This window comes from Balaenoptera borealis (assembly GCF_965194805.1).
Source record: "Balaenoptera borealis genome assembly, chromosome: 2".
NCBI classification, from domain to species: domain Eukaryota; kingdom Metazoa; phylum Chordata; class Mammalia; order Artiodactyla; family Balaenopteridae; genus Balaenoptera; species Balaenoptera borealis.
Genome location: NC_138867.1, coordinates 83,392,992 through 83,537,170, shown reverse-complemented (window position 1 = coordinate 83,537,170; position 144,179 = coordinate 83,392,992). Strand labels below are relative to the sequence as shown.

The following is a 144,179-nucleotide window of genomic DNA, read 5'->3' as shown; positions in this document are numbered from 1 at the left end:
CAGAGATAAAGAAACATAGTATACATTACATAGCATATACGTAATACAGGATACACTAAGTATTTCATTCATGTTAAAATAAATGTATTCAAAGCTAGAAAATAATAAAAAGTTTTCTGTATAATAAAGAGAAAACTTTAAAAAAAAAAGAAACAAGTTTTCAAATGTCTTCCTATTTCCTCAAACTCTTTCAATTTGCCCAATGTTTGTTCAGAATTAATAGATTAAGTTCCTTCTTTCTAGGGAAAATAAAGGCTTAAAACTTATACTACCATTATTTCAGTTATATAGAAATGACTACAACATATTTGTACCCCTGAGTTTGTGCCACTGTAATTCATTATGAGATATAAACTGTGACGTTTAAAGGGAACTCAGTAGCTTTCAAAAGAATTGTTATGCAAAGCATAACTTCACCACAAAACACAACAAAGTTAAACAAAACAAAAAATGTATGCATAGAGATAAGTTATCTTGAGTCTTGGTGATGTATAGTCTCTATCTGAAAGTCTGAAGAGCTAACGGAACAGAATGTCTTAATAGAAAAGAAATACTAATCCTAAAAAGACGATTTCAGATTTTAAATTTGGTGACTTTGGGCAAATTGGAAGAGACAGTACTTTGAGGAAACAGCAAGACCGTGGGAGGAGAACCCATGGCCATACAGCCAACATTCATGATGGTTTGGAGCTCCCAGGACCAGAGACTGCAGACCCCTGTGGAGTCCATGGGAGCAGAACATTAGCCAGTACTCATATCGCTCTCAGATCTGGATGATTCAGCACAAAACATCTTTTTTTTTGCTGTAGACCATAGCCTGAAGGAGAATTTATGGTAATGTGAGGTCATTTTGCCAAGCCCAAAAGAGAAAATAGCTTGACATGTGGCAAGAGATTGAGGATCAAAGTGGATGTTCATACCGAAAGCAAACTTGCATCTCCCCCTATCCTTTGGGCTTCTTAGGGAAGTAGGTTTCAGGAGATAAATCCATATAATTTTTTAAGGATTCTGGGGTAAAGAAAAGTGTATACCATGTGAAAATTGAGGAAACAAAATTAAAAAGCAAATAAAGCAAAACAAAGACATTTTAAAAATTCACTCTTACCTATCACCACCACCATTTCCTTTTGAATCTGAAATAACATGGCAGAACATCTCCAAGTATTCTGCATCCACAGAACCTGGGTGAGAGCAGAAAAGCAGGCATGAAGAGGCCTCTCTATGGGTAAAGGTAGCCACACTGACATGGTGACTGGAGAACAAATGTGAGGACAGTTCAATGGCTGGCATGTAAGTCCCTGCCCACCTCACTCACCTTCCAAACTTGGAAGAGAGGAGAAAAAATAATGAAGGAGAATGGAAAATACTGAATTGACTGATTGTCTAACCTCTAGAAGAGAGGGAGGGGGAGGGAGGGGGAAGACTTAGAGAGAGACAGAGAGAACTGCTTTTACCTTAAGTGGGCACTAATTTTTTAATAAAAGCAGAAATTAGGATGCAATACCTAAGGACATTTATGAAAAACAAAGTTTTACTTTGGCAATTTGTCTTTGCAGACTACGAACTTTGCACCTGTTCTACCAGTGAAGACATCTCAATACAATAATGGTCATCTTATATTGACCACATAACTTATAAAGTTAGTACCATTATATGACAGCAGTACTGACAAGTTGTGCCTCATGTTTTCAGAATGTTTGGACAAGAGAAAATACTCAGCAAGTATGCCTAAAAGAAGGAGGAGAAGAAAAAGAAGTAGTTCTTTGTCAGTATTTAAATATTGGAATAGGTTAACTTGTGAGATGGTGGAATGCCATCCATGTCGGCTTGAGTAAAAGGAAAAGATAAAAATGTATACAATAGACTTACCTGGACTGCAGTTATTAACCTTTTAGGAGAGGGATTAAACTAGATGATTTCTCAAAGTACAATCTAGGGCTGTCATTCTATCATTCTGTAGCTCTTGGATGTCAAGATGCAATTCAGAGCTTTTGAAATACATTAAAAAACCCAGTATAACTTGCTGTATCCTGGGCCACAAGCCAACGCGAGTCTTATGAAAGAAAGTATCAAGGATGGCATTCACTAAGGATGCAAAAATCACCCAAAGAAATAGATGAAAGAGGGAATGAGATAGTGAAGGATACATTAGGAAGTGAAGTAAATTGTGTAGACATAAGAAGCTCAGGCAGAAACAACCTGAACTAAGATGGCATATATAAAGGAGTAGTGCTTATCTGGTTTTACCCATTTCAGATACCTGAATTTTGAATGTTCATAGACAAATATGTTTCAGATATAGAACAGGAAACTCTCAAACTTTGTCTAGAGGAATTTCTTAAACAGTGTGCTATGAAGAAAAAAGGTTTATTGAGAATATCTGAAATCCTAGAAATCAATTATGTGTGTGGTAAAATACATACACATATATGGGGACACCAGTATCATTAATCTTTCAAATAAATATTTATGAGCATCTGCTGTGAACTAAGCACAAGGCCATATTCTGAAAATCAATTAGTAAACAAGGAAGACACAGTGTTTCTGCTCCCAGAACATACAGTGTTCATCATATGTATCCCCTTCCTTCCCCTCACTCTCTGTACCACAGTGGGGCTGATGCTTGCAGACAGCATCTCCCTGGCTCCCAGGTCACCGGGCTCCAGTCTGGGTCCCGCCACAGAGAAGCACTGGTGAGAAGTAGGAGGGAGACAGAAGCTAGGATATCCTTTGCCCTCGTACTCTACCTCTGTTGCTGTTACTCTACCTCTTCAGTGGTTCCCACTTCTTCCAAGGGCCACGCTGAGCATGGTCCCAGATGAGACCATGGACTCATGAGAGCTTCCTCTGCATGTGTTCGGCTCTCAACTGGTCATCCTGGATTTTGAGCTCTCATAGCACCACGTTTTCCTTTTGTTCCTCAAGATTCCAATTGCTACTAATATCTTGTTAGCTTTATTATCCTCTTTTTGTCTTCTCAGCTCTTCTAAACCTCCATAAATTGTCATGTAGATGCTTCTCCTGACTTAACCCCAACTGAACCACTGACTAATAGAATAATTAAATAAGATTATAGAAGACCTAGGATGCTAAGGACACATTTCCTCAATGGGGACTACCTTATTCTTAGGTCAAGGAAATGTCTCTCAAGGCAACTGACGTTAATGCTGGGACCTGAAGATGAGTGGGCATCATGCCGTTAAAAGGAAAGGAAGATTTCTGACCTGGCAACAATAGCACCCTCAGAATTCCCATTTGTGAGTGCATATGTGTTGAGAACACTTAAGATCTACTCTCTGCAAATTTCATATATGCAATAAATTTTTTTTTTTTTTAAAGTAGAGGGAAGGATTTTTTATTTTTTTATTTTTGGCTGTGTTGGGTCTTCGTTTCATGCGAGGGCTTTCTCTAGCTGTGGCAAGCGGGGGCCACTCTTCATCGCGGGGCGCGGGCCTTTCACTATCGCGGCCTCTCTTGTTGCGGGGCACAGGCTCCAGACGCGCAGGCTCAGTAGTTGTGGCTCACGGGCCCAGTTGCTCCGCGGCATGTGGGATCTTCCCAGACCAGGGCTCGAACCCGTGTCCCCTGCATTAGCAGGCAGATTCTCAACCACTGCACCACCAGGGAAGCCCAATAGATTATTAACTGTAGTTACCATACTGTACCTTAGATCTCTAGAACTTATTCCTCTTAAAAGTAAAAGTTTGTACCTTATGACAAACATCTCCCTATCTCCTCCAAAACCCCCAGCCCCTGGAAACCAACATTCTTCTCTCTGTTTCTCTAAGTTCAATTTTCTCAGATTCCACATATAAGTGATATCATGTAATATTTGTGTTTGGTTTATTTCACTTAGCATAATGTCCTCCAAGTTCGTCCACGTTGTCGGAACTGGCAGGTTTTCCTTCCTTTTTTAAGGGTGAATAATATTTAAATGTAGCTATCAGGCTTCAAGAATTGTGGGGATGTAAGACAGGACTGGCTGTGTGCTAGATAGAATGCAAGGTAAGCAAGCGAAGGGATTGAACAATGAGAAGTAGGTGAGGAATGGACAGGTAAGGAGCTCTGCATTTCACCTCACTATGGAAGTAAAGAGATGTTAACCCATGTTACTCACCATAAAATCTCTATTATAATCTTTCCTAAAACTCATTTTTCGTTTTCTTTCCCCAGATAACTAGATGCTTCACTCTGTCAACTCATTCAGGTGTTAACTCAAGTATCACCTACTCCTTCCTTCTTCATCCTGTTGAAATCCCAAACTCCACCCAGAACTACCTATTTCTTTTCCTGGCTTTGTTTTTCTCCTTAATGTTTATCATTAGTAATGAAGAAGATGTTTATTTTACACTATGTGCATTGCCTCTCTGTTCCCAGCATCAGAACAGTGCTAGAAAAATACAGTAAGAATTTACTAAGTATTGCTTTAATTGAATTCAATTAAATTATCCCAACTTGCTGATCCTTTTCCTTCTAACAATGATTTTATGAGCCATTACCACTAAAAATTAGCCTTTGAAATCATAAAAGACCACAGTTTACTTTAAGCAGAATTTACATCAGTTGATTTCCACAGAGACTTTGCTTCCCCCTGAGATGCTCTGCAATATGCCGACTAACAGCCTGACTTGTTTTCCACAGGAATCGTGTCTGTCTGGCAGCTTTGGCTGCAGCTCTGTCTATTCTGAAATTCCCTTCCTATGTTAAGTGTGAGGGCAAGAGAAAGAGACTTCTGTCATGAGGGATTTGAACTGAAAATGGGCTCCTCTTCTTATATAGGGCCTTACATTTCCCAATAAATTATTCCCTGGAAGCAATTCTGTATCATCAGTTTGACATGTTCTCTGCAAAATAGACCCAGAAACAGAGATGTGTGAGCGGTAACTGTATTGGGCCGTGTTCTGAGGGACAGTATTTGTGAGGCAATACATGAGGCAGAGTTGGGAAGAGAAGAGGGAGCAATTGAATGTAGAAGGAACAGAAGCTTCCGACAACCCAACAGGGGACATGAGATGGGGATGGCCCTTGAGAGAAGTTCTGAATCAAGGCACGGGTGCTGGCCACCTGTAGCCCCACATTAGCCATTGTTGGACTCTGGCCACTCCACGGGAGGGATCGTCAAATCTCGGGTGGCTCAACTCTCTTCAAACAAAGGCATTTCTGAGGGAAGTGCTCAGCTCATGCAACACTCCCTGTTTCTAATGGAATGAGTCTCCTGGGGCACACCCAACATCTACCACAAACTTCATATGCATTTATGGGAGTAACAAGAAAAGACAAGATAAAAGAAACTAGAGGTGCAAGAAAGAACAGGATTCCTTTCTTGGAGGTTTATAGAAAAATGAGTATAAAATGGAGCAGATGAATCTAGGAGTTATAATAATTTTAAGATATAATAATATCTTATTACTAATTGGTTAATATTTGTGTCTATTGTGTCTATTTTATCTGTTGGAATAAGCAATTATTAGTATAGTATGTATTAAATAATAACACTTTTTTTACAATCATTAATGAATACTTCTCTTGCAAAAGAGAAGAGAATACTTCTCTTCTCTTTTGATGTAGACAGATAACACTTTAAACTCTTTTATTTTTTCCTTAAGCCTTGGGCAGGTTTTTCTGAAACCACTTACTGCAGAATATGTGACAACATATTTTACACGACACCTTTATAATTCTTCAATATGTTCCTCAGCATGTAAGGAGGCTTTGAGGCAGAATGTATCTTTGAAGGTAATTAACACACTAAAATGTTGAAACACTAAAATATATGATTATTTGTATTGTTTAAATTTTGTTGAATCCAATTTTTCATTATTAAAGAAACTCAGCAATTGCTATCAAGTTCCCTAAGAGAGAATATGAACTGCTTTAATCTTCATTCATATAAGTGAGGCTTATTAGATATAAAGTTACTTTTGCTTTATTTAAATACTTCCTTTAATAAAAAATGCACAATTTCATTTAAATATTTAATTCTGGTAGCTTGTCTGCACCATGTATTGCTATTGAAGGTACATTAATGGTAGGTAATTAAAGAAATTGGTGATGCACTAGATAGAAATTTTTAACATTCCTTTACAGTAAACTCATTTTGTATAGTAATAAGCTTTGTCATTGCAAATGAAATACACCACCTGGCACAATTAGTGCTATGCCTCTTATTTATTTAGTACATCTCAGAACTGTAGTACAGTGTTATAATTTGCATTGTTATAGCTCAAACAAAATGCTAGAACTTGATTCAAAATATGTCTTCCATACCAGGGTCTGAGGTCATTTAATGTATCACTTACCAGTTAGGTGCCATGAAATTTTCACAGACAGCACAGTGTTGGTAAAATTATGGCAAAAGTTTATATATAAGTAGCTAAATCTTTTAGGAAAGAGTACCTGACTCATGTAATCTACTGAAAATGAGAATGTCATATTAAAATGTAACATAATACAACTAATCATGTAAGTGTATTAAACTATCTAAAAGTAAAATTGTAATAATAATATGCAGCCAGAGCATACAGATTACCTTTCCAACATGCTGTGGGAAAATGGGAAGAAACCTAAAAGGAATGGTCTATTTAGCAGACTGGACCTTATTAACTTGAGAACAGTTCTTAGTAGGATGAATATAGCAGTGTAACCATTAAATTTAAGACGATGATGCCAATAAGACAACTATCAAAAATACATATAGTAAATATCTCAATTATGAGGCAGATTACTAAGAGTATTTCATTCTCTATCTTCCAAATTCCATTTAAAAATCACTATGGAACTTATATATAAATGAGAATAAAAATCACAAGCCCTGACATCTAAAGATAGAAATAAGAAACAAAAGATTGATAGATAGAGAGATAGATAGAGATAGAGATAGAGATGTATGCTAAATTAGAAACCCAACTCTTGTATAGTGCCTTCAAAGTATGCAGATGGACCCCTCTCAGGAAAAGACTGGGAGGTGGGTGATTTTATCTGTTCCCTCTACACTGAGCCCTGGGTGGAGCAGGGAAAGCACTGAAATGGGAGTGCCTTTGCCTTCATTAACAACTGCTCCCTTGTTTGCTATAGCCTTGTAGGTTTCATGGACACAAAGCTCAGAGAAGGTGGGAGTTGGGAGTTCCTTCCCAGTTGTATGGGGCTGTGCTGGAAGACCTCAGTCTTTCCTACCCATTTTGAAGTTATTTTTTCATTCATCCATGGGAAGAGGGAGTTTGAGAGCTTCCTATGTTGCCATCTTGATCAAAACCTGAAAATTGTTTTGATTGGATGACAGGCATTGTAAATTTTAAATTGTTGGTTGCTGAATTTTGTTGTCTGACTTTTAATAATGTTGGACTTTGTTCTGACAGGCTGTTGAGTTGCATGGAAATCATGAAAATTCTTTTTTAAAAATTTTATTATAGTTGACTTACAATATTGTGTTTAATTTCTGCTGTACAGCAAAGTGACTCAGTTATACATAGATATATTCTTTTTTCATATTCTTTTGCATTATGGTTTATCATAGGCTATTGAATATAATTCCCTGTGCTATATAGTAGGACTTGTTTACCCATTCTATATATAATAGTTTGCATCTGTTAATCCCAAACTCCCAATCCATCCTTCCCCCAACCCCCCTCCCCCATGGCAACCACAAGTCTGTTCTCTATGTCTGTGAGTCTGTTTCTGTTTCATAGATAAGTTCATTTGTGTCATATTTTAGATTCCATATATAAGTGATAGCATATGGTATTTGTGTTTCTCTTTCTGACTTACTTCGCATAATATGATAATCTCTATGTCCATCCATGTTGCTGCAAATGGCATTATTTCATTCTCTTTAATGGCTGAGTAATATTCCGAAGTGTGTGTGTGTGTGTGTGTGTGTGTGTGTGTGTGTATGACAACTTCTTTATCCATTCATCTGTCGATGGACATTTAGGTTGTTTCCATGTCTTGGCTACTGTAAATAGTGCTGCTATCAACATAGGGATGCATGTGTCTTTTCGAATTATAGTTTTGTCTGGGTATATGCCCAGGAATGTGATTGCTGGATCATATGGCAACTCTATTTTTAGTTTTTTGAGGAACCTCCACACTGTTTTCCATAGTGGCTGTACCAATTTACATTCCCACTAACAGTGTAAAAGGGTTCCCTTTTCTCCACACGCTCTCCAGCACTTATTATTTGTAGACTTTTTTAATAATGGCCATTCTGACTGGAGTGAGGTGGTACCTCGTTGTAGTTTTGATTTGCATTTCTCTAGTAATTAGCAAAGATGAGCATTTTTTCATGAAAGTTCTTTTGATCAGGGTAATTCTAGAGGAGGAATCAGCAAACTTTCTGTAAAGGATGAGACAGCATCTATTTTAAGCTTTGCAAGGCCTATGTTCTCTACCTCAGCTAAACAAATCTGTATTGTAACACAAAACCCTTCATAGATAAAATATAAATGAATGAGAATATCTGTGTTCCAATAAAACTTTATTTAATAAACCAGGCAGTGGGTCAGATTTGGTTCTTTGTTTGCTGAACCTTGGTCTAGAATAATCTATTCTGTAGGCGTAGTTCAGCCCAATTACTAAAGCATGGCCTTTCTTGTATCTCTACTAAATGGCTCATGTATTTAATAAGGTTTCTTCACTTTGGTTTCTGGGTTTTGGAAGGATCCATGGACCTCTTTAAGGTATAGCAATTGTTTGGCTTATGAGTACCTGGCAATTATTCTTTCCTCTGGATTTTTTCTTTGTCTGCTCTCATGGAGTTTCATTGTACACCTGCAGATTGGTATTCAGCCTAAGACTCCAAGAGATCCTTCTGTAGATCTCCAGAGCTCTTTCTCTATGTAATTCCCTCTTTCTTCCTTTTCCGTTTGCTGTTGCTGTTTTTGAGATTTCCAATATTCAATAAACTGCTTTTATTGTCACTTTCTTGAGAGAGATAGCTGTTGTGCAGCATAAACCTGCCCTGGCAATGCAATTAGCGATGTAATATCTCCATTAAGCAAGCTCTGCTATCCAAGCAGACAATATTTAAGGGCCTAGATGTAACCATAGAGAGAAACTAACAATGTAATCACAATTAAATTTCTGAAATATACTTTTACCTAAATTCGAATATCCAAGTTTCATATGATAGCTCTATTAGTCAAGGTTTTCCAGAAAAACAAAACCAATAAGATATATATGTTCAGAGAGAGAGAGAGAGAGAGAGGTTGATTCACTATAAGGAATTGGCTCACACAGTTATGGAGGCTGGTGAGTCCAAAATCTGCAGTGTGGACCAGCAGCCTCAAGGCATGGGTGAGCCAGTGGTGCAAATGAAGTCCAAAGGTAGTCTGCTAAATATTCCCCCCCACCCCCGCTCAGGGAGGCTGATCTTTTTACTCTATTCAGGTCTTCAACTAATTTGATGAGGCCCACCCAGGTTATAGAGGGCCATCTGATTTACCCAAAGTTTACTAATTTAAATGTTAATTTCATCCACAACACCTTCCAAGTTGACATATAAAAGTAGCCATCACAGTAACATTTATATTAATCCCTTAGGCCTATTAAAATACTAACAAGATAGACAACTTACAATGAAAATGTTTGATAAACTAACAAAGACATGCTCATTTTATAGGATGAAATGGAGAAGAGGTGTTGTGAGAAGGTGAAGTTGTGGATTAAAGAAAATGCATTAGAATGGGAAATACTCAAGAGGTTGCAATAAAGGAAAATGTGGTATATTTGTTGTATTCTATTATTGAATGTCTATCAAATACCTAATGTCCCAAAGCCTTACATGCCAGTGGCATAGAAGGAGAGCTGTGAAGACTTGTGAGAGCTAATGACAGCAGATACTTCAAAGAGTCATATGTGAAAACCCTACAATTAATTTATGTGACAATTAATTAACAGTTTTAATCACAGAAGGGCTAAGAGATTTTTTAACCTTAGCCTTTGGTGTAAACATTCCTAAAGAGAAAGTAATATTATACACAGCAATAGTTAAATAATTAAACTGTGTTGGAAGAGTTCCTTTTCTGCCTCCCAATCCATAGCAATCGGATCGATTTTTTTTTTTTTTTTTTTTTTTTGGCTTTTTTGAACCTCTCTTATCAATCCTAAAGCAAGAGCCAAAAAATGAATGTGTTCCTGATTGATCTGTGAGGAATTTTCCCTGGCTACCTTACTTTCTTTCTTCTTCTCCCAGGATACTTAGAATGTGTAAAATTCCTATGCTCCCTTGAGCATTCCTTATCCTCCACCCTCAAAGATAAGTGGTCTATCCAGTGATTAGGAATATTTTAGTTCAACTCTGCAGTCACACTGGGTGAAATGGGGAATAAAGAACAGAATCTTGTGCCTTTCATGTCAAACACAGCACTCTCCCAAGTACTCAAGGGTAATTGAGCCACCTCCATTATCACAAGGTTCTAAACAGAATAACACTCTCTCTTTAATCTATGAAAATATCATAAGATGGCTCTTAATTCATCTGTCATTTTATTTCTTCATTTTTCAGAATAACCTGTAAACTATTCTTATAGCTCTCATACAACATTTTATTTTGATGTTTGGAAACAATACAAAGACATATGTAAACATTAGAGTGAGTAGATGATGCTAGAATAATATCAATTAGATCTGTTTTCATTAATCATCCATTCAAATGTGCACTTTCAGGCTTTATAGATGAATCTATCTCACACAATATGAAAACATTTAGGTAAGTGTAGCTGAACATTATGTGTAACCATGTGGTAATTCATGAACATTTATATGAATCTTTCATTGCCCATCCAAATAAATGCCACATTGAGCATTCAATACGTTTGAATGTGCAATCTCGCACAAAAAATCCTCTTTCTTCAAACCATAATGTTACATATTACTTTACCATGGGGCTTTTAATATATTAGAGTGTAATTCTGCACATATCATCTTTGGGATTTTGTGCTATGAGCCATGGGATGCTCCTATACACCACTGCCTGGATCAGCGGACCTGAGCTTTATTATCCCACTGCAAAGAGAAAGTAGAGCAGAGGTGCTTGTCACTTACATGACTGTCTCTTATTTTGATTGTTTCACTTAGACAGTAAGTCTCAGTGTCATTAAGGGTGATCTGCAAGTTAAATATTGTAAAGCATTTCTGAAATTAACAATGGGCTGCTTCACACAGCAAGATGAACAGAATCCACTTAAAACTGTAGGTGGTATTTGTTTTTTTCTTCACTTCTTTTTATTTTCCTTTAAGCCTCCAAGAATTAATTAAATAGCCAGTTTTTCTAAAGCTTACAGAGATACTGGGCTTGCTGAACTCAGCCTTTGTAAGAAGTGTCAGACATAATCTGCCTTTTTACTATAAAATCCAGGGTTTCTTGAAAGGAATATATTGTCATTCTCAGAGAAATATTAAGTAACAAAACTCCGACATGTGTCACTTAAAATAGCTGTCACATGAATCAACATTAATGACAGTACAGAATAAACCTAATGAAACCTGAATCAATACTCCCAGAAACTACAGTAAAAATAGGAAAGAATAAAGGTCCTAAAATTCTTAGGAATGAAAAATCAAGGAGTGACCAACAAACACAATGTCATTCTCAATCACTTTCTATAGTAGATAATACGATAGGCCACCCAGACTCCCCCTGCAAGACTGAGACACTCATTCCTCCACCTTTTGGGAATGACAACAGCTGTGTCCCTCTCCAGAAATTTCCTTTAGCTCAAGTGAGCATCTAAACTCAAGTCAGGTCCCATCCCAAAGTGGTCTCAAGCCAAGGCCACTCTAAAGGACCAACCCAACTCCAGTGCTTCCCGTGAAACTATATGAGTTCATCCTTTGTAACTCACTGAAGTTCAGCTTCCCTCTTTGCCTAGTTCTAGTGCCTTTATATCTAAATATTGGTATTGAGGGTGCTGCCCCAAACACTTTCGACCTGCAAATCTCAGAGTCTGTTTTCCAAAGTTCTGACTTAAGACAATTAGTGTCAGCAGTGGTCTAAGTAAATAGTTCTTAATATGAGATACTGAAGCCAGATGCCCTGCCAGCAAGCTGGCAAGGAGGACTCCATCACTGGTAGTAGGTGCAGCCCTACAATTATAGCAGTGCATTTGTTAAGACTGTCACCTGTGGTGAATTGGTTTGGTATGCTGGTGCAAATGAGTGCACTCACAGGTGCAGTATCTCAGGCTTTTGCATGGCTGAGGGAAGTATTAGAAGGAAATCACATCAGGTGTCTCTTACTGAATGACTTTGATGCATCAGAGAAGGCCAATAAAAGGCTGTGGGTGATTAATCACCAATTGACGGTGAAGTGTAAAATTTAGAGGGCCTCCTTTGCAGCTTGCAAAGGGACTCTTATCTCCTGCAGCTGGAGACAGGAAAAAAACTGAGTATTCGGCCCAGGAATTAATTACAATAATAGCCTAGAGCCTTCCAGAGATGGTTGAATTGTCAGTCTTTCCAGCAAAGACTGTGCCAGTGATGGATTCCTGTTTGGAAAGAGTGAGATCCTGAGGCTTGAGTTGGGGACATTTGGGTTGATGAACTCATTATATTAACTCCAGATCCCTTGAATCCTTTGGACTTGAAGAAGAGGCCTCCTCCTTCCTAATAAGGGCCTGCATGCCTCCGTTGCTTGAAAATGATTGAGTGATCACTGCTGCACAAGACAACATGAACACCCCTCAGCACCTGGCTGTAGCTCCCCTTTTCGATTCCAAGCTGGGGAAGTGCTGGGCAGGCTAAAGGAGATAAGGAACTGTGATCCCTGTGGGCACCTCCCAGTAGACTTCTAGTGGGTCTGCAGGAGCTAGTCAGTATACACTGGTTGGAGTTGGGACAATCTTATTGAGACTGCGTCCTGATGATCCTGTATCAAAAACAGTAGAACATGAGATGGGGTAAGGATTCCTTAGTTTATTGATAAGGGAGAACTATCTTGTGATAAAGCGTTTGGCAGCTTGACAAGACCTCAGAAAATAGTGCTGATACACTATTAAGATGGTTCTTGGAAACTTAGAGAAAGTGATAGCCCATAATAAGTACAGTAGAAAAGCCAAAACTGCCATGGAAGACATGGAAAAAAGGAATTTTAAAAATTCACAAAAGTTGCCAAGCTACTGGGTATATTATTTAAGTCCAGAAAACCCACCAGTTAACCATGTTCTGAGGGAGAGCTTGGAATACACCTCAGTTACAAAAGCAATAGTAATACACTGGTGAAACAAACACCATCATCCTTGAGAAGCTCAAGGGCAGCTGTGGTCTGTTGGTAGGGCTCGTGGAAATAAGTGCTGTTACAGAACTGTGTTTGCTGAAGGTAAGAATGATGATGGAATCTTGAAAACCTAGAGGTCAAAGGTAGCATCTAACCATCAGAAGCAAAGCGGGCTGCCATACTGAGTAGCAAAACTGGTGTGGCTGCCACAGGCACTGCCTATCTGAGAGTTACCTTTCAGACAATGTGAAATAATGCAAATAGTACTGGTATTAGCCCCCAGAAAACATGTGATAAGACCAAGATTTGGAACCCAGCAAGTAAAGAAAATACAATCCGGAATGGAAGGTGGGACATTGGTGCAAGGTGTGGCCCAACCCCTGATAATCACACCAGTGGTGATCTGCAAAAATGGCCTTGCAGAAGAGAATACGTTTGCAGGTGTGATGATACACCTATTGGGGGCAGGGAGGAATAAATGTGGAATTCATGTGACCCACTTGGACACTTCTGTTGCTCCTTTCCTCTAACGTAATTGGGAAGAGACACATGCAGCAACCCTGTTCTAGGAAGATCATGATCACCAAGGGGTTGGAGCTCTCATGAATGGAGGTTTGAGTCAAACCACTAGTTAAGCCATCAAGACCTTCAAAGGTGCCTGCTGAGGGTGAGAGGAGGGAGACCATGAGTACAGGATATGGCCCTGTGACCAATAGCAGTGACGGACTATATTTGTTCTACCAACCACTGTCTTCTAAGGGTCCCCTCAGAAAGAGAGGCCCATGATAATCATAGAAGGACTGCTTCTTGAACATGTATGGAGAGGTAAATCTTGGGCCGGGGTGGGGGTGGGGGGCTAGGTAGGGATGGGTAGAGGTGAGTGGCCATGAAAATGTCCCTTCACATCTAAAAAAGAGTGGATACACAACACTGTAAAGCAACTATACTCCAATAAAAAAATTAAATGAGATAAAAATAAAAAAAGAGTAGATATACGTATATGTATAACTGATTCACTTTGCTGTACACCTGAAACTAACACAACATTGTAAATCAGCTATACTCCAAAAAAAGAAGAAAAAGAAAATGTCCCCCTCATATATCCTGCTACAGAAAGCATAAATGGTAGAAGACCCCAGGTGCCACACTCTGAATTCACTGCCACATTCCTGCCAGGACCCCACTTCCTATGGGCTGCTCCCAGCTAATGAGTGATTATGGCAGAAATACAGTTGTCTTCCAGTGGGCAACTTTGTCTTAAGGATTCTTCATATCCTTGACTGAAACTCTCATAGAGTTTTTCTAAAGGCTGACATTTATTTTCCTACACAGCCCGCCTTCCTTCCCTCTTCCTTCACAGAGATAAGACTTGCATAACAGTCTGATGGATCCCCCTGCCTCCTCTGGCTGCCTCCTGGGATTCCGCATAGTCCCTTCCTCCAGTACATCTTTTGCATGTCTAATCCTGTCCTGGCGTCTGCTTCTCAGAGGAAATGAACTAACACATATGTGATCCCTAAGAGAAGGGAAATGCTTAAGGTGAGCCTCATGTTCACACTACTTTCTGAATGCATGCCACTTTCTGAATTAAAATGCAGGAAATTAGAAGCCAAACAGAATACAGTTTGCTGTAACACAACACTGAAAACTCTCAAAACCAAGTCAGGAAAGATTATGTACTGCGTAAATCCATCCCTATGGAGCTCAAGAACAAGGTAAACTAATGTATGGTGAGATAAATAATAAAGAATCATTGCATTTGGTAGATGGAGATTGACTGGAGAGAGGAACAAAGTGCATTTCCAGGATGATGGAAATGTTCTATGCTCTGATCAGAGTGTTGGTTATTGCTTATAGACTTTACCAAACTCATCAAATTTTACCCCTTATAATAGTACATTTCACCGAATATCAGTTATTATGATATACTGATAATGAAATAAAAATGATGCTTGCTAAAGTCCACAGTGGACCCTGAGAGAGAATAGCTAACTCATTTTTATGCCTCTATGAACACCTCAATTCTCATAGCTAATTGCTTCTTTGTTTAATTAAGTCTTTCTGCCTTGATCAGATAATTATTTAGGTTTGTTGGTTTGATATTCAAGAGTTTTGAAGCCTATCTTCAAAAGATATAAACATATTAATTTATGTTAATATGTTTATATTACTCTATAAATATTATTAATTTACTAAGGCAATATAGTCAAGGGAAAATTTTCTCCAAGTTTAAAATTCAGGAATATGTGTATATCATGTTGGTTCTCTGGAATTACAGGATAGCTACATAGCTGTGAATACATAAATGTAGCCTGACTATATGGGATAAGAATGCTAAATAATAAATGTGCCAATCAGAAAGGGTCAAGATTAAACCAGAAATACTACAGAAAAGAAAATTGAAGATAAAAGTTTTGGCAGTCCAAGCATAGTCCTATGGAAAGAGGGCTTTGGCCATCAGCCTTCAAACACATTTAGCCCACTGGCATGTTAGCTTCTAGACTTTAATAATGTGTGTCTGTTCTTTGACACACAGAGCATTTGTGTAGTGATGACAAAATTCATATATCAGGGTCAGTAAATTTGGTGGCTAGATGTTGGATCATGAAAAATTTACCATGGAAGAGTTGCCACTTTGTGAGGGTTTTAGGATATGGACTAGCTAACCTTTCTTTTCTAACAGTATTATTCCCATTACTTCACCTGCTTTTATTTTCTGTGATTTTTTACAGAAAAAAATATTGTTGACATTTATTCTGTCTTTAAATCTCCTATCCCTTTGGACCCTGCAGACTTTGTCAGCTTGGATTTCTATCCATGACAGACACAACTCTATCTGCCCAATGTGGATTTATCTCCTGAGTATTCATCTCTTAATGATTTATTATTATATCTTTTTATCTTGTGTGAGGTATTAGATCTCCCAGTGGTAGATCTTATTTTTCTGCTAAATTTTCACTCTCTTCCTAGTAAGGGATTTACCCTGCCTTATTATGGACACATGGCATGCAGGGCCCTACAGTACTGACTTATTGATTTGGGTCTTGGCTACAGTACAAGCTGTAGCTAAAGGAACGTGAGAGAACATAACATACAGAAATATCTGAGAAGGAACTTTAGGAGGCATCAGGAATTCCTGCCAACTGTCTTTCTGAATGTCCCAGCTCCCTGAGGCTGGAATCTGGAATGAGAAGACATGTGGAGCAGAACCACAGAACCTGACCCAGGCCACTGACATCTATCATGAGCAAGAAATAAATATGTGTTGCTGTAAGTCACTGTGATTTGGGGAAGTCATTTGTTATTAATAAAGCTAACTAACAAAATTCATATGCTGGATTAGGATTATCAAAATGATATACTGTAACAGCAAATTTGAATCCTTTTTAGATGATGTATCACATAAGAGTGAAGAATATACTGTTTAAGCAAAAATATTAAAATTAACACAAAAAAGAAAAAAATCTTAAGTATGACAGCATCTACCATCCAGAGTTACTAAAAAAAATGCTTTCTTTGTCTTTTGGTTATAATAATTTAAGATTAAGTAACTTGTCTTCTCATCACTTAATGATCACTTCAGAGCATTTGAGAAGGGGTCTCTCTTTCTCCAACAAGTCCTCACAAGTGAAGGCTGTTCTTCTTTGACATGTTATATAAATCATGGCCAGTAATAGGAAAGATATCCTTTTTGGTTCCCCATTACATATACAAAACATCTCTCCATCTCCTTTGACACTTATGCCATCAATGGTATCCTCTTCTACCAACCCTCATGCTGTCATCTACAGACCACCTACTCACTCCCAGTAATTAAAGGCCTGCTCAACTCATGCAATTTATACTTACTCCTGTTGTCATTCTTGGTGATTTTCAAATAATCATGTAAATTATCCATCCAAAACCCTAGTCTTTCTCTGCATTTTTTCCCATGTCTAGCAAAATTTGGTTTCACTTCAATCTAGTCTCCCATTCCCATAGAAATTCTGTATCTTGCACTGCCATTAACTTATTTTCCCCTGAAATCCAAGTTGCAAGTATCTCACTCTTTGAGTACTACCTCTCACCTTTTCAGCTAACTTTCTCCTATAGCCCCTTAAAATTATTTCATTTTATTGAAATTTCATCCCATTGGGTTGTAGACTTTATGCATCTGCGCCCTTCTGTTTTGACACCCTTTTTCCCATCTTAGATTTGGTAGCCCTTGCAACTCTTGTTAAATGCTGTCAACTCTCTCCCTCTGCCATTTTGTCTGGCAAAACCTCAACCCTGGTTGAACTCAAGTATATACATTCTGTGTCTGACACCTGTGTAACTCAACTCTACTGGAAATAGTCATATAACCATACTGACAGGTCTCTGCTTAAATTCATGAGCTCAGGCCTCAAGTAGACCAGTAGCATTGCCTAAAAATAATACTACATGTCCTAAATAAGTTTGTTTTCACAGACTTTGGTATAAATATTTCAGAAATTTGTTTTCCTCAAATACCTTCTTATATGGTATCTTCTATTTCCCTTAATTTATTATGCACGATATAATGACTGCCATTGTATTCTTTATTTTCTAACATTTCTGCCTAGCCATTTTCTACTTCCTGGCCTTTTGACTTGCTATTCTCTTAGCCTATAATGCTCTTAAACCCAGTTCTGTGTATTGCTATATTCCTCTTATTCTGCAAGTCTCATTTCAAATGTCATCTCCTCAGAGAGCCCTTGCCTGACCATCTTGTTCAAAGAACTCCTTTATTACCCTCTGTTACATTGCCCTGTTGACTCCTTCACACACTAATCACAGTATGTAATTATTCAATAAATATTTTGACTAGATTTCCAAAGATTCTACTCATCTCTTTAACCCCTTAACTGTAAGTTATGAGTAACTATCATGGGATTAGGTGGGTAGTTGAATACCAGTTGGAGTGGTAGTTTGACATGTCTTTTTGTGCTTGTTCTACCAGTTGTCACCAGAGAACTATATAAGTTTTAATGCTTTCTATACATGACTTCATCTTCAAAGGGATCTCAGCATCCATGGACAAGAATCATCAACTGCCCAAACATCTCTGCTCACCTCAACAGAGCTATGACAGATGTCTCTAATACCAAGGACACACATTCAAAATCTTCATAGGTTCTAGGTGAGTCTCCACAGGACTTCCATACATCATAAATGTTATAGTCATAATCCACTCACTTTTGAGAATTCTCTGTAAATTTACTCCTCTGTCAAAAAGATGCTAAGTGAATAAATCCAATCTACTTCCTTCTTCCTATCTCCATCTAAGACATGTGGTCAAAAGGTAAATAGTTTTACATTTAGGCCGCACAAGAGGGGTAAAATCCCCAGATATTTTTGATCTTCCCAGTAGAATTCTAAAACACATTTCTGTATTTTTCTAATGATAGGATCACAATTGTAACTAACATAAGCTATCACAGTTTGCATAAGCTGCCTGTTTGTGAGCATGTGGTTAGCCACAATGCCTCCGGTATCCATAGCTATTTACATAAAGTTTTCTGGTGGAATGTAGGGAAATACTATAGTGGTAATGCAGAAAACAGATCAATTATTTATGTTGTGAGGCACAGGTCATACGTGAATTAGACTCATTATTTTTCCTTTATTCCCACAGGTTCCCTCCAGTGAGTGTCTATTGATTCATTCTCCCAGAGCAACTTTCTCCTGCTGACAGGTTAGGCACTTCTAGACTTGGCATTCAAAATTTTAGTTAATAGGGGCTTTATTTAGTTACTTTACAAAAAAAGCTGAAATTATCTAAATTTCAATACGTTAGACAGGTAAATCACGAAGTGTATATCTTCTAGTAGAATTACTTACTCAGAGGGCTGCAAACTCAAATACCTGCAGGGGCCAAGAAGCTAAAGTATAAATGAATTTTAAAATTCTGGGATAAACACAAATTACAGAGAGATGAAACAGCTGCTACTTAACTCCACCTAATTGTTACCATCAGAGTAGGTGAATCTGGTATTAACAAGTCTTCTGATATTTTTTAAAATAAATTTGAAGTATTGACAACTAATTGTGTGTGTATGTGTGTGTATGCGTGTGTATGCATGTGTGTGTATTTTATTTCAATCCATTTTGAAGGAAAACAAAATGTCTTCTGCAGGCTATGTCGATCACCAGTTTGCCAGTTAGTGATGACCTCAATATTATTTTTCTTTAAAATCTTCAAATGACAAACATTAAAAATCATTTAAAATGCTTCACAAAACTCAATTTACATAGAACTGTTCCATGTTATAACAGTATATGTATATCAAAGCAATATTTTCCAGAGATACTCACTGTAACTATTGTAACTATAAAAAGTTACATAGATATAGATATCTAGAAAGAGATAGATTTACAGAAATAATTTTTTAGCCATGAACAAGTTTTACCACTATTTCTCTTTTGCTTTTATTATGATGAATTGAAAATAATATAAAAGGAATGTGAGTTCCATTAAAGGAGACATTAAGTGGGTGATTAGATTGGGCAATTTAAGAAAATAAAGATAAGAGAGGAGAACAGAAATTGGTTAAATCAGATACAAGAGAGACTTTTATTTTTTATTTAATTGTTTTTTAAAATTTATTTTTGGCTGTGTTGGGTCTTCGTTGCTGTGCGCGGGCTTTCTCTAGTTGCGGCGAGCGGGGGCGACTCTTCATTGTGGTGCGTGGGCTTCTCATTGCAGTGGCTTCTCTTGTTGCGGAGCACGGGCTCTAGGCATGCGAGCTTCAGTAGTTGTGGCGCACAGGCTTAGTTGCTCCACGGCACGTGGGATCTTCCCGGACCAGGGCTTGAACCCGTGTCCCCTGCATCGGCAGTCGGATTCTTAACCACTGTGCCACCAGGGAAGCCCAAGAGAGACTTTTAGAAGGTACACAAAGATTGAAGAAATTACAACCCCAAACAGTAAATTCCCTAGGTAGTGACACGCACAATTGCCTATGAAGTGACCACTAGTCAATAGCTGACCAGTTTGGAGTAATATTTAGCCTGATGGTTATTCTCTTCCTACGAGATAGTTTCTCCCATCACCATTAAGCACAGAAAAACGGCAAAAGGAGAACACAAAAAATATCACTAGGTGATAAGGTAGGGTATCTAGGACTTGCCAAAACAGGTATGGGATAGTGTGCCTGTTTATTTTAACATTTCGGGGGTGTGTGCAGTAGGAAATAAAACACCAAGAACGAGGACTATAGAACTGAAAGAGATAAGAGTTTATAAACAGTTAAAATGTGGGCTGTGAGCAGTTGAAGTGCTTATTTCAAAATGCGGCATATTTAACCAGCAGTAGTTACAAGGTGTCAGAGAACGTTTCAAATGCATATTAAAAATTAAAAAATATTTGACTAACAGTATGTAAGAATTGTCTCTTCTAAGGACATTCATGTTTAAATAGAGATTAAGTATTAAACGCAAAGGATGATGTAAGTGACGTGGGTTAAATAATGGGGAAGAATTGAGAATGGCAATGATGGGATTTTTCCTGTTGTTCCAATAATTATACTAGATTCATGATTATATCTTGTACCTGAAGTCAAAATCACCCTTCTGCTGTAAGCCTACCATATTTGGTTACGATGGATGAAAAAAAAGAGTAACAAAAGGACAATGAATATACATACAGAAAAATATGTGAAGCTTTTATGAATATTTACACGGGCAAAATGAATTAATTTAGAATAAATTTTTAAAAACTAGATATTTTGTCCAGAAACAAATAAAGAGATTGAGTTGCCTGTTGGTGAACAGCTGAATTTTCTCATTAATATGCTTCTTGTTCTTCTTGATCATTGATTCATAGGTAAAAGGCTTTGTATGAATAATTCTCACTATATTGCTAGGTCATAAACAAGACCTTCAATCAGCTCATCTGTGATGGTCAATCTTATGTGCCAAGTTGATTAGGCCAGACACCCAGATATTTGATCAAACACCAGTCTAGATGTTGCTGTGAGGTGTTTTTTAGATGAGAGTAACATTTAAATCAATAAACTATGAGTAAAGCAAATTACCATCCATAACGTGGGCCTTAGCCAGTAAGCTGAAGACCTTAAGGAAAAACAGACAAAGGTTCCCCAAGAAAGAGGGATATCTACCCCCAGATGACCTTGGACGTGAGCTGCAACATCAACTCTTCCCTCTTCCCAAGTCTCCAGCCTGCTGGCTTATCCTGCAGAGTTAGAAATTGCCAGCCTCCACAATCGTGTGATTGATTCCTTAAAATAAATCTCTTTATATCTGTATATACACACATTCCATTGGTTCTTTTTCTCTCGAGATTCCTGATTACTACACCAACATTCCCATTATTAAAATGTCATGGGTACTAGCAAGGAACACTTAGAATTTGAAGTGGAAAAAAAACATTTATATTAGCATTCAAAAAATGAAATACTTTGGTATAAATCTAACTAAACATGTACAAGATCTATATGAGAAAAACTACCAAATTCTGATGAAAGGAATTACAGAAAAACTAAATAAATGAAGAAATGATCCAGGTTTATGGATAGGAAGACTCAGTATTGTCAAGATGTCAATTCTTCCCAGCTTTTAACAGATCAACACAATTCCAATCAAAATCACAGCAAGTTATTTTGAGGATATTGACAACCGATTCTAAAGTTTATATGGAAAGACAAAAAACCCAAAATAGCCAACACAATATTGAAGAAGAACAAAGTTGGAGGAGTGACACTACCAGACTTCAAGACTTACTATAAAGCTATAATACTCAAGACAATGTGATACTGGTGAAAGAATAGACAAATAGATCGATGGAACAAATAAAGTACCCAGAAACAGACCCATACAAGTGTATTCAACTGACCTTTGATAAAGGAGTAAAGCAACAAAATTAAGAAAAGATAGTCATTTCAACAAATGATGCTGAAACACTAGACATCCACATGCAAAATACCTTAGGTATGTTCTTCACAAAAATTAACTCAAAATAGATAATAGACCTAAATGTAATTTGGGAAAGTACAAAACTCCTAGAAGATGACACACGAAAATCTAGATGACCTTAGATTTGATGATGATTTTTTAGATATAGCATCAAAGGCATGATCAGTGTAAGAAATAATTGATAAGCTGGACTTAAACAAAATTAAAAACTTCTGCTCTGTGAAAGTCAAGAGAATGAACTGGAAGACAATATTGCAAAAGACATATGTGATAAAGGATTGTTATCTAAAATATACAAGGAACTCTTAAACCCAGCAATTAAAAAATGAACAACCTAATTTAAAAATGAACAAACGATCTGGACATCTCACCAAAGAAGATATACAGATGGCAAATAAACATATTGTATGTCATCGGAGAAATGCAAATTAAAACAACAGTGAGATACCACTAAATGCTTATTAGATGGACAAAATTCAAAACACCAAAAACACTAAATGCTGGTAAAGATGTATAGCAACATGAACTCTCATTCTTTGCTGATGAAATGAAAATAATATAGCCACCTGGAAATCACTTCAGGTTTCTTTCAAAGCTAACCATAGTCTTACAATCAATCTTACCAGCAACAGCACTCCTTGGTATTTACATTTACCTAAATGTTGAAAACATGCCCACACACAAACACAAAAGACTGCACGTTTATAGCAGCTTTATGATTGCCAAAACTTGGAAGCAGCCAAGATGTCCTTCAGTAGGCATTTGGATAAATAAACTGTGGTACATGCAGATAATGGAATATTCAGTGTTAAAAAGAAATGAGTTTTCAAGCCATGAAAAAATACGGAGGAATCTTTAAAGCATATTACTAAGTAAAAGAAGCCAATATGAAAGGGCTACATACTTTATCATTCCAACTATATGTCTTCTAGAAAAGGCAAACCTATAGATACAGTAAAAAGATCAGTGGTTGCCTGGAACTGGCTGGGGAGGGGGGCATGAATAGCCAGAGCACAGTGGATTTTTAGGGCAGTGAAATTGCTCTGTATGATATTATAATGGTGGATATTATACCATCATTATATTGGTGGATATCATTGTACATTTGTCAAAGCCCATAGAATATACAATTCCAAGAGTGAACCCTATTGTAAACTACGGACTGTGGGTGACAATGATGCCACTTTCACTGTACTTTCACTGACTTTGACAAACGTCAGCTCCATGTTAGGCCCACAGTCCTACACATCCCCCGTTCCTCAGGGCTAAACTTTTGTATACTCACAAGGAATGCACCCAAGCCAGATGAGTTCCCTGTCAACTTTTACCCTTGCCTTCACCAGACATGAAAACTGGAAGAATGCCTTTTGCTAATGCAGTTGGTTCGTGGTCATGAGACCTCGAGGGGAAGGAAAAACCCCTGGTTCCAGTTCCATTTCGTGTGAATGTGCTTCTCACTTGGTAGTCAGATTCTATTTTTAGCTTTGGCCCCGTTAAATCCCCCTGTACCCCTTTTGGTGGTGCTGAACGCGGCTACAAGTGTCTCTGGATCATCTGTGTGTGGGATCGTTCCTGCCTGTATGTAAGTTACCCACAATAAACTTCATAGTTGCACTTTATGGAGTTGCCTGCTTTGTTTTTTGATCTCAAAGTTCCTTTTCAGTTCTGAGGATATTATTCCATATCTCCACCTCCCAACTGGTTAAGTGTGTAACTTGCTACTCAATATCACTGTAAACCTAAAACTGCTCTAAAAAATAGCCTATTAAAAAATGTCATGGGCTATTAAAAACCCCACTTTGAGATTGCAAGTGTCTATTCATTTCTTCCCAGTTGAAGTTGAGGGCACAGTCAGCAATTAAAACATGATTTACATTAAGTTAAAGGATAAAGTAGCATTTTAAAACCATCTGCCATTACTTGCATTATTTATTCAAAGGGTACTACTGTGTAATTGCAGATTTGTGCTGAATAAAGACAAATGTGTTCTCTTTATTGAAGAACTTACAGTCCAAAGGTAGAATGGAAATTTAGGAACAACTTTAATTTTTCAGGTCATCAAAACAGGCATTCTAATGGAGGGAGGTAAGTCCAAAGACACTTCTGTGGATAAGACTTTTTACCCAACATATATATTTATGGTTCTTGTACCTAATAGCATATTGAACCAGACTGTCCTCAGTTTGGCCATAGTGTTGGTCTATATGTATTTTTAAACTTGGCAAATTGATATGGATGCATATTTTATGAATCTAATAATATCAAATAAATGACATTAAATTACACTCTCAAAACTTAATTGTTCAACTCTATGACATAAATCACAGCAAGATCCTTTTTGACCCACATTCTAGAGAAATGGAAATAAAAACAAAAATAAACAAATGGGTGGGACCTAATGAAACTTAAAAGCTTTTGCACAGCAAAGGAAACTATAAACAAGACGAAAAGACAACCCTCAGAATGGGAGAAAATATTTGCAAATGAAGCAACTGACAAAGGACTAATCTCCAAAATATACAAGCAGCTCATGCAGCTCAATATTAAAAAATCAAACAACCCAATCCAAAAATGGGCAGAAGACCTAAATAGACATTTCTCCAAAGAAGACGTACAGATTGCCAACAGACACATGAAAGAATGTTCAACATCATTAATCATTAGAGAAATGCAAATCAAAACTACAATGAGGTGTCACCTCACACCTGCCAGAATGGCCATCATCAAAAAATCTACAAACAATAAATGCTGGAGAGGGTGTGGAGAAAAGGAACCCTCTTGCACTGTTGGTGGGGATGTAAATTGATACAGCCACTATGGAGAACAGTATGGAGGTTCCTTAGAAAACTAAAAATAGAACTACCATATGACCCAGCAATCCCACTACTGGGCATATACCCTGAGAAAACCATAATTCAAAAAGAAGCATGTACCACAATGTTCATTGCAACTCTGTTTACAATAGCCAGGACATGGAAGCAACCTAAATGTCCATTGACAGATGAATGGATAAAGAAGATGTGGCACATATATACAATGGAATATTACTCAGCCATAAAAAGAAACGAAACTGAGTCATTTGCAGTGAGGTGGATGGACCTCGAGACTGTCATACAGAGTGAAGTAAGTCAGAAAGAGAAAAACAAATACCGTATGCTAACACATATATATGGAATCTTAAAAAAAAAAAAAGGTTCTGAAGAACATAGGGGCAGGACAGGAATACACAGACGTAGAGAATGGACTTAAGGACATGGGGAGGGGGAAGGGTAAGCTGGAACGAAGAGAGAGTGGCATGGACATATATACACTACCAAATGTAAAATAGATAGCTAGTGGGAAGCAGCTGCATGGCACAGGGAGATCAGCTCGGTACTTTGTGTCCACCTAGAGGGGTGGGATAGGGAGGGTGGGAGCGAGACGCAAGAGGGAGGAGAGGTGGGGATAAATGTATATGTATAGCTGATTCACTTTGTTATAAAGCAGAAACTAACACACCATTGTAAAACAATTATATTCCAATAAAGATGTTTAATAAAACCCTTAATTGTTCAAATATGGGAAGGGGAATCTCTTGAGTTCCACTGAACCATTATCATTCAGAAGTGTTCACCTCTGTGTATCAATAAAATGTGCTATGCTTAACAAATTCAGAAGCAGCAGCATTATACAACTGGAGAGTTCTTTTTTTTTTTTTCCTAGGCATTTAAATCTGTCATGTATTCCTATAACTAGTTCTTGGTTTGCTTTAGTTTTGCTGTTGGTGGATTTGTTTTGTTTTGTTTGGCCCATGTGAACCGTTTCGCCAAACTTAAAGCTTAATACATGAATTAAACCCACCTTGCTCTTGAAGATTTTCATGTTGCAACTTTCCCATTAGAGAAGACAATTTGACATTGTGGAGCTTTAGATTATTATGATCACACTGAAGACTTATGTCCACTACTTTCCTTTCCCATTTCCTGTTCCAACAGTACTGATCTACCCCAAAACTCCTGCATTGTATTCCTCTCTGTGCATACATCCTCTTTCCTGTGCATGCAGTGTTCTACCCTCCCTCTGCCTGGCTTACCCCTTAGTTTTGCAAACCCCAGTTTATGTGTGCCCTTTCCTAGGAAACTCACCTTCCTTGCTCCCAAAGACTTAAACACTCTATCTGCTTCCATCCAGTAGCTTACCCAGATACACGATAGGTACTTCAAATGCTGCTTAGTTCATGGTGCCATATTGCAACTTATTTTTATTTATTTATTTTTCACAATCTGTCCCCCTCTGAGTGAGTGATCTTTCTGTCTGGTTAGATGCTGTATTTTATTCATCTCTATGTTCCCATGCCCTCATGTATTGTCTGGCCCATAGTAATTGCTTAAGAAATGTTGGATGAATTTAATTAAGTGATACATATTACTCCATCAGCAGCAGCAGGTAATGTTTTATTTGAAATCCAGAATATATTTGTTTACTGCTTAAAAATCAAAAGTTAACCTAGAGAAGTTAGCATCCTAACCATGCATTGCCCACCCTCTCTGCACCCCAGTACCCTTTTCACTTAAATAAGAAGCTGTTTTATTCTTGCAGTTTCTGCTAATTGAGAAGGCAGTGTGATCGAGCTGCATTAATGCAAGTGGGATTTGCCTAGACATCACTAAACTCGAAACGCTCCCGGTAGGCCACTTGTAGTGTCAATAAAGGTTCATAATTACTTGCTCCTTTGAGTATTTTAGACCCAACCTCCTATTCGCTCTGCTGTGAGCAGAGACCTGAGAGGTTCTTAACTTTCTACATCTTAGGGGAAGAATGGCAAACATTGCCAGGGCTCTCGGGTTTTCAAGCAAAGGTGTTGGCTGTTATCCTTGTTATTTTAAGCTGTCAAGGGACTGGAAATCGGAATAGCCACTCTTGCGCCCCTCCAGCAGAGGACTGGTGGTGAACTTCACCGTTTCTGGGTTTAGGAAGGTGTAAACCCCAGGGGCCAAGAGTGGATGACAGCTGGAGACACCCCTCAACCTGAAAGAACAAGAAATTGAATTGAGAGGCTCTGGGGGAAGGGGTGGAGGCGGAGGGCTTGGGACCCGCTCAAATAGATGGGGGAAATCCTGGCTTCCAGGCACTATGTCACCCGAGGAGTGGCTCCCGACCCACCTCCACCACCCCTCAGTAAAAGCCAAGCCAAGGCATGGTACAACCTGAGTTGCAAGCTTCTCTCTGGGTGAGGGCAGAGATCCAAGACTTGGAGAAGGACTCTGAAGACTAGAACCTAGGACGGGAAAAGTGCCCCTGCCACACAATACAATAGAACTAAAAAACAAAACAGAAAACAAAGAGTAGAGGGGAGGAGAGGGTGAAAATCAGGCTAAATGCACATTACTAAGACTTTCAGAGAAAAGCTTGCTCTTCCTTTTTTTTTCCTTCTTTTCTTCCTTCCTCCCTCTCTTCCTTCATTTCTTTTCTCCTTCCTTCCTTCGTGTGTGTGTGTGTGTGTGTGTGTATAGGTGTACTTGCGTTTGAAAAGGAGGTCCTACTTTTCTCAGAATCCTGTCTCTCAGCAGGGAAGTTCAAGTGGGATTGGAGTTTCCTTGACTCCTGCGTGAGGAGTTTCCAAATGGCAATGAACGAGTCACATAAATATCCATGAAGTTCCTAATGACACCTGTGTCATCACTTGTTTCCTGCAGAATCCTGAGTCGGGGTCGTCATCCACCACCCACGCTGAGTGGGCGATCGGCTGATCTGCTCGCGTGTGTATTTGTACTTTCCGGATTGAGCGGTGCACGGAATATAAAAGGTCCTCCAACTCCTTCCCCCTCCCTCCCCCATTCACTCCACTTAAGAGGGCGTGCGTTTGTGTGTGCGCGCGCGCGCGTGTGTGTATATTTAGCAAAGACGCTTGGGAGAAGGTACCCCTCTTGCTACCCACCACCAGCTCTATCCGACAGAGCAGGCGTCTCCGATCTGTCCCCAGCTGAGGTGTCCTCTCCACGCTGATGCGGACTATCTCGGTGCTTCCTTGTCCACAGAGCTAACGCTTTGGTGTCCCGCGAGGGCGACCTGACGTCCTAGTGCGCTGCTCTCTTCCCACGGTGTGCGAGCACTGGTGCGTGCGTGTGTGTGTACACGACTGTGAGCTTGTGAGCTTCCTCTCTCTGCACAGTTCAGGCAAGGCCGGCGACGTTACTCTCCAAGCAGCCGCCAGCGACGAAAGGCAACAGCAGCCTCCGCCCCTGAGTCCCGTGATTGGCTGGTTTTGTTCATCATTTCCATGCTAGGAAAAGGGAAGGGCCAGTGACGCCCCCGAACCCGGCTGCAGAAGCGGCCGCCACCTCCAATGTACAAGGTGTCTCTTCGGAAAAAAACCTGAGCCCCAGGGAGGCGGCGAGGAGCGACCGGGTTAGGGCTGGCGGGAACCGCGAGAGAGTGCGCTGGGCAGCGCTCGAGGACCAGTGGGAGCTTGGCCGCAGAGGACCCTCGAGACCTGCTTCTGAGATCCCAGCTCCACGCTCTCCTCCCATTTTACAGATCCACCCCCCCACTCCCCGCGACTACATCTCCCCAAAACGGAGCCTTTATATGAAGAGAAGGTGAGGGAGCTGGGGCAACCACGACTTTCCCGGGCACCCAAGATGCGCTCCATTAGGAAGAGGTGGACGATCTGCACGATAAGTCTGCTCCTGATCTTTTATAAAACAAAAGAAATAGCAAGAACTGAGGAGCACCAGGAGACGCAACTCATCGGGTAAATGCAAAGCTTCATTTTAGGATATGATAAAAAGTCAAGCCATAAATGAAATGTGAATATAGACGACAGGGTGAGGGTTGGGGTAGTATTTGTGTTGGTGTCAGCTTGTGAGTGTTTAGTCTCGTGAATTAAATAACAAAGGCTGTTGCTGAGGTGTCTGTGATTCTCTACAGCGGGTTCTCAGTACGAGTTCAACTTGCCCTGTGCGGTGATAGTGACAGTTGTGTTGGTGCTGGGGCTCGCACGCCAAAGAAGTCACTGCAGAAGTGTCAACAAAGAATGGGTGCCCTTGTCCTTTTAGTCCCAGGGCAGAACTCAATCTAGATATCTTTATTCACCATCTGGTTGCCCTTCCTTCTTTCTCTGCCCTATCACTCTAGGGAGGTACTAGAGAAAGCTGGCTTCCTGAAAGGCTGAAGTTAAAGCTCAGAAAGCAGGAAATGTGTCTCCTCTGTTTCTTTACAATTCTTTGGCGTCGGGTAGATTCTGTGTATCATAATTTGAGTAGAAACTCCAGGTCAGCCAACGATACTTCCTTATTTGCTGTCTGTGGGTAAAACCCATGGGCGTCATGGTTACGGTTTTGGAAACTGGGTGCTGTAGCTTCACACAGACTATATATTTCTGCTCTTTAGTTTGTCTAGATGAGTTCAGAATCTTCCTCCACCGCAGTAAGTTCTCTAAATATCACACTTCCTTCCTCCCTCCCCCCTGGCCTCCGTGTCTTTGAAGTTTACCCAGGGGGTGGTGGCAACTTTGTGTTGCTTACATAGCTTGGAAGCGTTTTCTGAGGATGTGAACCTGGTTGTCAACTCTGTTCAAAGTCCTGTTTCGGAAATCCTGCCTCATCCGGAGGCGTCTGCTATCGCTATCGGAAACTCCACACTGGCAGAGATGCCAGCCTGGTTTTTATTTTCCCTAAGATTTATGAAAACCAAGATAGAACCCTTGCCGTTGGGGCGGGCGGGGTCGGGGGTGGGCGGTGGACGGGACTGCTAAAACGTGTGCGCGCATGCACACACACACAAACTTAATGCACTCCGTTACTTAATATTCCTGCTCCTCCCTAAGTAATGAGAATTTAAGTGAGCAAGACGCCGGCTTATCTTTACAGAAGAAATTGTTATTTTATAGAAAATTAACATAGAAGTCCAGTCGAAAGGGACTGGAAGAGAATGAAAAAGCTAATAAGGGATGGGCTGGCTGATTGTTATGCATCAACAAATCTCTAAATGGTCTATGTTGGGGGGGAAAAACGCCGAACTGTATGAGGTCGTTAACACAGGGAGTGGGTGGGTTGAAAATTCAGCCTAGCTCGATTGTCAGAAAGGGCGGGGGTGTGGGCACCCCCGGTAGACCTGTGCTTCCCAGGCAGACAAAGGGGTCTTCAGGAAGGTGGTGAACCGGCGCGTGGGGGAGAGGCGGAGGCTGGGGCGTGGGGGTCGAGGCTCTTTGTTCCCTTCCCGGCTGGTGGGCTCCGAAGATATGCCTGAGCCCAGACAAAGCGGCCGAGCCTCGCCAGGACTCTGAGGTTCGGGCTCTTGGCTGGCAACCCTGGAGAGCGAGAGTGGGAGGGACGAGTGAGGCGAGAGGAGGCGCCACACGCCACCCCGGCGCCCTCTCCGGGCCTCCCTTAGCCGCCGGCAGGAAGGAGGAGCACATCCCGAGTCCTCCGGGTCAAATAACCGACCTGGGATGCTCCTCATTTCCCGGGCGACGTTCCTCCCGTGGCCTTTCCCGGACGCCGCCGGCCGGTGGGCGCTGCCCAGGGCGCCGAGGAGGAGTAGGAGGCGGGCGCAGGCAGGGGCGCGGCGGTCGGGCCAGCTGGGGGTGAGGGGATTCTCTTGCACCTTTCTCGGGCTGAGCCTGCTTTCCCTGCTCCTTCCGAGATTGCGCGGGGCGGGCGCGTGTTCATCAAACAGAAGCAGAAGTGCGCGGCACAGCAACTGCGGCTCCGCGAGAGCTGGCCGCGAGGGTGGAAGAATGAGTGAGGAGACGCGGAAGCCTTTACTGCAGGAATCAGGCCCCCTTTAAAAATAAAAAAAAAAAAAGTGATAATAATAACTGCTGCTCAGTCGGCAACCGGGCTCCTCCTTCCTAATTAAATCCCGCAATCACGGCCGTGCAGGGCGAGGCGGCGCGCGTCTCCCGGTGCCCCGCAGCGTCGGGGCTGCCGCCGGCAGCTCTTCCCTGAGCCCTTGGGGTTGGGGCTGGCGGGGGCAACGTGAGGACAGCTAGTTCCCCCTGAGCGCTGTTTCGCTTTTCCCTCACATGAAACGTTCAGAGGAAACGCTTGTGATACCAATTTATAATTGCGTTTCAACTCCAGAATAGTGCTTCTGGTGGGGGAGTTGACTCATCAAACGGCCTTCTTCTCCTTGACTCTTTCTACCCAAGCCACGTGGAGGCACTCGTTTTGAGATGAGTAAACTAGAGTGGCGGTTTGGCCCCAGAACCCAGGCCAGTAATCAGCAGTGAGGTAAACGGCAGTCCCTGACCTTTTGGGGGACACTGCGTGCCTTGCGAGTGGGCAGCGGATTCAATTAAGGACAGTTCCACAGTCCTTGTATCTTGTAACATCCTCCTAGATTCATGTTTAGCTTCCCTGCTACCATTTTGCAATAGCAGCAGTTTCTTTATCTATTCGACCTGCCTCCGTTTTAACACTGGAGGTCCCATCTAGAGTCAGTGTTAACATGGTTTTTGTACGCAATGTAGAGCAGTCATTCCACAGAGGAGGAAAAAGAACAGCAGCCCAGCTTTCCTACCAACCATCCACCTTCTCGCATCTCCAGAGGAGTACTAGCAGCATGTTTGTAATAAGGAATTATTGGAGAACAGGTCAAGTAATAATTGGACATTTAAAACTGTTTCCTTCGAAGCTAACATATCAATTGCCTGGTCTGTTGACTAGTAAAGTTTAACTGAAAGGGCATGAGGGATATGAAGTGGTCTATTCTTAATGTTTTTTTTCTTAATGGGAAAAATGGCACTTGCCTCACAACTGGCCTGTAATTTTACTGGCTCTGTGTGCTCTTTGGTGTAATTAGAAATATGTTAACTAAGGGCCCTACAGATAAAAATATGTGGGTATACTCATTTAATGAAATAATGTATTTGAAAGTGTAACAAACTTTAATACCAAATAGACATTTGCTTTGATTATTATTCCTTAAAACTTGCTACATACTCTTTTCCTGGGTGACTTTAAATGACACTTTAACTTACTTTTCTTACTATCTACAGATTTCCTTTTTAATTTGACTGTGTACTTTAGGTTGTCTCACTAGATGATCAGCAGTATTAGTTCTGAAACTTATGATAGAAGTGACAGTGGAGATAAGCATTCATACTTAGAGTATTATCACTGTTAGCAATGTTAGTTCCAGTTTGTTCTAGGGTGGAACACACTCTTGTAACTCAGGAAACCAGAATCCGCATGTTACTTCATATGTTATATTTGGAATTCTACTAAAAGCCATAGGCTGTAAGTTAAGGTAGTACATCTCATCTTTATTTTTAGTTGTTTGGCACTTAGGGAATGAAAACACAAAATTGCCTGCTGTTTGTGTTCAGGCTTAATTTGATGCAAGTTCTTTTCATTTAAATGACTTAAATTTTTATATTAAAGAGAAAATTTAACCTAAGGGAACACATTCATTCCAAAGCCAAGTCAAGAAGAGCTTCCAGTGGGGTTCATTGCAGGGCTTTTGGGGACCTAATTTCATGAACCAAAATTAATCATGTGTGTTATGTACTGCAGAATTAATAGAATAAATTGTAGTGATGCCTGAAAACTCATATTTCAAAGAAAAATATTTGTAAAGACTAGTAATATAACTGCTGATTAGCTTCTGTCACTGGTATCGCATAGATGACCATCTAACTGGGTTTTTCTTAGCTCGATATAAGCAGGGATACTTTATAATATATATTGCTTTATTTCTTTTATATGTTGTGTAATTATCCCTTTAGAAGTACGTATTGAATCTTCCTGTATACAGCCCCATCCGAGAAATGTTTTCAGTGCAGCTGTTTAGCACTCGTGTCTGATCTGGGATGAGAAACTAGTAGGGGGTGGCAACATCCTTCATGCCTTGCATTCACAGGAAGGAAAAGCCTATTCCAGACCGAGTACTACCAAGGTCACAGGCAGAAAAACCCCTTGGGACTCATTTAGCCTTATACAAAGAAATTTGCTCCAGAGCCTCAGGTCGCTGGCAGCCTGGCCTTCTCACACATGAATTCCATTGACTTCAAGAAGTGTGACTAGTTGTAGCTATTTTCATTCAAAATTCTTTCCAGTGGTAAAAGTCTGAAATTTGACTTATCACCAGTTCAATGAAAACAATTCAAAGAGCAGAGTAATGTGGTAGCATTTCATTAATATAAAACTGATTTACACTTTTAAAGCACTTTTTTTAAATCTTAGAGGTTCTGAAAAGGCGCCATACAATATCATAGCAATCATTCTGCCTTATAAAAATGTATCTTTATCTACCCGTCAGTAAAGCAATCTCCCACAGATATTTAAAATGCCAGCTTACTTCTATAAAAGTTTATTGGTGGTGAAAATAATTATTTTAATTGTAGCAATCTGTGGTTAGAAAAAGATGATATTGACAGGACAGTTAGTTATTAACAAGATGAAGATGGGGAAGGTCCCTACCCCTAGAAATGGTGCGAGTTTGTGTCCCTACTCTTGAAGGCGTATCTCCAAAAGTGTGAAGATTAACTCTGTGTATATCCACATTTTCATTCATATGTAATAGTTATTATCATTAGACGTGTAATATAAAAATTGACTGGGGGCTACTGAGTAGTAATTGCACCCTATGTTTCCTTGCATCCTAAATGACCTCTATAAAATGACTATTATTAGCCATGCATAGGCATGCAAGTGTATCATTTTCATCAGTAGGACAGTTTAAAATATTAATTTTTATAGAGTTCTAAATTTCACAGGGAGTAGTTGCATTTGATGCTTTGAGTTGCTTCAAATTGGAACTTCATGTTTAAAAAAGAATGCAAACCAAAATACCAAACTATCAGCCTCCAATTACAGAATTCATCTAGCAGCTGTTGCACAGGCAATGTTTCCATTGATAGTAGGGGAGGATTGCCTACATAATAAACACAGATTTAGACTTAGTGACTGAGCAAATAGTCATGTTACTTTTTAACTATGTTTTTGAGATTCTAAAAAATTGAGGTGACATGTAATGAAATACAGATATTGAAAGGGCTATGCCATAGAGAGGTGGCTTTTTTATTCTCTGAATCCGGGTTTACATGTATAAAGTACCAAGGAGTAGTCTACTGAACAATGAAGAGGTTCGTCTATAAAGGTCCTAATGGTATAAATGCGATCATAGGTGTCTGTCACCTACCGCCAACACCCCTGCTAGTAGCATGCAGCATGATATACTTGCCTGTTGCTATTAACTGGTGGCGATAGCATAGTTAATTATTTGATAAAACAGAAAATACCAGTAATAATGGCTACTGAATGAGTTTTCCCCCCATGGCAATCTCTATCTCCCCACCACCAACTATCAGGGAAGCATCTCATTGTTGAGATGTTTTGAGACCGATGTAATTTTAGAATTAGCACTTCAATTGTGTTTTATAAATTACTTTCACGTGCAGAGCTCCACTTCTCACAAAGTCAAAGCATATTAGATAATGTTTTTGCAATTTTCAAGGTAAGGTAAAGTCACGGTGGCTTTACCACCGTGAAAGAGAATATTGTCAAAGGACATACGGGCTAGCAAGTGATAGAATCACAAACATGCCCAGATCACCTGATATTCAAAGTCTTCTTACTCCAAAACAAAAGCTCTTTCCATTATGTCTGTATGTCTTCTGTGACAATCTTAGGAGTCACAGTTACACAGATGTAGGAGAATTGGCCAAACATCCTGTCTCTATTGTTAAACACAGCAGGGGAGGGAGGGGCTAAAGGGGAACAGAACTTTGATGAGAATTTTTTTCCTTAAACACTGCAAAGGTCTTTTCTTTATATAAAAAGTTTTATTTCAAAAATAATAAGTAAAATAATAAGTGTAAATGATTCTCCTGATAAAGTCATATTCACCTAATCTTTATAATACCTTTCATCATGCTTATACCTCTTCTTCCAACAGGTAGAAAAAGTTGTATCTACAAGTTGTCACCAGTAATCTAAATCAAATTATGTATTATGCTGTTTATACAAAATGCTTCTTACTTTCACAAAGCTGGCATTGTGATTTGTTTCAGAGATGGTGAGCTGTGTTTGAGTCGATCACTTGTCAATAGTTCAGATAAAATCATTCGAAAGGCTGGCTCTTCAGTCTTCCAGCATTCTGTAGAAGGTTGGAAAATCAATTCCTCTTTGGTCCTAGAGATAAGGTGAGTTTCTTTAATAAGGCATAATAAATTTCATATCATGTTCTAGAATACATTGGGTTTGGCAAACTTATATTGAATGCTTGATTTATAGTTTAAGTATGAATACTTCAGTAAGAGTGAACAGGCTCTTAATGTTTCTCACTGAAGGATGTGAAACTATAAAACAGAAATCATTATACAGCCAGAAATATAAGGATGAATATGTGAGTTTTTAATATACTGTCTTTATACTAATGAAATAAAATGTTCGACAGAATCCTAATGTTTAACACACTTTTCTTTATTACTCAGGATGGACGTATATTTTGAGAATTATCTTTAACTTCTCTAAAGTCTTTATACTGATCTTGTGTTTTCTCACACTGGATATAAGCAGAACCTATTCAACTGCCATTTAGCCAACAATTATAAATAAATTTGACTTATTCTATGAAGGGGTATTTCTATGTGTGCTCCTGTAATAAAAGTCTCAATAATTACACCCTAAATAGGTAACAATTAGCAAATAAGGCTTCTAGAGTACAGGTTTATTCTCTGTAAGATTCTGGTATTTTCACTTAGATAAGCTCTTGAAATCAAACTCAGTGCCTACATATATCCATTACATCTTGTTTTCTTCAATTATAATTCTCTAATAAGAAAGTTAGGGCCAGACCTTCCTAATTATGGAGGAAGCAAGCAGATCATTTTCTCTACCGTTAAGTTGCTGTATTGGTTGGTATGTTTAAATCAGCATTTCAGTAAATCAGAACTCTTTAAAAAAGTTCAAGAGAACAGCCGTCCTTTACATAAAAAAATCATTGTATTTTTCTAGTATTGGCAAAATGCTAATTACTCCATGATTGGATATGAACACACAGATTTTGTAAGAGTAGGTTAGTGGTTAAGAGGGTAAGCTGCTGATCTGCTGGGGTTTCTACCTCCTCACTTCTTGGATCACATGTACATGTAATGTAGATTATAAGCCCCTTTAAGGAAGAGTCTACTACCTTCATCTTTAGAGTATGCATCGCAATTCACAGAATGCGTTGCAGCAAAGGCACTCACTACATGTTGAAATATAGTTGAAAGAAGGTTTGGAAATTAAAAAGAAATGGGTGCCATGGAAATGCAGGAATGGTGAGACTACTTTGTTTTAAAGCTTTCAAAGTGACTGGAATGGAGACAGGAATCAAACCATGGCAATGTCAAGTGGTGTATGTCTGGCTATTTTTAGTTTAGGGTGAACTTTGTGTATTTGTAGGCAGAGTGCAAGAACAGTGAGATGAGTAGCATGTGATGTAGTGCAGCTCTGACAGAGTTTATAAATTGGTGTCTTCTGTGTAGAATATGTTCAGCAAGCAATATTTATTTCAACTGGGTAAAAAGAAACTTAAAGTAGTACTAAAAAATTAGCAGATTCCTTATAAAAGTACAGATTTTCATATACCCTTAAGAAATTTTAAAATGTGACAACTCTGGACCTGTGTTCCTCCTGAGAACTCTTTGGCTGAAGCCAACACTAACCACGAGCTCTCCAGTTTGACAGTTTTACACCTGGAGCTCCCTTTTCTCATGATACCTACCTGGTGTCTTCCTCACTAACTCATACTCCTATACCCACATTTGAATTTAGAAACCCTGTAAGAGATGAGATAATTATGAGGAAAAGGCTACAGGATATGGAGCTAGATGGGGCCATAAATACAGTGTGGTTGAGTTTAGCACAGAGTAAGGATTTATGTTTCTTAGAAGTAGATTGGAAAGAGAGAAATATGGGGGATTAAAAAAGAAAATATTTGATCTCTGAGGATGCCTAGAAAGAGAACTTTCAAGTTTGAATGATTTGGCAAGAAAGGTGTCAATTATGTAAGGCTCTGTAGATCAGGTAAAGGAAAGTAATGGAAGAAAGTAAAGTAAAATAAGAAATTGTAACAGTTTAATATATCTAGCCATGCTAAATGATATATCAGATAAAGTCTAATAAATAAATTAAATACATAATTAACAATAGTTTAATCAATATATCTGGCCATGTCTTCCTAGTCTCTATGAAAAAATGGATACTATAGATGTGCATGAGGCTATATCTATTGCTATTTTTAAGATATTCAAGCTAAGGGTATTTAACATAAATTGACCCAAGCAATTTATTATTGCAACTTTACAAATTAATGAGGGTTGCATTCATATCTTTGAGGGTGATTTATTTTCAATTATAACAGCTAATTATATGAATGAAATGTTAGTACTCTTCATATGGTTCTCCTTAACAGATAAAGAAGTAAACAATAAAACAGTGAGCAAATATTGAATAAGACATACAAAGTTGTCACTTCCTTACAAGGAAATAATAATTTGTAAAACCATTACTATACAATGTACAAACAGTTCATAAAAATTATAATTGCCTATAGCTATAGTGACTAGTAAGTATCAATCAATTTGACACCTATAATAAAACATTTAGAATATAAAAATACCTGATTATTGGCTTAGCTTTCTTTTTAAGTCATACTTGAAACTAATCTTAAAGTATTTTGGTTATTTTCCTTTGTTTTTTCCCCACATCTATAGCATTTATGAAGAACCACATTATTTTGTGTCTATCAGTGGGTGTGGGCATATTTTACAAGTGTTTTCAAAATTCTACTTTGAAGCTTTTGATTAAGACGTTACAACTAATCATTTTTGATCTTACATGATTGAACTATGCTTACAAATCTTTCTCATTTTAAAAATCTCATTAAACTTAATAATGCACTTGTGATATTCCTAATAAATTATTTATCTATTTGCATTAAAATGTGAAACAGTCACTGAAGATAAATTGTTTTTCCCTACATTTGTAGACATGATTTTCTTTCTTATTACTGGTTCTTCCAGCCCTATATGCACTCTGCCACTTTCATAAGCACATCAAGAATTGATTCATATATATTCATCAAACAACTGTACCTCTGGGGAGTTGTCTGAGAGAGACGGTTTCATGTGTTAGTTCATTGTACTTTGAAAATTCATCAAGATTTAGGGAAGTTCATGCATTCCACAGCTAACTTCACAATTAAACTAATTAGCTTGGTTAAAGGCTTGATTTTATTGGTAGTAGTTCTTTATTATTGTAAGCTAAGAAATGATACATTTAAGATGTATCAGATATTGTGAGTATATCTGTGAACATTGTGCTGAGAAATTATCTAGTCATGTTCAACACTTGTGACTTGACTTCTTTTTATCTTCGGGTTGTTTCTTTCTTTCCCCTTCATTTTTCATATGTTGGATAGAAACCTAAAGAATTACGTACAGTACCAGATATGGATGTATAGAAATGTATGAGCTCAGCTACTCATCAGGACCAGAATAAGCACATCATAATTAGTCAGCAAAAATATTTTCAACCCTTAGTGTCATCATATATCGAAGTTCTTAACCAGATAAGGTTTGCAGGTTGCCTAAACATAATTGCAAATTTATATGTGCTTCACCTGTCAAAAAGAATTTGCTGTTGCATGCATTGATTTACTTTAGAAAAAGGTCCACATACAATTCAATAGCGCACGTCGTGGGTCACACAGCTTGTTAGTCCCAGAGTCAAGCTTCAAAGCCAGGCCTGACTGTGGAGCCAGAGCTCTTATTATGAGATAAATCTTTTGAAAGACTATTGTTTAATACTAAAAATGCATACTATTAAAATGCATCTTTATGAAGTACAGAGAAGTTGAGTTTTTTGCTCTAAAATAATAAAATATAAGATAGTATTCATCCAATATTACCAAATGCTGGGCCAAATATCAAATGTCTATCTGAGGTGTAAATTAAACTAAAAAGTGCTTTTCTTCAAGCTTTTTTGAGACAATTTTGCCTTTTCATTTGGTTGTGTTCAGGGTTTTTCTTTTAATACTAACTAGAATATTTTTCCTATAACAGCTAAGACCCTTAGCTCAGAAGCCCTAACAAGCTATAGGTTATGTTTTTTTCAGAGCTTCGAGGCATATTGCCTTGCAGAAATAATCTTTTGAGACAAAAAATTGTGTTCTGTCTGCTTTTTGTAGGCATAATGAAACACTTGGCATTTCTTAAACTTTTTTTTTTTTTCTTTTTAGTAAACTATGTCAGTAACAACTGAATTGATTCACTGATTTTTGTCTGGAGTCAAAAGTTTGCAAAAACTGATTCCTAATATATGTATCACTACCTAATTTGTTTCTCAACTTGTGATGCATTCCAGCTGTAAGATTTGCCTCACAATACTTGCTGATGGAGTCAACAATGTCATTTAGATTAAATTTTAGTTGCCACAGCACATGTGCTTGTTGTTGACAGGAAACCTACAGAGAAGAAAGAGTGGCACCTGGTGATAGGTTAGCTATATGTAACATTTCACAAGTGAAAACAATGTTTAGAAAATTAATTCCCCAGGACTCTGCAGCTGCTATTTCAAGTGGTGGGTGATGTTGAAAGGGAAGTTCTACTTGAAATTTCAGCTGAAAAGTTTCTGTATAGAATCTATTCCTGTCAGTTTCACAGTCTAAACCAGTCTTTCAGTTTAAGCCAGCATTGCCTAACAAAAAATAATCTTTATGACTAATTTTTTAGTCTTACCAAAAGTGAAGCATATTTCCTGATTTCTGTCAGTTATCTTTATCGTTAAAACAGTTGCTGAACTTAGGTGTTTGCTTTTCGAATAGGGTTTCAAAAGTTACATTATGCTTAACAGAATGACAGAGACCTGTAAGGAATCTTTTGTTGTTACTGTTCTTTTAAGTCACACACAGAAAACACAATCCTCTGCTTTAAAAATCTGGTAGTAACTCGACCACCTATTACAAAAACTTATACTGGTACAGCCTGCATATTAAACATCAGCTTTTGTTGATTCATGCTTCCTTAGAGCCCAGAAGTTAGAGTTTTCTTTCTAGCTCTCTCATTCTGAAGTAATTTTGTTTAACTTGCTGTTTTCATTCATATCAAGTACCTTTTGAGCGAAGCATATATGTTCTCCTTGGTAGTACTTAACGTGTTTTTTCAGTTCAGCATAAGTACAAGAGTTTTTCAGGCTTCCAGTGACATTTAGTTAATTACATTTAAGCACTAGTTTTCTTCTTTCTGTTTTTTTTTTAAATAGATTTACAGTCTGAACAACAGTTAGACTTAGCAAATCCATAGAACTTTTACAGTCCATTAAATCTATAATCTAAAAATACCTACAGCCTACTAGGGAGAAGAAAAAAACTAACTTTACTGTTACCAGAAAATATTAAGCATTTTATCAATATATTCACTCATAGTAATTATTTTCAGTCTTTCTTGCATCCTACACCAGGAATCTTAGCTCAGATAATTTTCCATGTATAGATCTAAGCCCTAAAATGGAAACGAAAGTTTGGTTCAATGCAGGAAAAAGAACAAACTAGAGACATTCAAGGTCCCCCCCCCTCCCTTTTCAGTTTAAAAAAGCAAATTCAACACTAACAATTGTTCTGAGTTTTCTCTAAGAAACTTACATTTTTATATTTTGATTAGTCTGTGTGAATTGGTATTTTGTATTCTGTCTTGGAAAATACTTTTACTATTTTTTACTGCTTCCATTTAAAAAATAAACTACTGTTGAGCCTGTAAGACAGCATTGGAGTAATACATGTAATAGTATCATCTGTACTTAATAATTATTTATCACATTAAGCATTATTTTCTTCCTGAACTCTTACAGTCCACTTTTTAAATATCAATTTTCCCTAAGAATGAATAAATTAAAGGTGTTCTCTTATACTCAGATTTAGAGGACATATGTTTGAAAATATTTTTGCTGCTAACTTTCTATAACACAGCAAAGGTTCTGTGATTGCAAAGTCCCTCTTGCTATCAGTTGACAAGCGTTTAAGTGTTAACTTTATGAGAAAGGGGATTTTCCTCTTTTGGATTTCCAAGCTAAAGAGTCTTCTTTGAAATCTGGACCTCTATTCACTTCATGCTTGCAAACATGCCACTACTTGTGAGTTGCATCTTCAAATACTTACAGCAACCCCTTTAAATTATGTTCAAAGGAAAATGATAACACCATCTAGTTTGGCGATCTGACCACATCCGTGCAGTCTTCATTTTAGAGTCAAGCTTGTCATTTTCACAGGAAATGAAAAAAAATTTTTTGTTGAAATACAGGTGTCAGGCATTATTTAATTTTTTCACCAAACAAGTAAGTGGTAGTTAATTTGTACAAAGTTTGATTGCTGCTCTTGGTGCTAGCTGTTAACTTTTGTGAAGAATCACATGTGCTTAACATAATGAAAGAGTTCTCAATTTTCTGCAATTCATATGCTCTATGGCTGCTGATTTCACCAGCAATTCTCTTCTTATGCAGTCTGTACTTTGTTAAGATGATTATTATAATGCCTGATAATTTCTATTTTAAAATTTCATTTGTAGGGCATTTATATAGATTTTCCTGTACAAATTTTACTCCTTTCAAACCTGATATTCCAAATATTTGAGAAAAAAATTTTTTAAATGGTCTCTTTCAGAGAGTTGATGGGTGTATTCCTTGTGTATAAAATCTGGCCAAATAAAGTATTCAGTCATCTGGTTTCCTAATTAGATCACACATTAAAGTGGGACCTATTTAAAGCAAACCAAAATAAAGAAAACAAAAGGAAAGATGAGTTAGTTATTTTACATCCCTCCTTGCTAGTCATGCTTCTGGCTTAGGAGTATGATTTGGGGAATTGCCCTTTTGATGGAGTGATAGGAAGAGATCATATTTTGTGCTTAATAATAAAATTTATAAATAGTGATGGAGCTTAAACAATAATAGCATTAGAGGAAAATATGTCTGTCCTATCATGAATGTTATAATAATGACATTGTTTTGAGCATTCTGAAAATTCAAGCTTGCAGTTAAGAGCACTTCAGTAAGTAATATCCAACTTCCAACCCAGAAGACTGCTTTCTCAGATTGCTTCTGGGTGGTATATGTTTGGTAGCTTGAGGATCAAGCAATCCCAAACTTTTGTAAGCCAGATTCATAGATTTCTTTGTCAATATAATTCCCTCAAAAACTTACTAGGCTCCTGAGCTATTTCTTTGGAGTTTGTTCCTGGTATGAATAACCCCACCTAAAGATTGCTTCTGAACACAGTTCTTTAGCCTTCGGATTCTCCCCTAATTTTTCTGACCTAACCCTCCTTTTCTTCAGTTTATTGGCAGCTACTCTTAAGACGTTTGAATCTATAGACTTAGGGGAGAAGACAATATCCTTCTTGCTGCTGGCATGGCTCTGATTTATAGTTGTACCTCTTGCTAATTGGATTATTGGAGTCATTTAGGAGGTCCCAATTACTGGACTCTCACACAGCTTAGATTATAGGCCGTTGTCAGAGATATTCTCCTCCAGTCAACTTGCAACTTGGCTATTTCATGTCTGACTTCGCCTCTTAGTTCCTTGCTAAAAGGGGTAACCAACATAAAACAACATGCTAGCACCTTTTAACCAATTATCCAAGAGCAACAAGCTTATTACATATAGGATATGACTCCCAAGTTTTTATGGACCACAGTTTTATCAGGTGCTATTCTGTATCATGCCAAGAGCCACCAGCTTTCCAGCCAGCCATATCTATTTTCTTATTTTCCGTCATCTAACTTAGCATATGCGTATATGTGTATGTAGTATCTCATATCTTTTATCAGTTTCTTTATTAGTTATGGGATAGGCTAAGCTTCCATAAAAAAGGAGACTTTAAAATACAGTGAATCAAACAAGTCAGAAGTTTATTTCTTTCTCCTATAGTGATGCCCTTGATCCACTCATATCCTGTTTAAGAAAACTAGTTCATGTGACCACACCCAGCTGCACTTGGGTTTGGAAATTTGGAAATGTTCTAGCTGAGCATCAATGTGGCCAAGTAAAACCTAGAAGATTCAAATAGGAAAAGAAAGAAGGGAAGAAAGAACACTGAGGAACAGTTAGCTATCTCTGCCCTGCAAGGTCCAATGTTCTATCTGTCCATCTTTTCCTCTAATATGGCCATCTTATTTCCTGGATTCTTGAGCTTGGAAGAAAACTTTCATATATATATATATATATATATGTGTATATATATATATATATATATACACATATACATATATATACACATATATATATATAGTGCTGTAGTTTAACTTTACTTCAAATAATTATAATATACACATGATTTCAATAAATGTTAATAATTTTATTGGAAAATTCAATCCTTTTAATAGAGTTAACTAAATTATGGTTCTAAACAATTTCAAGTTTTTCTAGATAATTAAGGCTGGCAGAATACTGTCTAGCTAAGGAAAGTCAAGTCATGGCAATAGTATTTCATTTAATAAACTTTTCTATAAATTTTGATAGGAGGCCTTTTTCACTCCACAGATAGGTGTGTATACTATACATCTATTTACAAAATCATTGAAAAACTATGTGCAAATGATGTTTCAAAAATATATTTTATTTCCTTTAGAATCTACTTAATTGGTTGGTTTAGTTACCACCTGAATATTAAAGGTTAGTGATTTACCAATTTATATCTTATCATATGTTACTTTGTAAATGATATTACCAGTCCTTGGACATGTTGTCCTTAATGGAAAACTTTGCTTGTATCTCAAATATAGGAAGAACATTCTTCGTTTCCTAGATGCAGAACGAGATGTCTCAGTGGTCAAGAGCAGTTTTAAGCCTGGTGATGTCATACACTATGTGCTGGACAGACGCCGGACACTAAATATTTCTCAGGATCTGCATAGCCTCTTACCTGAAGTTTCACCAATGAAAAATCGAAGATTTAAGACCTGTGCAGTTGTTGGAAATTCTGGCATTCTACTAGATAGTGAATGTGGAAAAGAGATTGACAGTCACAATTTTGTAATAAGGTGAGCTTTCTTTTGTTCCTAAAGATTGTAATTTCTTCAAAGACCCTTTACTTAGGACTAGAACACTGGCAGAAATGTTTAAATCTAATATTAATATTATGAATTATTGAAATCTCAAACAAATATTTATCTGTGTAGTATCCAAATTTATACTTACCCTGGAATGTAAAATTAAAATTATTATATCATTGAAAGAAAAGATGATCTCATAGCAATAAGATTCACACCAGCTTTCCTTTTTGGCCAAATGACAATTTTATTAAATATAATACACAGAAAAACTATTTTATTCACTAATAGAAATAATTATTTATTTCTATTAGTGAATGAATTAATTCACTTAATTAATTACATTCATAATCCTATTTATATTCAATAAATTATATTATTTTATTTATTCATAAAATTATGAACATTACTATGCAATGATGTAACAGATATAAGTTAATTTTACTTTTTTAATGACAACTATTTAGCGTAGTCTAAGAACATAATTTAACAAGGTTATATTTGATAGCTTGGACCAAATTGCTTTCATCACTCTTTATACATGGTACTTGTGTATGGTAGTATATTTTAGTTTTTTAGTTTTCTCACAAAATTAAACATAGCTATTTGTTTTTCATTGATGGTCAGCAGATATTTGATGAGTCATGTGTTTAGTTAGCTTGTGATTAACTGAAAAAAAGACAACAGTAGACTTAAGGTTGTAATGACAACAGATATTAATTAGCACTTTTTAATTCTCAGTATATCTAAATAGATTTTTTAGCTTGTTTTAGTTCTTCAGAAATATTTGCTGAATAAATGAAACGTATTTTGAAATATGAAATACTGCAATATAAAGATAGATACGAAAGTATGCTGATTTGCCATGTTGACAAATAACTTGAAGTCTTGAAGCTATGCTGGAATCCAGCCTTTGAAAGTATAGATCTTGAAAAATATCTTTTTGAACTATACTATTAAAAATAAATACAATTAAAAAAATAAATAAATACAATTATATATAAGTATTAATCATAAATAGGCAACAGTTTTTTATAAAAGAATAATAACCATGAAAAATCATAAGAGAATACTCTCAGGGAATACAATTCATAACAATGAATATAACTGCAAATATTTTGCCATACTATCTTTTCTCAGTTGGATGCAGGGTCAGAGATTGATTTGACATCAGTTGAGCCTTTAAAAACCTGAACTTTTAAATTGATTGAACTGAACAAAAAACCTTGTCAATATGTAGATATATAAAGAAAATTGTGTCCAAAGAGGAGACAAAAATATTTGATGAGGGAATGACAGTGGAAGTGGAAGTAATGAGCTTCAAACTTTGAAGTCTGTGTGAAGTATGGCTGTGAAGGAAGAGTAAGGCTTCTAGAATTTCTGAAGAGATTACAATCAGGGGGCAGATTAAATGAAGAGGAAAAGATTTTAGAGCACAGTAGAAATTGTTGCAAGGTGAAGAAGAGAATTTGTAAGGTTGATTAATCCTGGAGGGCTACAGGATCCGAATGTGACTGACTCCTTGTTCCTGCACCCCTTTAAGCTTTAGCATTGGGATCTACATAACCCACTAGATTCAGCCTCACCTTTAACTCTGAAATTAAGATTGCAGTGTCAGCTAACACCGCAGTCAGATCACATAATTATCTCCTCTCTTTTTTTGTGGTGAGAGCAGTTAAGATCTAGTATTCTAGCAACTTTAAAGTTGATAATACACTATTGTTGGCTATAATCATTAGGCAGTGCATTAGATCTCCAGAAGTTATCTGTTTGTTGTAAGTCACTCACTGGTGTTTGAGCATAATCGAACTTCAAGAGGTTCTTTATACTTTTCTAAGCTATGGTTATTTTAAAAACTTATTTAACAAGAGCACAATAGTGACCAATCCTGAGTCTATAATTGTTATGCTCTTACCAAGAAGTATAAAAAAATGAGGATAAGCATCTTAATGAAGGCATGAAAATTATTGCCGTAATTGTTTTTTTTTCTTTTCCTCCTATTTTTACTGATTTCCAAAATGAGAAGTTGGAACGTTCTAGATTAAAGCATGTACTAGGGAAGTGTAGCCCAGGATTGGGATTCTGATTTTCCAGGTAAACTTTGGCAGGAATACATTTTGCATTAGAAACAAATAATCCCTGGAGAAAACCCTTTTTCTTTTGTAATAATACCTAGTTTGGAAATTCATCCCTTTGAGTCTCATGGACACAAGGGACTTCAATGACATATCACTACCAGACCTCCATCCTTCCTAAAATTCTAATCTTTCTCATGGCATCTGACTCATCATCTGTGTGCCAAATATCATTTCCTTCCCCAAGAGTATATGACCTTTTGTTACTGTACATGTGTCTATTCTACTCTAGAACATCAAAGAGGACTTGTGCTTTAAACCTCAATCAAAGCCCTATTCCTTGAAATAGTTTGCCATCCATGTCAAACTGGTTAATATTGTTACAAATTGCAGTAACAATCTTTAAAAATCTTTCAAATTTCCCACCTTCCCAGAGCTGTATTGTGTGTATGCATATCAGCATAGGTATAGATAGTTTTGGTTGGTTGGTTGCATGTGTAACCTGTTGTTCCCAGTTTGTTTGTTTGTTTCCCATTTTTCTTGTTAGATAGTAAGTTTGTTATGAGAGAGATAACTTACACCTGATCAGCTTGCAGAGGGCACTGCTAGTTCAGTGACCCCCTCAAGGATCAGACTGACCCAGGTATTATGTTCAAGTTGACCTCTAACTTTATAAAGCAAAGCATTATTTTCAGATAATATCTTCATTCAGCATTAGTTAGATTTTAAACTTTATTTTTCCTGAAAGTACTTTAAAGAAATAAAATGCTATCTTCTTTGTTTAATGATGTACAGAATGCATTATCACATGCAAACAGGAATCTCTTACTCCAAACAGTTGTGCTATTGAGGAGGAGGACAAGGTGCAGGTACATGGCATTATTGTCCTGTGAAGTGTAGTTCTGGAGAAAGTTATTTTTAATATCCCACAATATTTTTAAATAAGCCAGTGAAAAGTGCTCATGTTGTATCTTTGCCCATGTAATGGTAACTATACACAAATGCAGACACACACACAGTGTCATGCATTTCCTCTCCTAGAAGAAATATTCCCTCAGTGGCTGTTTGTATCATAAGTTAATCAATTAAATTAAATGCTGGGTTTTGTGGGATATCATACAAAATAGGAGCTTAAAGGGAAAAAATGAGGATAAGAAAATCAATTAAAGCCTTACTTCGATTCTCTAATTACTGATTAAATATTGAACTAATTTGTAAAATCTAGGTTTCATATTACCTAAATAACAGAAAACTGGACATAAGAGAAATAATTTTATTTCTTAATAAAAATGCCTAAAATCATAATTCAAATAATAGTGTTATGTCCACTTGATCAGTGTTTTCTATATGTGCAACCCTCAAGACACTTAGTCTATAGTTCCTCAATTAGCGAGTGCCATGTTGTAAGGAAGAGGCCAGGATAGAGAAACATGGGTGGTCAGTCACTCACTCAGGTTGAAAATATCATGCTTTTCTTGACTTGCAATCCTGTCTGATAGGGAAAATTCATAAAGGATAATAAAGTTCTTGTGATGTTAAAGATCTTGTCATACAGCTCCGGATAAACAAAAATGTAGTTTAATCTGGCATTGCTGTGTCAGTTATAAACCTTCTCTCACCTGGTAAGCATTAGAGACACTGTCCTATTGATATTAAATTCTATATTTTATATTTGGATGGCGTGACATATGCTAAATATTGGAAAGAGATGGAGTCAATGCTGCAGAGGAAAACCATCACCCAATATAGATTCCAGGGGTCTGAGGAGAGTTCATTGTAGGTGATATTGGATGAAGTTGTACGCCTTGCTATACTTTAGTTTTCTAAGTTAGAAACTGAGATTATTGTATGAACTATTCCTTTCTTCCTTAGAGTGTTACAACTTACCTACTCACAGAAACCACAGAATTGTCTCTACGAAGTCTCAGCCCTAAGTTTACCTCATGTATAATTACTTATCTAAAGGTTTGCTATAATATTTCAAGAATCTAGAGTTTTGAAGACATAATACGTCCTTTATATATCACTGTAGGTAAAGGAAAACAGGGTTAAAAAGCTCCCTTCATGCAATCTGTTTAAAAGTATCTTTGAATCCTTTCTTGGGTCTTTTTTTTTTTTTTTTTTACTTTGTGTTAGGTGTAAAATTATTGTAACAGTGCATATCTTACATTAAAGAATACAACTATTTAGTGGTGAAAATTGTTTTGGATTTTGCAAAATGATATATAAAGTGCTTTTCAATTTTCCTGCCTTTATTTTTCACACTTTTTGGATATTTTAGTCCCATGTATATTTACAAAAATGTACATTCTAATATCTGTATTGTCTATACTCAAGAATTTCATAAACTTAACAATTGTGGTTTTCTAATGAGAACCAAAAAAATCAGAACTTAACAATTGTGGTCTTCTAATGAGAACGAAAAAAATCAGATATTTCCTAATTTTAATGCTGAAAGGTGGTGGAGAACAAATCCTCATTCCGCCTTCCCTGGTCTTCTCTTCCCCCCAGGTAAGAATGATGGGGCGTTCTTTCATTCTCTGGGCTGTCTGTGGGTAGTAGGAAATGTCAGGCAGCCTGTCAGTACTGGTTTTCCATAGAAGAGGGATCTTGTCCAGCCTCATCTAAAGTAAACCTGGTCCCACAGTGTACTAGCTTTGATGTTATATAGAGAACACTGGGGGAGGGGTTAATTAACAGTTGCAATTGGCAACTGATATTTTTTGACCATCAAATGCCACTCCTCACTGTGCTTAAACAGAGATACTAGAAATAATGAGTATGACTTGAATGATTCAGAAATGGTTAACTAAGAGCTGCAAAACACTTTTTGTTGCTGTTGTTCTGGCTGGTTGGAATTCCCAGTTTAATTTTGTTTGTTTATTTCTCTCTTTCTACCTTCCTTTTCTGCATTCTGTCTTGTCCCCATCTTCTTCTAGCCTAGGCAACTTTGCTCGTTTTTCCTTTGTTAATCAACATCCTCAGTTCCTGCAGTGCTTGACCAATTCCCTTCTAATTTCCTCTTGGTTCATTCTTTTTTTCTTAAAATATAGGAACAGCAATGAAAGATCACTTAAAATATCCATTTAAATATATACATATTTATGTAAGTAAATCCTTGCTATTCAGATTGTGGTTCTGAACTACCAGCATTAACATCACTTGGAAGCTTGTTAGAAATACAGAATGTCAGAACTTGCACCAGACCTGCTGAGTCAGAATGTGCATTTGATCACAGTGCCCAGGTGATTCTTATGTGCATTAAGGTTTGCAATGTTCTGGAATTCTCAATATGCCTAAACAGTATGCTCTAGGGAAGCTGGGACTCGCCAACATGTCTGATTTAGTTAGCCTGTATCTTTAGGACCTAGTACCAAATTTGATACATTAAGGTATGTGCTATTTATTTATTGAATGAAAGAATTAATGTAGGAATTGAGAAAATTTTGGTTTGTGTTCATGTATTGTTGCCTTAGACACTGAATACAACATTGAATTCCAAAATTAATATGTAAGAGGAGTCATATATAAGGTCATTTATGGTCATTTAAACCCTTAAAATTAAAAAGAAAATACAGAAATATGATGAGTAGTATAGTGAAATGTCCTAGATATTGGGAATCAGAAAAGCTGGGTTCCTGACAATTACTAGAATCACTATGTTGTACACCTGAAACTAATATAACATTGTAAATCAACTATACTTCAATAAAAAATAAAATGAAAAAAAAATTAAGCAGGAAATGTAGTATTGGACAAATACCTTAGGTTCTAAACATGATTATTTCCAATGTCCAATGATATTAATAATAATAATAATAATAATAGGCCTATCATTTCAAAGTGATTTTCTAAGTATCAGATGGGAAATATAAATAGTAAAGAAATGCATAAACTGTAAATCTAAACTAATGTCAACTGATATTAAAGCACACCTTGCTTGAGTCAAATGTTGTAGTTGAAAGTTAAATTTATTACCACTTTTTCTAATAGCCATGACCATTGGCTAGAAATGCAAATTCTCTTTGTCTTATATAAACAAGAAGTCAAACCTTCCTCAAATTTATCAAATATATCAAACGTGTATATAGTTGACACTGAATAACATATTAGATAATATGAAATGTGAAGACACAGGAACACTACTCAGATAGGAGTGTCTATAAAATCTGAGTATATAAAATTAGAAAGAATTGTAGTGAAGAGATATATTTCTTCAGGAAACCAAAGTAATAAGATAAAAATGTTTTACTTTATGATGATCTAGCTTCCTAAGAGAAGGGATGAGATGTTTCACAAAAGAAAAGGATGGAAGAATTTACTTACCTTGACTGATACAATACATTTTTATAACTCAATGTTCGATTCTCCACTGGTGGATAATTTATGGCAAACTTTAAATCATCTTTTTTGACCTTCTATGAATGCTAACTCTTTTATAGCAAAATAGACTCTTCTCTGGGAGAGAAAAAATATGCCTACTTTTCTACGTGTTCACAAAAATGGCCTTATTTTTTTCCCTTGCAATCTCACTGAGAATGTTTGTCCTTAAATAAAATGTTTTAACTGCAAACAACTAAGTTTCTGGTAGGGAGACTGGTGCAGGCATTAGAAAGATATTTTAAAATTCTTATTAATTAAAATAACCACTTTATATTTTAGAAATACCAACATTGCTTATGTGATATTTGCTATGTATATTTTCTACCTTATTTTTACTTAATGGTTTATTCATATTTTTAATCTGAAGTTTTATAGTTTTAAAAAAACTAATTATCTTTGTCATTTCTATTGATTTTAACCATAAATTTCATATTCTGGGTAGAAATCAGAATTTCTATTTTATTCTAGTTATTTATGGTTTTTAAAATTTTACTGAAAACTAAATATGGAATTTGTTATGGATTGTGATGTGAGGTAAGGCTCTAACTTTTTCTTCCAATCATGTCACTCCTTGGATAAAAAGATTTTATCTACAAGAGATACTTTTTTTTTAAATGGAAATGACAATGACTTGACAAACTATTTTAAATTTTAAAACGTTGTTTTAAAATGACTATCCCATTTTCTAATTTTATTGATTTGAGTCCTCTTCCCTTTTTTCTTGATGAGTCTGGCTAAAAGTTTATCAACTTTGTTTATCTTTTCAAAGGACCAGCTTTTAGTTTCATTGATCTTCGCTATTGTTTTCTTTGTCTCTATTTATTTCTGCACTGATTTTTATGATTTCTTTCCTTCTACTAACTTTAGGTTTTGTTTGTTCTTCTTTCTCTAGTTGTTTTAGGTGTAAGGTTAGGTTGTTTATTTGAGATATTTCTTGTTTCCTGAGGTAAGATTGCATTGTTATTAACTTCCCTCTCAGAACTGCTGTTGCTGCATCCCATAGGTTTTGGATTGTTGTGGTTTCACTTTCATTTGTCTCTAGGTAATTTTTGATTTCCTTTTTGATTTCTTCAGTGATCCGTTGGTTGTTTTGTAGCATATTGTTTAGTCTCCACATGTTTGTGGTTTTTTTTAGTTTTTTTCTTGTAGTTTATTTCTAATCTCATAACGTTGTGGTCGGAAAAGATGCTTGATGTGATTTCAATTTTCTTAAATTTACGGAGGCTTGCTTTGTTTCCCAGCATGTGGTCAATCCTGGCGAATGTTCCATGTGCACTTGAGAAGAATGTGTATTCTGCTGCTTTTGGATGGAATGCTCTTTAAATCTCAATTAAGTCCATCTGATCTAATGTGTCATTTAAGGCCTGTGTTTCCTTACTGATTTTCCATCTGGATGGTCTGTCCATTGATGAAAGTGGGGTGTTAAATTCCCCCACTAATATTGTGTTACTGTCGATTTCCCCTTTTATGGCTGTTAGTATTTGCCTCATATATTGAGATGCTCCTGTGTTGAGTGCATATATATTTACAATTGTTATATCTTCTTCTTTGACTGATCCCTTGATCATTATGTAGTGACCTTCTTTGTGTCTTATAGTAGTCTTTATTTTTAAAATCTATTTTGTCTGATATGAGTATTGGTACTCCAGCTTTCCTTTGATTTCCATTTGCATGGAATACCTTCATCCGTCCCCTCACTTTCAGTCTGTATGTGTCCCTAGGTCTGAGGTGGGTCTCTTGTAGACAGCATATATACAGGTCTTGTTTTTGTATTCATTCATCCAGTCTATGTCTTTTGGTTGGAGCATTTAATCCATTTACATTTAAGGTAATTATCAGTATATGTATTCCAATTGCCATTTTCTTAATTGTCTTGGGTTTGTTTTTGTACATCTTTTTTCTTCCCTTCCTCTTTTATTCTCTTCTCCTGTGGTTTGATGACCACCTTTAGTGTTGTGTTTGGGTTGCTTTTTCTTTTTTGTGTGTGTATCTATTGTAGTTTTTGGGTTTGCTGTTCCCGTGAGGTTTTGATATAGCAGTCTATGTATGTACCAGGTTGTTTTAAGTTGCTAGTCTCTTTCCCGCCTAGAGGAGTTCCTTTAGCATTTATTTCAAAGCTGGTCTGGTGGTGCTGAATTCTCTTAGCGTTTGCTTGTCTGTAAAGCTTTTGATTTCTCCATCAAATCTGAATGAGAGCCTTGCTGGGTAGAGTATTCTTGGTTGTAGATTCTTCCCTTTCATCACTTTAAGTATATCATGCCGCTCCCTTCTGGCTTGCAGAGTTTCTGCTGAGAAATCAGCTGATAATCTTATGGGAGTTCCCTTGTATGTTATTTGTCATTTTTCCCTTGTTGCTTTTAGTATTTTTTCTTTGTTTTTAATTTTTGTCAGTTTGATTACTATGTCTCTTGGCATGTTCCTCCTTAGGCTTCCTGCCTGGAACTCTCTGCACTTCCCAGACTTGGGTTACTGTTTTCTAAAAATGCAGTATTATAAACAACTACAGTTTCTCATCTATCAATCTAACAAGGATATTTAAAATTCTTAGTATTCAGCATAAAGTTATACTGATGTTGGCACTCCTTTGAAATGCTTTTAAAAATATAGATTGATACAACTTTTCCAAAAATCAGGTTTATAATGTCCCCCAACCCTTAAAAATAGTAGATTCCTTTATTTACTATTTCCAGTTCTAGGAATCTACCCAAATGTGAACAGTTGTTGAAGTATAAATGCATTTTATAACACACAGCAAGAAAGGATGAGTAAATCATTGTACATCTGGATGATTAGTCATTCAACACATGGAAAAGAGGAATCTCAGGCAAAAGAACCAGTAAGCACAAAGACAAATGCTTTCAATGGTCTTATGATAAGGCAGTGTTTGGGACTATTCTACTATTAGGTTCATATTGAAGGACAATGTGGAAGGGGAAATGGCAGGGTATGTTGGCCTTAAATAATGAAGGATCGTTTCACCATGTTAAGGATTTACATGGTATCCTGTAGTCCAAGAGAGGTCCTTACAGTTTGTTGGTTTATTTGTTTGTTCTTGTTGGGGTTTTGTTGTTGTTCTTATTATAAGCATAAGAGGAATGTATAGGTATAGAAGCATGAGCATATTTGCAGATGGAAGGACCATGATAATACATAAATCAAAGATAAGAAAGAGAAAGAACACTCAATAAGGAAGATACTAGAGGAGGCAAATGTGATGAAATCCAAATCATAGGACAGAGTAAGATGATAAACTTCATACTAATGTAAAATATGGTAGAGATCATCCTTTCCTGACATCAAAGGAGCATTAGCAAATGGGCAGTTGGTCATTCCATAGATTTTCAAAATATACCTTCAGTTTTGGGTTTAAAGCATTTGTTATTTGTCTACTATTAAACTCATCTGTAAGTGGACATCAGCCCAAAATATGTACTCCAAAGCCAAACACAATTGAACTTTTCAGTACCTGTTGTTTTCAGGTGATACATAGCATAGCTTTGATCTTTCTTATAATTTTTTCATTAATTCCTTCACTCTTTTATTCACCTATTTATCAGGAAGATACAAAAATGGAGATCAATTCTTTACATCTGAGATGATTGTAGTCCTGTAAAGAAAATAAAGTAATGAACTGATAATGCACAAATTGCTTTATTAGAGGTACTCACAGAACTAGGCACTAACAATGAGGCAGAGAGGATACATAAGCTGGATGGTCAAGGATGATTTCCTGAGAGAAACAACACGAATTAAATTATGGTGAAAACTGAAGAAGTAAGGAAAGGAGAGAAAAGAGAGTGAGACCTAGTCCAAACTGGATCTATGATGCACCAAGGAACCTGGATGTAGGAATGAGTGGCTTTTCTGGGCCTGTGAGTAGTTTCAGTATGATGGAATAGAAGGTTGTGTGGGTCAAAAGAAGCAGGTAAGGCTGGAGAGGGAAGCTGACAGGTTATGCAGAGTCCATTGTATCTTGCTAAGGAGATTGGATCTAATTTATCAAGTAGTCTGTGGAGCCACTCAGGAGAGGAATGTCATGATCACATTTAAATTTCAGGAAGATTTTTAGGTGATCAATTACAAGGGGGACAAAGATGGGAATACTGAAAATAGTCTAAAGATGGAGATAATGTGGGGGAAAGTAAGATAGAGACAGTGGGCATAGACGGTGGAAGGCAATTTAAGAAAATCAAGAACTTTATGAAGTATATAATACATGGAAAGGGTAAATGATAGTGAATATAAATATGGCACGTTTTAAAGTGTAACATTTTTTGGATGATGGAAAATGAGTCTTGAATAATCCAAATTGGTTCCCTTTGGTTCCTCTGAAGAAGTTAGGCTTAGGTTAACAAACCACATTTTTCCATAGAACAGAGAGTCTAAGTGACTTTCCTGAGTGTATATGGTAAGTTGAAGAAGGAAGCAACAACAGAACTTTTTTCTCTCATACTCAAAGTCCAATACTTTATTTTCAAATGAAGATTGAAAACACTTATCTTTTAAATTAGAAATAGCAGTCAGTGCTGCACTAGAGTGTGAAGTTTTTAGTTGTATGTTTATTCTGAAATGTGAAGACCAGTGAGAAATGGTCTTAATTAGTGTACATTTCAAATTTTCGTGACTTAGCATGAAAGCCAGAAGAGGGAAGGCCATTTTAATGTCTGACATTTCCACAAACTACCAGCCATTCTTCAAAGTCTAGGCTAACAAAACAAATTGAACAACAAATAAAATCACACACACACAAAAACTGGTAACTGTGTGAATGGTAACTATGTGTGGCAATGATTTCACAATATGTACATATATAAAATAATCATGTTGTATACCTTAAACATACATAATGTTATATGTCAATTATATCTCAATAAAGCTAGGGGAAAAACAGTAAAAGATTAAATAAACACCAAGCTGACTTTATAACGTTTAGCATTTTCTCCAGTCGTGGTCTGTGGACCATCCTGTGAGAATTCCTTTCTTTTATTAAGCACTTACTATGTTCCAAAAATATATGTCAAAATATTCTAGAGACAGATCATCAACCAGGAGACTCATGACCTTTTCTCTCATGGGAGCTAACATCTTAATCAAATGTGATAACCCTTTAAATCAGGTAAATCTAGTTTCAAGTTCCATCTTATCCATCTAATTTATATTCAGTCTTAAGTGATTTATTTACTTCTCTAAGCCCCAGTTTCTTTATGTATAATATGAGGAAAATAATCTCTATCTTCCCTTTTTTGTGAGTATAGAAGTAAATGAGATAATGTGTGTGAAATTGTCTAGAATAAATCCAAGTATAAATCAGTTATTCAATAAATGTAAATTTTTCTTCCTTTTGATGGTTTAGGATTAACATATTGGTGGTATTGTATATTCATGGTAGTAAAATTGTATCTGTGACCCAGGTACACAGAAGATGTAAATATTTGCACTAAAATGGTCATTGTTGCTAAGCAGTATATATTCTCCCAAAGAGTGTAGTTGAAATAATACTCATGAGAGAGTTCAGAAACTTGGATCCTCTTGCTCGTATTGCCACTAAATATAGCTGTGTGACTTTGAACAAGTAATATAAACCATTTTGAGCTTCAGTTTTCCTGATATGCCAAATCTAGCCATTGAACTAGTTGGACTCCTAAATTCCTTTCTGGCTCTGAAACTCTATGACTCTATTTTCTTATGATTCAGTAGACAACTTTGGAATAGAGCCTGTCAACTTGCATTGTTGTGTGATTTTTTTTTTCTTTCTGGTTGCCATGTTCTATGAATAAATTTCCTTTTCATCAGTCAGCTTGTGGAAATAGCATTCTCTACTTAATACTGTATCCTCTAATCTGGCTTTTTGTTTCCTTTGGTCCAGGAGTGTTGCCTTTCCTCCTGATGTATGCAAGCCAATGTTAAGACTTAAAATCAGGGGAAGGGTATCACTTCTTAGCCAAAGAAAAACAAGACTAAGTTTTTGTCTGTTTGTTTATTTTTAATTTGGGTTGAAATATAGTTGATTTACAATGTCGTGTTAGTTTCAGGTGTACAGCAAAGTGATTCAGATATATATATACATATATATATATATATATATGTGTGTGTGTATATATATATGTATATATATATATATATATATATATATATATATATATATATATATATTCTTTTTTTACATTCTCTTCCACTCTAGGTTATTACAAGATATTGAGTATAGTTCCCTGTGCTATACAGTAGGTTCTTGTTGATTATCTATTTTATATATAGCAGTGTGTATATGTTAATCCCAAACTCCTAATTTATCCCTCCCCCCCCCTTTCCCCTTTGGTAACCATAAGCTTGTTTTCTATGGAACAAGACTACGTTTTAATGATTCATACGAATTATTGTAAGTATGATGAGGTCAGAGCCTTGGGAATTCACCATATGTACAAAATATATAAAGAAGAACCAGTGAATACAAGCATTATCAAAAGGGAGAGAAATTGTTTTATAGCAACTTCATTTAGCATAGTTTTGGGGAAAGGACCTTGACATTTTTCTGGGAGATAAGATCTCCTACTTCCCATATCTATTTCACTGGCATCCACCAAAATTCTTAGAACCACAGCTTGACTTATGCCATTACTGGAAACTTTTATTTAAAATATTTGAAGTCAGTATGGTACCAACTGTTAATAGTGATTATATTTTAGAGGGAGACTTACAAGTGTTCTATATTTGAAAAGTATTTTAACTTCTCTTTTTGTTAGTGTTTGTATGTGAACACAAATGCTGTTTTTAAATTGGAAATGAAAACAATTTTAATTTTGAAAATTATGTTAAAGTTCTGGAGTATAGATAAGAAGAGTGATATCTATGGGAGTTAGGAGATTTGGGGTCATGTTACAGCTCTAGCACTACCTGAGCGATATTAAGCAGGAAATATGTTTTTTGTTTAAACAAACACATAAAAATGCAACTTATAGTTTTGTAGTCTAGTTCTGAGTATTCTGTCATTAGTGTCAAGTGTAGTGTATGTGTGCGTGGGCGGGGCGAGAGGGAGAAAATGAATATGTATTTTGGACAGTGAAAATCATTTGAACCTGCGGTATCGTGCAGTAAATTTTGGACTCATCGTGTTTTAGATACAAAGTTGGATTTAAATCCCAGCTCTGAGGATTTGTAAACTGAATTTTTTTTCCTCATTTGTAGAATATGATTACTTATACTTAATTATATGGATGTTCTGTAAAGTTTGAATAACTTAGATATGTATAGTATCTTGCATAAGGTAGTAACTGATAGCTCTTCTTATGTTTAGTGAATTATATAAATGATCAGACTGAACAACATGGTCTTGAGTCAAAAGCATGTGATCCTATAAAGAATTGAGAGGGATTTTTCTATTGTGATTAAGAATTGTTTAGAAAAGCAGTTCAAAATTAGGGTCCCATAATTATTTCTTCAGTACTGGTATCCTTTGGCATAAATGTATGGCTCCTAAATATGACGATTTTAAAAAATAAAAAACATTTATTTGAAGTTTAAAAATGGAAGCAGTGGTTCCATTAATTTGTAGTCACATTAATTCAACAAGTATTTCTTCATTCAACAAACAATTATCAAGCAGCCACTAGATGACAAGTTCTGAGGGGCTCCACTGGGTATTAAGGATATAAAGATAAATTACATGGTCTGTTCTGTTTGGAGTTTGCAGTCTGATGGAGGAGACAGACATGGAGAGAGGAATAACAAAATAGTACAGTGACAGTAATAAGAGAACTAAGAACAAAGCATTGCTGCCAGGGAGACAGAAGGAACTAATTATAAAAATGAGTGAAACTAAGTTTTAAGGCAGTTCAGTTTGGGACAGGAAAATAATTCCCTTTCCAGGAATGTTGTATTTGTATGGATATTCTTGCCCTTATTCTTGGCATACATCATTTTACCGAAGCATTGTGTGAATGTGCCTTTCATGCTTTTTAAGCTTCGATGACTGAGATCATTAACAATAATCCTACTTACCTTTTAAACATGTACATACATTCACATTAGTGAAACAGATTGTATTTCTTGTTGTAATTTAAATAATTCCAACTTAAAAGGATGACTTTTTTCAATTTTTGTGTATTTTAGTTAGCACACCTTCTGAGAGTTAAATATTTTAACAACTACAGTTAAAATGCAGTTTTCAGCTTAACACATATTTATTAGTACCTTTTGTGTTCCTTAATTCACCTCCCAAAACACACACTGTATCAACTTTCTAATGAAACATGTTTAACATGTTTAACAGAACATACATGTTAAAAATAAAAATTGAAGTGTTTGTACAGGGAATCAGAAGATTTAGTGCAGAGCTCACAAACTGACAGCCTCAGGGCCCAAACCAGGTGGCAGATATGTTTTCTTTGGCATTTATCATCACAAGCCCATGAGAGCCTGTCTCCTTTAAATGGGGAAATAGCCCAGCAAAATTGCCCATTTTTCAGAGTTATGTTAACCTGTGGCCCAGGGGCCTGTGAATTTTCAGGACTTGATTTAAACACTCAGCAGCACTCCTAGAAGACTGAGAGATCAAATACCATTGTAAACAGGTTCTCAGTTCACCTACACAGAGTAACCGTCATTATTATTATGGTTAGCTTGACTAATTGCATTAAAGATATCAACCCTATACAAGCAACTAAATGTAATCAGGTTTCATACGTGGTAGAATAAAGATATAAGTAAATATTTTAGAACAGTGCAGCAGAAGCAATTAGTTCTGCCAAAGAAATCATGTGAAACATTGCAATGGATATTAACCTTTGAGTTTTAAGAAAAAATAGGACTTTTTGAGGTTGGAAGCTAGAGTGTCTTAGAGAGGTAGTCATTTCAGGCAGAGGTATCATCATAAATAAAGGGACACAGACAGAAAAGTACGTGGAGTAGTCTGATGCCATTGGGATCTAAGACAGGCAAACGTATAGAGAGAAAATTCTGGAAAGTAAGTGTAGGGGCAAATTATGAAAGCCCTTGGACTGATATCACTGAAGGTTTTTGGTTAGGATAGTGTTGTGGTCAAATGTGCATATTAATAAGATGATACCATCCTTGAAACAGAGAATGATCAAGCTGGAGTCCTTGTGTTACAGAACTGGTTAGAGCAATATTTTTCAGTACTGTTTAAATAAAAATGCATAGCAAGAAATACAACTTACATCATGATATACTCTTGCTATTGCTTCCTCAGCTACTATTACTACACACACATGTAAATCTGAAATAAATTTCCATAAAATTATGTGCATGGAACACTGTCATTTTCTATTATAGACCGTTTTGTTCTTTTTCATTCTTTAAAAATTGCAGATCAATTCATGATCCACCAATTGTTCCAGCTAACAGTTTGAAAAATAATTAATTAGGAAATTATTCCAATGATAGTTCAAAAAAACATGGTGGTACCTAAGCTGAGAAAATATCAATAGAAATAGAGAAGAGAGAATATATTCAGGAGGAATTTTCTGAGATGAATTTTTAGGGCTTTGTGATGAACCAGATAAGGAAGATAAAAGAATTATGGAGATCAAAGCCTTTCCACCAGTCAAAATGTTATTTTCTACTAAACAAAGTATGAGAAAGATCCACTTAGAATAAATATGATGTAATGAATGTGAAGTTGCCTTGGCCTACCTTGTGATATTAGACAATGAAACATTCATTTTTATCCACTCATGATATGATACTTTTCTGAATGCTTGATGGTATCAGAATACCTAACTCTTCTGAATATTATACCAACTGTCTTTCCAGGACCAAGTGTCAAGTAAATTATATATACTAAATTAGAAATCATTTTTCAGTCTTGGATTATACTTTCAAAAAAATGAAAAGAAAAAATATATTTATAGTTTAGAGCGACAAATCAAAAATATTTTTGTTTTCTTAAACAAGAAAGTTAAATGTCAACGCACTGTTACTGTGACAGGTTTGCTGGTGTAATCACTAAAAGTTAGAAAACTCAGGTATGTTTCCCACAGCCACTGTGATGACCGCATTGTACTTAGTTTATTAACACCAAGAATTGCAAAGAGAAAATGTTATAGTTCTTCTGCCTGGGTTTTCTGGCATGGGTAATTAAAGTATCAGCCATAATATTTCATGAATGCTGTTTCTTTCCTTTTAATGTACAACATAATTTTTAAGAACGTAAATTCCATGCTGAATCAGTTCTCTTCCCTCTGTAAAACAGTAGTAACTGCTCAGCAACCACTGATCAATGGAGTAGTCCAGTTCCCTGACTAGGACAAGAGTACTTGAAAATACATTCTAAGATCTTGCTTCGTTTCCCACCCCCTTGTCTGAAATATCCCAATAATGAATTTTTACCCGAGACAATGAACAGGGAATTTCTCAACAGCTGCCAGAATTTCCTCTTCATACCCCCTTCAGAAAAGTAGAAATGATCCTTCATTTTTAATTACAAAGGAAGGATTTAGAGGGTTTCCTTAATATTCCTTTATTTGCATTTTCCAGAAACTTGACATTTATAATAATTCAAATAAATATTAGTCTTGCTACTATATATATTCACTTTTGTGAAAAAGAAAACAATCACATGCATGCAAGTTTATTTGATTTAATCACAATATATCCATTCCTTGGCATACCTTTCCCTCTCCCCCCCCAAAAACTAAGTTATTGAATAATATCTGTGCAGTTGTAGCAAATTTGCCCAATAACTCTATTTTGATTTTGACTGAAGTGTGGGAATGACATAGTCTAACATATTTCTCTGGTATTTGGATCTTCGTTTTCTAGAATGAGTTTAATTTTTTTTTCATTCTGTGATTTCCGTAGAAATAATATGACACTGTTCTTCTCACCCTTGCCAAATACGTAAACAAATCTGGGTTTGTGAAAAACGTCTCTCTTCTGTTTAATCACTTAGTTATTTTCATGATATGTGTCATTTTTGTATTTATTTCTATCAACTTGAGGATTTGTTTACTTTGTTTACTACATAATGGTATACAACATATAAGTCATCTGTTAACCCTAGGCTTCATATTTCAAAAAGTCACATCAATTAGATATTCAATCCTTTTACCAGCATTTTTTGAAAATCCTTTCCCTCAAGAGATCTGAAATATAAGTATTATTTTTATGTGTTAGATACCTAAAAGCCCTTTGTTTAATAACTGCTCAGGATTTGGGGAATGTCATGGCTGAATGGACTTGTATAATATGCTTAAGACCAAATGGTAAGGCATTCTTTCTCTTACAGGAAGGTTGGGGTGAAACATGAACATACAGACATTTTTCGCTGATTCTGAAAGAAATCAATGTATAAGTAGTGTCAATTAAAACTCTTGTCCTGGAGTCATTTTTAAATAGTTATGCTTTTATTTTATATGTGCTACGTCCATGGACATGTTTCCTAATCACCTTGACCTAGTTCCTTACCTCTAAGGGGAGATAATACTACTCCTTACCTCAAAGTATTGCAAAATTATTGGTTTCGGGTCTAGTATCCTCACCTCAAGAAAGTCAAAGAGGCTCATAGGTTGCATGTTTCAGCTTCCCCTAGAAGTTTTGAGAGGGTAACCACAAAGCCTAAAACAAAACCAGGTATTAGAGATTCTTTGTTCTCTTTCTTGGCTCTTCAAGCTCAAAAACAGGCTGGGAGCAGATAGGAACCATATGCTTCCTCTGAGGGCAGAAAAGAGAAGAGGTTATCTCTCATTTCATAGTCAGTTGACAAATGTGGTTCCATTGGCAACGATGGTTTGGGCTGAGGGATTTCAGTGTTAGTAAAGAGAAACACACAATGAGATTGGCCAACAAAAAAAAGGATGTGTTTGGAAAATTGTGTGATGGGAACTTGTCTGAACATTAACTAATGGTGAGAAAGAATAGAGATAAGGCTGTAGTGCACTCAGTATTGTTCCCTTCTCATTTAATCTATGTTGTATGTGTAAAGAAGTAATTAACCATCTCCTATATCACAGTACATGCTGTCGTACCTCAGTATCTCAGATGACTAGTTCTGTAGGTAGCACAAATGTTTAACACGCACTGTGGGATACATAAGCATGTGGCTAATTGAATGAGTATTATCTTATTGCTATTACTAATAATAATTGTCAAGATCATATTTTGGCCAGGTTCTATCATTGTAAACTAGCACAAATAGTAAGATAGCTGGAAAAAGAGTTCTGAGTACTGTGAAGTATTTGCGCAATGAACTCTCAAAGCATATCTGTTGAGCTATTGAAAGAGGGACCTCCTAGTTGCTTACACTGTCGAGCCATGACTTAAGGGACATGCAGAGAATACTAACAAATCTAAGAGATATGTCTTGCTAGAGAACTGAGTGGTCTTGAGCACATGAAATAAACACACATACATGAAATAAACACATCTTTCCTTAAATAATTAAGTGAATTAAAATTTATTAAAAACATTTTATATGGCTGTGAAATAGATGAAAGTGCCTTCAGTTCTGCATAAAAGGAATGCTGGGAGGCACATCTAGTTTGAGATCACAGAAGAAATTTCAGAGGTCTAGAGCAGGGGTCCGCAACCCCTGGGCCATAGACCGCTACTGGTCCGCGGCCTGTTAGGAACCAGGCCACACAGCAGGAGGTGAGTGGCAGTCGAGCAAGCAAAGCTTCACCTGCAGCTCCCTATCTCTCCCTATCGCTCCCCATCACTCTCATTACCGCCTGAACCATCCTCCCCCTCACCCCATCTGTGGAAAAATTATCTTCTACGAAACCAATCCCTGGTGCCAAAAAGGTTGGGAACCACTGGTCTAGAGTACAAGTGGAGCTAGCTGCCTTCCCAAGGATTTTTAATCAGTGATGGAAAATAAAAACAAACAAATTGAAAATCGGGCAGCTTAGAGTAAACAGGGAGTTTGGCCAACAGACCTAATTCTGTGTATATGTGTTCATGTTTTTGATATGTCAAAATAGTTGGTCAGTACAAAAATTTAATTTGGCTAAAGAAACAGAACTTGAGTGTATTAAATATTCTCGTGCACTCGGCAGTTTTGACTCACAGATACCCATCATTTAAAAATTGGGCACTTCACTTTTATGAGATTAAGAATAACATGTGAAATAATGCTTCATAAATGCTTGCTACACATTCTGGATACTTTTGATGATTGTAATCCCTGAGAAGATTTTTTAAAAAGGAAAGTGAAGAACGTGTGATTGCAAATCTATTTATAATCTTGCTCAATCAGCAGTATTGCTACTAGTAACGCTGTGAAGTTCACAACAAGTCTACTGAATTGCTGGAGTGTAACACAGCTGGTTGGTTATTTTGGCTTCCTTAATGCTTGCCCTGATTATGTGACATTCAGCTAATTATATGACTAGATATCTAACTCAACCACAGAGAAGTTAATTTGCTGGCCACATGTGGACATGATGTTAATCTTTCCTTCCAGTGAAAAATTAGACATCGTCACTCCAAGGAAAATGAACAAGCAGTCTGTGGAGCCAGCATAGTTCATATTTTACAGTGTGTCCTTCTGTCATGCTATTTCCAGTACCTCTGTTTCCATCCCTCACAAAGTCTGGTTGGGCTGTGCTTAGGTCATAAAAACTTTACGGTAAAGCTCAGGTGGATTGATTACTCTTTGATCTCCTGGTGCTCTTTCAGTTTACATCACAGCCATTTAGCATTCTTTGACTACACCAAATATATTGGTTCCTCTCCTAGATCCAACCCTATTCTTCAGAAATATTGTTATTCTGTTCGTTTCCTTTTGCTTCCAAGGTGGAAAGTCCGTCTTTCAGCACCCAATTTTATTGATGACTATCTTATTAGCTCTTAAATGGCACATGGCCAGACAATCCTGTTTCAGAAAAATGCTGAATCAGTCCTAAAAGAGTGGGTGTTAGCAAACATGGGTGTGGAGGGGCTTTTAAATATGTCATAAGAAAAAGTAATGAAAAGCATGAAGTAATGAAGTGATTTTTTTTTTCCTGAAAAGATAATTCAGTGGGATGCTATTTTGGCTTTCTTTAACAGGGTTGGCTCTGATTATTTTTACAATTATAGAGAAAATGAAGTATAGATATTTTTTCCTATGGTAGAAATCCTCTGAAAAGAATCGCTGAGGAATTATTACAGCAAGAAGATCTGTCTGAAGTCATCTCCCATGACAGGAACATGTTAACTGTCATGTTAACAAGTGTTCTTTATTTTTTACCTGAGGAAGGAGAAGTGTTTGTACCAATGTTGTTCAGAAAGCATTTCCTCACAGTATCCAAATTCATCTTCTAATCAGCTTGCTTAGAATTTTAGACTATTTTTAAAGTTGGTGTGGAGCACATTTTAGGACTTTAAAAATTATCATGTCCTCAGTCTTCCATGAGTTCCACTGTAAAATGTTCAGTTTGCTTCTGTTCACATGTAGCTGTTCTTTCCCAGGGCAGTCCCATTCCTAATATTCTTACTGTGAGGGGAGTGAATAATAACTAATCTCCAGTAGTGCATGGATCATGGATAGAGACAAATAAATACTCTATCATATAATATAGTGGGTATAATTAAAGTTATATAACTTGAAAAGATTATTTCTAAATAATATGTGTTAACTTTTATTTGTTTTCTCTCAGTAGGTTATCCTAGATAACATAGACTTTGCTTAATTGTGTGAGATGAAAGATACTTGTTGCGTTATATAAATGTTGTCAGAGATCTAGGAAGTAATAAGATATATTAATTAAGAGAGATAAGGAAGGATATATAAACCAGTAATTTTAATAGCAGAGCACACACTTTACTTTCTAATTAAATTTAACTTGTTTGAGAATTTAATTAGTGTGGCAAAATGCACAAGGAAGAGAAATGTGAGAAACTTTCATAATGCAGTCAAACCTGCAAAAATGCAGAATGAGGAAATTAGTTTCTCTTCCCTTCCCTTGAAAGGCTGATATAAACAACGAAAAAGAAAAGAAAAAAATCTGTGTGTGTGTGAGTGTTTTCATGAATGTATAGATTCAACTGATTTTTTTCCAAATTAGTAAACTCTTGTTTGTTAAAAATCTAATTTTTCACTTATCAACTAATTAAAATGTGCCCTTTTTAGCAAGTTAAAATATTGTAAAATTAAAAAGCTATTTTTTAAGTTACATCAAATCCACAGGTCTATGTGACAGAATCAAAGAAGCATCACAAATTGGTTAAAGGCAAAATTCAAGGTGCTTTCCAAAGCTTCCTTGTAATACAAGAATGAAATCAGGTTACGAGAATAAAATCTGACCCAGGTACTTTCTGAGGCCCTGGAGCTTTGGTAGTGAGAACAGGGCAACAAATTCTGTCCCTCCTCCACAAAGGCACATGGCCTCTTAGTAGGGAAAACAGGCATTTTGAGGAACAGAAAGATATTTGATCCTATAGTAGAGGCTTTTCTGCGTTAGTTAACATCTCAAAAAGGCATATTAAATGTGATAACTCCATTTTTCTCCCTTTTCCTTCACATTTAGGCCTATAGAAGGCAATTACAAATATGTATGTGGAAAACGTCATAAGGAGTTATATTTTTCCTTTAACCTCAGGGTACAGAAAAGCCATCTCCATTTACTTATGTTCATAAGCTTGTCGAAATGACTTAAGCTTGACAAGTGGTGCAGATTGGAGTATCAGGTCAAGTGTGTTTTACTTACTTACGGAACAGCATGTGGTTTAGACTGCCTACTACATGGCAGAGCTCTTGTGAATTTACCATCATAAATTCACCTATTAGGAATTCATATCATGTGGTTTTATGAAGATAACAGCAATGAGTATTCTTCGACAGCAGAGTGAATTAATATAAATGACAATTTGAGCCCCATTACTAGGAGTGCACATCTTTATTGAAGACAGCATTCCTGAATGTGTGGTGACTTACTGAAAATGTAATTTTACCAGGCAGATTATTTTTTTTTATTTCCACCTGGTGAAAAAAAAAAAAATGCTCACTCCCCATTCTTCTTTTCATGCACACCATTTTAGGAGTGACTGTTTCATATTTACTTTTCATTTGTCCATTAATTTTTTCCTCTTCAGGTGTAATCTAGCCCCTGTGGTGGAGTTTGCTGCAGATGTGGGAACTAAATCAGATTTTATTACCATGAATCCATCAGTTGTACAAAGAGCATTTGGAGGCTTTCGGAATGAGAGTGACAGAGAAAAATTTGTGCATAGACTTTCCATGCTGAATGACAGTGTCCTATGGATCCCTGCTTTCATGGTCAAAGGAGGAGAGAAGCACGTGGAGTGGGTTAATGCGTTAATCCTTAAGAATAAACTGAAAGTGCGAACTGCCTATCCGTCACTGAGACTTATTCATGCTGTCAGAGGGTAAGTGTCTGGAAAGGACCAGTCTGTCCTTGGCACATGGTACACATAACTACACTTTTTCCCTAGACAGGAAGGAGCCTCAGTAACTTCCCAATGGATATATGTTTCCATTGTTTTATAATGGCTGCTCTGTTTACCAACTTGAATTTCATTTACGTGCTGTATTATTTTAGCTCATTCCCTTTCTTGAAAAAGCAAATATTTGAACTTGGCACTTATTTATATCTGCTCATGAAGAAACTACTGATTTTTATATTTTGCTGTGTTAAAGAGTAATAAGAATTCATAGTATAATTCATGAATTTGGGGTAAAAACTACCAACAGAAGTGCTAAATGGCTAGTGGGCAATATTGTGGAAGCTTAAACGTTAGATGTATTTAAGGAGCAATTAAGTCCCATCTGTAGTTAAGAGGCCAACTAGTGGTAGAGAAGGCTGGCTGAGATAATATGCCTTAATGCTTCCCCCCAGAAGTCATAGATGACATTTTTATGAATTAAGTCAACATTTCCCTTTTATTAATACAAGCTCAAAAGAAAGACCTAAGAAGTAGACTCTTGTTTAAAAGTTGTAAATGGCCAAAAGGCTAAATTCAGTCATGCATACGTATAAGTGTGTGAGATATGTAACAAAAAGATAAGCAATACTGTATATTTATTAGATATCTCCTTAATGTCAAATGCTGTAGATTCGCAATGGAAGAGCTGATCACTGCTTTAAAGGAATGCATAGGCTTTATGGTAGAAACAGAGGCATGTATAGCTAGGTAAGGTATAAACAAATGGTAAGGGGGTATATTGTCCGAAGTGTAGAATTTGTTCCTCAGGTTAGCAAAGAAGTCCTAAAAAATCTAACATTTGAACTAAACTTTTAAAGCAGAAAATGATTTTAAAGAACTTTAAAGCGATTCTCAGGGGGAAAAAGAGAGGGAGAGAGAGAAGAAACCAGAAGGAAATGTATTGCATCATTAGAGCAAACTGAGGCAAGAAAATAATTATTTACACTGTAGACTTGTGGAATAATGGAGTCCATTGTGGTGCATTGGAATACAAAGTTGGAAAAATACCTTGTGATCTGGTTGGGAAGATAATCATGAAGCACAATTAGATGTGTGAATTTAGGAGAGTAAATCTTGTAACTACAGACTCTGTTGACAAGCAGAGGTGCTAGAGATATGAAGGCCATTTAGGCTTTTGATTAATTTACTCATAAGATGATAAAGACATAGGGCAAAATCAGTGGACATAAAAAGGATAGGCAAGTTCAGGGGACCAAGTAAATACAATGGCTAGAAGTCCTAAAAGAAAAAGCTTTCAAAACCCAGAGTTAAAAATAGTTTGCTTTATATACTGTCACTGGGACTGGACTAAGGTGTTTTCATTTTGTTTTGTTTTGTTATTGAGATATTTTCCTCAAGGATTTACCATTTCCTTGTTTAAACCTTGAGACAGTTTTTTGAATTGTTATTCTGCACGCAACTAAATTGCATTCTTATAATTAGATCCTGGTTATTCAACATTCATTCTCTTGACATTTGGCATGAATTTTCAACAAAGTAACATAAAGTAATGCATTTGGAAGATAAGCAATTTTTTTAAGCAACAGAGTCCTGAAATTACAATTTGCGGCTGAAAAAAAAAAGGTGCGTTCCTGATAGAGAGCAGCTTCATAACGTGTTGTTCTAAGAACACATCTTTTTAATTTTTTAAAGTTTTTATTGATTACATGTACTGCAGATATTTTTCCCAGTCTGGTGTGCCTTTTCACTCTCGTAATGCTGTCTTTTGATGAACAAGAGTTTAATTTTTAAAAAATCTAATTTGTCTATATTTTTTCTTCTTTTAAAAATTGTGGTAAAGTTTACACATAACATATAATTTACCATCTCAACCATTTTTAAGTGTACAATTTAGTGCTTTTAAGTACATTCATATTGTTGTTCAACTATCACTAACATCGATATCCAGAACTCTTTTCCTTTTGCAAAACCGAAACCCGAAACTCTATACTACCTGTTAGACAATTACTTCCCATTCCCTTCTCCCCCTAGTCGTTGGAAATCACGATTCTACTATCTGTCGTTATGATTTTGACTACTCTAAGTACCTTATATAAGTGGAATCATACGGTATTTGTCTTTTTATGACTGGCTTATTTCACTTAGCATAATGTACATTGTTTCTTGTGATTTATTTTTAATTTAAATTTTGTTTTGTTTGACATTAGTATAGCCACTCCTGTTCTTGTATTACCATCATTTTTTTGGGGGGGGGATTTGTGTATGTGTATGTGTATGGTGAAACATTTGAATTTCTTTCTTTTTTTAAAAAAATTATATACTTTTTGAGATATTTATTGTCTAACAAATTGGATTATTATTATGGTGAACCTAAAAAATAACATATCTGGCATAGTGAAGTGTTTTTTTTTTTTAATGTTTCTTTTTTCTTTTTTCTTTTTCTTATTAATCATCCATTTTATACACATCAGTGTATACATGTCAATCCCAATCTCCCAATTCATCACACCACCACCACCACCACCACACCTGCCGCTTTCCCCCCTTGGTGTCCATACGTTTGTTCTCTACATCTGTGTCTTAATTTCTGTCCTGCATACCGGTTCATCTGTACCATTTTTCTAGGTTCCATATATATGCATTAATATACGATATTTGTTTTTCTCTTTCTGACTTACTTCACTTTGTGTGACACTCTCTAGATCCATCCACGTCTCTACAAATGACCCAGTTTCGTTCCTTTTTATGGCTGAGTCATATTCCATTGTATATATGTACCATATCTTCTTTATCCATTCATCTGTCGATGGGCATTTAGGTTGCTTCCATGACCTGGCTATTGTAAATAGTCCTGCAATGAACATTGGGGTGCATGTGTCTTTTTGAATTATGGTTTTCTCTGGGTATATGCCCAGTAGTGGGATTGCTGTGTCATATGGTAATTCTAATTTTAGTTCTTTAAGGAACCTCCATACTGTTCTCCATAGTGGCTGTATCAATTTACATTCTCACCAACAGTTCAAGAGAGTTCCCTTTTCTCCACACCCTCTCCAGCATTTGTTGTTTGTAGATTTTCTGATGATGCCCATTCTAACTGGTGTGAGTTGATACCTAATTGTAGTTTTGATTTGCATTTCTCTAATAATTAGTGATGTTGAGCAGCTTTTCATGTGCTTCTTGGCCAGCTGTATGTCTTCTTTGGAGAAATGTCTATTTAGGTCTTCTGCCCATTTTTGGATTGGTATGTTTTTTTAATATTGAGCAGCATGAGCTGTTTATATATTTTGGAGAGTAATCCTTTGTCCGTTGATTCATTTGCAAATATTTTCTCCCATTCTAAGGGTTGTCTTTTCATCTTGTTTATGGTTTCCTTTGCTGTACAAAAGCTTTTAAGTTTCATTAGGTCCCATTTGTTTATTTTTGTTTTTATTTCCATTACTATAAGAGGTGGATCAAAAAAGATCTTGCTGTGATTTATGTCAAAGAGTGTTCTTCCTATGTTTTCCTCAAAGAGTTTTATAGTGTCCGGTCATACATTTAGGTCTCGAATCCATTTTGAGTTTATTTTTGTGTATGGTGTTAGGGAGTGTTCTAATTTCATTCTTTTACATGTAGCTGTCCAGTTTTCCCAGCACCACTTATTGAAGAGACTGTCTTTTCTCCATTGTGTATCCTTGCCTCCTTTGTCATAGATTAGTTGACCATAGGTGCATGGGTTTTTCTCTGGGATTTCTATCTTGTTCCATTGATCTATGTTTCTGTTTTTGTGCCAGTACAATATTGTCTTGATTACTGTAGCTTTGTAGTATAGTCTGAAGTCAGGGAGTCTGATTCCTCCAGCTCTGTTTTTTTCCCTCAAGACTGCTTTGGTTATTCAGGGTCTTTTGTGTCTCCATACAAATTTTAAAACTTTTTGTTCTAGTTCTGTAAAAAATGCCATTGGTAATTTGATAGGGATTGCATTGAATGTGTAGATTGCTTTGGGTAGCATAGTCATTTCCACAATATTGATTTTTCCAATCCAAGAACATGGTATATCTCTCCATCTGTTGGTATCATCTTTAATTTCTTTCATCAGTGTCTTACAGTTTTCTGCATACAGGTCTTTTGTCTCCCTAGGTAGGTTTATTCCTAGGTATTTTATTCTTTTTGTTGCAACGGTAAATGGGAGTGTTTCCTTCATTTCTCTTTCAGATTTTTCATCATTAGTGTATAGGAATGCAAGAGATTTCTGTGCATTAATTTTGTATCCTGTAACTTTACCAAATTCATTGATTAGCTCTAGTAGTTTTCTGGTAGCATCTTTAGGATTCTCTATGTATAGTATCATGTCATCTGCAAATAGTGACAGTTTTACTTCTTCTTCTCCAATTTGTATTCCTTTTATTTCTTTTTCTTCTCTCATTGCCATGGCCAGGACTTCCAAAACTATGTTGAATAATAGTGGTGAGAGTGGACATTCTTGTCTTGTTCCTGATCTTGGAGGAAATGCTTTCAGTTTTTCACCGTTGAGAATGATGTTTGCTGTGGGTTTGTCATATATGGCCTTTATCATGTTGAAGTAGGTTCCCTCTATGCCCACTTTCTGGAGAGTTTTTATCATAAATGGGTGTTGAATTTTGTCAAAAGCTTTTTCTGCATCTATTGAGATGATCATATGGTTTTTATTCTTCAATTTGTTAATATGGTGTATCACATTGATTGATTTGCATATATTGAAGAATCCTTGCATCCCTGGGATAAACCCCACTTGATCATGGTGTATGATCCTTTTAATGTGTTGTTGGATTCTGTTTGCTAGTATTCTGTTGAGGATTTTTGCATCTATATTCATCATTGATATTGATCTTTAATTTTCTTTTTTTGTAGTATCCTTGTCTGGTTTTGGTATCAGGATGATGGTGGCATCATAGAATGAGTTTGGGAGTTTTCCTTCCTCTGCAATTTTTTGGAAGAGTTTGAGAAGGATGGGTGTTAGCTCTTCTCCAGATGTTTCATAGAATTCAACTGTGAAGCCATCTGGTCCTGGACTTTTGTTTGTTTGAAAATTTTTAATCACAGTTTCAATTTCATTACTTGTGATTGGTCTGTTCATATTTTCTATTTCTTCCTGGTTCAGTCTTGGAAGGTTATACCTTTCTAAGAATTTGTCCATTTCTTCCAGGTTGTCCATTTTATTGGCATAGAGTTGCTTGTAGTAGTATTCTCTCAGAATGCTTGCTACTTCTGCAGTGTCTGTTGTAACTTCTCCTTTTTCATTTCTAATTTTGTTGATTTGAGTCCTCTCCCTCTTTTTCTTGATGAGTCTGGCTAATGGTTTATCAATTTTGTTTATCTTCTCAAAGAAACAGCTTTTAGTTTTATTGATCTTTGCTATTGTTTTCTTTGTTTCTATTTCATTTATTTCCACTCTGATCTTTATGATTTCTTTCCTTCTGCTAACTTTGGGTTTTGTTTGTTCTTCTTTCTCTAGTTCCTTTAGGTGTAACGTTAGATTGCTTATTTGAGATTTTTTTTGTTTCTTGAGGTAGGCTTGTATAGCTATAAACTTCCCTCTTAGAACTGCTTTTGCTGCATCCCATAGGTTTTGGATCATCGTGTTTTCATTGTCATTTGTCTCTAGGTATTTTTGATTTCCTCTTTGATTTTTTCAGTGATCTCTTGGTTATTTAGTAACGTATTGTTTAGCCTCCATATGTTTGTGTTTTTTACGGTTTTTTCCCTGTAATTGATTTCTAATCTCATAGCGTTGTGGTCAGAAAAGATGCTTGATATGATTTCAATTTTCTTAAGTTTACTGAGGCTTGATTTGTGACCCAAGATTTGATCTATCCTGGAGAATGTTCCGTGTGCACTTGAGAAGAAAGTGTAATCTGCTGTTTTTGGATGGAACGTCCTATAAATATCAATTAAATCTATCTGGTCTATTGTGTCATTTAAAGCTTGTGTTTCCTTGTTAATTTTCTGTTTGGATGATCTGTCCATTGGTGTAAGTGAGGTGTTAACGTCCCGCAGTATTATTGTGTTACTGTCAATTTCCTCTTTTATAGCTGTTAGCAGTTGCCTTATGTATTGAGGTGCTCCTATGTTGGGTGCATATATATTTATAATTGTTATATCTTCTTCTTGGATTGATCCCTTGATCATTACATAGTGTCCTTCCTTGTCTTTTGTAACATTCTTTATTTTAAAGTCTATTTTATCTGATATGAGTACTGCTACTCCAGGTTTCTTTTCATTTCCATTTGCATGGAATATCTTTTTCTATCCCCTCACTTTCAGTCTGTATGTGTCCCTAGGTCTGAAGTGGGTCTCTTGTAGACAGCATATATATGGATCTTGTTTTTGTATCCATTCAGCAAGCCTGTGTCTTATGGTTGGAGCATTTAATCCATTCACGTTTAAGGTAATTATTGATATGTATGTTCCTATGACCATTTTCTTAATTGTTTTGGGTTTGTTTTTGTAGGTCCTTTTCTTCCCTTGTGTTTCCCACTTAGAGAAGTTCCTTTAGCATTTGTTGTAGAGATGGTTTGGTGGTGCTGAATTCTCTTAGCTTTTGCTTGTCTGTAAAGCTTTTAATTTCTCCAGTGAACCTGAATGAGATCCTTGCTGGCTAGAATAATCTTTGTGGTAGGTTCTTCCCTTTCATCACTTTAAGTATATCATGCCACTCCCTTCTGGCTTGTAGAGTTTCTGCTGAGAAATCAGCTGTTAACCTTATGGGAGTTCCCTTGTATGTTATTTGTCATTTTTCCCTTGTTGCTTTCACTAATTTTTCTTTGTCTTTAATTTTTGCCAGTTTGATTACTATGTGTCTTGGCGTGTTTCTCCTCGGATTTATCCTGTATGGTAGTCTCTGCACTTCCTGGATTTGGGTGGCTATTTCCTTTCCCATGTTAGTGAAGTTTTCGACCATAATCTATTCAAATATTTTCTCAGGTCCTTTCTCTTTCTCTTCTCCTTCTGGGACCCCTATAATGCAAAAGTTGTTGCATTTATTGTTGTCCCAGAGGTCTTTTATGGTGTCTTCATTTCTTTTCATTCTTTTTTCTTTTTTCTGTTCCTCAGCAGTGAATTCCACCATTCTGTGTTTCAGGTCACTTATCCGTTCTTCTGCCTCAGTTATTCTGCTGTTGTTTCCTTCTAGTGTAATTTTCATTTCAGTTATTGTATTGTTCATCTCTGTTTGTTTGTTCTTTAATTCTTCTAGGTCTTTGTTAAACATTTCTTGCATCTTCTCGATCTTTGCCTCCATTCTTTTTCCGAGGTCCTGGATCATCTTCACTATCATTATTCTGAATTCTTTTTCTGGATGCTTGCCTGTCTCCTTTGTCTTTGCATGTGGGGTATCTCCTTTGTCTTGTGGGGTATCTTTTTTGGTGAGTTCCAGTGTCTTCCTGTCGATGATTGTTCAGCAGCCAGTTGTGATTCCAGTGCTCTCGAAAGAGGGAGTGAGAGCATGTCCTTCTACTCCGCCATCTTGAACCAATCTCGAAACATTTGAATTTCTTTCTCATTTCCTTTGTGTGTATTGTAGAGCTGTTTTCTTTGTGGTTACCATGGGGATTTCATTTAAAATCCTAAAGTTATAACACTCTTATTTGAATTTACACCAGCTTAACTTCAATAACATACAAAATGTTCTTTCCCCACCCCTTTCCATTGTTGACATCACAAAACTATGTTTGTATATATAGTGTGTCCCAAAACATAAACTAATAATTTTTTTAATGCATTAGTGTCCTAAATTATGTAGAAAACAATATTTGGAGTTATAAACCAAAGTTACAGTAATACTAGATTTTACACTAACAATTTTTTTAATGTATTAGTCTCTTAAATTATGTAGAAACAAACGAAAAATAGTTATGAATTCTTGTTACAGTAATACTAGCTTTTATAATTGCCCATGAATTTACCTTTAGTGAGATCTTTATTTTTCCACACATCTCCTTTTTTGATATGTTAAAAGTTGAGTATCATTGATTCATAGAAAAATAAAGAAGTCACTCTGTCCTATCTTACACACACACACACTCACTCTAACACACACATACAAATATATACACACACATACACACACACTCCATTGATATTAAGTTTAAAAAAATATTTTGAAGTACTCCTTGACTATAGGAAACTAATAAGAAAATTTAAGATTACTGTGGATTAGTAGTTTTTTTAATAGACTATTTTTAGAACAGTTTTATGTTAACAGAAAAAATTGAGAAGATGGTGCAGAGATTTTCCATATACTCCCTGCCCCCATACATGCATAGTCTCCCACATTGTCAATATCTTCCACCAGAGACCTACACTTGTTACAATTAATGAACCTACACTGATACATTATTATCACCCAAAGTCCATAATTTACACTACAGTTCACTCTTAGTTGTACATTCCATGTGTTTTGACAGATGTTAAATGACATGTATCCACCATTATAGTATCTTATAAAGTAGTTTCATTGCTCTAAAAATCCTCTGTGCTCAGACTCTTCATCCCTCTCTCCCCATTAACCCATAGCAAGCATTGATCCTTTTACTGTCTCCATAGTTTTGCCTTTTCCCAAATGTCGTATTGTTGGAATCATACAGTATATAGCCTTTTCACATTGGTTTCTTTCACTTAGTAATATATGTTTAAGTTTCTTCCATGTCTTTTCATAGCTTGATAGCTCATTCCTTTTTAGAGTTTAATAATATTCGATTGTTTGGATGTATCAGTTTGTTTATCCGTTCACCTATTTCTTCCAAGTTTTGGCAATTATGAATAAAGCTGGTGAAAACATCTGTGTGCAGGTTTTTTGGGTGGACATAGTTTTCAACTCATTAGATTGCTGGACCTTATGATGAGTATGTTTAGTGTTGTAAGAAATTGATAAACTGTCTTCCAAAGTGGCTGTACCATTTTACACTCACACTAGTAATGATTGAGAGTTCCTGTTGCTCTACATCCTCACTGGCACTTGGTGTTTTCACTGTCATTTTGGTGATTTTGGTCATTCTAATAGGTATATAGTGATATTTAATTGTTTTAATTTGCATTTCTTTTATGACATATGATGTGGAACATCTTTTAATATGCTTATTTGCCTTCTATATCTCTTCTTTAGTGAGATATATGTTGAAGTCTTTGGCCCATTTTTTTAGTCAAGTTTTTGGTTTTCTTACTGGAGAGTTTCTTGTATATTTTAGATAACTGTCCTTTATCAGATATGCCTTTTGCAAATATTTTCTCCCAGACCATTGCTTGTCTTTTCATTCTGTTCACATTGTCTTAATGAAGTCCAGCTTATCAATTATTTCTTTCATTGATTGCACCTTTGGTATTGTATCTAAAAAGTCATCACCAAACCCAGAGATATCTAGATTGTCTTATATATTATCTTCTAAGTGTTTTATAGTTTTGCATTCTACATTTAGATCTGTGATCCATTTTGAGTTAATTTTTGTGAAAGGTGTAAAGTTCTTTGTCAAGATTCATTTTTTAAATGGGAATGGACAATAGTTCCAGCACCATTTGTTGAAAAGACTGCCTTTTCTTCATTGTATTACCTTGGCTTCTTTCTCAAACATCAATTGACTATATTTATGGGGGTCTATTTCTGGGCTCTTCATGTGTCATGTGATCTATTTGTCTATTCTTTGCCAGCACCATATTGTCCTGCTTACTGTAGCTTTATAGTAAGTCTTGAAGTTGGGTAGTGTCAGTCCTCTGATTTTGTTCCTCCATCAATATTGTGTTGAGCATTCTGGGTCTTTGCATCTCTGCATAAATGTTGAAATTAGTACTTTTGTTCCTTAGATTCTGGTTTATATTTCTCCATTTACTACCAACAGCAAAACACTTAATAAGAAGCATGGTTGAAATAGAGCATTTTCAGTAAATTAGAATCTAGATAGGATTATATATGATTACCAACAGTGAATTCATATCGCCCTTTTACATTTATTTTAAACATAGAAAGTGCAGAACCTTTTACTAATTAGTTCATCAATACTCTCCTTTTATGTTTTGTCTTATTTACTTTTCTTCCATAAATATTATAAATATAAACTATTTCACTATTTCCTGAACAGTTTATTCCAAAGAACAACAGGGCCAAACTTCTGACTACTGGTGAAGTTAATGGTATGCTTCCTTTTGATTCCTATATTTTAGGTATTTTTGAGAAGACTTATTTTGAATTCTCCGGAAAGAACTTAACTTCCGACTTTCCTGCTTACACATCTACATCTTTCCCCTCAGGGTCAAGTGATTGAGTTCTAAACTGTGGCCCAGGGTATAAAAAGTAGCTCTAAATTTGCCTTTCACCTTTCAAATACGTTGGAAATTTGTACACATGATGTATGTGAAAGGTAATTTCATTTATGGAACTAATGAAATTAACACATTAATGCATGCAGATGTAGCATTTCAACATAATGTTTGTACTCCACAAAGCTACTACAACTCAGAAAGAAAATAAGGAAGTGGGAACACTGGTGAAACAAAGAAGACTCACATGATATGAAAGCAAGAGCAAAATCCCCAAAGATCTGTTCTTTAAGTATCTTTTTTAAATGTCTCTGAAACCCTGTGGTTAATACAATTCAGGAAAATAGTTTAGAGAGTTTCATATCCTCTGTTGATTACCAGAGTTTGTTGTCTCTCGTGACAGGTCTTCATGCAGTCCATGCGTTTTACCATGCACGTAATCACAATGTTAAAATGCAAAGGTCCTTCCAAATACTGCAGTTACAAGTAGAAAGTTTAAGTGATTTGGAAAGCAAAATAGTCCTTGAACACTATGAGAATCCTTTAGTTTTCATATCGTCAAGCCTCATCATTTAAACTTTTTCCTCTCTGAAAATTTTGATGGCTTACCAACTTTAAGCATCCATTTAATTGTAGATTTTTTCAAGCTCTGAAAATATAACCATCAATCACAAAACTCAATGATGTTTTTTAATGTATGGTCATTCTTCCCAAGCCATGTTAAGTGAAACAGGAAGGGAAGATATTGCAAGATTCTAATTTTAAAACAGTCTTATCAAATAATGAAAGAGTAGTCTAATGGGGACAAATTTTAAAAACTATAGTTACAAATTAAAGTGAACACATCAATGTATTACACTGGTTTAGGATTGCAAGCTTTTCATTCGTATTTATTCAGAAACCCCACATGTCCAATATTATTATTATTATTTTGTAATTTTCTTGTGAAGAATGGAACAATTTTCATAAGACTTTAAGAGTGAAGAGGGGATTTTGAAACATTAAAATTATTTGTTGAAACTTTAAAAATGTGTGGCTACAAGATATAAAAATCAAGGTTTTTTCTTTATACATTGATGACAAAATTATCAATGTATTACCTAAAGTCTGAAAAAAACATTTAACCCAATGATATAATTTAATATGCAATTAAATTGTTTTATAAGATGTATTAAAATATATTTTTACAAAGTATATAATGTTAGGCAAAAAAATTATAGTTACTATAATTTGATTCATAATAGTCAAGTGCTGTTTTTTATAATGGGATGGTTATATTTTATTTTCTCATTTTTTTAACATGGTGTAAGAAAAATTAAACAGTGCACAAAGTAGATCATCAGTTCCACTACCAACTACCATAGATAATTTCTTAAGAATTCTTCCAGGAAATAGACAAATAAATAAGCATTTTTTAAAATTATATTTTATATGCATAAATATATTATATGTAAACTGTTCTAGATTAGAATCATGTATACTTTTCTGCATTTTTTTTGAAGTTTGTACTTTGGGGAGTTTGCTCTTGTAGTTCTCATCTCTATTCCCTTATATTATAATGCTCTTATCTCTACTCAGATATCTATACTAGAGCTTAATTGATTTAAACTTTAGATTTCTTTATAATTAGTTCTGGAAAAAATATTCAAGCAATTCTATTTGAAATCTTTGCCCCTTGGCAAATATTATGAACTATTATTAAAGTATTTAAACCAAAAATAAAATATCTCCCTTAATTATTTTATAAATTTTTATGGTCCATTAGTTTTATTATTTTAATTCTACTGTAACAAAAATGATGTCTTTGCCCTATTTTGTCACCACATTCTAATTATTAATTTGTTTTAATATAAATATTCCTATAATAGGAACTATACTCATTAAAATGACAAGCTAATAACTTTGTATTAATCAGGATAAATACTTGGATTGAGAATTCACTGGTGATCATTGAGATTGATAAAAATACATAGTGTTCAGCGATGTCACCTCCTTCATAGTTAATAATTCTAGAGTTATCCAACAATTTTGTAAACAAACATCTTCACCAAAATGATTTTTAAGGAAAAGATAAATTCAATTCATATAGATTTTAAAAATTTCTATATGAGTTCTACTTCTGACTTTCTTCTTTATCTTTTAGTTTAGAATACGTATGCTAACCTTGTATTTGACAAATCTTCCAAATGTTTTTTATTAGAGGGATAATTTTACAACTACAAAAGAAATGTGCAAGTGTGAGATAAGTTGACTATATGACTGCTTTAAATTTGCTTGGAATTAAGAATTTCATTTGAAATGCTTGATATAACCCTCATGACCTACAACAATGTCTCTCAAATTGGAGTTGACAGATGTATTTTGCTGGTTCTGACAAAAAATATTCTTACTCCCTTTAAAACGTGTTTTTACATTGATCCAAGCTGAGAACACTGGCTTACAGAATTTTTAAGAATTACTTAGGAGTTTGATCAAAGAAGGTCAAAACAAACCCTTCTTATTCTGACCGTAGACAAGACTATTTACAATCTTGAGTCTCAGATTTGTAGCCTTTGAATTGTGGGTATTGACATAAATAATCATTTAGATCCCTTGGGCTTTGCTTTTCACTGGTTCTATACTTTAGTTGTTCTTACTCACATGAATATTCAAAATGCCACAAACAGTTGTACTTAATTTTCATAAACATCCTCAGGAATATCTTCTCTGTAACCTAAAGGAGGTTCACTTAACTTTTGATCGTCACTAACTGAGGTAGCTTACTAAAATATTCCTGCTTTAAAGTCTGGAATTTAAATATTGTCTAGGAATTTAAATATTCTTCGCATTCTTCAAGACCATAATTAAGCTAATCCACCCTCATCTAAATGTTTCCTGTTGACAGTAAAAGATACACACAGGCAAACACAGACACATATACACACACAAATATGTATATGTGCATGTGTATATATATGTATATAAGTAGGTATAGAAGAGATAAATATATATCTTTGTTATGGGGCTATTTATTCTATTGAAGTTATTCTTTCTTTGGATTTCTACAATTATTAAATTTTTAAAAAGCATAGATCTTTCTATAAATGTAAATTATGGAAAATTATTTCTGGAGAAGTGTTTATTTGTTGCACATATGAAAAGTAAAAGCGTACACATAGGCTATATATTACTCACAAAATACAATATTTAATATACTATTAGGATCTTACATATATTTACAAACTATATAATGTATAATACACTGTTATATAATACAGTATATAATACACTGTTATATAATACAGTGATATATATATATAACAACTTATTCCATACAAGTTGCTCTGCTAGACCTTGAGTGTATCAAACAATATTCAATAATACATTGTCTTTTTTTATAATGATGATACATTGTTGATTTATATTCAACATGTCCTCGCTTGGATTTTCAAAAATTGATTTGCCATGCTTAATATAGAGCAAAAGTCTCCCACTGTATATTTATGTTGTTGGCTATCTTGAATTTATTATTTCTAGTAATTGCATCTTGTATTGGGAGACTAAGTATTCTTTTATAATATTACTGTGTCTAAATAACTTGAATTTTTCCCTCTTATTCAGAATATAAGATAATATTCTAATTAATCTGCATATTTCATGTCCAGTATACTCATTTCTTCATTTTTGTTATTAAATAAAATTATGTTGAGCAATGGGATATCACTTAATGTAACCTCCTAAGTTTCCCAGGGTTTTACTGAATCACTGATGTTTTCTTTTATCATTCAGCCTGTAAACTAGCTGAGTATTTGATTCTCAATGTAATGATCAAGGTCATAATTCCTAGCTTGTAGATTTCAATGTAGGAAGGAATAACAAGCCTTACAGAAATTATATCAAGTGACGTCTCTAGCTAACCTCCTATCTGTGTAGCTGTCAGTCTGTTGTAAAATATTTTATTGGTAAAGTATACTTTTCTATTAAAAGAAAAGAAGCACACATTAGTTTCTTTGTTACAGCGCATGATTTTCTCTGTGGTTCTTACAAATAAACAGGTTGTATTTTCATACATCTTCCAGCATCAACTTTTATTCCAGTTTTAAGACTAACACAAAAATACCGTATCTCAGACTTTAGTTTCTGAACTTATATTTCAGATGTGAAAATCTGCCACTTTTAAATGGGTATAGAGATAAAAGGCTGTATAAAATTAGGTTGATCCTCTGCAGGCTAAATTCATATGAATGGCATGTACTTGCAGAAGAAGTTGAATCAGACCAGGCTTCCAGTAGAATCCCTGGTAAAAATATAAGCTGAAACAGACCATTAGTAGACTTCAGGAAATTTGAGTAAATTACCTCTGTTGTTCAAGTGGATTATTTTAGAGTATTGAATCAACTCAAAGTTGCATAAGGAAAAGCAATTTTAAAAAACAACTTTGAAAATGGAGAGATTCACTCCAAATGCTTTCTGAAAATGGCTTACTTGTTTTAAATTTAGTCTTATGCCAAAAACATTTCCATATGGTTTCCATTTTGACTAATGAGCAACACAGCTGTAATACTTCTTTATAAAACATGTGTCCTTCATTAATGCTTTTGAGTAGCTAGAAACTGCTTAATAGGTATTTTAAACCTCATGATATTTCCATGATGGAATATTTCTTCCCTCACTGGGGACTCTGATATCCACCCTTCTGCACTGCAATGTTTCTTGATATCTTAATCTAGTTACCTTGAGTCATGGTATTATTTTCTAGCAGCTCCCATCATTCATATTTCATTGTGGAATATGAAAATATAAATGGCTTGTATCTGAGAAGTCATTCATAGGTGTATGGCCCAAACAGGACCCTGTGAGAAACAGAGCTGCCAGGCTGCCCTTAGCCAACATGTTTCCCAATTCTTGGTTCTCTCTCATTGAGATGAAAAGCTTTTGCAAAGTATTTAGAGTGTTTTCTAAGGAGTGGGGAAGCCTTCATGGCACTCAGTGATATTGACATATCCTGGGGTTTCTCCTTGGTATGTGTTTTTTTCTCTTCTCTACCTAGATCATTTCTACTTCTTCAGTTTAAAGGTTAGTTCCAGTTGGGCACAGGTCCTCACTCTTGTCCCTTTCTCTGAAATTAACCTGGGTATCCTTTCTCTGTATTCTCTTCACAAGGGATGTATGTTTCAAACAAAACAGTCATCAAAATGTATGATTATTTTTTTATATTTTTCTCTGTCTTTTTATATTGTATATTTCATGAGAGAAAAGGTTGATTTATTCATCCCTTTATATACCTAAGAAAAAGTATGAAAGCCCTGTGTTTGTTATGGTGGGGCCTGGGGCCCAGGTGCAAGGGGGTAGAGAATGGAGTCATGAAAAAAGGGCAAAATTGTGCTGAAAAAAGACTTTGAAGTTTGGTTTAGGGTTAGTTATTGAGAGCAATCAAAGAAGCAAGGCAGCAAGCAGAAGGGAGGAAAGGGTTTTTTAATATAAATCTGGGTACCACTGCAAATCACATTAACCATTCAGCTTATGTTGAAACAGAAGGAAACCATGCCAGTAAGAAGGCTTGAATCTCAAATAATGAGGATAGAATGTGAATAACTTGTCTTTACAGCAATTTATTAATTAATCAACTGGTATACATCAAGAACCAACTTGTGCCCAGTATTCACAACACTGTGAAAGCAATGCTTACTAAATTTTACCTACCTACGTTGTTAGAATGAAAATATAAGTTCTAATTAAAAAGTAAATGGATCATAATAATGAAGTGTGACACTTGGGAACATCCAGACTGAACATCTACAAACTCATCCTGGCCACCTGAGAAAATTGCCTTTGTTCCATAATTTAATAACTTAATGTTATTCAATTATTATCTTTCAAAAGCTCTCTCTCTATATATACATTTATTTATTATTATTTATTTATTTATTATGATGCTTTCTAGAAGAAAATGGTTATTTCAAACACGTTAGCCGAGGAAAGAAATTTATTTTCATCATTTTTTTAAATTCATATACTGACATTTAGTATTCAGTATTTCATATTCAAAGGTTTATACTGCCATATTTAAGAGCTACAGGAAAAATTCATGAATTTACTTCATGGATTGTATTCATTACATGCTTTTTGTTCTTTTATTGCCTTTCTACTCTCAAGACCCAATCTTGTAATGAGTGGTAGAAAGTACATAAATAACTTTAGAAATTCCCTTGTTTCTCTGACCTTTAAGGAAAAAAGAGTAACACTGATCAGTATGCAAAATGTCTTGAATTGAATTCAATATGAATGTCTTGAATTAATCTGCATAAAACTATTGTAATTTAAATCCAAGTGATCTGGCAATGACCACATTCAGAGATTTCTTATATACATTAAAATAATTAGTTGTGAATTTAAAATAAAAGGCAAATATATAATAATAAACTTTTAAACAGTGCGTATGACTAGATACAGTCTAAGTTTGCTGAGGAATTTTTATTGAATCAGGTATCCCAAAAATCTTTTAAAATTTACAGTTTCTTAGCTCCTCAGAATAATTTAGATGTGGTTTAACTTGAAGGAAATAGTTTAAGTGTTTCCATTTGTTTGATCATAGTCAGCTAACTCTAGCTCCTCATATGATTGATCACATGATCACAGCCTTAAGCTACAACTTCCAAATTATGGCTATAGATATTTGAAATGACACCAGGTAACAGTAATGTATACAAAGAGAATAAGGCAAAAGACTTGGGGCTTGACCACTAGAATTATCATGTGGGAAACAATTTATTGAGAGAGCCTTTTGCATATTTCAAAGGCCCGTGCACCAGCACACGATGATTCCTGTTGGCAAGAGATCAAGGAAAAGGCCATCTCTTCTTTTTCTCTCTTCTCAGCCTTACCCCCAAATCATGTAAAAATTTGGGTGAATAAGTAAGGATGTTGTACAAGAATAAGGACTTTTGACTATATTTTTAAAGTCCCTTTAACAATTCTTTCTGGTTTTGTGTTTATATACAAACCAAGAATTGGAAAGCACATAGGCCAGGGGCAGACAGGAAGCTCTGTTTCCTACGGATTCCAGTTGGAGCCAGATACCTGGGATTGACTTCTTAGAAATGACATTTACATTTTCATACCTCATGGATGAAATAAGTGAAGAAGAGTGCTCAGAGAGACAAGAGAAAACTCAAAACCATAGAACCCTAGTAACAACCCATATTCAGTGGTAGGAAGGGAAACCACATGGCAGTGATCTGAGTCTGATACCTCTGCCAGCTTGTCCTCATCAATGCATATCCCCAAAAGCCAGGGCTATTCTTTGTTCCCCACTAATATGCTGAATGGTATTCCTTTTTATGTATTAATAAGTGAGTGTGCTCTCCCTTGAAGATAGGACATTCGTGGTTCAATATGGTTTTCTGAAGACTGTATTTAAACACAATGTATATTTGTTGATAGATGTGGGAAATATTGTTCAGTAGTTTATTTTGAAAACCAATCAAATCATATTATATAAGTTGCAAATTCTTACACTTATTTTTTCAGATCAGAGTTCATTGTCACAATCCTTTCCTCCAAATGGTATTATACTGGGACTCCCACTTCATGGGCCTAAGTGAAGGTAAAATCCTGAAGTATTTTCTCCGTTCTTAAGAATGGATAGTTTTTATCATATCTTAAGAACTTTAGCCTTCTAATACACCATTGTTACGCCTTGTCCATAAATTAAGTTTCCGTCTATATGGTAGAATTTTTGTATATGCCATGAAAGGTTCCTGATTCCTCAAAAGACTTTACTTCTGCACAATATGAACAGATTTTTGTCTCAATGAGAAATAGCCACCTAAACTTCACATATTCAGGAGAGAGAGCAGCTTCGATAAGCAGTAAGGTACACATAACTGATAAGTAATTTTTACTTAATGGCAAATAGGTTGTTGGGATTAAAAGAAAGCAATCGTAAAGGCCCAATGAATATACATTAGGAGCAGCAGTACTGCTGGTTTCTGTGCTGATGTTGTTCTTATGCTGTCTGTGCGTCTTTATCCAGCTGGATCATGAAGTTAGGTCTCTCAGATAAGGTCAGTACCAAAAAACTGTAGGTGACAAGTCACTGCTCTGTATTGGATAAATGCCTGCTGTATTCTTGCTTTTACATGAGTTTTCAGAACAAGATCTCATTGCCACAGCAGTGGTATTATTTAGCTATATTCCCTGATTAAAGGTTCCTGGAGAGAATATCAGTCGAATGCTAGTGTATTAAGAACTCAGTTACAATCACTCAATCCTACCCTGCTTTAACTTTTATCTTCCAAACCATCATCCAGTGGCCATGTTGGCAGTCAAATGAAATGTGTTGCAGAGAGATTGGGCTGGCAGTTGCTATCTTATCATTAATTCCTTACCAAAAAGAAACAGGTTTTATTTCAGGCAGTATACATTTTCATTGTCAACACCAAATTGTTTTCATAATGAAAGTATGGGTCATATTGCTTGTCCTAGTCTTTAATTACTCATTGAAAGCATGCTTTTGAAGAAAATATTGCCCTTTGATGTCACTCTAGAGATAGCAATATCAGTGGGAGAATTCATTTCTTCTTCTTTAAAAAATAAAATGTAATAAAGTAATAGTGCAATAAAGTAATTAGGAATTCTTGGATACTTAGCTTGTATAGATTCCACTGAATGAATTATATGGACTGAGTTTCCTTGGCCTTTGCAATAAAATCAGAGAAATTGGCCAGAATTAATAAAGCTGTAGCACCAAGCAACTGAGTTCAGATTTAGAGCTTCCTTGTTTCAGATATCCAATGATATTTGTGCCAGTCTCAAACTTGGATGAAATTAAATAGCTAAAACAATCATATGACATCTGGATATTCTTACATGATCTAAAATGCAAGGGATTCTGTATTACACTACTAATATTTTTTGATGATTTAGTCTAATAGAATTTAACTTCATTTTTTTCCCTTTGCTCCAACGGATCTTACTTAAAGTAAAATTATTACTTACAGCTAAAGTTATAATTTTGCATTTTATTCCATTGATCATCTTACTCTTCTCAAGAGAATTCTACAAACTTTCTGCAGAAATTATTTTATAGCCATATATAAAATTTTTGCAATATGACAACCTGATCTTGCATTAAAATATCTGTTTCTCTGTAGTGCTTGGGAAAATTGCACAGTCATAAATATTTGACAGCATCTATTTTAAAATAATAAAAATTAAAGGAACAATGTTGGGGTGGAATATGGGCACTTTCCCAAAACTCTCACGTTTGTTTTTGCTTCTTGGTAGTCACCATTAACAAAAAATAAATTGATACTTTGTGAATTCATAGTGTTGTAGTCATATAATCCGTCAGCAGGTCTCCATTAATAAAAGTCATTTTTAGGCAGAATCAGTGCTGCTAAGCACATTTTGTAGTTTATTCAGCTGGCAAATACTGTCTCTCTTTTTTCCCTAGAACAGATGCCTACAACAGTATTGCTGTCAGTCTCCAAATTAGTAAGCTAATTATTTTATGGGAAATAATTAACACAGAATATGTTTCATACAAATATTTTAGTAATGCAGAAAGCATGGCATTCCTATCAGAGTGCACAAAAAAAATGAAATACAAAGTTTGTCATTAAAAAGTTTATACTGAAGTGGCAAAATACTTTAAATTACATAATTCCACAATTGGAAAATATGAATAGATGTGTTTCTGCATGTTCACCCCTTCAACACTTATAGATGCATCCTGTGCCAGGAGCTGGGCTAGGTCTGAAGCTGCAGAGAAAGTAACAAGAGCATGGGCTTCCTCAAGTGATGGAATCCCTTCCTTCATGATCCAGAGATTCATATAAGGAAGAGACAAGGTAATTTGGAAATGCTAGCCCAAGGGATTTGGCAAATGCCTGGAATATCTCCAGTGGGTTATATGAGCTGAGCGGGATCACTGAGCAGAGATGCACAAAACAGTTTCCAAGCTGGATTAAAGGTTAGCTAGGAGTATAGACCAAGAACTCACAGCAGTGCCTGTTCTCTAATTGTATCATAGCTAAATACTGCATAATAGTCCTCTTCTGAAAGAACTAAACAGAATGACTTCGATACCTTATGGCTTGATTTTTAATAAAAGACTATTCATCAGAATCCCAATTTACAAAAAGCTTCAAGATCTGAACAATTATTCCACATGCTAAAATTTATTCTAGAAAGGGATGGAAGGTGATGAAACAGGTATACAACTATTAAAATGAGTAACCTGTTTAGAAATAATTCAAGGTAACAGAACAAAATTTTATTCAGATGGATTTATGAATCTCTCTTCTTTGTCCACCATGATATTTGGTGGGTTTGACATTTCCCTTGTTCTGGTTTTCTCATTTTACTTGGTGTGCACAGGAACTAAGTCCTTGGATTTTTCACAGCATGTGAGACACTGAATATGATGAGGAGGAGGCATACTGGGACTGCAGATAGATTAGGTGGATGGCAGGGATTTACTGGAGAATAGAAGAGGAAGAAACAATAACAAAAAAAAAAGAAAAAAAAGGTGACACACCACTATTTTCATTCACTTTATTCTTTTGGATCTATGTAATAGGAAAACTTTGGAGACTGGCTTTCTTATATCCTTAAGAAACCTGGGGACAGGAAAGTCACAAGAGCAAGCATAGGCTTTCTGGGAAGGAGACTGAAAGGCAGACCAGACTATTCAAATGTGGTGCTGCCCTGACTGGCCAGGAGATGAAGGAGACATGCAGTTTCCTCTCCAGCAGTTAGTGTGCTAGGAAATGACTGCATTGCTCAAGCCTTGTGACTCACGATGACATGAACTGCTTGGGGAATTTGGCATCGTCACTCAGTGTTCTGGACCTTTTAACACTTAGGTTTGATTGGGGACTTTCTAAACAAGCTGATGGTTGATGATATTAGGGAACATTTTCATAGCTTGTTCTTCATTTCATTGTAGTAATACATTGAAAACAAGTTTTGTAGTTTCTTTGAAAATCCCCCATCTTTAACCCTAAAGGAACCTCTAAAATCGCCATGTATTTAAGTATGTTCATCAAGCAACTATATCCTTTGCTTTGGATTTCTTTAAAAATAGCACTATGTTCCTCCCTAAAATAAGTAGAAAATATTTGAAAATGTTAAAAAAGGTGCAAGGAAGTTCATAACTGCTTAGAAAATTTTAACCCATTTGAAAAGCATTGAAGATTGTCATTTCACACACCAGAAAATGTTGCTGTGTCTCACTGATAAAACCATATATAATATAAAGTTCGGGATCAGGAATAGTTAAAAAAAGATTTGAGGTGTAGTGAAAATATTTAAAGGATATAATTTTTAAAATATATAAATATGTTATGCATAGCTAATTAATATATCTTGAAGAGACTGTAGTGATCCTTTGACATAATCAAGCTAAAACCCTTATTTTACAAAGCGGGTTATTGAGAGCCAGTCTGATCCAAGACTAGACATGCAGATAGTGGCAGAGCCAGAACTGCTGATGCCAGTAGCTCACTTTCCACCCATATCTCTATAGAAAAGTGTAGCTTTATATTAGTATGATAATATTTGTGCCACTTTATCATTCCTTTTGGATGTATGATTTTTCAATATAATAAAACCTATTAATTTATGTAGCTTTGTACTCTTTACCAAAATGATATTCAGAAAGTGAATTCATTCCTGTTTATATGTTATCACAGATCTTGAGCTGTTTCTGGCCTGTGTTTCCTGGCCAGAGATAAAAGAAAATTATTTTTCATAGACAAGAGGAAACAACCAAATAAACTGTGTGTCTAGCTAAGGATTTATACCCCAAACTTCAGGCACAAGTTTTTAAGTAATTCTAAAATAGAATTCCAATTTTTTTCCAACTCCAAAAGAGATAACACAAATCAATCTTATAGGAGGGTTCTGAAGCATTTCATTAAATTTAAGTTCATTTATCTACTCAGGCTTTCAGCTGACATCTGCAGAGCAAAATCAAGATCTCTTCTAGAAAATTGATTGATGGTGTGCCATATTATTTGTAAAACTCAAACCATCTAAATTTGAAATATTTTATTTTAAGTGAAATTTGAAATACAATAAGGAACTTTAAAATTATTTGTCCAGAGAACCAGTGAAATTTGTATTATAACTAAATATCAATTCTTACACATTCTAAGTTGGTGAAAGGCTATAGGAATAAAAAAATCTGTTTTAGGAACTAGCTTTGTCAACGTAGTTTAAACAGTTTTCCTGGGAAGCTTAATGTGGATGACTTGTTTCACAATTTGCTGAAATTACCTAGTGGCAATTATGTTTTCTATTGTACGCATTTATTAGTCCATACAAAGCAAATGTTCATGAAGATATACCTGAGGAAAGTGCCAGAAAATATATTCTAACTAGCTACAATGTTGATGACTTAGACTTGAATCTCTGGACTCAAGTCTTTATTTTAAGTGTTTATTTTAAATTCAGATTAAACTAATTGCATTCTTATAGGTAAATAAGCAAACAACTTGTTATACTGTTTTATTTTAGTATTTAATTTAACAGGTTTTTTTCTCTAGTGCTCCCTGTAGTATTCCCAACATAATCAGGTACTAATGTTTGGACTGGAATGAGAAAAGTATAATTTAGATATTATTTCTGGTCAAGACAGATTCTTTTAAATATATTTTTTTCAGCATCTATTTGGCACTCATCTCTTTGTTAGTGGTATAAGTAATATAATGTTGGTTTTCATTAAAATACCTGATTCCTTTCATTTCTCTTGTAGAAACACGCTATTGCTGTTTCTGTTCCTCTTCCTGATTATGGAATAAGGATATCAAACTGATGACTGACCAGTCCACTGACTTGTTTAACAACACAGATATTTTAAAATGAATTTTTTTTGCTAATATTTAAGAGCCATGAGCTTTCAAATAAAAATTTCAATTTCTGTTGATTCTTTAAATATCAGAAGATCTGGCAATACTGGACCTTCATTTCTTCAAGATAACTGTGAGCCAGAGCTGAGTTGTCCTGTCTTCTGTGTCTAGGCTGTGTTATCCAGTCTTCACCAGACACACACCCCTTTGTTTCTTCCATCCTGACCATTACCCTGATTAACTTATCTTGGTTCTCTGCTTTATCCAGCTCTTAACCATTAGTTTCATTGTTCTACTCTTGGGGAGGAGAATGAGGTATACACATATATGGCAATTGATTCAGACAGTCTTAGAACTGGAGAAAACTTTGCGTATCATCTAATCAAAGGTCTCACTAAAAATAATGACATTAATGCATATTTGGGCAGGTGAAGTGACTTACTGAGACTGTACATACAGTAGCTTAGTCTCAAACATCCATCTTTTGATACCAAATGTCATGTTCTTTTCACTGTCTTAAGAAACTGGTTGTGGAATAGTTGCAGAAAATTACTCAGCATTTCACCAATAGAGGTTCTTTTCAGGCAGTGTGTGCTAATAAATGTTTAATAATCAGCTCTCTAGGAAAACAGACAAACCTGGATTATAGCATTTGCTGATTTCCATAGTGTAAACACTCCCACCATGTTGAATTTCAGGCTACTTATGAGACATCAACCAGCTCATAAAATTCAAGAAAATTTAACAATGGCTCTTGTGAATCATTAAGAGCCACCTCCAGCAAACCAGAATACATGTATGATTCAAGGAGAATCTTGTGTATATTACAGAGAAATTCAGGCCACTAACAATACATGCTTATTAAACAAAATCCTTTCTATCACACTGGTAACTCTGTCAGGAATGTCCATCTCACTTACTAGAATATTTTCTTTTTATTGTATCTGTCATCATTGTTTAGATCAGCTAATGCAAATGCACTGACAGCACTGATATATATAAAAGAAAAATCAATCACTTTTAATAATTCATCTCTTTGGTTTGTTATTCTAATCAAATATAAGCATGCATAATGGATCACTTATATGGTAATTTCTAAAGTGGAGTCTCTGAATGTTATTGACTAAAGAAAAAGTACTCAAATTCTTTTCCCTGCTATTGAGTTTGGCCTGGCTAAATGCTTTGAATGGCATTCAATTTTATGATGTTTCTCAGAAATGAATATGTACTCTAAACTTATTATTTACCTACATATTGTTCTTTTTTCTAAAATGTAAGAACTCCTAATCTTATTAATGATAGTTATGATATGGCAAAATTCTTATGTTCTAATTTCTCTATTATAAAAGCTTGAAAGCATTTTGACAAGAGTTAAAATTTTCCATTTTATCCTAGAAACTTGGTAGCTTTGACATTGATTCTCACAGGTAAGAAATATGTTTACTTACATAATTGGAAAATTTTGATTTCTTAATGACATAACCTAAAAACAAAAATAATATGTAAAAATGACAATAACCTATCTGAGAAATTAAAATTTTATTGTCATTTCCTTTAGTCATAACTAAAAATATAGGAAGAAAAAATAATTTTTGGTAAAAATGTTATAAAGAAAACAGAAATAAGTTTTAATACTTGATAACACACGATTAAAACACTATGACAAATTTATATATTTACATGTTTGTATATATGTGTGTGTTAATGTGCATCCAATTCTATATTAGGTACTAGATATTCCAGAACTCTAATGGAGTTTTCTATTGAACTAATTGAATTAATTGTTATTACAGATTAAGATTCATTTCTAAATAGAAAAAACGTATGTGTGCAAAGTAGCAGTTCAGATTTATAGGAAAAATATTTCATTTACTCTACATTTTACTATAACTCCTAGTTATTTATTTCCGAGATGTTTTAGGTTAAGAAACTGAAATATTGTTTCCTCCTTATTCCAGAAAAAAGCATCTCAGCAAAGAGAAATAGAACCAAACCTTTTACAGCAATACTTGAGATCATACAGAATTCATCATTACTCTGTTTTATAGCAGTTTTAATCTTATAATTGAGGAGGATGATTTTTGTCAAGAAAACTGATTTTATAGAGCTGTAAAGGCAAAATAGTATAGTGGACGTTGCATCTAACATCTCTTAAATTAATTCCATGGTTGAATGTCGTTCCACTGTAACCATTGCATCTACAATATTTCACTGCTGGTGCTGGGAGATGGCTTGTCCACTGACACAGAACCAGTAAGTGTTATAGACAGCAAATCTGTGCCGTTCGTTTCCATTAATTGTCTTACCTGATTGAGAGAAGCAATAAGAAACAGCAAATATAGTATTTGATTTAGGAAAAGCAAGAAAAATAAGTTTTGGATTTGAACAATTAAATCCTAGTGAAAGGTTCCTGCTGCTTACAGGACCTGTGAACACCATTTATTTTATTTCGTCTGTGAGAACACTGGCAAAATGGAAGAACATGTGTTTGCACACACGTGTGTGTATGTATGTGTGTGTGTTGTGCTGGGAGAATCACTTGGCACAGCTGTTGAACTCTATCTTCTGTTATTTATAGCTTTTCACCTATCACATAAAGGAAATCATCTCTTTTTCCCAGTGGTTTGGAGAAGGTTAGGACTTTGAGTTTGGGTTGAGCAGTGAAAAAAAAAAAGAACATAAAAGTAAAATTTCCTATGTTTTAATATTTTAGAATTATCCTCAAGACAGAATTTGGGTATAGAAATGCGTGCATAAGACTAAGATATAAATTGGCTTATGATTTTGTTTTATGTGTTCTCCCCAAATTTGAAGAAAATATGGAAAATAAAGCTGCAGGAATCTATCTACTACCTACCTACCTGTCTATCATGTATCTATGTATCTACCTATCTATCATATATCTGTCCTATCTTTTTTCTTTCTTTCTTTGTAAACCAATTCAGCATTGACTCCCGAAGTACCTCTGACACTTACAATGACTCAGATTTTACAAGTGAAAGTAGAGCTAATAATCAGAATGGCCTCTTATTTCCCTCAGGTATAGTGAATATGCGTGTGTGTGTGTGTGTGTGTGTGTGTGTGTGTTTTAGCACTAACGAGAAAATTCCCTAAACTTCCATTAGAGCTCCTGTGAGTAAAGTCAATAGTGATCATAACTGACATAGGAGTGTTTTTACCTGGGAATTGGAAAGTTGGTCTCCAAAGTATTCCATTTTAATGTCAGCACAGAACAGTAGCAATTTTCTCTGATGGATTTTATTCTTTCCCAAGTATCAGTGTTATTTCTGCCAAATCTAAGTAGAAACAGAATCCAGAGATGATAAAATACTTTCTAGAAATGTTTTTTCTAATCATGCACAATTCAAGTTGATTGTTTAAACTATTTTTTATTCCTAAAATTATTTGTCCCCTTCAGAGATAGAGAATGATAACTTTGACAAGTTAAGAAGTCAACTTGGGATTTAACATTTGCCATACAAAAGTGAAAGTTGTTTAATTCCAGGTTATACTTAATAAGGAGTACCATTGATTTAACTGAGAAAAGCATGTTAACCTTTTTTTTCTACTTTAGATTTTAGAAGTGTTTCTACTTCTCTGCAATATTTATTAGTTAATGCAACATGCCTAATAACTAATCTCAGAATAATGCCCACGAAAATTACAACATTGAGTATTGGACCCTCAGTCACATTTTACTTTTTAGTAATTTATTTTTTAAATTTCAAATTGAATTCATGTAACTAAAAACGTCCAACTAAAAATGGCATGGCCAAATTAATAGCATTACTAAGATTAAGCTCAACATAATTCTTAGGGCACAGACTCTGGAGGGAGATCATTTATTATTTCCCAGTTCCACAGCTTACCAGCTCTTACTCTGGGCCAGTTCTTCATGCTCATCATGCTTTAGGTTTCTGATCTGTAAAATGGGCTTATTAAGAATATCTACTTCATAGGCTTGCTGAGAGGATCATTTGAGTTATATGTAAAGCATAGAGATTAGTGCCTGACACATTATAAGTACTCAACAAGGCTTGGCTCTAATTAATGCATCACTGAAAAACAAGTTCAGTAAATTACCCTTTGGGTAATTAAGAAAAGCTTATTTCTTTTTTTATTGAAGTATAGTTGATTTACAATATTGTGTTAACTTATGCTGTACAGCAAAGTGATTCAGTTATACGTATATATACATTCTTTTTCTACTTTCTTTTCCATCATGGAAAAGAATATCCTATGGTTTATCATAGGATACTGGATATAGTTCTCTGTACTATACAGTAGGACCTTGTTGTTTATCCATTCCATATATAATAGCTTATATCTGCTGACCCCAACCTCCCCCTCCATCCCTCTCCCAGCCCCCTCCCACTTGGCAACCACAAGTCTGTTCTCTATTTCCATGAGTCTGTTTCTGTATTGTAGATAGGTTCATTTGTGTCATATTTTAGACTCCACATATAAGGGATACATATGGTATTTGTCTTTCTCATTCTGACTTACTTCACTTAGTATAATAATCTCTAGTTGCATCCATGTTGCTGCAAATGGCATTATTTCATTCTTGTTTGTGGCTGAGTAGTATTCCATTGTATATATTTACCACATCTTCTTTATCCATTCATCTGTCGATGGACATTTAGGTTGTTTCCATGTCTTAGCTACTGTAGATAGTACTGCTGTGAAGATAGGGGTGCATGTATCTTTTTGGATTAGAGTTTTGTCTGGATACATGCCCAGGAGTGGGATTGCTGGATCATATGGTAGTTCTATTTTTAGTTTTCTGAGGAATCTCCATACTGTTTTCCACATTTGCTGTACCAATTTACATTCCCACCAACAGCGTAAGAGGGTTCCTTTTTCTCCACATCCTTTCCAGCATTTGTTATTTGTAGAGTTTTTAATGATGGCCACTCTGACCAGTGTGAGGTGGTACCTCATTATACTTTTGATTTACATTTCTCTAATAATTAGTGATGTTGAGTATCTTTTCATGTGCCTATTGGCTATCTGTATTTCTTCTTTGGAGAGATGTCTATTTAGGTCTTCTGTCCAGTTTTCGATTGGGTTGGTTTGTGTGTGTGTGTGTGTGTGTGTGTGTGTGTGGTTGAGTTGTATGAGCTGTTTGTATACGTATTTTGGAAATTAAGGCCTTGTTGGTTGCATCATTCGCAAATGTTTTCTCCCATTCTATAGGTTGTCTTTTTGCTTTGTTTATGGTTTCCTTTGCTGCGCAGAAAAGCTTATTTCTCTCTTCAGATATTCCCCCTCTCTCCTGGCAACCTCCCCTTCTTTCTGTTGGTTTATTTAAATTAAGAGCACGTGCTTCTAATAAAATATATTGACATAAATAAAACCTTTGGCTAAAAAAAAACCAATAGGTGACCAGTAATTACATCTTACGCCTTACCCTGATGTCAGAATGTACTGTACTCCAGATATCTGAGTTTATCTTCCTCTTCACTTCTATTATCTCCATCAATTTGGTTTGAAGTTAACTGATGTTTATCTTTCCATTCTGGTGAATATTAATAATGTATAAATATGTCCACTGCATACTAAAAGGGGAAATATGTCTATTCTAAACTTGGCAGGTGAAACAGCTCTGCATTAGTTGTTGGTAAATCTCTATTGTCTTTTACTACGTTATTTCTGAAATACTATTTGGCAACCACAGCATCCATAATGTCTTTTTCCATTTTAAACTTTATCTTAAACGTTTCACATGAGTGACAAGTAAAACTTCTGGTGCAAAATTTGGTCGGAATAAATATGAAATATATTTCAACTACCAGTAATTTCAATACTGCATGAAGCAAATTGTCGAGTGTTTACCTTCTGTAACATACATGTTCCGATTTCAGCTGGCCACATTTATTGTGACTGAAAGACATATTTTTTTTTTTAATTAATGCTTTTCCCATGTATTTTCCTATTTCTTCAGCCACATAATCTGGTTATGTTTGGGGGAAATGGCAACATCTTTCAAAATAAATAGAATATCTAACATTGGCTGTCAGAATATCTAACTTTTCCATAAACAATTGACTATCTCCCCACACAATAATCTCTGGAGCGTTTTCTGATACCAAGGACCAACTCTCTAATTCTCTGGACGCCAACTGTGTGTCCAACAATTCAATTCAATTTTGACAAAATCTACCCAGAGTTAGCATCAGATCCCTCAAGTTGAACGACCCAGTTCCACACGCCTCCCCACTACAGACACCAATTACAAGTCTCTGGCCATGTGTATTTCTGACAGACTGGCTGTAAATCAAGGGTTCCCACAACCCCTTCCTTGGGCTTGATAATTTGCTAGGACAACTTATATAACTCAGGAAAGCACTTTGCTTACTCGTACTGGTTTACTATAAGGGATGTAACTCAGGAACTGCCAAATAGAAGATATACATATGGCAAGGTATGGAGTGGGGAGTGGGAAAACTGGGATGCCTGGGGGCTTTCAGCACTTTGGACTGTATACCAGCCAGGGAGCTCTCTGAATAGCCTTGTTCAGGACCTTTTATACCCCAGTGCAGCCCCACTCCCCTTTCTAGAGGTCAGGGGTGGGTGGAAATTTTTCACCCTCTAATGAATTGGCCTTTCTAATCACCAGCACTAGTCATGAGGTATCTAGGGGCCTCACCTTAAGTCACCTCCTTAGTACAAACTTAGTACTAAGGTTAGTAACCTTTATTTAGAACAAAAGACACTCCTATCACTCAGGAAATTCCAAGGTTTAGGAGCTCTGTGCCAGGAACTGGGGGACAAAGACCAAATATAGTTCTTATTGTAACACATAATCTAAGAGAGAAATGTCACTTTGTGTAGTTAATGAAATGACCACTTGCTAATAGATCTAAACCTATGGGTCTCTTAGAATTTGTGATGAGAACTTTGTGTACAAATTGAAAAGACCAAGGTAGTATCTTTTAGTATCCCTTTTGGGATACAAAAGTGCTATAGCTATAAGTGTAAGAATATAAATTGAAAGACTTCTTCCCATTTTTCTTTGTTTTATGGCTTTGAAAAAATTAATTCAAGAAAGATAGGTCAATTTCATCAAGCGTGACAACTTGAGAAGGAGAAAAAAAATTTGTAAGCATTCAGAAATTCAAAACCATCAAATTAAAGTAAGTCACAATAATTCCTTCCAGTAAATATGTTTTAATGTCCCCATTAGATACCAAATTACAGGCGTTGTCAAAAGTAAGGACATTTCTTTTTTATGTGAGATAGACAACCATGAGGTTACTGTGTTTAATATCCAAGTGAAGTTTTAAGAAATGCTAAATCCTAACCTATTCTACTCTTTCTAATCCCCACAAATTAACAGTTGTTGCTTTTGTCACTGTAGGATTTCATGTTTTATTTCTACTTATTATTCTTTCCTTTTTCGACTTCTCTAATTCTATTAAAAATAGACCTCAATATTATATTCACATATACATTTTGTATATGTTTATATATTTAGATTGCATTTTATACTAATATCCCTTATTATTATATTAGTACTCACTTGACTTAGATGATTTCCTAAACTTCAGTTTTCTTTACTAATTTCACCCATTCATTCAACTTTTATTGAACATATGCTATGTGCCAGGTACTTTGCAGGTCTGGGGTTCCAACTTGGACTAAAGACATGTTTCTCACCTTCACTTGGATGATTATATTAGTAGCAGGAAATTACAGGACAGTATAACAAATGCTACGATAGGGGGAGGTAAAGATGCTGTGGGAGGATCACTTCTGAAAGAAATGAGAATGGGAGCTCTGTTAAAAGAAAAAGACCTGCTGGAGAAATGGGTGTTTTAGTTAATGTAAGGAATGGGGGGAAAGTGCTTCAGGCAGAGAAAATGACATGTGTAAAGACAGATGCCTTTTTGCAGTCATTTCATTGTATGATATTGTAACACTCATGTAACACTATGTACCAGTCACTATTACAAGTGATTTTCACACTTTGTAAACAACCCACTAAGCTAGTTCTGCTGTTTCTTTCATTTTCCACATAAGGAAACTGAGGAAGTAAGTAACTTGCCCAAGTTTACACAACTAGTAAAAGGCAGAGCCAGAATCCAAGCCATGCAGCTTGATTTCATAATCTGTACTCTCTAGTGCCTTTTTACACTAGAAATGCATTAAAATAAAAATTTTATTTAGTATGCTAGGTATTCACTTTGGAGTCTAATAAAACCAGTAAGATTATTTTAGAGACCACTCACCAGGGCTATAGTAATATGAATCACCAAGAAGCCCGTGTGTCATTTATCATGAATCAGAAGTCCATAACAGACTAGGAATTCACTTCACTTCAAGAAAGATCTACTGCCTTCCTCCAAATGCAAGTTCCCTGTTAGGACCCAGGGATATAAAGATCAATTCGTTTGATCTCTGCCCTCCAGGGGTTCTCAATTTTGCTGGGTAAGGTGAGATATTAACCGAAAACAGTATATAAAACTTACAACAAATACAACCAAATAAACACCTGTGTAATATGAGGGCAGAGAATTTGCCTTATTCACCTTTGAATTCATCACACAGTGTCTAGCACCTGATTAAATACAGAATGAATGCATGAATGTAACAATGTATTGTAAAGGGAATAATTACTTTCATCAATGTAAATCATGAGCTATTTCATTAAAAGGGGGCGTTTGGGGCCCTGAAATGTGGATTGGATTTCCCTAATCGGAGATGGTAGATTAGCAGGGTAAAAGAAACTTGCTTGACACAGAGAGGAGATGAACAAAATCATTAGAGTAGAAATAACTGAGTAAGAACAGTGAGAGAATAATTGAGTAAGAGAGTGAGACAGTTTACTAAAGAGTTTGACTAGTGTAAGATTCTAGAAAGCTTTGAACCGTGTAACAAGGAACTTTATTCTTTTGAAAGTAGAGAATCAGGAGAGGTTTGTGAGCAATAAGTGATAAGATCAGAGCTGTATTTTCATAAAATTAGTCTTGGATTGGGTAATGAGGGCCTATAAGATTATTTTAAAGGCTAATTTGTTAAACTGTGTGCGAATTACTGATGGTCTAAAGCAGGCCAATAAAAACAAGAAGAGAAGGAAACAGAAAGATGTGGAAGTTAGCTAAGGGTATATTATATTTTAGAACACTGTGATACGTTTTAGTGCACTAACCTACATTAACTGAAAAGGGCAAGTCACACTCTGACAATAAGAACAATTTCCTTCACTTCATTGAAGGGAATAGCAAATCTTTCTTCTTATTATTATAGTTGCTGTGGTCCAAAACATATTTGAAAATGAAACATCTGTGATACTGAAATGTCTTTAGTAATGAAACACCTGTGGTACAGAAATATCCTCAATATTTTTTAAGAATTGGGAAGGCTTCCCTCAGACATATGTCCCAGATATACAGTAGCACATTTTAGGTCTAATTGAAAAAACTGTGGTATGCCTACAGAACCTTGAAAGGAAAAACTAGTCCATGTGGAGTTAAGTTTAAAATAAAAATGATAAAACCTAAAGCATGGACTGATTTGTATCTGAGCTCTTACTTCAAGTATGAATGAACACAACTTATTTAACTTATCTAGATATGAAGTCTCTGTTATTGATAATTGGTATCTCTTTAGACCAATAGGAATAGTGTTGTATTTAAACAAAACTAGTTTCTGTTTAGAACTCAGAGATAAATGCTAAGTGTTTTCAAGAATCAGTGTTTTAGACCAAATTATGGTACTAGATCCTGAGAGTATACTCCAATATTTTTCACTTGCATATACAGATGCCTATTATGTCTCAACTCCTATGTCACCCATCTATCCCCCCTGCAAAAAAAAATGTGGAAAAGTTAGATCGAGTCAGATGAGAATTTTAACACTAAAATAATTTTTGGGGGTGGTCCCCTCAGAAATAATCACATCTGACCCATCTAGGAGCACTCTGCCTAGCTAATAACTGGACTCCGGCTCCAGTGGAAGGTTAAGTAGTAGAGCAGAAGTAGTGGAGAATGAAGGACAAAAGAATATGATGAAGCAGGATGCAGATTGGAAAATACGCTGGAGAAGAGTTGTGTGTCTCTGCACAGGAGGAAGGACAATAGCAATAAAAATAACTCCATTTACTGAACATTTATTCTTTCATTTAATCCTCCTAATAGGTGGATCTTATAAGTCTTTTTTTTTTAAGATAAGAGCACGTCCTGCTCTGCACTTGCTCCCCAGCAGAGTACCTGGCGGATAGTAGACCTTCAAAGTTAAGTGGTTGCTGAAGGACTGGGGCATAAATGCAAAAAAGAGAAATATTTCTAAAAGTAATTTATAGCATATAAATATATTTATATAATGTAACTAATGATCCACTGGTAAAACCAGGAACTTCAGTTTCAACTTATATCGTTAAAGGGAGTGGTCAGTGGACACTCAAAGTCAGTCCTATATGTATTTACAGTAGGATTTATTTTGAGAAACTATGGGTCTAAATTTTAAGAACTGATGTGCTGGTCATACTGTCTTTTAAGCAATTTGTTCTTGAAACACCACTTGTAGTTACAACCTAAGCAAATGTAATAAAAAATAATACATAGATTTGAAGTCATATGCAAGTATGGTTATGTAAATACATATGACTATGTACTTAATCCTCTGTAGAAATCATTTGTCTGTGTCTCTTTTAGGTTTTTTTTTTTTTTAATTAATTAATTTATTTATTTATTTTTGGCTGTGTTGGGTCTTCGTTTCTGTGCGAGGGCTTTCTCTAGTTGCGGCAAGCGGGGGCCACTCTTCATCGTGGTGCGCGGGCCTCTCACTGTCACGACCTCTCTTGTTGGGGGAGCACAGGCTCCAGACGCGCAGGCTCAGTAGTTGTGGCGCACGGGCTCAGTTGCTCCGCGGCATGTGGGATCTTCCGAGACCGGGGCTCGAACCCGTGTCCCCTGCATCGGCAGGCAGATTCTCAACCACTGCGCCACCAGGGAAACCCCTGTCTGTATCTCTTTTAAAAATCAATTTTAGTTATATTTGTACACATATACTTTTTGCATGTCTATACACATACGCACACACACGTACACACACGTAGACAAATATAACGCAATCATTCTAGAGGATATCTTTGTCTAAATAACGCAACAGTGATTCTCCATATCACTCTTGATGAAGTGTCCTTGACTGCTTGCCTAAACTCACAAACATTATTACAATATATTACCACCCAGAGATATTACAAGACATAAAACAGGTCTCTTGAGATTTTGAAGGGGTTTCTTGGATTCAGAAGAATAAAGTCTTTGTTTTATATAGATATCTGCTGCATATTCCCAGTTTCTAACTTAAAAATGGATTGAGCTTTAAAAAGTTGCTTTCTTGTTTTTATTATTTTCAACAATAAATAGTATAGTACTATGTGCCAGGCATTGTTTGTGCTACTTTACAAACTTTAACTTATTTAGTCTCTCTAACAAGCCTATAAGGTAAATATCACTGATGATGGAGTGATGATGATGGAGTAAGACACAACAAAGTTAACCATCTTGTACAAGCTCATAGAGTAAGTTCTAGCAATGGGCATTGAACCCCATCAACCTGGCTCCAGTGTGCCTGTACTACTGCACAGTGATACATCTTGCCAACCTCTGCCGCCTTTCACTTGTTTGTCCCTTGGAACAAGTCTTATCCAACATTTTAAAAATTTTTATAAAGAGCTAAACTCTTAGACTGAGCTACACGTGCCCCTTATCTTTAATGTTTCACAGTCATGGCCAAAGATTGCAAAAATATCACTATTGCACTCAATAGTACAGCATAAATAATAAACAGATAAGATTTTGTTTCTCTTTATCCTATTGAATTGTACTTTAGAAAAATCAGTTTTGCTTAGCAGAGACTATGCTGCTAGGTGGAAACGTTGTTGTAATTCTAAAAGATAGGTTCAAGCATCTTAGAGGTTAAGAACACAGGTAATTCGTTATGTCCATTTTCTGTTTAACTTATATGACTTTCCCTATTGTAGATCTATCACTGTCAGTAGCCTTTGTTTTTCAACCGTTTCTTTATTACTCTAAAGTACAATTAAGACAAAGAAAAACTTCAAGTAAATGAAAAGATTTATCAAAGCATTTAGGCAGTAGCTGGGAAGAGTAAAGAAAAATGGATCAAACAGGACATACGTACCTATGTTTGAAAAAAGATTAAGGTTTAATTTCTAATCCAGGAGAAGAAAAAAGACAGGGGAGGGCATCGAGCCTAAAGGTGATTGCTTTGAAGGGGAGAGAGAGACAGTGCTGGGCCAGAGCCCTTGGTTCACAAGCTCTCATCCCTTGCTCAGTTAGGGAGTGCTATTAACCGAAGGCCTTAACCTCTGTTAACTTGAATTGACACCTGCAGACTAAGGATCTTCCACACCCCATGCAAATTGCTGATCCTCCTCTATTAGAATGCTGGAAACTTTTACCTAGATTTTCCACAGGCGAACTGCAGGTTTAATCATGAAACATGGCCCTAGATGTCTCTGGAGTCCCGCCAGTGAGAAAATCTAGGGCACAGTCTAGGCTTTTGGCCTGAAAGGAGTCTTTTTGCAAAGATGTGCTTAGAAATCTGAAATTCAACCTATGTTCCCATCTAACAGAAAAATGTTTGACTCCATTACAAGCTGCTTTCAGAAAGGTTTTCAAAGAGGTGCTGCTTTTTGAGGTCTCAGGGAGTGAAAAGTGGAGCTCCAAGTGTGCAAAAGGAGTAGCAGAGATTTGCTCTCTCATGTGCTCTGGGAGAATGCCCTGAAAAGCTGCCTGTCTGGCACGACGGGGGGGGACTGAAAAGCTGAGGGAGATACCCCTTACTTCAGCACATATTAAATGTATCAGCTCATTAGGATTTTGCACCGTGATTGGTTTATGCAGGCCCCAGTTGGTAATGAACTCAAGGAGTGAACACTCACCCCCAGAAGGAAGCAAGGACTCACCTAGGACAGGTAATTTACCTTCCAGTGAATGGGAGTGGACTCATGTTTTGTTGTTACGATCACAGATTTGCTCTGGTTGGCAAGATATCCCAGAATTAAGTTTAAGTTAAGATTTTTTATTTCAGTTTATACATCTGTATAGACACAGATAAATGGATGTAGATATAGATTTCAGCTTGAAAGTTGAACCACTTAACCAGTGTTTACCAACAGTGTGCATGGGGCTGATGCTGCATGTGGCATCAGGGAAAAGTGCTACAAGGGGACGCGGGAAATCTGTGATCTTAAAAGGCACTTAGCATGGTTCTTACAGAGCTGCAGAAATTGCTGCCGTGAATGTCACTGCTATTTAGGGAGTGACAAAGGTACATCTTGAACTTATCAGAATGGCCTGTAGCCACACGTGCAGCTTGTCGCTGAAGCCAGGGAGGGCCTGATTAAATACAGGGCCTACCCATTGTGAGAAAACTCTCTGGTATCCCAGCTGCCATTCAGAATGTGAAATCCAGGATATGACCTGTCAAGATGAGCCACTTCAGCATATTGTGGCAATGCAGCTGTCACTGAGATACATAAGTCTCCAGAGAAAAGCATTCAAACTGTTTCCATGGTGGAATGAATACAAATGCACAGCTCAGTCACATTTGAATGTGATTTTTTCCAACAGGATGGTCTACACTAAATATGCAGATGAGTGGAAGTGACCCCAGTACCTCTTCTCATCTTTGATTGCTGAGCATTTTCTGGAGGCAAACTTGTTCAGTATTTCTCTTGGTCTATATTTGAGGGGGGTAGGGAGTATTTGGAAGCCAGACAGATTTAAAATATGCATTGTTGTCCTTCTCTTTCCTCAATGAAGATAAAATTGCTATGGATCCCCCAAGGTGTTTTAAAGAAATGTTTGAAGGAGAGATGGTTCCGTAACCCAGATTTAAAAGAATTATTTCATATTTGTTCCTTGATACTGAACTTATTCTAGTCAACATTTTTATCAATTTATAGCACTAAAACCAAAATGTATAATGGGGTTTGAAAACTTCTAACTTGTACCGTTAATGTCAACAGAAGTTCAGAGAGTAAGATTTGTGATTATATAAGCATTTTCTTAATAGGAAATTAACATACATGGTCCCTCAGGTGTGTCCAAATAGGTAGCAGTAAATCAACGTTAGAGCAAATTTCTTTTCTTTATTTCATTTTTAAAGCTTCTGAAAAGTAGGAAATAAAGTCAGGTACCAAATTCAACTATGAATTCTTGATAAAACTGGCTGAAACAAGTCTCATAACAAAAATGCCAAAGTTTTATCTGGAATTATACAGATCTGTATTGTCAGCCAACTAACTTCATTCTAATAGCAAAAAGGAAAGGAGAGAAACATTTGATTCAACTAACACTACAGTTCAAAAAACTTGTTATTCCAAACTATTTTTGATTTTAAGGCAATATTGTCAACTGTGTATTCTGAATTTAATATACCTGTGAGATACTTGTGTGTATACATATTTGCATACCAAACTAGTGATAATTACATATATTTATGTATATATGTTTATTTACATGTGTATTTCTACATATTAATGTATTATATATAATTATATATGTAAATGTAATGTGCAGCATATAGCTATATATATTATATAGCCATACTTAATATTATACTTAAAGATTCGCTTTATTAATTAGAATGAAATGTCCTATTTCCCAATCATAACCTATAGTAATTTGTTTCACTTGTTTATTTCAGAAGCTCTTGCTTCCCATAACTCGTTATTTTATTTAACAAGTATGTCCATGCTTACTATGTAAAATTGTTTAGCAGATAAATGTTTGTAGTTTGTGTGTATATAAATTCAGGGCTGAAAGCCATCACTGAACTATGAGGTAACCTTGAGACTTTCATACATGTCATTTCTTCACTGCACTGTGACGGATTTTTTTCCCCCCAAATACCTGTCATATTCCCCAGAGGGCTTAGCCATCATCACTGGCAGATTATGAATAACGTTTTAGGTTAAAAAGATGTAAGCAGTTTATAAGTTTTCCCCTTTCTGAACCAGCTTCGTTTTGATGAATCAGCTGGAAATTGAAACTTAACGTAAAACTTTAGTTTGAAAAGGAACAGTGTTTTCCCACATTGGAATATGTAGTCAGCTCTTAAATACGGACAAGAGACAGTCAACAGGGAAACTGGCCAGTGTGTGACAGAAAACTGGAAGAACGTCACTTAGCATTGCAGTGGAGTTCCAATTTCTTTAATCTGTAGAACCACATATAAAAAAATAGGTTTAAGTCATTCCAAACCAACCAAACTTCCATTGCATTTTGAAAAGAGTGTTTTTAACTAGTGTAAAAATTGCCTGTTTTTCTCTCTCATCAAAATACTCTTCAAAAAACTAGAGTTCTAGAAATGCAGAAAGTGCTGATGAAATGTTAACAGAAAAGGAAATGAATTATTCTCCTGGCAAGGATTTGTTTATTCTGCCAAATTATATTTTAAGTAAACTCTACAAATTAAAATTATATTTTTGACCTTCATACAGTCAACTTAAATTGAGCCTTACTGGCAATTCAGTTTCAGGGAAAGCTATCTACAGGCTATAAATTAGTTAAATACATTTTTGTTTTAAAAAATGATTTTAAAAATCTTCCTAAGACAGGTAGCTCTTAATTCGATAGCTCTAAAATGCACATTTATCTATATATTGATAATCTACTTGCAAACAATATAATAATCAGTTGCCAGGCCTAAAAAGCCCTTTTAATGTCTAGAATTCAGTCACTGACTTGTACTTCCGGATCCTGTCTCTGACCTGATAGCTCTTTCCAAAAGAACAATCATAATGAGTATTTTTAGCTTCCTTTAAAGTCTGTGAGACTAAATTAATCAGAAATTGGTCTAGATTAGAGAATTGAAAATATTTAAACACTTAAGAATTTGGGAGCTTCACATGCTACAGACAGAATTTAATAACCAAAATGTGAACTATTAAAGACAGTCATCAATGCACTTTTTGTGTCTGTGCTTATTACTACATTTCAACATCCCTGACATAGAAAGTTTAATGTTAATATTATAAAATATTTTAGGTAGAATTCACAGACCATCCTCAAAACATTTTTAAACTTTGTCACCTTTGAAAACCACAAACTTTCATGCCCTTTAATTATATTTTCAATTTCAAAGTAAATTAAATACTATGACTTAAACCCAATCAAAAAAACTATAGTATTTATTAATCTTCTTCTATTTCCACTTCACTCCAGAAATCTACCTGTTTCCCCTTCTTCAGTGAATAATCACTGGTTCTAATAAGCTGGGTAAAGATCTTATTTACCGAGTGTCTCATGTAGGCAGCCGTTTTAAAGAACTCATTAGGTATGTTTTTTTACTTAATTGGGGAACTCTCCAGAATGGCCTACATTGGCTCCTTTTTTTCACTTAGAGTCTATAATTTAATGTTCCTCAGATATATTGCTCTGTCCCTGAGTTCCTGAGTTTGCTTTCATACACAATTGTTAGACCAAAGATGAAAAGGCTTGTTTTTATGCCTGTACAAAATGAAGGACCTTCTGGACAGCTCTTACGGAGTGCCCACGAATTTTAATGATTTGCAGCCTTTTTGGTATTTCATTTCATTTATCCTCTGTATTTGAAAGGATGAATAGTAAGATAGCAACTGAGATATTTCAGAGATGTTTTATTTGTTAAGCAAGACCATTAGAGATTCAGTGTGAGATTTCTCAATATTTTAAGCGTGATCACTCTTATTCCAAAATTTAAATGTAATTTATTCTCAAGTAGTGCATACTCCTTTTCCAAACCTGTATATTCCCCGGATTCATCTCTTGCTTTCTGCACTCTATGTGTGTTTCATGCATTATAGAAGTTTATAAATGAAATTCAAGTCAGCATACAAAACAATATTACGTGAATGTTCTAACACAAAGAAAAGCAGATGGTCAAGAATACTGTACACATGCTTTGTAAGCCAACTCCCACAGATTGCTTATCTTCAGATTTTTCTTCCCAAGTAGAATCAATCATCAGACAAGTGATTTAAGATGCTTTATTATGGAAATATTCCTCTTGAACAACAACAACAACAAAAAGCCATTTCAATTACATTTTCATTTTAAAGAGAGTTATGTTTCACCCTCTTGATAAGTTTATTGTTATGAAGTCTGAGCTAATTATCTCCATCAACTTATATTCTTCTTCAAAGAGTCTGGAAAGAAAGTTTTGTGACTCTCATTCCTGAATTTCTATTATATCAGTATGGCTAAAAGAAAACAAATCGTATGAAATAAATGTTTGTCTTAGGCAGTGCCTCTAAATTTATGTGAATTTCATGATTGCTATATTCAGTCGAATTGTATAGTTCATATTCTAGATGGAAACCTAATGCTCATTGCTCCCTGCCTCTTAAAATTTATCAGGTTTAAAAGAAGTAACTATTGGGTTTTTTGTTTGTGTGTTCGTTTGTTTTATTTTGTTTTGCTAGATGATTTTTAAGCCCTAGTTGCATAACACAGGCAATAATTCAACAAGTTCTTTAAACAAAGAAAGAACTAAACTAAACTGAACTCAGATTCACTAGTTGAGTGTGACATAAGTGTGTGCATAGGTAATGTGACTGATCTTACCTAATGAAATTGCATCAACATAATATATTAAGATTTATTTGTATGTAACTTAATAGTTCACAGTGAAGTCTTATTTGTATCATATTCAATTCCTACAGTATTCCCAGAAGATAAGATGTTTTAGCCCAAATTTAGAACAGGAAACAGAAACAGAAATGACAAGGAGCAACCAAGTCTCACAAAGGGAATTCTAATTTGAGCAGAGCTCACTCTGATAGCTGACTCCATTCTGAGTCCTAGGATTTTCCATTGTACCAAAGCTGCTCAGTTGTACAACATAATAAGGCCAGTTTCATACTTGCTTCTGCATTTTTTTTCCATTTCTTGTTTTGATAAATGCTATAATATTGAAGAAATGGTTCATACAACTGATGTATATAATAGATGACATAGATAGATAGATAAATAGATGATAGATAGCCTAATTTTAAATTACTTGTTGTTTAGGTCCTGTAGCGTTATAATTCTCTATTCTTTAATTTTTGAGAGTTGTGAATAATTTATAAAATTAAAGGAAAATAACATGTTTGACTTAGGAGTTTATTTCCGTACCAATGTTAGGTATAAATGTTTGGTATTACATTTTCTTTAATATAACAGCTTTACTGCTATGTAATTCACATACCATATAGTGCACTCTCTAAAGTATACAATTAAATCAGTACGTTGACAGAGCTGGGCAACTATTATCACAATCAACATTGGGACATTTTCTTCACCCGAAAAGAAACCCCAGCATTAGCAGCCAATCCTTATTCCCCCCCAAACCTTCAACTCCAATTCTTGGCAACCACTCATCTACTTCCTGTCCCTATGGATTAGTCTGTTCCAGATATTTCCTATAAATGGAATCATGTAATGTTTGCTCTTATGTAACTGGCTCCTTTCACTTACCATAATGTATTCAAGTTCATCCTTGTAGCATGTATTAGTATTTCATTTTAATTATCATGTAATATTCCATTGTATAGATATATCCACATTTTACTTATCCATTAATCAGTTGATGAAAATGTGGGTTGTTTTCACTTTTTGTCTATAATGAATAATGCTGCTATAAATATCTGTGTACAAGTTTTTGTATGATTGTATGTTTTCAGTTCTCTTGATAATTATGAAAGAGAAACAGAGCCAGGCACTGGCCAAAAGTGGTAATGACAGATTTTAATCGGAAACTATTGCAGCAAGGGAAAAGAGACTTCAGTGTAGAACTGAGTTCAATTCTGAATACAGCAAAAAACAAGTAGAGATCTACAGCCAACGAGCAGAGTAAGGGATGGAAAATTCTAAGAGAAGACGTGGGGTGGGGGAGGTGATTCTTACTGAACAGGCTTAACAAGATTCTGCTAAATATAGGCCAAGAACTTGGACATCAAAGTTGGGGTATGAGAAATTTGATCAGATATCAATGGTGGTCAAATATGAAGGGTAGAGGGATTCTCATTAAACTAACTTGGCAGGATTTTTGCTAAAACTGGACTCAGAAAGGATGGACACAGAAGGCCAAAAAGTAGAGGCCTAGTTGAGAGAAGGGCTCTGAGGAATCTAACTGAAGTTTGGTTGAGGAGAGAATCATTTACCTAGGAGTGCAGTTGCTGGGTCATAGGATAACTCTATGTTTAACCTTTTGAGGAACTTGCAGACTGTTTTCCAAAGGGGCTACCCCATTTTACTCTCACACACAGGCACCAGCAATGTATGAGGGTTCCAGTTGTTCACATCTTCACCAACAATTATCATCATTTGTCTTTTTTATTATAACCATTCTAGTTGCTGCAAAAATTATCTCACATTTCCATAATGGATAGTGATGTTTACTGTCTTTTCAGGTGCAGTTGGCCATTTGTTTGTCTTCCTTGGAAAAATGTCTATCCCTTTGCCCATGTTTTACACTGAGTTTTTTGTCTTTTTACGATTGAGTTGTAGAAGTTATTTATGTATTTTAGATGCAAGTCTCTCATCAGATATATGACTTGCAAATATTTTCCTCCATTCTGTGGGGTTTTTTTTTTTTTAACTTTCATGGCTTCATTTGAAGCACAAAAATTTTTAATTTTGATTAAAAATTAAATTTTGAAGTCCAACTTATTTTTTCTTTTGTCGCTTGAGCTTCGCTTGAGCTTTTTGTATCATACCTAACAAGGCCCTGCCTGAGGTCATGGCATTTTACTCCTGTATTTCTTCTAAGAGTTTTAGAGATTTAGGTATATGATCCATTTTGAGTTGTTTTTTTCTGCTTTTGTGTGTGGTATGATGGAGGGGTCCAACTTCACTTTTTCAACATTGCATTTTAGCTGAATATTATGACAAACATCATAATAGGGGCAAGTCTTAGGCAAAATACAATTTTGTTACACAATAGCCTGATTTTGTAGTACTATTTTCACTTTCATACTTTTCCATTGCAAAAAATAGTATTTACATAATGTAATTGTCTTTACAGCTGGGTTTCTGATTGTTTTATTTCCTCAGAAGAACGTTATTTTTTAAAATATCTACTAATGGTCTTCCATTCAGCAACTATTTAATAGTTGTGATTTATAAATTGATTCTGCCTACAAACATGTTGAAGGGATCAGCATTAAGTGAGACTGAAAAAAAGAAAAGGGAGGAAAATTAGCATTGATTCCATTAGATTGGATTTTCATCAACTGCACATTGACGACTGGAGGGAAAAAAAGCCCAAATATTTATTAATATTTGACATAATGAAAAATATTATTTACCACCCATTGGCCTTCAAAGTTTTAAAGATAAAAATTTTAAATTATCCCCTAATTAACCTTGTGGAACAGAATTACAGCAATAATATTTCTAGTGACAGGTAGCTTTAATATATGATACAGATCCCAATGCCTGCATCCATGGCATTGTCTCGGCAATATTCCTTAATGGGGCTTTTCTCTCAGCTGGAAGCCCCTTTCTTGACTTATATGCTCATAGAAAGCCCTTTACTGAGTGATAAATTCATGGCAAGGACAAGACTGTTTTCTAAACAGGCAGTCTCTTCAGCATCACACACTTTATGACAAGAATAAAAAAAGAGAATAATCTATATTTGACTAACCTCCCCAAATGTTATTGTTTTGATAAGTGCTGAGAAAGCTTAAAATAACTACTTTGAACTTGTTTATGATTGTCTTGATTCTGTTTCTTCACTGGGCTTTGAGGAGAACTCTGATCTTTGGCTGATGTTTAGTTTGTACACTTTGCTAGCAAGCATTTTTCATTATTGAGTGGATTATAGATCACATTATTGGTGAATGGATTATAGATCACATTTGCTGGTCCTTACTCCTCTTGAAATAGATTTTAGCACAACTATCTGGAAGGTTAATGTAACCTGACTTATTGATATAAACTGGGCATATCCATTTGTAAATAGTCAGATGAAGCTAAAATAAGATCATCAGGCCATTAGAAGGGTCATTTACATTTTGTTATTATAGTAAAATTGACTTCTATTGAGAAACTGCCCTTATGTTGGCTGGGGAGTGTGGAAGTATAATCTCTAAGTGCCTCCTTAGAATAAATGTTTATGTAAAGGGAAAAATTACATAGATAAAATACTGCTAATATTTTCATCTGCCAATATCTAAGCCATTCTTGATAAGCATTAGGATTACCTACTCTACTTGCTCTTAATTCCTCTTTCTTTTCTTGTAAGACTCCATGTCTTATGATAAATGATTTCACTGCTTCCTTTTAATTTTAATAGGAAAAATGTAAGGTTCCCATAATTTTTTATTTTCAAAAAGTAACCCGATCTCAAAAAAAGGATCGTTCACAAAGCTCTTTAACATTAACCTCATTTAATTCCTTCATCATGCTTCAAAAGACCCATCCCCCTTCTATGTTGCCAATATTTGGACATCACCAGTTCCTCATTCTGGCAGTTTACATTATACATTTCAGTTGTCTTTCAGAATTCAATTGGGTTAAAAGAGAAACTCATTAAAGCCTGCGGCATTATGTCTACTTTATTTTTTTGCTATAGCCTTCATGTGCCAGTTCAAGTTTTTAAGCATTATCTTCAAGAAGTCCCCAAAGATATTTTATTAAATCCAGGTAGACAACACCTATATAATTATTTTATTAATTCTCTTTCACCAAAATCTAACCAGCATATGATATAGTTTCGGAGTGATCTATTTAAATTCCATTCAAGTTTCTGACATGGTAGATAAAGTCAAGAGGATTCCCTCTGTTTATTTCTGATTTAATTGTTCTCACTTCTCAGCAAGATTTCATTTTTCCTATTATATCATTATAATATTATATATTCTTTTCCATTAGCTTTGCCTTTGAAATTGTGATGGATAATTTTATAATTTTTAGATAATCAAATATCAGTTTGCTATGATTTTGAAAGTAAATAAAATCTTACCATCTCTAGTTACAACTATTACAGGAAACTAGACATGATGTTAAGTTTTTCAGCAGGGATGAGTTTTATCAAACAGCTCTATAACGTTGTTGAAGGGAAAGGCTGCATGTTCTATCAGATGACACATTATAAAAGTTAGGAGTAGTTAATAGCTACAAGCAAAACATAAAGATTGGACTGCTGCTACAATGGGATAAACACTCATGTTCCTCAATCAGAATTCAGGTTATCTGTGACCTTTTATAAATGAGAGTAGTAGAAACCATATTTAGAATCTCATTTTTTCGGTGAGTAAACTGAGGCCGAATAAGTTTAAGTGGTTTGCCCAAAACCACATAGTTCGCTAAAGGTAAAGCAAAGCCCCAAGACTCCAGTTTTTCCAGTGCTTTCCCACTGTTGACTATTGTCACTAAGAGATGGCCAAGCCATGAGTATGCTCCACCTTATTAACACTGAAAATCTCTAAGATGCCAGCAAGAATAAATTAAGTAAGCACTTATTAAGTACTTACTGTGTCTCCAGCACTGAGTCAAATATTATGAAATAAAAATAGAAAGAGAATACTCTTCTCTATTTTCATTCTATAATAATGTTAAACTTTTCTCTTAATGCAGTGAAGTTATGTTTACAAAGATGCAAGTTATACCCCATCTTCTCTCTTTGCAAATAGGGTATAAATAAACAACTACCTGGGAATCTTTCTAAGGCAAGGTCTTTAGTGTTGAATTTTATTGTGCAAACTGATTGCAACTATGGGTCAAGAGGAATATTTTCTGTCTCTTTTCTACAGCCAGTAGTGTACTGAAGCTGGCTTGTATTGGCTTGCAAGAGCTGATTTTGCTATCCCTCCCCAGCTCAGTGCTCACTGATGTCAGGTTAGTCACTTGAAATCAGCCCTGATGGGAATATTTACACCACAGAAATTGGCAAATGCTACAAAAATACTCTCTCTCCCCGAACCAGCGTCTGCTTTAAAACATTTACCAACATGCCAGTGTACAACACCAGCATTGGCTGAGCAAAATTGGACAAGTTATTTTACTTCTTGAGCTATTAACTGCACCTTCTGTGAAGTGGGGATGGTAATATATACTATAGCATATATCACAGGATTTTATGAGGATCATGTGACAGTACTTTGAAACTGTATGAAGTGGAATTACTAATATCACAACAATGAGAGTTATATGTTCACTAATAAAATATGAGACTTGGCAAAACCAATATAATGTAAGTAGATCTAGAGTTTCTTAACACTAAATCTACCCTCAACCTGACCATGTACCTGGTCACATAAAAAGAAGGATGAATTCAGAGTTAAGGTCAAAGGCTGATTCCTATAGTAGACATCAAGTAACATTAATAGGTACCAAATAGAATGTAGAGATTTTTAGGCCTAAAGTAGTATCTCTATTCCTTTTCCCATGCCGTGAGTCCTCTATGCCTCTGATAAATTAGACTTATGAAGGTGGATAAAACATTTTCTGTATGTAGACTACGAAGGGCTTCAGCAGAAAGAATTTTCTGTCTTCTTTTTGTCACCTACTTCATACAGAGCTCTGCATATAAAGGACACACAGAAAAAAATATTGATAGATTTGACCTTTTGAGGTTACAAATTCCTGCTTTCATTTTAATGACACTTCAAAATGCTTTAAGAAGCCTTATTCAAATCTGCATGGAAATCCCTACCCTTTGATTCAGTGTCACTGCCTTTGGCATTTGCAATGTGGTTAAGTAAGTTACATGTTGAAACTACAAAATCATCTTCTGACTTCAAACACTTTTGAGAGTGTTCATGGGAAAAGTGGGTCCTTTATACTGGTCAGCTCTTATTTACCTTTGAAAAAAACAAAGAAAACCGAGAAAGCTCTGTGCATAAAACACATCATTATTGACACTAGACTGTTAGTCACCAAACACCATACAGATGTTTATTTTTCCCCATGTGAACTCTGTGTTGCAAATAGTCCTGAGGACTTGCTCTTCCAAGCTGAATGCTCTGTAGAAGCTAAGGAATCCAACTCTTTTTTAGTTAAAACTGAAATCATCATAACCAGATAGATGTGGGCTTAAATCCTGGTCGCATCATCTACAAATTCCATGACCTTAATCTGTTTATTTAACCTCCCCAGGCCTTGGTGTCCTCATCTGTGAAATAACATCTATTCAGAGGTTTGTGGTGAGGATTAAATGGAAAAAACTACATACGTAGAGTTCTTAATACTACCATTTAATAAATTGCTTATGTTTTTACTCCTGGGTTTACTCCTAGCTTGCCAAATCACATTAAATATGCTAGTCTGTCCTTTTGTTTCCTCACACAAGAATTGGATGTAAGAGCTATCACTTTTTGCTTCTCTGGAATAACAGAAGAATAACTCATGGTGGACTAAATTATTCTCAGTGAATACAGTGCTGGAAGTTCTTTTTTTTTTTTTTTAAAAGAAATTATGGGGCTTCCCTGGTGGCGCAGTGGTTGAGAATCTGCCTGCCAATGCAGGAGATACGGGTTCGAGCCCTGGTCTGGGAAGATCCCACATGCCGTGGAGCGACTAGGCCCGTGAGCCACAATTGCTGAGCCTGCGCGTCTGGAGCCTGTGCTCCGCAACAAGAGAGGCTGCGACAGTGAGAGGCCCGCGCACCGCGATGAAGAGTGGACCCCACTTGCCACAACTAGAGGAAGCCCTCGCACAGAAACGAAGACCCAACACAACCATAAATTAATTAATTAATTAATTTTAAAAAAAAGAATAAAGAGACTTTATTAAAAAAAAAAATACTAGCTCCCTCCTTCTAAAAAAAAAAAAAAAATATATGAAGTGCTGCCTTCTTTAAAAAAAAAAAAAAAAGAAATTATCACCAACCCTAGTTTTATGACAAGATAAGCCATCTCATAATCTTAAAAGGTATCATGAATGTTACCACAACAGTTTTTTTTAAAAAGTAAGTTTTATGCACTTTTAAAAATGAATTCATGTTATGTAGTATACCGCAGACTGGGAATACAATGAAAGGACGATTTGAACAGTTGAAAATAAAACAGCAGAGATATTCCATTTCAATATGCCAGGGATGATTGCTTTTAAGTTTTATATTTTATACCCTGTACACACATTCTCTTCCTAACAGTGAACCAACATATTGACAAATGTGGAAGACAGAATCCCAGAATATAATACTCATATATAATATTCAGATATTATAAAAGAATTAGTTTTGGGGGGTGGAGTGTAGAATTGGGAAGATGCAAACATCTTCTGCAAAGATGTATTATAGAAAGCTAATTCTTTTATAATATCTCAAATTTCTGTAGCTATTTTACAAACAGAAGCCATGTTATTTACCTTTAACAGACTCTTCCTCTGGAGCCAAGCACAAAGCTCGGTTGTGGGAAGATAAATATGGGAGGAAAAATAGAGAAGACTCCTTCGGAAGTAAGAATGCACAGGCACGACATGCTGTGTGCTCCATCTCCCATCCCAGAGAAAAGAATTTCTGGACTCATGAATGGAAACTTTGCATATAGTATAAATACTAAATTAAAACTCTTGGCACAGTGGGATTTCATACTCTGTATTCAAATTCTTCTAGACATTTTCATGGTTGATTTTAAGAAGAATAATAATGTTTTAAGAGGAAAAAATATTATATTACTTCTAAACGTTTTGGCTCTTCTGTTTCAATATAAATACAAATTAATATTCCTTGTGTGCCAATGTGTTGAGTGTGAGCTGTCATCAGTGTATTAATTACTACTTTTGAATATAACATTTTTTGCTTTTATTTCTAAAACATGGGTTTCTTGAAATAATCATTTATTTTGGCTCATAAGGTGATTATTTAATTTATTATGAGATAAAATTGAACATATTGCAGGCTTTAAAATTAAAAAGCATCTATTAAGTATGTTAAGCAAAATTTTAGAAATGGAGACCTGTTTGAAATAAAAAGGTGTGTATTTGGGGTTTGTTAGGATTGTGGCCCAGGAGACATATATTCAAGAAGCACTTGAATTGTGTTCCACAGGACTATACAATAGGGGAGGCTTATAAAGGCAAAAAACGCAAGGTTGCAATTACTTACATGAGTTGTTTATCAGTAATTATAATTGGAGCTGGGAAGAAATAAGGCTGTTTGTTAAGTAAAGAGATTGGTTAGAATCCGAAATGGTTGCATAGTTACAGGGAGAGACCTTGAGACCGTAAGGCTGCAGCTGGCAGGTGTTGTTCTGAATACGGCTGGTGGTGTGCTTGGGCCTGGTACAGTTCAAAGACAGTTCAGGTTTTCAGTGGTGCAGAGATGTGTCTGAGACCATATCCTCAATGGCCTCCTAACTCCATTTTGTATGCCTGCCTGTGATTACCCATTATAATATCAATTTGTCACCAAGTACCTTTGCTTTGCAGTATATTAAAAACTAAAAGAAGGTAAAGGGAACAGAATGGGGAGGAGGAAACAGAGCAGTAGCAAGAGAGTTTCACACAGCTTCAGGGAGCGTGCAGTTTCGTGGAGAGAAGATTTGAAACAGCAATAGAATCTTATAGATGCAGGAAGCCCCAAAGCCATACAGTCAGATGGTTCTGTTTCTCACCTAAGGAAGCAGACCACTGAGGTGAAATGACATGACCACAATTGTCCAACCAATATGTAGTTATAGACGGTGCCAGGAGAAAAGTAGGATGTGTGAGTGGGATTGAAGAATGGGTTGTGTGGGGTATGTTGAAGTTCAACTACTGTTACTATGTGTCAAGCTTTATGCTATGTTCTTACATACTTACAGTCTCTTTTACTTTATCATAACAATCTTGTATGTTAAATATTATTAACCAAGTTCCAAGGAAGTGAAGTAGTTTTCCCAATGACTCATGAGCATTATATTACAGATTCACACCCACATCTTGTGACCATCTATATGGCCTTCTATAGCTCACCAATTTGGTGAGTAAAGGCATTCCAAGTTGAGTTTGTTTGAAATAAGAAATGGGACTGATGTGCTGGAGGAAGAGTAGATAAGACACCTTGTTGGGAAGCAGTGAGACAGACCTAGGGAGAGTATTGCATCTATAAGAAGTTAGAAATGTTCAAAAACTTATATAGCAAATCCAGGGTGAGTTTGCTTCATACAACAAGACAGACTATTAGAGTATTAAAGCAGAAAGGAAGGGAGGAAGAGAGGGAATTAATAATAACTGAAGTAAAACTGAGCCTAGCTGATGAAAAATATTCTATGTATGTCTATGAATGATTGTAATATATATTAAGATCCAAAACAGCTAGGAAAACAAAAGGATGCAGCACATTGTGGCAGTAATTATCTCTATGTGGTTGCATTTTAGGTAATGGTTTTCTTCCTCATTCATTTCCTTTGCTTCAAATCTTCTACAGGGAGCCTGCATGGATTTTATAATTTTAAAACATCGATTTCTATAAAAGGAAATACATACAATGGAAACTATATTATTTGCTAAATTGAAAACATTGCTAAATTTTAAACTGTAACAGATATGAACTTGAAATAAAAATTAGAACAGCTTGTACTGAATTAGAGTATGAATAGTTCATTATTTTATCAATGCATTGTTTTCCATCTTTTTTTCCTAATCAGGGTTAAAAATTTAATAGTCTATTTTTGATGAACTCTTCACAAGAAATTTATAGTATTTAAATGTCAGCTTGTATATAAGTGGACACTCTCAGATACTTTAAAATTGTACTGTGTTCCTAGGGAAATACTGTATCTTGATAGTTTAGGTTGCCCTAAACAATTTCAAGCATGACATTAAAGTTATATAAGCACATAGTAAAGTCTTGCTGATGGCATTTGGATTAGCTCCTTATGGGTTTTTTTTTGGTTTTGTTTTGGATTTTTTTTTGGTTTTTTTTTTAACATCTTTATTGGAGTATAATTTCTTTATAGTGGTGTGTTAGTTTCTGCTTTATAACAAAGTGAATTAGTTATACATATACATATGTTCCCATATGTCTTCCCTCTTGCATCTCCCTCCCTCACACCCTCCCTATCACACCCCTCTAGGTGGTAACAAAGCACTGAGCTGATCTCCCTGTGCTATGCGGCTGCTTCCCACTAGCTATCTATTTTACGTTTGGTAGTGTATATATGTCCATGCCACTCTCTCACTTTGTCACAGCTTACCCTTCCCCCTCCCCATATCCTCAAGCCCATTCTCTAGTAAGTCTGTGTCTTTATTCCCATCTTACCCCTACATTCTTCATGAACTTATTTTTTTCTTAGATTCCATATATATGTGTTAGCATACGGTATTTGTTTTTCTCTTTCTGACTTACTTCACTCTGTGTGACAGACTCTAGGTCCATCCACCTCACTACAAATAACTCAATTTCGTTTCTTTTTATGGCTGAGTAATATTCCATTGTATATATGTGCCACATCTTCTTTATCCATTCATCTGTTGATGGACACTTAGGTTGCTTCCATATCCTGGCTATTGTAAATACAGCTGCAATGAACATTTTGGTACATGACTCTTTTTGAATTATGGTTTTCTCAGGGTATATGCCCAGTAGTGGGATGGCTGGGTCGTATGGTAGTTCTATTTTTAGTTTTTTAAGGAACCTCCATACTGTTCTCCATAGTGGCTATATCAATTTACATTCCCACCAACAGTGCAAGAGAGTTTCATTTTCTCCACACCCTCTCCAGCATTTATTGTTTGTAGATTTTTTGATGATGGCCATTCTGACCGGTGTGAGATGATATCTCATTGTAGTTTTGATTTGCATTTCTCCAGTGATTAATGATGTTCAGCATCCTTTCATGTGTTTGTTGGCAATCTGTATATCTTCTTTGGAGAAATGTCTATTTAGCTCTTCTGCCCATTTTTGGATTGGGTTTTTTATTTTTTTGATATCGAGCTGCATGAGCTGCTTGTAAATTTTGGAGATTAATCCGTTGTCAGTTGCTTCATTTGCAAAGATTCTCTCCCATTCTGAAGGTTGTCTTTTCGTCTTGTTTATGATTTCCTTTGCTGTGCAAAAACTTTTAAGTTTCATTAGGTCCCATTTGTTTATTTTTGGTTTTATTTCCATTGCTCTAGGAGGTGGGTCAAAAAGGATCTTGCTGTTATTTATGTCATAGAGTGTTCTGCCTATGTTTTCCTCTAAGAGTTTGATAGTGTCTGGCCTTACATTTAGGTCTTTAATCCATTTTGAGTTTATTTTTGTGTATGGTGTTAGGGAGTGTTCTAATTTCATGCTTTTACATGTACCTGTCCAGTTTTCCCAGCACCACTTATTGAAGAGGCTGTCTTTTCTCCACTGTATATTCTTGCCTCCTTTATCAACGATAAGGTGACCATATGTGAGTGGGTTTATCTCTGGGCTTTCTATCCTGTTCCATTGATCTATGTTTGTTTTTGTGCCAGTACCATACTGTCTTGATTACTGTAGCTTTGTAGTATAGTCTGAAGTCAGGGAGCCTGATTCCTCCAGCTCCATTTTTCTTTCTCAAGATTGCTTTGGCTATTCAGGGTCTTTTGTGTTTCCATACAAATTGTGAAATTTTTTGTTCTACTTCTGTGAAAAATGCCAGTGGTAGTTTGATAGGGATTGCATTGAATCTGTAGATTGCTTTGGGTAGTATTGTCATTTTCACAATGTTGACTCTTCCAATCCAAGAACATGGCATATCTCTCCATCTATTTGTATCATCTTTAATTTCTTTCATCAGTGTCTTATAATTTTCTGCATACAGGTCTTTTGTCTCCTTAGGTAGGTTTATTCCTAGATATTTTATTCTTTTCGTTGCAATGGTAAATGGGAGTGTTTTCTTAATTTCACTTTCAGATTTTTCATCATTAGTGTATAGGAATGCTAGAGATTTCTGTGCATTAATTTTGTATCCTGCTACTTTACCAAATTCATTGATTAGCTCTAGTAGTTTTCTGGTAGCATCTTTAGGATTCTCTATGTATAGTATCATGTCATCTTCAAACAGTGACAGCTTTACTTCTTCTTTTCCAATTTGAATTCCTTTTATTTCTTTTTCTTCTCTGATTACTGTGGATAAAACTTTCAAAACTATGTTGAATAATAGTGGTGAGAGTGGGCAACATTGTCTTGTTCCTGATCTTAGTGGAAATGGTTTCAGTTTTTCACTATTGAGGACGATGTTGGCTGTGGATTTGTCATATATGGCCTTTATTATGTTGAGGAAAGTTCCTTCTATGCCTACTTTCTGGAGGGTTTTTATCACAAATGGGTGTTGAATTTTGTCGAAAGCTTTTCTGCATCTATTGAGATGATCATATGGTTTTTCTCCTTCAATTTGTTAATATGGTGTATCACATTGATTGATTTGCGTATATAGAAGAATCCTTGCATTCCTGGGATAAACCCCACTTGATCGTGGTGTATGATCCTTTTAATGTGTTGTTGGATTCTGTTTGCTAGTATTTTGTTCAGGGTTTTTGCATCCATGTTCATCAGCGATATTGGCCTGTAGTTTTCTTTCTTTGTGACATCTTTGTCTGGTTTTGGTATCAGGGTGATCGTGGCCTCGTAGAATGAGTTTGGCAGTGTTCCTCCCTCTGCTATATTTTGGAAGAGTTTGAGAATGATAGGTGTTAGCTCTTCTCTGAATGTTTGATAGAATTCGCCTGTGAATCCATCTGGTCCTGGGCTTTTGTTTGTTGGAAGATTTTTAATCACAGTTTCAATTTCAGTGCTTGTGATTGGATTGCTCATATTTTCTATTTCTTCCTGGTTCAGTCTTGGAAGGTTGCGCATTTCTAAGTATTTGTCCATTTCTTCCAGGTTGTACATTTTATTGGCATAGAGTTGCCTGTAGTAATCTCTCATGATCCTTTGTATTTCTGCAGTGTCAGTTGTTACTTCTCCTTTTTCATTTCTAATTATATTGATGTGAGTCTTCTCCCTTTTTTTCTTGATGAGTCTGGCTAATGGTTTATCAATTTTGTTTATCTTCTCAAAGAACAAGCTTTTACTTTTATTGATCTTTGCTATCGTTCCCTTCATTTCTTTTTCATTTATTTCTGATCTGATCTTTATGATTTCTTTCCTTCTGCTGACTTTGGGGTTTTTTTGTTCTTCTTTCTCTAATTGCTTTAGGTATAAGGTTAGGTTGTTGATTTGAGATGTTTCTTGTTTCTTAAGGTAGGATTGTATTACTATAGACTTCCCTCTTAGAACTGCTTTTGCTGCATCCCAAAGGTTTTGGGTCATCATGTTTTCATTGTCATTTGTTTCTAGGTATTTTTTGATTTTCTCTTTGATTTCTTTAGTGATCTCTTGGTTATTAAGTAGTGTATTGTTTAGCCTCCATGTGTTTGTATTTTTTACAGATTTTTCCCTGTAATTGATATCTAGTCTCATAGCATTGTGTTCAGAAAAGATACTTGCTACGATTTCAATTTTCTTAAATTTACCAAGGCTTGATTTGTGCCCCAAGATATGATCTATCCTGGAGAATGTTCCATGAGCACTTGAGAAGAATGTGTATTCTGTTGTTTTTGGATGGAATGTCCTATAAATATCAATTAAGTCCATCTTGTCTAATGTATCATTTAAAGCTTGTGTTTCCTTATTTATTTTCATTTTGGATGATCTGTCCATTGGTGCAAGTGGGGTGTTAAAGTCCCCTACTATGATTGTGTTACTGTCGATTTCCCCTTTTATGGCTGTTAGTATTTGCCTTATGTATTGAGGTGCTCCTATATTGGGTGCATAAATATTTACAATTGTTTTATCTTCTTCTCGGATTGATCCCTTGATCATTATGTAGTGTCCTTCTTTTCTCTGTAATCGTCTTTATTTTAAAGTCTATTTTGTCTGATACAAGAATTGCTACTCCAGCTTTCTTTTGATTTCCATTTGCATGGAATATCTTTTTCCATTCCCTCACTTTCAGTCTGTATGTGTCCCTAGGTCTGAAGTGGGTTTCTTGTAGACAGCATATATACGGGTCTTGTTTTTGTATCCATTCGGCCAGTCTACATCTTTTGGTTGGAGCATTTAATCCATTTACATTTAAGGTAATTATCGATATGTATGTTCCTATGCCCATTTTCTTAATTGTTTTGGGTTTGTTATTGTAGGTTTTTTCCTCCTCTTGTGTTTCCTGCCTAGAGAAGTTCCTTTAGCATTTGTTGTAAAGCTGGTTTGGTGGTGCTGAATTTTCTTAGCTTTTGCTTGTCTGTAAAGGTTTTAATTTCTCCATCACATCTGAATGAGATCCTTGCTGGGTAGAGTAATCTTGGTTGTAGGTTTTTCCCTTTCATCACTTTAAATATGTCCTGCCACTCCCTTCTGGCTTGCAGAGTTTCTGCTGAAAGATCAGCTGTTAACCTTATGGGGATTCCCTTGTGTGTTACTTGTTGTTTTTCCCTTGCTGCTTTTTTTTTTTTAATTGAATGCAAACTAAGACCACTTGACTGTTATTGAAATGAATAGCCCAGTTTGCTTTTTTTTTTTTTTATTGAATGCAAACTAAGACCACTTAACTGTTACTGAAATGAATAGCCCAGTTTGCTTTTTTTTTTTTTTTTAAGAAATTCACGTTCTTTTATTTATTTATTTATTTATTTATGACTGTGTTGAGTCTTCGTTTCTGTGCGAGGGCTTTCTCTAGTTGCGGCAAGTGGGGACCACTCTTCATTGTGGTGCGCGGCCTCTCTTGTTGCGGAGCACAGGCTCCAGACGCGCAGGCTCAGCAATTGTGGCTCACGGGCCCAGTTGCTCCGCGGCATGTGGGATCTTCCCAGACCAGGTCTCGAACCCGTGTCCCCTGCATTGGCAGGCAGATTCCCAACCACTGCGCCACCAGGGAAGCCCTCCCTTGCTGCTTTTAATATTTTTTCTTTGCATTTAATTTTTGATAGTTTGATTAGTATGTGTCTTGGCGTGTTTCTCCTTGGATTTATCGTGTATGTTACTCTCTGTGCTTCCTGGACTTGATTAACTATTTCCTTTCCCATATTAGGGAAATTTTCAACTATAAGCACTTCACATATTTTCTCAGTCCCTTTTTCTCTTCTTCTTCTGGGACCCCTATAATTCGAATGTTGGTGCATTTAATATTGTCCCAGTGGTCTCTGAGACTGTCCTCAATTCTTTTCATTCTTTTTTCTTTATTCTGCTCTGCAGTGATTATTTCCACTATTTTATCTTCCAGGTCACTTATCCTTTCTTCTGCCTCAGTTATTCTGCTATTGATTCCTTCCAGAGAATTTTTAATTTCATTTATTGTGTTTTTCATCACTGTTTGTTTGCTCTTTAGTTCCTCTAGGTCTTGTTAAAGGTTTCTTGTATTTTCTCTATTCTATTTCCAAGATTTTGGATCATCTTTACTATAATTATTTTGAATTCTTTTTCAGGTAGGCTGCCTACTTCCTGTTCATTTGTTAGGTCTGGTGGGGTTTTGCCTTGCTCCTTCATCTGCTGTGTGTTTTTCTGTCTTCTCATTTTACTTAACTTACTGTGTTTGGGGTCTCCTTTTCGCAGGCTGCAGATTCGTAGTTCCCATTGTTTTTGGTGTCTGTCCCCTGTGGATAAGGTTGGTTCAGTGGGTTGTGTAGGCTTCCTGGTGGAGGGGACTAGTGCCTGTGTTCCGGTGGATGAGGCTGGATCTTGTCTTTCTGGTGGGCAGGTCCATGTCTGGTGGTGTGTTTTGGGGTGTCTGTGGCCTTATTATGATTTTAGGCAGCCTCTCTGCTAATGGATGGGGTTGTGTTCCTGTCTTGCTAGTTGTTTGGCATAGGGTGTCCAGCACTATAGCTTGCTGGTCGTTGAGTGAAGCTGGGTCTTGGCCTTGAGATGGAGATCTCTGGGAGATTTTTCACCATTTGATATTACATGGAGCTGGAAGGTCTCTTGTGGACCAGTGTCCTGAACTTAGCTCTCCCACCTCAGAGGCACAGCCCTGATGCCTGGCTGGAGCACCAAGAGCCTTTCATCCACACGGCTCAGATTAAAAGGGAGAAAAAATACAAAGAAAGAAAGAAAGAAGGTAAAATAAAATAAAGTAAAATAAAATAAAATAAAGTCATTAAAATAAAAAATAATTATTAAGAAAAAAATTTTTTAAGTTAAAAAAACCCCCAAAAAACGGACAGACAGAACCCTAGGACAAATGGTAAAAGTAAAGCTATAAAGACAAAATCACACACAGAAGCATACACATACTCACAAAAAGAGAAAAAGGGGAAAATATATATATTTCTTTGCTCCCAAAGTCTACCTCCTCAATTTGGGATGATTTGTTGTCTATTCAGGTATTCCACAGATGCAGGTACATCAAGTTGTTTGTGGAGCTTTAATCCGCTGCTTCTGAGGCTGCTGGGAGAAATTTCCCTTTCTCTTCTTTGTTCGCACAGCTCCTGGGGTTCAGCTTTGGATTTGGACCCGCCTCTGCGTGTTGGTCACCTGAGGGCGTCTGTTCCCCGCCCAGACAGGACGGGGTTAAAGGAGCAGCTGCTTCGGGGGCTCTGGTTCACTCAGGCGGGGGGAGGGAGGGGTATGGATGCGGGGCGAGCCTGCGGCGGCAGAGGCCAGCATGACGTTGCACCAGCCTGAGGCACACCGTACGTTTTCCCGGGGAAGTTGTGCATGGATCACGGGACCCTGGCAGTGGTGGGCTGCACAGGCTCCCGGGAGGGGCAGTGTGGATAGTGACCTGTGCTTGCACACAGGCTTTTTGGTGGCGGCAGCAGCAGCCTGAGCGTCTCATGCCTGTCTCTGGGGCCCGCACTGATAGCCGCGGCTCGCGCCCATCTCTAGGGCTCCTTTAAGTGGCGCTCTTAATCCCCTCTCCTCGTGCACCAGGAAAGAAAGAGGCAAGAAAAAGTCTCTTGCCTCTTTGGCAATTCCAGACTTTTTCCCGGACTCCCTCCCGGCTAGCTGTGGTACACTAGCCCCTTCAAGCTGTGTTCACGCTGCCAACCCCAGTCCTCTCCCTGTGATCCGACCGAAGCCCGAGCCTCAGCTCCCAGCCCCCACCCGCCACGGCGGGTGAGCAGACAAGCCTCTCGGGCTGGTGAGTGCTGCTCGGCGCCGAGCCTCTGTGCGGGAATCTCTCCGCTTTGCCCTCTGCACCCCTGTGGCTGTGCTCTCCTCCGTGGCTCCGAAGCTTCCCCCCTCCGCCACCCACAGTCTCCCCCCGCGAAGGGGCTTCCTAGTGTGTGGAAACCTTTCCTCCTTCACAGCTCCCTCCCACTGGTGCATGTCCTGTCCCTATTCTTTTGTCTCTGTTTTTTCTTTTTTCTTTTGCCCTACCCAGGTACGTGGGGAGTTTCTTGCCTTTTGGGAAGTCTGAGGTCTTCTGCCAGCGTTCAGTAGGTGTTCTGTAGGAGTTGCTCCACATGTAGATGTATTTCTGATGTATTTGTGGAGAGGAAGGTGATCTCCACGTCTTACTCTTCCACCATCTTGAAGCTCCTCTCTCCCTATGTTTTTTTAATTTCACAGAATGTTACTACTTATGACGGTAGTTCTTGACCTGCTTTAAGGTTTTATTTCAATTTTTCTGTTAAATATTGATGCCATTTATTAAGGCCTATTTTCCTCTGATTTCTTTTTAGAAATCAATAAGAGCCATTTATTTTGCACTGTTTCTCCAAAAACATCCTGACAAATGGGTAGTTCATTTTTCTTTAAAATTTTTCAAACTGTTATAAGCCAGACATCACAAAGCTTATTTATAATGTGATCTTGTAATTACATATAATGTGACCTTGGAGTACCATACAAATGATATAGCATTACGTTATATTCTCCTAGCTATTTTTTCCCCACTTTAGAAATAAGATAATTCAGCATGACCTTCATACTACCAAACTATTTCCAATAATTGACATTCCCTGATGGAAATAATCATTTTTTTGACTGAGTATGAATTTGCTTCACTCACTTTAAAAGTATATAAATAAATGCACTTTTTTAAACTAACCAACTGCCTCAGCTGGCATTTGTAACCACACACAAATCATGCTCACAAAACTTTCCTATAATAACCATTTCATGTTAAGAACACCTGCTTTCTCAGAGCTGAGAGAGCTTCAGGCTGTATCAAAGTTTCTTCAAAGCCTTCAGACTGTGGTTTTACTATTCTTGCATGAAATCTATGTCTGTGATTTCTTCAAGATGTTAACAATATACGTGCTATGGCTTTTGCTCATACCTTTGGGTTATGAGAAAATTCTTAGATGTTCTTCTCTAACAATTCCTTATGAATCCTCCTTACTGAGAATACGCTTTCTCAAAACACTTGTGATAACAAAAGGCTCATAATGCATTTCACATTGCTCACAACATTCAGCACATGGCCTTCACCCAACAAGAAAAATTAAAAATGTGAAAGGTCAAACCTGGTTCAAAGGAAGGGTGAAAAAGAAGGGAAAAAAAACCAGGGATAATAATGGTTAAGTATATTTTCCCTTTTTTGGATGTTTGTAGTGAGGTTTGAATATTTCTTTAACCAATATTCCTTTAACCAAATGAAATAAAACAAAATTAGGTTTTTTTCATATTCAGTAGTCTACATGTATTTGATCCATCCTGGAAAGCTTCATAAATTAATTTTTTTAAAGAAAAAGAAAATAATATTATGTAAAATCTGAGACACGTATTTAAGCACAGCAACGACCAGAATTGAACAATCTTCCCCTCATATTTGGATGACCAGGTATATATTTCCCTGAATAGGAGATAATAAAAACAAAAATAAAAAACCCAAACAATTTATTAACTTTATTTATAACTGTACAACTTTGAATGTCAGAGAAAATCCACGTTCTTCCTTAACTTTTAGCTGATTCCACATAAGATAATGAATGTGCCAAGAAGTATTGGCGACCTCCTTCCCTGCCAGAGGAAATGATTAACTTATGAGTGTGCATGTTTTTCAGGTGAAGAAAGTTTGGCAACAGTGGTGGATCAAACATTTTGGAGTATTTTATTGCCTTTTTTAATGAATAGTATAAAATACTTATCAGCATTGAAATATGTTTGCCTATCTAACAAAATTTTAAATGGCATAAGTGGTGAACTATTTACAAATATTTGTTATTTGTGTTATGTTGTTCTGTGGGTTGAGGCAATATTCTTCATTAGCTTTAGTAAAATGTGACAGAAATTGGGGTTGAATAAATCAGTTAGTATAATACAGGCAAAGCATTTATTTGTTTGGATCTTTAATTGAAATATTAAAGATTTTGAAAACCTATAGGCATAGTTTCAAATCCTCTCTTTCTAGGAAAATTACTTAATCACTGCCCAATTACTGTGCCTTTTGCAGTCATATTTAACCCTTTCTGAGAAGATTCTACTCTGTAGGTTATATAAATGTTTTGTTCTAGTTCTTTTTGAATACAAGATTCCACAGTAATATTTACTCACATTCCGGGTCCCTTGGCTATTCATATGACCACAAAATAAGCAAGAAAATAAAGGATAAGAAAGATAAAATAAATGTATTCAACTTTCTAAATTCTTAAGAAATATATTATTTCTTCAGCAATCTTTTGAATGTCATTCATACAGTTACTTTTCAAATTTCATTTACTTTAATTATACATAGTGTACTTGCTATAGGGTATGTTGAACGTTTCTCTAAATTCTTCTCTTGTGTGTATGTTTTTTTCCCCAGTTACTGGCTGACAAACAAAGTTCCCATCAAAAGACCCAGCACAGGTCTGCTCATGTATACCCTAGCCACAAGATTCTGTGATGAAATTCACCTGTATGGATTCTGGCCATTCCCTAAGGATTTGAATGGAAAAGCTGTCAAATATCATTACTATGATGACTTAAAATACAGGTACTTTTCCAATGCAAGCCCTCATAGAATGCCATTAGAATTCAAAACATTAAATGTGCTACATAATAGAGGAGCTCTGAAACTGACAACAGGAAAGTGCATAAAGCAATAAAGCACATCTGAAACATACAAAGAGACTGAATATGCACTTCTTTTCTGAAGATGCTTCCTAAGATTTGAAAACAGGATCCAAAACAAGACTGGGTTTCAGCATCCACCACTTATCTGAAAGGTGATAAAGGACGTTCATGAGAAATGCACTACCAACTGATGAAATACCTGCAAAGTGCTCTGAAAATTAAGTATTTTGACTTCAAGGGTCCTAGTAAGTGCCACTTCCACTAAGAACACAGTTTGAATGTATAATCAGTAGTGTTTACAAGATCCAACAATGCACTCGTCATTAGTTAATGAATCAAAAATGTTCATCACTGTTGGGCTGCCACTGCAACGCCAAGCACATGAGAAGAGGAACCCAGGAACACAACTCAGCCCTTGGGGAAACTGAACCGTCCTGTCAGCAGAAATCAAGATGGAAACAGTTTGAGCAGTGAAATCCATAAGATTAAACAACTCAAGTAAATGCCTTCAGTCAGGATTCTGAGTCTGATCATGAACTTTATGTTTTTGTTTCTGTTCTTGTTTGCCTTCTGGAATCTCTTTTGGTTTGGGTATTGGGGTGCTTCGAAAATCCTTCTGAGATAAAAATGAAAGAGATAAATAACCTTCAAGTGATCATTTTTAAAGTTCTTATATTTTTAAAGTGTTATCACACAATGACTTTGTAAAAAAAGTTTTATTTTGCACAACTCTAAACCTCCAGATTTTTTCCCAACGGTGTAGAAGGTACCAGATAAACTGTATCACTCAGTAATTTTGAGCCATTCTAAAGGAAAGATAAACTCTGTCATTTGAGATGGTAAAATTAGCAGGAAAAAAAATGTTCTTTTGGTACCAAAGATTATACTGATGTGTCTACACAACAAACCATTTTCCTTTCATGAAAATAACATATTAATATGTTATTATGCTACTAAAGTGAAAGTTGTCTCTAGGTATTTTAAATTTTCCAAATTCAAACTTTATTTTTATTTGAAGGAAGGTTCCACAGCTTTTACACTTCATAATGATTTTGTGGAAGCATTTTGCCCATTAGAATAAATGTTTGATAGGACTAAAATGTGACTTTTCTTTGATATCCCCCTTGTTATTCAAATGGAAAGATTGGCATGCTCTCTAGATTATTGTTAAATTTTCTTAGTGCCGAAATAATATGATTAATGGAGTATTGTTTTCGTCACGGAGATGATTAATTTTAAGAGGTTTAACAATGAAACTGTACATCAGTATTTTGCACTTCAGATTAATTAAATTGACCAATATTTTTTCTATAGTTAAATTTATTCACATTATCACATTAATGTGTTTTCAGAGAAACACATGAAATTATTTATAAAGAGATTTTTAAACATTTTAACACATAACAGAATTGACCAATAGGCCAATTTCTGGTAATTACTATGCTGGTAGGTAATTATGATGGTAAATTGTTTCTTTAAAAAGCAGAAATACTGCGTTCCCATTTCTCCTCTTGACCTGAAACAACATAGATTACTTCTTGTTTCTTAGGGAAGGCAGTCTGAGAAAAGAAGAAATAGCATGAGGAATATGTATGTTTTGTTTCTTAGGGAAGACGGTCTGAAAAAGAATTAATAGCATAAAGAATATATATATATATATATATATGTTATCAAGAAAAAGAATATTCACAGTACTACAGTTCTCAATATATTAATAATATGTGGTATTCTTTTTAAAAATATGATAGAACCTTGAGATACAGAAGATTATATTTCCTGAGAATTTATGTGTCTCTAAGAAAACAAGATGGAATCCATAAAATAGAATCCATAAAGACACATAGCTAAAAATGGATAGAATATGATGTACTTTTATCATTGAACCTCTTACCTCTTGGAAGTTTTTAAAGTACTAGATACATATTTTGAATGTAAAGTTGAAAAGTGATTTACCCAATGAATCAAAAGTAGGTAATTACTTAATTTGGACTATTTGCAGACAAGTTGTTTGAGTAGCCTTTAATTTGAATTCAATAAAAATTTTGAAGTCACAAGTAAATTCTTGCAGATAAAATACATGTCAGAACTCATTAAAAGTATGTCTTAAAAAGCAGCAGCAAGGTACCTTGCCATTTTTACTGCATTTTCAACAAATGTGTTTAAACAATTTTAAGGCCACAGCAAAAGCATCCCAGACATTCACTGTTCTGTGCATTGTTTATCTCATAGATGCATTGAGTAGTGCCTTTTTAGCTTCACATTGCTTTGTTACCCTATGCTTTGTGTTCTCTAAATACATTGCCCAGTTCTGAAAATGCTCAGCATATAAAAAGGGCTTCAGTATCGACTGAGACTACTTTTGTTCATCTCAGGGAACTTTCAATACTCAAGAATGAATTCAATTAAAGGCATTTAGTGTTCAAAGAAGACAAACTGTACAAGACCAATTCATTCCCTGTTGTATACCTTTCCATCTCCCCTTCCCCTTCGCGATCCACTGTGGCCTTCTTATGGGGATAGGGCAAGGAAATCACTGAAGGCTAAGAGCAAGAATAAGAAAAAGAATTGAGATTTAACCGATCAGGGGGCAAAAGGGATAATGATGAAATCAAATTATAAATACATACTTGAAATATCTGGGGTTTTTTTTCCTTTTGAGACTATCATACGTTCACTTCTTTAATATTTTATTTCCTTTTCACGATTTACACCTGTACCTGGCAATGCTCAGGCAGCTGATTGTGAAATATTCCTGTCCTTTAGAGAACATGGTTGTTACTGTGCTGTTGACATGAAGAGGCCATGGAAACATTTTCATCATTATTACCCAGCCTGTTCTATACTTAACATTAAGTTGCTGGAATAAAAATAATAAATCAGTAACAGACTTTTCTGGGCAAATCTAATGATTCAGCCCACAAGACTGATGAAATGACTGTGGAAGTTTTTCTGTCTGAAAGAAGGTGCTGGGCATTCAAATGTCTTTATGTATTGTATATCATATGAAATATATATCAGTTGCTAATGGGAATTTCTACATATATGCTTACAGAAACAATTTATTTAAATAATGCTATAGGTAGTGTACATACCAACTAGTTATTAAGCTACTACACAGGAAAAGGGTGAACAAAGTAATTTATTTCTAATTGAGCCAGTTAGTCATAATGCACACAGTGTGGTATTTGGTCCATAAAAGAATTGTTTTCATGTGGTTATTGTTGGAGTATCTATAATTGTGGAAGGGGTATAGGAAGAGTTATGTATAGTTAGTTGTTACCTCTGCAAGTTTGAGAGTTTCCCCATCAGACATCAATATACCAACGTTTGACAGATTGAGCGAGAGACGGTTATTGTTCCTATTTGATGGAAGAAAATCCAAATAAAGCCCACCTAGAAATAGATATTTTATTATATATGTGTTATAGATATATCTACATAGTACAAATAGACATGTGTGATGCATATATACAATGTTATATATGTGTGTCTGTGTGTATACACACTTAGTCTGTAATATACACACGCTAGGTTTGTGTTATGCTAATGTCTTCGGGGCCTGCACTGTGAAGCACTCTGGAGATAAGACCACTTTAGAATAAAGAAGTTCTTTTGAAACTTCAGTTGCTAACCTGCTTTAAAGGGATCTATTTATAACTGAATTCTACACTGTTCATACCTAGAGTTACAATAAGTGTATCCAAATCTTAAAAAAAAAAAAAAAATTAAAAATTAAAAAAGAAGTCTTCAAGCTGGCAATGTATTCGAATTGCAGTTTTCAGATTGTGGTTCCAGACTCTGTGTCTCCCCATTTAAGTAGCACTTTTTAGTAAATACTGTTTCTTTGTGTAGGCAAAAGCACAAGTGTTTCAAATGTATATAGCAGGGGAAAAAAAAAAGAGTTTACAGAGATAGTATTGCTGCACAGGATAATTGCTACTGAGTATTTCTTACATCATTTGTGGAATTGAAAGATGAGGGTTATTCTGTCAAGTTCATTCTGTTCAACACTGTTTCCCTTTTGTTTATGTATAGCAATTGGGTGTTACTGTTTTATCATTTGTGAAACTGTAAAATAAATTAAACCCCCATTTGTTTTTCAATTCTTCTCTTATCTCTTATATCTAACACCTCTGTTCCACTTTACATGTCAACATAAGGTAGTGTAAAGCTTTAACAAGCTTTAGCTAGCGCTTCTGTTTCCCTCCCCCTCAGCCCCACCCACTGGCAATTTGGCAAGTCATTTATTTAAAGCGCATACCTGGCAATATGAACAATATCAAAAGCCCATGCACATCAGGAGATCCTTGACAGTTTTCTGTGTAGTGCCTTCTGTTTGTGGCTGAGGGAATGGAGTGTTACACAAGTTACAGTCATTTATGTCCAATTTGTATTCCCACTGACTTGTCAGTGGGTCACTCCAGCTTCGTGGCTGAAGAAGCCAGTGGCTCCTTGCACGCTGCACGTTCTTATGGCTGCCCTGTGACTTGTGATGTTGACCGCTGTTACACTCACTTGCTGCTCTTTGCAGTTCACCTTCCAGCGGATGATTCTGAAAACCGCATATTTAAATCTTCCGTGGGGACTTCCCTGGTGGCGCAGTGGTTAAGAATCTGCCTGCCAGTGCAGGGTACACGGGTTCGAGCCCTGGTCCGGAAAGATCCCACATGCCGTGGAGCAGCTGAGCCTGCACGCCACAACTACTGAGCCTGTGCTCTAGAGCCCGTGCTCCGCAACAAGAGAAGCCACGGCAATGAGAAGCCCATGCACTTCAACGAAGAGTAGCCCCCGCTCGCCGCAACTAGAGAAAGCCCACGCACAGCAACAAAGACCCAATGCAGCCGAAAATAAATAAATTCATTAATTAAAAAAAAAATCTTCCGTGGCTTTCTAGAACTGACTAGTCTATGTTTTCAGACTGCACTATTTTCTCCAGAAATTAACTTTGTTTTCATGAGGTCACTTTTAACCTTTTGTAATTTTGAAACATTTGCTAGAGACCAACAATGAACCATTAACAATGGTTGATGAATATCAATCTTATTTGTATTTGCATAATTAACTTTTACTTTCAAAAATCCATATACAGTGGGGAATCCCTATGTATTCTTGGGATAAAATCAGACCTCATCATGAGCCTGTGAGATGAGAGCTGTAGTATCCCATTTTTATAGATGTGAGATTATGTGATTTGCTGAAGGTCATGAAGCTCAGAAGTGAGAAAACAAGGATTTGAATCCAAGTGGTCTGTCTGACTTCAGCGTCCACCTTCTTAATGATCAGATTTTGATGCCAATACTTTTTAACTGGCAAGAAGTTTCCTGGGAAACTTAGTTTGCAAATAAGTCACTATTTATGGAGCACAGATTAAAAGTTGAGGTAAGTCTATAGGCAGGGTATATAATATAGACTTTGGGGCAGTCTAATAAGTGAAAAACAAATGATTATCTCTAATAACAAGAAGAACTGTGCCTTCCAGGGCAGTGTCTCCTGGATGGTGCTGCATAAACACTGATAATTCTTGCTCCAAACTCTTCCTGTATTTTTTTCATGCAAGCTGGATTACTGTTATGTTAGAATGTGACTTTATGTATCACAAAATTGATCATACTGCAGTTATTTTAGAGTCTAATTATGAGATTTCTATACAAACATTTTAATTGAATCTGGGTGTTTCATCTCCATTAGCAATTTAGCATTAGATGATATTTACAGAAATATCTTAAGGTTGAAATTCTGCAGATGACCAAGTTCATCCATTTTATATTGATTTTTTTTACTAGTTTCCTTCTTTTCCTGAGAATGGAAGTAACCTAATCTCCAAATTAAGGAGCAGTTTAATGATTTCCCCTATATACTGGCTTCATCATGCATGAGTTCATGAAAGCAAAACAAATAAATAGATAAATAATCTCAGCTAGAAGACTATAAGTATTATTCAATCCATTCTTAAAAGATAGCTTTCCGTCACTTAGGTACTTAATTTCTGGAATCTCAATCAACAAATTATGTGAAAGAATCTAATGCTAACATAAATATCTCTTTTTAAAATATTTTTGCTTCCAGATTGCTGATTTCTGACTCAGTCGCCAAAGTGGAATTTCTCAAGTGAACACAAGAGAACACTGGTCCAGGACATGCTCCACAAAAATGTGCTCAGTGGATGACAAGTCTGTATGTCTCTTCCTTGGAGATTCAGAAAATACATTAACATAGAAAAAGATCAGAGAAATCTTGAGATAAAGAGAGAAATTTCTATTGTTTAAAAAGTCATGGATAATTTTGTATATAACTTCCATTAAGTATGAAATTATGTTCTTCAGAACAGATTTTGGATAACACTTCTGAATACAGCAAACAACACAAAAGAAGAGAACAGATAAGAAGCTTCACTTAGAAAGGTCGATGCTTACTTTATTCACTGTTTTCTTTTCCCACAGGCCAAAATATTTTTTGAATAACATTTTCAAATAGGAAAATATTTTAAACATATATTTATTCTCTAAACTTTTTACATTAATTTTTACAGTAACAATTACTCCCTTTTCTAAAATAGTAATCATACCATGACTACATTCCTAAGAGCAGTCCCAAACCTAAACTTTATTGCTTATACTGGGCAATACACAAATTAGTTAGCTTTAAAACATTAATAGCACAGGAAGGAAAAAACATGCTATGAGGTGCTAATTTGCATTTTCTGGAACAACTCAGTGTATTATAGTAAGCTGTGTCTCTGCTGTCTGTCCAACCCAGCTTCCTTCGCTCCAGCCTCCATCACCACACAGATGGGCTGTCTATGAGCACATCTGCCAGTGCTGCCAAAATGTAAACACACTCAGCTGGTAGCAGATGTTTTCCAGGAAAGATCACTACCAGCTGGTAGCAGATGTTTTCCAGGAAAGATCACTACCACCAGACCTGTGCTGCTTTGGATTCTACGTTCGTCTATCTCCGTGATTTGGGCAGACGGTCATTGTGTTCAAACAGATCGTTTGTCTCTCAGGTAGAGAACAATAGCAGGGTAGATGCAGGCTCCAATGTGTAATATTTACCATGTACATATATGAAGAAATGTTTCTGAAGGCTCTCCTAATAAGTCAAGGTTTTTCTTCTTTAAAATACGGGCTTTTATTTTAAGACTGTATGTGCTGAGCTCTCAAAGGTAAAACATAGGCTTAGTAAAAGAAAAGTACGAATACTTTCTGCTTTTCTACGGACATTGTAATTGTTAGTGTTCTTGTGAGTTGTTAGAATAATCATCTGTATTCACGGTTCACAGTCCTACTCTTTATCAATATACTGGGCATTCATTTATGGGGTAATTTTATTTAATTCTATAGGCACTGATGGCATGTTTTCTTATGTGAGTTTATCAACTCTTTTAATATGTATGTGCAAATCTTGATGGCATGTAAAATCTAAAAATAATTTATCTTATAAAATGGTTACATTTAGTCAACATTTGCAAAGTAATACTACCTATTAGGCATTCTATGAAACATGAGCAATACCTTTTCTAATGGTTATCAAATTTTAGATGAAAGAGACAAACATGAAAATAAATAATCATATCCTTTGGTGGCAAGTGTTCTATTCCTAGAGTGCCCAGAGAGTTAGGTCAGTACAGAAGGGGCCAGGCAGAGAACACAGGCTACTTTGAAGGTGATTTGTAGTCAGGTGGTAAAATCAAGACAAACAATATTCCATTAACACAGAAGACCCAGTGGGGTTTTTTTGTTGTTGTTTCTTTTTTTGTTTTTATAATCTAATGAGTAGGGTTTGAGAAACTATTATCCTAAAAAACTGAAATATTCAACAATCCCTGCTTATGGAATTTACACAATTTCCACCCCGCTCCTGACCATACTTCCCCAGAATCATTGTTGAATTACAAGTTTTAATAAAGCCGAAATTCACCCTAAACCAAGCACTTACTACCAAGACCAAGTAACCGCAGACCTATTGAAATTATCCACTATACAAAACCCTCCACTTCCAAATGTCTTTGTCTTAATATTTACTTTGTATTTCCAACTTGAAGGAATGCACATAAAAGAAAGCATCTTGTGCTTGCTTCCAAGTAATGACTTTTTAAAGTGATTTATTTCTGTCACTTCAATACGTGTTTCCAAATTACCATGACTTCTAAGTTTGATTTTGTGATGATTCCAGAATTTGAAAAGCCATATGCCCAAACTTTCCAAGATGTGGAATGGGAGCCTTCTAATACTACTTCTCATTCAACCACCATGCCTTCTCTCTTCTCTGTGGGCTCCTTTTTTTATGTCCTTACCTAAAACGTGTTTCAGTAAGATTTTTCTTATCTTCTTTTATCACCACACCTCTAGAGATCTTATCAATTCCAATGCTTTGTAAAGTGGCAGATGTATAGACATGTGGAGATAATAAAATTAAGGAATCTATTCATAGAAAAATGTGCATATGTATGTCATATTCACAGTATAGGTTCCTTTTAAAACACAACTCAAAGGGGTTTTAATGTAAATAGGCTATTGGGCAAATGCTTCCAGGAAGCAGAAGTGTGCAACCAGGGTACCATAGACTGAATATATGTGTCCCTCCAAAATTCCTATGTTGAAACCCAATCCCCAATGTCATGGTATGTGGAGGGCCTCTGGGAGGTGATGAGGTCCTGGGGGTGGAGTCCTCATGAATGAGATTAGTGTCCTAATAAAAGAGACCCAAGAGAGCTCCCTCACCTCCTATATCATGTGAGGACACAGCAAGAAGATGGCTGTTTTTGAACCAGGAAGCAGACCCTCAAACCACACACCAATCTGCCGGTGGTTTAAACTTGGACTTTCCAGTCTCCAGAACTGTGAGAAATAAATGTCTGTTGTTTATAAGCCACCTAGTCTATTATATTTTGTTATAGCATATTGAGTGGGCTATGACATGGGGAAAGCGTAACAGTAAATGAGAGAAAGCCTATATAAAGATATGTTTTCAGATTGTCTGCTTCTGTGAATACTGAGTGTGCAATCCCACTTGGACTATCTGAGGAAATTTATGATAAAGATCTCAGGATTCAAGGGATGTAAAGAGGAACCAATTACCCATCAGATCCTACCTCCCATTGAGAGTTTCTTTATGAGTCACAAATTCCCTGAACTTCTGAGTTGCACATGTGAATTCTAAGCTAGCTCCCACAGGTGTCCCAAAGTATATGCTAGAAAAGCACCCAAGGAGCATGCAAGGTGGACAATGCACACTTGACATGTCTGCACAATATTGTTTGCTGAATTAGTGACTGAAATGAGAAGTGGGGCAGAGAAGAAATGAGATACTACACAAGGTGTTTACTATAGTCCTTCCAGGGCACCATTTGCATGGGCTTGGGCCCTCCATTCATTCCAATCCATAACCAACTCTCCAAATTGTTAGTTGGCTGTAAACTTTACAGAAGAATTTATACGTGAGGATTAGTTTGGCAGCTATAGTCCCATCATCTGTAAATCATTCCATGTCATAATTGGTATTCATCATCTTCTTTCCCAGAGCTCCCTCACTACAGCTAGTGTGGGTTTCTTGCCCAAGGTGTGACCCAAATCTTCAAGGAGTCTGAGCACTTAGTTGACTTGTCTGTGGCAGACCCTGATTGCTGCAATCATCCACCCAGGTTTATTTCTGGGCCCCGAAGCACCAAGACACACCCAGTGAATCTTCCTGGTCCCAGATATGCCCTCCCCCTTCCCCATCAAATAGCACCCACTCTAACTCTTTGTCATGATCAGTGTCAATACCCTGCCAGCATCAGAACCTCTTCCCTTCCTATTGGTTCATTGGCATGAGCAGCCCAATTTGATAAGGCAGTAATTCTAGCTTCCAGTTCATTGAGATCTTTACTGTGTCCCCTGGAAAAAACATTCCCACAGTAGAAATCAAGGCTTATAAGCTAAAAGAGTCTAAACTGTGAGAACATGAAACACAATTTTCAAAATGGATTGACAAGGGTAATGGGAAGAGGAGCCAATGGTACCTTTATTAGTTGGTTATGAAACTGATATTCTAGATATTAGGGACACAGCACCAAATATTGGACATTAGCTTAATGGATATTGCACATCTTAAAGAACAGCATACCAAACCTGCTCTGGCTCTGAGCTGTCATTTTACTGAACAGTTAAGAGGTAGTTCCATTATCACACTAGTTTGGCACTTTGTGGTGATAAGGTATGTAATGAGACAAGTAGATTCCATGGTAAGTCACCCGTTGCCTCACCTTTTTTTGCCATAAAATCGTCTTGTTCATCTGAGGAAATTTGCAGGATCCCATCCCAATGAATTAGGTATTTTGTAAGAGCCTGGATGGTAGGGTTGGCAGAAGTACTGTATGTGGGAAAGCAAATTCATATCCAAAATTGTGTCAATTCTGGTGGGATTAAATCGCTGCCTCCTCCAAGGTTGAAAGGGTCTAATTTCAACATGCTTCCAAATTGTTCAACTTGAGGGCCTGCACTAGTTGCTGCCATTGACAGGTTATCCATCCAGCAGTGGCAATAGCTAATCAGCCATAGGGAGAGGGAACCCACATTGTTGGGTCCACGCACAGTTCCATCTCAGCCACCATGGACAATCTGTTCGTCGGCCCGTTGCACAAACATTGTGCTGGCTGAGAAACGAGCTTACTGACATCAGCAGGATGGGCCCTCTTTTCCACCTAGCAGTTGAACATCTCTTCTGTGATAGAGACTTTATGTCTCTGTCAGACATTAATATGAGATGCACAATAATCCACAGACTTTGTGCCTTCCTCAAATCCATCTGCATAAAATACTCCAGACTTCCTTTTTTCTGTCTTCCAATCTTTGTTTGTCTAGGTCCCAATTCAACAAAGTGAATGACCAAGGATACTACTCCCAACTCTGTTCACTGGAAGGATTTTCTCTCACCACTGTCCTGTAGGACCATACTAGACTGGCTGAAGTACAGCAGGTGCACATTTTCAGCTCACATCAAGCTATTAAGCTGACCCATCTGAGAACCAGACCAGAATTTTCCCCCCCTGTCACTTGGTCATAGGGAACTCCCTAAGAGGCCATAGATGTGAGCTGAGGGATAAACAACAGTTCATTAGAAGTAGTTGATATGGGACTTCCCTGGTGGTCCAGTGGTTAAGACTCTGCTCTCCCACTTTAGGGGGCTCGAGTTCCATCCCTGGTTGGGGAACTAAGATCCCATATACCGAGTGGCAAGGCCAAAAAATAAATAAATAAAAATAAAGTAGTTGATATGGAATTCTGGGCCACCCAGTGAATTCAGATGGTATACTACCTCCAGTAACAGGTAAAGGGGAAATGGTCATTTTTAAGGACAATGAGATTGAATGGCTATTGTTAAGCACCATAACTGATGCCCTAGAAAAACATAATAAAAAGCTATTGCTAATTGACAGGCAACTGAAAAGTAATACGAAAGATAAAGAAAGGGACTCCCTGGGAGATCACACAGATGCCTTCTTCTTTTGAAGTCAGAGAAAGCTGAGGACCTGGTCCAAAACTTAATCATCTGACTATCCCAGCTGCAAAGAAGGTAAAACTCTCAACCAAGGAAGCTTTTTATCAAAATCAGGGCCCTGGTTGGGAAAAACATCAGGGACACATAGGTTGACGCCTCCCAAAATATTGAACTCATAGATTTTCCTGAACCACTTTTAAAGTGTTCAATAGCAACACAGAGCTAATGACTATTGACTTGGAGAGCACAGCTCCAAACAGTCCTTCTTTGATAAATTGTGGGGGACTTTCACAGTCAATAATCGGGTTGTGCCTATTCAGGAAAGATCCCAAGGCTATAGACAAAAGGCCTGGCGTGGCCTGGCCTGGCTCTTGCACTTGCTGTGAAATCTCTGCTTTTCAAACTATCTGTTAACCAGAGAGAATAATCAGACCCTCGTATAGTCAGACACCTAGATATGCTAAGATGTGATAATTAATAGAAAATAATTTTACTGGAGAGAAGAATTTGTGATGTAATGTGTACTGAGGGCACTGGATATTAGAAATGTTGCCAAGGAACTAGTTTCTCATAACAAATAACCTTATTTATTAATAGAAACCTTAACATATATATTAACGTATGTTCATAACAAAATAGAATATAGACCCCATGATTTCCCATGATAATTTTACTGCATGTTTATATCACTAAATCATATATGGTTTATTATGCATGGTTTTAATCTGAGTAAAAGTAGAATCATACTTTATCAATTTACCAATGGATTTTTCTCTAAGCATGATAGGTATGGGCTATATTTATGTTGATGCATGTAGGCACTATTATGAGTTATTTTCACTACTATTTAGTGTTCTATTGTATGAATGTAAATTTAAAAAATCCTATCTGTTAGAATACTCCAATGAAAGAATAATTTTCAGATGACATCCTCCCTCCAGCTTTAGATGCAAAGCCGAAATTTCTCTGCCTGTGTAAAGATGTACTCCACATGCCCATCTGTAAGTCTCAAGTCAAAAAGTTCTTTTAACTGCAGGTTGATCCTCCATGTAAACATTCCTCTTACCACAAACATTTAATTCCATTCACTCCAAGGAAAAGGGGTATCTCAAGGAAGAGATGCCCTCAGAGTGACTAGGAGCCTGAATGCATGAAATGATAGCTACTATAGATCGACATGTGGTTTTCCATCACTCTTTCCTTATCAACCCTTCAGGAGTTTGTATCTTTTTCTCTTTTTAATTGCATTCTTGACACTTAAACTTCATGGGCCAAACAGTATGTTCTAGCCATACTACATTTTTTCAGCACCATCCTTTTTTTCTATTTCCACTCATCTATTACTTTTATCTAGAACCCCCTTCCCCGCACCCACTACATATTCTCTGACTAGCATCTGTTTTTCATTTGGGCCTCAGCTCAAACATCAAACTATATTTCCCATATCAAAGCACTGTCCAAACTTTATTATTATTACTTATTGAAAGCTGTCAAAACTGTTGACAGCTTGGGGACAGAGATTGTTTTTTATCAGTTCTGTATCAGTTCTGTGTGTTATGACTAGAGTGCCTCTCACAGTACCTGGCACATAGTAGGTCTGTGATACTTTTACTTGGATGAATTATTTAATTACTGTGTTTCCTTGATTCCAAGGCACCCACATTTTAATATTCTAAATCTCTAAAGTCAGGGTGTTTTTTAGCACTGGTAGTGTTTAGAGATGAATTGTAAGATTTGTTTATTTTGTTTTACTTTCACCTAAAATTACAGTTTTACAATTGAGGATGTATTTGATTCTACAAAAAGATGGCAATTAATGATGGAAATGCTTGAAGTTTGAAATTATTTTCTCACTGTAGTGTTTGATGAATAATAAATAGTAAGTACACTAATAATGTGAAAATGAGTTAATTATTAACCATCAATTAGTACTGACCAGATCCTTTCTGTTATCTTGGTATTCTCAAGAGAAGTTGCTTAACTGTTTCTTTCATGCAGCATTAGCTTGTTCTCATACCACCAATTGCTGCAACTCAAAATTGGATCAACTCAAGATCTCAAATTTTTTTGCTGGTGTTATATGTTAATATCACCAGGTTATCCACAAAGAAAATCTTTGTAGCTTGAGAGAGGAACATAAGTTAGCTCTAGCCAGGCAAGAAGTACATTCTTTAGAGAACTTACCCCTAAAAATGTATAGTGTCCTTACATATACAATAAAAAATAGAAACACTACTATGTAGTAAAAAATTGTAAGAAAGCAAAATAAGTCTCCAAGATGAGTTAACATTTTTTTAATCAATCATCAAATCCTTTAAACAAAATTGTGTTCGCATGAGGCTGGTTGTTTTCATACTGAGTAATCTAGCATTGGCCACAACACTCAGGCCATAAACACTCTGTCCTTTCTGTCTGGACCAAAAATGTTTCACCATATATTTAAATCTAAATTCTTTTATTTGCAATTTTGAGTAAGAAAAACACTAGAAACAACCTGCAGATGACCCAGAAGGCATATCATTTCATCTGAAGGGAATGGGTTGTGGACTCCTTTTAAGGCAGAAGCTGCTTGTGCATATTGACTCTGCAGCTGCACCAGGACACAGGGGTCCCTGGCAGTGTCTCATTCTAAAACCCGGCCCTCCAGGGCTCGGTGGGAGAGGATGCTGGTCTCCTTGCTCTGCACCTTCACAGCTAAGCTAGTGCTCCCTCCCCTTGGACTCCAGACTTTCCTGAAAAGTCAGATACCAGGTGTTCAACCTTGATTCCAGCTCTGGGAAGAAGGCCTGGACACATGGACATTAGCTCCTGCCCTCATCTCTACGCCACCCTTGTGATGCGCCTCCTGCACCAAGGAGCCTAGCCTGTCTTGGGATTTGCAGGATGATCCGAAGTATGAGAAATACATCTAGGTCATCTGGTTCCAATTTAGACCTAAAATACATTGCATTAATCCCAGTGCCCAGCATCAAATGTTCATACTCCTATAGGTTTTGACAATATGGACAATTATGTGAAAAATACAGTAAGACCCTCCTTCCTAAATCAGGGGACAAGCTGAAGTCATGGGGATTATCCTTGTTTTGAACTCAGGTTCCAAAAGAATCTTGAAGCTAAAATAAAATGTATATATCCAAGTAGTGGAAATCTTAGAGTGAAAGTACCAATCTTCCCATCTCACTGAGATGCAAAGTCAGTCCTAACAGTGGCCCTATGCAGTCTGCAGCACTGAACCTCTCACATACTACTATTCCTCTCCCTCACTTCACGCCAGTCACACGGGCCTCCTAACACCTATGCATGTTTCTGCCTCAGAGCCTTCGTACTACTTACTGTACCCTCTCCCTCGTGTTCCCTCTCCCCCTGGATATCTCCATGGCTCACTTCCTCTTCACCTTTTGTTCTTTTCCCAAATGTCACAGTCTCAGTGGGCATTTCCTATTTACATTATGTTAATTTATACCCATCTCCCTTTCCCGCTTTATGTTTTTCCCCAACACTCATCACTATCTGATATCTATATGTTACTTCTTATTTATCGCCTACTTCCCTTTACTAGAATGTTAGCTTTGAGACTTTCATCTTGCTTCTATTATTCACTTCTCTATTCATAGCATTAGACAGTGTCTAGCATGTGGTAGGTGCTCAAAAATAATTTTTTGAGAAAAAGAAACATTTAAAAAATATTTGAAGGTTTAGGGTTACCATGAAGGTTACCATATTCAGGTCTGTAATTTTGCTTGCTGAAAAGAGATTAAAGTGGGAAAACATCCTATGTCTAATTCTGTAAACCCATTATTTATGAATAAAACTAATAATTTTGTCCATTGGAATTCAGTGTAACATTGAGTATTGATTTTTAAAAGTACCTAAATCTATAGATTTTTTAAAAAAATTTATGTATTTATGTATTTATTTTTGGCTGCATTGGGTCTTCGTTGCTGTACACAGGCTTTCTCTAGTTGTGGTGAGGGGGGGCTACTCTTCGTTGTGGTGTGCGGGCTTCTCATTGTGGTGGCTTCTCTTGTTGCGGAGCACGGGCTCTAGGCACGTGGGCTTCAGTAGTTGTGGCACACGGGCTCAGTAGTTGTGGCACACAGGCTTAGTTGCTCTGCAGCATGTGGGATCTTCCTGGACCAGGGCTCGAAACTGTGTCCCCTGCATTGGCATGTGGCTAAATCTATAGATTTTACAATGTTGAGCTCACGTTTCACATTTTCATAAATTTCTCATACCATAATCATACATTAAATTCACTTTCACTTCACACCTTCATTCATTTGTTCACCTTTTAAATAAAGGGTTATAAAATGCCTTCTCTGTGGCAAGCATTCTCAACAACTTCATGGTATTACAAGTCATTTTGGCCTGTGATGGGTGACTTTTTAAAACAAAACAGCAACAAACAATAAACATAGACTTACTGATCTTACAGAACTTGACTATGCAAATAAGACAAAATAAAATTTGTTTACCTTAGCAGTGCCTATTTTCTCTTCATTCATAATGTCAGATATGATCCTGTAAGAATGTCTAAGACATAAGGAGTCTTCTGACTTTTGAAAATAGGCCTTCTACTAAAGGATAGAACATAAGCGTGCTTCTCAGGTTGGGGGAGAGAGTGCTACATTTCTACATGGATAGACACCTGTGCACGCAGTGATGGTTTTGGCTGCGTTTCTTTTCTAGTTTTAATTTTGTCATTCTGGATTTTAATTTTTCACTATGAAAAGACCTTCATATGTTTTCAACTAATATAGATAAAAGTAAACTTT

At 36.0% G+C, this 144,179-nt stretch overlaps 1 protein-coding gene across 2 annotated transcripts; it reads left to right on the top strand.

Moving 5' to 3' along the window:
* The first annotated feature begins 28,434 nt into the window (after nucleotides 1-28,434).
* On the top strand, nucleotides 28,435-132,026 carry ST8SIA4 (ST8 alpha-N-acetyl-neuraminide alpha-2,8-sialyltransferase 4). Of its 2 annotated transcripts, XM_082378358.1 has the most exons (5): nucleotides 28,438-28,877; nucleotides 35,142-35,273; nucleotides 43,890-44,147; nucleotides 66,644-66,937; nucleotides 127,673-132,026. In XM_082378358.1, exons 1-5 carry the CDS (start codon nucleotides 28,765-28,767, stop codon nucleotides 127,953-127,955), a joined length of 1,080 nt encoding a protein of 359 aa, XP_082234484.1. In that variant the 5' UTR covers nucleotides 28,438-28,764; the 3' UTR covers nucleotides 127,956-132,026. The 2 variants fall into 2 exon arrangements, with proteins under 2 accessions (XP_082234485.1, XP_082234484.1); XM_082378359.1 differs by lacking the exon at nucleotides 66,644-66,937 and having other exon boundaries at nucleotides 28,435-28,877.
* Nucleotides 132,027-144,179: the final 12,153 nt, after the last annotated feature.

Bases quoted from the DNA above. Each gene is read 5' to 3' on its own strand.
- ST8SIA4 (XM_082378358.1), top strand. From the start codon at position 28,765: ATGCGCTCCATTAGGAAGAGGTGGACGATCTGCACGATAAGTCTGCTC. The intron at 35,274-43,889 runs GTGAGTTTCTTT...TCTCAAATATAG, and splicing joins TCTTTGGTCCTAGAGATAAG to GAAGAACATTCTTCGTTTCC. The intron at 66,938-127,672 runs GTAAGTGTCTGG...TTTTTTCCCCAG, and splicing joins CTTATTCATGCTGTCAGAGG to TTACTGGCTGACAAACAAAG.